Source organism: Drosophila tropicalis, unplaced genomic scaffold, assembly GCF_018151085.1.
Source record: "Drosophila tropicalis isolate 14030-0801.00 unplaced genomic scaffold, ASM1815108v1 contig_805, whole genome shotgun sequence".
Taxonomy (NCBI): Eukaryota; Metazoa; Arthropoda; class Insecta; order Diptera; family Drosophilidae; genus Drosophila; species Drosophila tropicalis.
The window spans coordinates 2974725-3100164 of NW_027173295.1; the positions used below are offsets into that span (position 1 = coordinate 2974725).

The window sequence follows — 125440 nt, forward strand, 5'->3', positions numbered from 1 at the left end:
AGAGAGGGGAAGAGTAAAAACTTCATGCCGTAATGCAACTTCAACTGCGTTTTAAGTGTCCTGGCTTGATGAGTCAATATTATTCGAGCTTTCACTTCGACATCATTCATTTGATTTGCATCTTTTTATGTTAAAAACAAACCTAATTAAGTTTTGAATGAAACAACTTTGAATAAGATTGCGAATTCACTTTCGAGAACATGTTTGTTAACAGCCATTAAAAACCTTCTATATGTATATATATGAATGTATTGTAAACTGACAACAATGCCGTCCATGCCCCATATGGTAAGTGCTCTCTGACCACGCCTCCCCAACCACCCACATCAACGCCCCGCATTGCCGTCGCTTACCATTTTTCAATAAAACAAAAACACAAAAACACAAAAACGACGAAAAAAAAAAAGGGAAGGCGCTCAAAAAAGTAAGAGAGCAGGAACAAAAATTTGCATATTTATTTGAGTTGCCTTCAGTTCAACGTTCAACGCGTAACTCAAGACGGAAAAACCAAATTAAAAAGTAATTTGAAAACCTTTAAACGCAAACGCAAGTAAATTATGCAAACATTATGGTTGCTCTCCCCTTCAACCAACAAAAAGGACAACTGGGCCCCAGGATGCGAAGCTGCTGAGATGTATGCTACAAAAAAAAAAAAGAAAAAACTTAGTCAAGGTCATATGCGATGGTTGCCATGGTTCATTTCATTCTGTCTCTGCTTGCGTCACCTTCACCTTCGAAACTCACCCTGCCCCACCCCCTCCTCCACCCCGTATCCCACCCTATCAGCAACACATTTCCCCCACATCCAAGCCAGGTCTACATAAATGCCATTTTATGAGAATTTAACAATTTCTTTTTTTGTAAATTTTCGTTTCTTTCTTTTTTTTTTTTTTTGTATTTTGTTTTGTTTTTCTCTCTTTCTTTCTCATTTTTGTTTTTTTCTTTTATGATGCTCTGCGTTTTTTTTTTTTTTTTGCTGGAGACACAGACGCCTACAAATGACACTAATAATTTCCATTTAAATGGAGCCATGAATAACAAGCAAGTGTAAGTATTTGTTTTTCATCGTTTCGTTATTTGGTAAAATGAGCAAAATGAATTTCATATTACGTTTAGTCTAGCTGCTGAACCGAAGACGTCGACACCGGACAAGGTTAAAACGAATTTTCGGCCGGCTGTGATTCTGAAATGCAGGTACTCTGTAAAAATAGTCACAATAAATGCAAATGAAATTGCATACATTATGTTTTCTTATGCATATATTAATCATCTGTACAAAATTTACTGCCTCAGACATTTCATTCTCTGTTTAAATTAAGTTGGATGACATTTCAAAGTATTGGACTATGACTTAGGAGTAGAAATAATGACCTACCTCTTATCGCATTTGATTATCTAATTTAAAATGATTGATTTGATTTGTTTTCCTCCAAATTTGAAATAGTTGAATTTATATTTCAGATCGACAGATTGTGGTCGACCTGTTTAAACTAGTCTTAGGTTTGTACAACAGAAAAATGTTTTCAGAACTAAGCTCCCCATTAAAAAAAGAAAGTAGAAGTGCGAATAAAATATTATTTTCCAACCTTAAGGCTGTAGAATTCATATTTGCGTTCAAGTCCAATTAAGAAAAAAAGACAAACAAAATAAAAGCTTACACTTTCAATAGAATTTTAATGTAAACAGGATATACAAATTTAACAAAACTTTAAGATGTGGGCCAAAAAAAAAGAGAAAATGTTTGCAAATAGGTAAAATTTGATGGTCAAGTTAAACAAAGTGTTTTGCCTTGGAAAATGTCAAATTATTTTATGCATTTTGGAAAATTTGAAGCAATAAATGTTGCTCTCACTCGATTTCTAGCATAATGCCATACAATTTGATAGCTTGCAGCTAGAATAAGATATTAAAAATGCAAATGTAGATCGAAAGGCATTCACCATTGAAGGATAACTAAAAATTCCCACAAGGCATTTTTGGCTAAGTGAAAACAGCAAAAGCACATACACACACACACACATACAGACACAGATGTCAATGTTGTGTTCCTTAGATATGCAATCAGAGCAACATCAGGTATAAAGGTAGTATATATACCAACAATATGTATATATGTAGGTATGAGCGAATGGATGGATGGTTGGATGGTTGGTTCTAACAACAACCTAACGCCAGGGGCCTAACATGCTCTGGAAAACACACACACACATGCATACTCTCATTCTCTATCTCGCTCTTACTCGAAGGAGCTGATGCGGCAGAAGAAGCCAAACCAAAATGTGTCAACATGTCGAGGTCTAAGCAAGGTGTCGAGACGAACATAGCTTAGATACCCCCAACCTAGAACGAAAATTTAAATATGCAACTAAATTTGCTGGCGTAACATGACAGAACCTTCACTAACTATTAACACGTTATGACACCAAAGCAGGTGAATGACAAGCAAAGATATACATAGATAGAAAAACCGTGTGCAGGGGCCTAGAGGGGGGGTAATGGAAACAAAAATATCAAGCTGATAGAAAGGAGTGACTATGCATTCCATAGAATTGACAACTAAATGTCAATTTATTTTACAACAAACCAAAGACAAGGCATCAGGCTAGTTGCCACAACCTTTGCCATCCTTGAAGACAAGTTTCCTTAGTGCACACATACACTCACAGTCACATGTGTATATATATATGTTTGGATGTGAACACACACCCAAGTTTTGACTTTCAATTTTGCAAATGAGCTGACAGAGACATGTGGAGAGAAAAGTTTTTGTGATAAGGAAGTTCAGGTGTGTGTGCGTTGTTTACAAGTTAACTGATTTATGTTCGTGATTTTGGTTTAGAAAAACTTTACATTTAACACGTTTGAATAGCACACACACACACCCACATCGATACAAAGGTTCTCCACATGAGACTCCAAAATAGAATCAACAACTTTCAGTGGTTTTGTTTAGAATTTGGCCAATCAGGACAATCTTTTCTTTACACATGCTTGAGACAAAAATAAATAAAATTTAGATTCATTCTTTTTTTGTATGTTTAGAACCATTTAATCTCTAATTAAATTTGGGAATCAGTTTTATCTTTTTTATGCTTGGTTTCCACAGTTTTCAATAGCATTTCAAGTGTGTCGTTTCGACGACTTTCCTTATATCCTTCACTGCATTAAAATGGCTTAAAGCGTTTCATCTCTCAACTGATAACTGTCCTTAAAAATTGTTCTAGAAACCTTCGTTTAGCATTGACCGTTGATTAACAAATGCAAATGGATTGACAAGTTTATCTTACATTTTTCATTTGACATTGTCAACACTTTAGATACCTTCTTCAATTGGGATTGATGTTAATTTGGTTTCAGGATAAAGCTGTTAAGGAATTTCCTAAGCCTTCAAGTTAATTAGTGCATCCAGCTGTCAGGTTAATTCAATTAAAACGATGCCAATTAGTCTAGTTTGTTGTGTTATTTATTTTTTGCCCTTCATCAAGCCAATAGACAGCTCTTGCATCGTGTATCATATTTTGAAAAGGTTGTTTACTAATTCAATTATGAAAAGACTGCAAGTTTGTTGCTTTAGTCCTGATGTTCCTTCTAGTGGTTCTAGTATTTTAGCACCTTGCCGAAGGACTTGGCCCAAACGCTGGCTAATGTGTGTGAGAGTGTGTGTGTTCCTCTGTCTGTGTGGATTTTATTTAACATTAAAAGCAAAAACGTTCCCACCTTAACCTCTCTAAACCATTAGACAGCATCAAAATGCAGGCACATAGCACTTAGCATAATCGAGAGATGGTGGCAAAAACTGGTCGAAAAATTCAAAGCGAAAGCTTTTCGACCAAAAGCTCTTTACAGTCTTACGCTCATACATTTCGCTCTCTCCTTGTCTGCCTCAGCTTTGGGTTGGATATGCAACAGGCCGTCGAAACATTTCATTGGGAGTCGAGTTTTGAAAAATGTGTTTTGATTTCCATCTAAAAGGCACGAGGGAAACGAAGAAAAGGACAAATAGAATAGAAAAAGGAAAAAAACAAATGACATAAAAAGTTTTCCTGCTCTTCTAATGCTGACATAGTGCTAAAGAGAAACTGAAATTAACTTTAATGCGACAACAATTCAAAGAGAACGAAAATTTACGATAATTGCTGCAATTACATTTTGCAAATGATGCTGCAAACAACAAGAAATGAAAGACAAAGAGGAGACAAATAGTTTACCTCCCCGTGCTCATCCTTTCCTCCATCCCTGTACCTTTCCCCATTGGCTTGCCGCCTAGTTGTCTCATAAAAGCAAATTGAAGCCATTGACTTGAGTAAATCCTGTCGCTTAGCATTACATTCTAAGTTGAGACTTGGTTCTCCATCTCTCTGTCCCCCGGACTCTCTCAATATATCTATGCTGCTTGTTCTCAAGGTTCGTTTCTATTATAAATTTCAATTTGTTAAATGTGTAGCATACTTTGGGGAGTTGCGGAAAAGTTGACGATTCTTTACAGGAGCCGTAATCAGAGACATTACCTTGTCTCTTCTTCATCCCAACTGGCTGTTAGTCTTGCAAGTAAATGTGAATATGAATATATTAGTGAAAGTGTCCTTCAAACTAATTACATTATTATAGAGGGAAGTCAGTCGCTAGAGGGAGACGGCAAATATTTAAATTTCAAACTTTAATACCATGAAAACGTTAGATTGTTCAGTTGCTCGCTTCTATGCTCTTCAAATAACATTAATCAAAAAGTTGTCAATTTGTGGATCCGAAATCATTTCCTCTGACTTTTTATTGGATAAATGTTTGGTTTTTGTGATGGATTTACAAACATTAACTGGCGCGAAACTCATCTTACCTCAAATGCGATTACAGGATATTTGCATTTTCACCTCATAGCGTTGCTATTTCCTATGGCACGCCATGCTAATCATCGTCATCGACATTATCATTCTCTTCATCAGAATCATCATCGTCAACAGTGATGGTAAATTCAATTAGCGTTCTCTATCACAATCCCAGGCTCAACACTTACCACTACCCCTCAGGCTCCGTTCCTCTCTTGGCTCCAGCCCCTTGCTGTGTGTGGCTGTTAGACACGCATAGAAATATGTATAATTCATCTCATGCGTGCCACTTTTATTGCTCATACGCCATGTTGTGTTGTTTGCATGCAAAAATACTGGCATATTTAATGAATATTCAATTTGGCACATTGACTTGGCGCTAATTGTTAAACGTGAATGAAGCTATTATAATGCTTTATACAAAATAGAACTGTGCAAAACTAATTATTTTAATTATTTTCTTTAAAATTATGGCAATGGGAATTAATTACGAAACCCCAAAAATGCTATGCAACCAAAATAAAATTGTTCTCTCTGGTCCTCTCTCTCTCACTATCTCTCTATATACATATGTTTGTATGTGTCTCTTTGTCTGTTGTTTATTTTTGCTTATTTTGTTGTATTTTTATTTGCGGCTTTGTTCTGCAAATTGTCAAACCACAGCAATTTATCAGCAATCCCGACAATTGCATTATTAATGGCAAGCGCTTAGAGACCACACATGCTGTGTGGACAAGAGGAGGACAACGGATGTATGTATGTACAATATATATGTAGTTTCTACTCTACTCGGAACCCTAGAACTGTTCTGGTCCTGGTACTGGTCTTCATCCTAGTGGTCCTGGCGGTGGCGGTGGTGGTGGTGGTACTTTAAGGGCTTAGCAGTCGTTGTCCAGCATGCTCTAAGGAGACCAAAAGCGAACTGGGACATTGGACAATGGAGGAAGACATAGGGTTTGGGTTTGGGTCTGGGTTTGGTCAATGTGACGCCCCAACAATAAACCAATTTAAAGAAACCTTATGTAAACAGTTTTATAATAGATTAAATATGTATGCATGTCTCTATTCCTCTGTGTGTATGTGCGTTTGCGTGTTTGTGTGTATATATGTGTGTGAATAATATAAAGAAATCACAATAGATACAACAAAGGGGATCTAAAAAGTGACAGTGGTAAAGCAACTGCCACACTTAAAAACTAGCATCTTACAATTAGTTCAAATTGGATTATTTCCTTTTGCAAAGTTGACAAATGAAATGCAAAAATAGTTCACAAAAAGTTAAATTATACAAAGGAAGGCCAAAAATCTGTCGAATGTGCTACAGAAGCTATACCATATTTCATTGGTTGATCTATTTTATGGTGACTAAGTAATTTCAATCGACATTTTCTTCACTTTCATTCTTAACTTTATTTACTATCTCTCTAAGAGGAGTTAAGTTTCAAAGAAACTTTAATTAGATTGAAAGGTATCAGCCTAAAGCCACAAAATTTAACCTTATTCTTGGTTAAGTATCAAGTAATATCGGCAATGAAACAAGACCACAAAAATGTTTCTCATACAAATGTTGACTAATGCTAGAAAATAAAATGAAAGTCTAGACCCCATAGTACATTGTTCATACTTATGTTACGCATAACTTTTAATAAGTCTTGCATCATTGTGTCTAATTCTCGTTGTAACCAATTTAAATTTACCACAAAAGAAACTGAGCTTTGTATCTTTTGTTGAATTTCACCGACTACTAAAACCCCAACAGTTTCCATGGTGAGCACAAACGTATTATACAAGAGTCAAATAAATGAAAGGTAAATTCAAGGATTGGAGCTGATGGCGAAGTCGAAGGCCGGAAATTTTCAATGCACATATGTATGTACATAGTTAGTAACTAAAAGGGAAATGTTAGCAACTGCCGTTTGTTTGTCATGCACAATAGCAGTATTAGAAAATAGCAGAAATGGCAAAAGTGAGCGGACTGCTTAAGCGTTCTACCATCATATGCATTCAAGTTTTAAATGGGACTCCAGCAGCGTGCACAGAGACAATCATTTCTGCTTCAGACCCGCATACCATGATGGGAAACTTCTGACGAAATAAACTGCTGCACAATTTGCTCTGTGGTCAGTGGTCAGTGATGTTCCTGCTGCTGCCGCTTCTTCTTCTACAATTGGCTGGTATTGTCAACGGAATTGTAGACTAGGCGCCACAACCACACACACCCACACCCACACCCAGACACACACACGCACAAATAGCGCATCGTTTGTCAGAAGGGGTTCTCGGTTCTGTGTTGCCTGGTCTGAGCTTTTGCATGCGCTACACAGACAAAGCCAATGAAGATGCTGAAAAATGAGCTAAGCAAAACTAAAATACCTATTTAAAGCAAAAAAAAAAAGTGATTTGCCATTTTGGTTCACCATTTTAAAATAGAATGCTGAAAGTTCTTGTTTAAATTTCAATTTGCCTTAAATCTCTATCAATTTTGTTAAGTTCTAGCAAAACTATAGCATACTTTGTCGGGCTCTGGCCATGAGTGAGAGCACTTAAGTTGCGCTGTTGCTCTCTCTCTCTTTCTCCCTCTCTCTCCCTGATTGTTATTCCAATTTCCTTTAAAAGATTTGCCACAAGTGGCCAACAACACGATGGTCTACAACAATTTCCACTTAACTTGATGAATTTTAAGTCAGGGGGGAAAATTTCTGTCTAATTATTTTTTACTCTTGCCTTTGGTGAAATTTATGCCTTAAGCTTTTAATATTTGCATAAAATTTGCATTCAATTTTGAGAGCGATTTTTTGTTTCCTAAGTTTGGGTTTGGCCCAATAGCTGAAAACTCTTCAGTTCTTTGGAATACATTTATGTATCTGTCTCTGTACATGGTAAATATTTTGGACGAAAAAATAATAATTTAAATTTTCTGCGTGTTTATCTGTTAAGACCCCCCAGGTTGACATCTATTCGATGCCTTGTTGGGCATAATAATAATGTAGACTCGTAATGAAATTATGTCTAGGCAAAATGGCTGGGCACAACAAGTAAAACATTATGCAAATCACGCATACGCCGCGTATGCATATCAATTTGACAGTTCTTGTTTTTTTTTTTCATGTCGCCTTCTTATCTAGCTGTCAGCGGCTGCTGGCTGTATGCTGGCATATCAATGAATATTGTTGTTGGTTTTTTCATATTCTGGATATGCATACATACATATACATATATATATGTATAATTATGCAATTGTGCTGCAGGCAAATCAATTAATATTGAAGGATTTCCACTGTCGAGATGCGCCATAAGTAGATGAAACTCAACAAGCTCTCTTACACGCACTTGTCTCCATTCTCATTCACTCTCTCTCTGCTCCCCTGTACTCTTTAGCTTCATTTCCTTCATTTTACAGTGATAAAATCTTTGCGTTTGCCAAACAAACACAATTCAGATTGGTTTTGGTGGCTGGTTGAGGCTGAGGTCGTCGTCGTTGATGGGATCACAGTGAGAAGAGAGAGAGAGTGGAAGAGGGGCGGGGATGAGAGGCGTATATAATGTCGCGTTTAACGAATGCATTGTTTGCCTGGATTTTACAGGTGCCAACTGTATTAATGTTCATGCTGCAATCGCTTCAAGTGATTTCCTTTTCCAAGCGCCACCATTTTGACATACCAATGAGCACAGCAAAAGGGAGGACAGACAGATGTCGCCCGGCTTACACGCAATGCGCATTTTAAGTGGATTTTTCAAACACCCACACAGCCGCACCCACACACAGTACATACACACATACATATACTTTCTGTAAGGGATAAGCATAAAATCTTGTTGCCGTTTCGTATGGAAAATTGTGAAGAATGTTTCAGGTGAGCACAGCGCTCATACTCACAAGTAAATACATTTATATTAAATACTTACTATAATATCAACCACTTTAACATTGCCACAAACAATAAGCCTTCTGTCCGAAGAGTAAATAGAAATAGAAATCGGTAACGGAATCCCCAATCAGTATCCCCCCAGTAACACAATCATGGCAATCAGTCTCTCGAACGGGCCCTCCAACCCTTCAACTTTTGCTGATTTCGCTTCTTTATGCATAATATAAATTTCAGTATTACCCAACCACTTCCGTACGTTTTTCCGACCCTTTGCCTAGGAGAGCATAAATTTTCAACATTTTTCAATGCCTTTGCCTTTTTGGTTCCTTTTTTTTGGTCTTCCTCCTATCCCGTCGTTGACTTTGCCTCAATTAATTTGCGCTTTATGTTTTATATGAGTAACTTTCTTGTGTTCTTTCTCGCATTTTTTGTTGCCTTGTTAAATTTACATATGAGAGGGCTTTTGTGTGTGTGTCTGTGTGTGTGTGTGCGTGTAAGCAATAAATCATGACTGCAAAGCAAGGATACACACACACACAATATTTCCACTAATGAAGTCATTTCACAGTTCAATGCCATAAGAGAAACAACTTGTCTTGTATCTTTAGCTTCTACTTATTTATCTTCATCTTTTGCTGGCCACGCATTGGGATAGAGCTGGCGATATCGATGGCGATGGCGATGTCGATGGCGATGGCTTCGTGCCTTATTGGCAAAACTGATTTAGTCACGTTTCCGTTGCCTTTATCGTGATTACTTTTTGCTTGGCCCGTCCCCACTAGCCAACCCCATCTCATCTCATCTTCAATTTTCTAACTTTACCCGTACACTAAGCTAACAAGTTGCCATGGGAAAATCTTACTCAATTTTAGTTTCAACCATTTGCTATACCCTTTGCCGTTGCCCTCTCTCTCTCTCTTGATTAGCATTCATTTTCTAGCTCTAACTTTATGGGAAAAGGTGTATTACACAATATGTTCAATTGTTGGCTTTTACACTAAGCTAATATGCAAGGGTATTCAAATTTTGGCTTAGTCTTTTGTTTAATCTTTGTTTACTTTTTTTAATTAAACCGAAGCTGAGCGACTTTATGCATTTTCTTACATTTTATGCATAGATGTAAGCATAAAAAAACAAAAATGACGCATAGGAAATGCTGACAGCAATTTTTTAATGCCAGGAAAAAGGGTTTTACGTTTTATTTTCTTCTTTCTCGTTTTGTGTTGGACACCGTTTTTGTAGGTGCCAGCGAGGACTTTTATTCCCTCGACATATATTCTGTTTCCTGTTTTCTTTTTTTTGTCCCCTCTCTTGCACAACATGCATACAATATGATGATGAGCACATGATGATGCTATGACATTTTTTTTTTTTTTTTAGTTGCTTTGTTGAGGTGAGTGAGGGCAGCCAGTGTATAGATGTTGATGAGGGTGAGGTGGAGGTGGATATGGAGGGGGTGTAGGGGTGGAGTGCTGGTGCCATTGTGGGTGGTTAAATGCGACTGATGGGATGCTCCCTCATGGATGGAACCATAAAAGCATGAAGCATATTTTTATAGCACATAAATGTCATAATGCCATGCGGCATTTCCTTCTTCTTCTTTTATACATACATACATGTATAATTTTTTATTTTTATTTGCCGTCACCCCTCCTACTACTCCTACTTCTCCTCCTCCAAACAAGAGTTGTCTTTTATGAGAGTCATTGCGCTGTGCTATTTATATACCCTAGCAGACAATCAAAAATGAGAACTGAATCAATTATGTTTCAATTTGATTGATTAAATTGAAAACTATAGACCCTGGACTTGGAATTCGTCACAAATAAATTGACAAATAAAGTTTTAGAACAAGTAAAAATATTAATCACATCAAATCAATCTGTTCTCTCAGGCAACAATAGTTGCTAATTGATCTTTTTGGGATAGAATATGTCAGAAGCCTCTAGAGTGTAGACTTGGGACTAGGCGATGGTTAGTCCGCTAGGAATATGAATATATCAATTGACTGTTTATTGGAATGCCCTGCCTTAGGGTATATTTCAGTCGATTTCATTGTACGACTTTCAATGGCATGCCGTTCAGTTAGTTGTTTTAACGCGCTTCCTGCCTTTGTCTCTGCTGTTGATTTTGCTGGCGCTTTTCCTGCGATTGGTCCTCTTTCTACTAGTATGCTACTATTGCTTTGGCTTCGTGTTCTTTCATTGTTTGGCCAAATTGTTGTTGCATACTTAACAAACAAAAACAAAAATGGGCTAACAAAATAGCGAATGCCCGATCGAGAATGGACCGGACGCAATGCTTTTAATACAGTTAGCTACCTCAATTTATTATTGGTATTGCTTCTTGTTAGTGTTATTGTTGGCCATGGGCAAATATTAATTAATTTTCCATTTGCTCGCGCGTTATTAACAACAGGAAATGCGAAAAACTTTGGCCAATTTTTCAGCAGTTACCATGGCAAGTAGGAGGAAGAGGTGAGAGAGAGAGAGAGAGAGAGAGAAACTGCGAGAGAGTGAAAACTTTTGTTTGTTCAACTTTAATGAACTGAACTAAGATAGAGAAAGCCAACAGAAAGCCGTGTGGTGGTCGGCATAGGTGGCACGGAGGAGCCAGGGAAAGCAGCTACAGAATCGAGTGCAATGGGCGCATGAAAATCGAAACCTAATCAAGCAAATTGGCCATAAAAATAAATCGCATTAAGCGTAGTGGGAGATCGAACGGTCGCGGAGATGGAGATGGAAACTGAGGGGTTGGCTATGAAGCACACACTTCTAAGCCTTTAAGTTTCCAGCGCACATGAGTTGCTCCGAGCCATGGATACTGGACGCACATTTCCATCCCTCTAGCTTCATCTCTCCCTATCACTCTTTCTCTCCCTCTCCCTCTCCCTGGCTCCTGCCTTTTGGCTTTGCCCTTGGGTGGCAAACACCATTTAACTTTGTTTGCTTAGTGCCACATGTGTGTGTGTGTATGTGTTTGTGTTTGTGTTTGTAGTGAGTATTGGCAGGTGGGCGTGGCCATGCCAATGGATGGGCAGCGGTTGCATATCAAAGCAAACTAATGAATAAATTCATTGAATCCATAGCCAGTTCAAAGTTTGCTCAGCATTCGAATCGACATTCCAAAGTTTGCCTCTTCTTGTTCTGAGTTGAGTGAATTGAGAAACGAGACGGGTCAGAACAGATGGAAATCGTGGCGGGGGGTGGGCGGAAATACAAGAATTTCAAATATTTACTTATACGAACAGCTGTTTAACTGTTCATCTGCTGTTTAAGCTAGAATCAGGAACAATCCCAAAAAAAAGGGTTTCTCCTTCGAAATTTATGCACCTGCTCGTATTGTTCGTGTTGACCCTTTGGCCGCCTTATTTATGGTTCTTATTCGAGCATAACATGAAAGTGAAAGTGTTTTTAATGCTCTTAAACTGTATGTTGTTGTTTTTTTTTTTTTTTTTTGTTTTTGCTTCCCAATGAGCTGCTAATTTGAGAAAAGGTCTATTAAATCCACTGGCAATCGAGTGGAGTGCCCCGGAGAGGGGAAACAGCAACAAATGACTGCCATGGTTAATATAAAGGAGCTTCAAAACTGAATGTCGCGCACCTGTGGCTGCTATTAAACGCTTGAACGGTTCTGGGCTAAGGTTTCATTTGCCAATTAATCAGGTGCCATGGGCTGGGGTTCAATTAAAATTCCAGTTCATCCAATAAGTTTGTTTGTTGGAGCGGGGCGGCTGGCAAAGTGGGAGCTATCAAATTTTAATTACCTTCAGGTGTAGTAGTCACAAAGGTAGAAATCGGTTGAATGACTCAATGAAACTTTTGAATGCCTTTTCCTCGCCTTCAACTTCTTTTTTAGAGAAAACTTTACAAAAACAAAACTTGCATTCCTGAGTTCAGTCAGTCTTGACTTTCGACCAGACTTTTGTTATTCTCTATTAACATTGACCCATTTGCAAACCCAATCTCACAATTTAAATATCTTTTAGATAATATATAAATAGACTTGTGTAGAATTTTCTCTCTCTCTCTCTCTTTCGCACTCTCTGGCCCCTTTCTCTTTCTTCCTACCTGGCACTAAATACTCCTCAGGGAAAGTCTGCCTTTCAGAGGAAAATTTAAATAAAATTTACTTACACGAGACATTGACCCATATCACACCAATGTAACACACAAAGTGAGTGAGAGAGACAGAAGGAAAGAAAGAGATAGAGTGTGTTACAAAGATAAAACATATTTGCAAGCCCATTATACATAAATCTTTTCTATTTGATTACATTAACCTCAGCTCCCTGTCTCAGCTCTTGTTCTAGGCAATGCACAAGAAAAATACCCAAATCAAAAACTTTTCCAAAGAGACAACACACACACTAACACATACACAAAAAGTAAAAGAAAGGAAAACTCAAACCATAAAGTGTTAAACAGAATTAGAAAAAAGACTAAACCGTAACCGAAACCGAAACCGAAACCCATAGTGAATGAAGTAAAAGTAAACCAAAGAAAAAAGTCAAATTCAATTTGAAAGCGAGCCACTTGGCTCTCTCTTTCGCTGTCTCTCTCTCTCTCTCTATGTATTCAAACCGCTTTTCGGTTTCTCTAATTTTTCTCGGGTCTTTTTAAAAATATTTCCACGAATCTTTGGCAATGATTTTTACGAGCATTTTTCATTGCGCATTGCCGAGAAAAAGAGATTGTTTTCGGATTCCTTATTGTTGGCTTTGTCGTTTTCGTTTTCGTTGACGGGTTGCCATCATCACAATATTCGCCGTGCATAGATTTGCCGAATCTTTCTTTTTTGTTGCCCATTTTTGGCATTTTTGCTCTTTGTGTGTGTGTGTGTGTGTGTGTGTGTGTTGATCGCTTACGCCATTTCCCTTGCTGGCTGTTGTTCATTTCATTTATTAAATCACCCTCGTCAATCAAATGAGTTGACATGCTTCCAGCGTTTTTTTTTTTTTGTGTTGCTCGTTTCCCCTCAAGATTATTGTGTTTAATAAAAAATTAAGTGCAGGGTTCAAAGTTGAAACCATTTCTCCACACTTTCCGTCATCAGAGTTCCCCTTGTTGCTGTTTGTTTCATTCCGCTTTTGCCATAAGCTTTAAGTGAAAGCGAGCACAGAGAGCGTGAGAGATGAAGAAAAAATCACTCATACGCAACGTTGTCCTCTGTATTTTTTTTTTTCTTCTTTGTATTTGTTTTGCTCCTCTTTTGCCAATGCGTGTCACGTTTCAATTGTTTCAATATGCGTGAGCGTGTGTGTGTGTCGCGTATGTGCGAGCTAACGTGTAGAAAAATAAATATTAAGATATATGTACACACAATACATATATATAGAAAAAAGAACAAGAAATATCTATACCTACATATGTAGTTAGTACTACATATTGAACATGTGAATGGGAGGCTGCAGGGGGATGTGGCCGAGGCAAAGAACGGTCATGGCAAGGACAAATGCCAACAAGTGTGCGAACATAAACGTCGTTATCATTAGGTGGTGGCAGCACTAAGAAATACTAACAACAAATTGAATATTAAACGGGAACAATTCTATGGACTTTCGAGCAAAGACCCTTAGATATACATATGTATGAATGAATGTATAAATATTGTCTACATTTCACTTGTTTTTTCACTGCATTTCCTTCCATTGTGCAAGTCCTGGGGCAAGTTAAAGCTACAAGTTAGTTTGCTACTTATTGGCGCTTACAGTGCTAAAACGGCAAGCGAAATTTATAACCCAGAAAAAGCAAAAAAGATGATGATGTAAAAAGTTTAAGTGCTTTCCCGTCGTCCCTTTATGCATTTACAACCTCCAACCCTCTCAAAAGAGGCAATAAACCGGAGACAATGCACTGCGTTGGTTAAAGTTTTATCATAAGCCCGATATTCTTGAATTTTTCAGCTAACTAAATGTCTAAAAAAAGAAAATAGAAATTGAATTAAGGTTAAATACATCCTACCAATCGATGGCAGAGAATTGCAGATAAGCATTTAGTAAGTTGAATAAGCCTTTAGTCTTTAGCCAAATCTAATCTTCTATGTTAACTCTAACGTATCAACTTGTGATAAATTTTCGATCTCATTTTGAGAAATCATGGGACTCTGACCTTGACAGTTTAGACGAAACATGGCAGGGAAACAGCACTTGGCTAACATCTATAAACACCTTAAGATGGCGCCCAAGGTAGGGTGTTAAATATATGGCTAACATTAAAAAAAAACCGTGTTGATTCATCCATCAAGTCAGCCACTTTACAACTACTCATGGCCATGTCAAGTGAAAATGGCGCCCAACGTGCAGAGCACAGGAAGAACCAAAAAGTTTGAGTAACAGCAAAAGTTAAAGTGACGATGAAACATAGAAATGAATAGAGAGAGAGAAAGAGAGAGAGGGAGACAGAAACATGGTGGGAGATAGAGAGGAGAAGCGGATAAGTCGAAGAGATGAAAAAATGAGCAAGTGAAATAAAAAATTGTTTGTTGATTTCTTCCTCCTGCCCTACAGATGTACGCTCACCTGCTAACAACTTTCAAATTATGAAAACCCGCAAATTTACAACTTGTGCTCAGGGTAAAAGTGGGGAAGGGGGGAGGCCAGTACAAAAATAACAAAACTAAATAAAATAAAACGTATAAAAAAAATGTTATGAAAAAGGAAAACATTAAAAGGCCAGAACGAGAAGCAGCAGCACAAGTGTAAAAAGTTTTACGCCTGGCGTCAACTTAATTATTGAATGCCGCATGCCCCGTACCCATCTCTCCAACCTGCATCACCCACCCGCATCATCAACTTCAAGATGGTAATGGTCATGGGGAGAAGGGCAACTTAGGGAATCCTGGGAACAGGTGTGCCAAGCGTTTTGTATATTAAATATCCGAGACTAAGTCAGAAAAATTTTAAATTGAAAAACTTTTGACCAGCACAACGCCAACCAACAAACACACACACACAAATTAAAATATAAACCAAGTATAAAACTTCTTCATCTTCTTCTTCACCCTTAAAACCCGCAACAAACCAGACAAAGCACAAAAATCATTAAAAATAAAAAACAAACAAATATATACATATATACATATATAAGTCCGCATTCAGCAACAGCTTTTAGTGAGCCTTCAAGTGAGATTGGCAATTTCTCCCATATACATGTATATAACTGCCAGTTGCACACCAACTGATCGCCTTTCCCCCCTTCACACACACACCGCCTCCGCCCAACTCAGATGCAGTTCAAAAGTCACGTTGCTCCCAAATTGATTGCAATGAAATCCGTTGAAACAAAAAAACAATAGCTCTAACAAACAATGAAGTAAGTAAGTCGTCTCGCCGACTTCAGTATACCATGCACCTGGTGAACAAACTTCGCCCTTATTTATATATCTTTTCCATGTTTCTAGTCCGATATTAATAAAATATACTAAAGGATTATTCATACCAAATTTGATGTCGAATTTACGGACGGACGGACGGACATGTCTAGATAGACTCGGTTGTTGACCGTGATCTAGAATATACATACATATATGTGGGGTTTTAATTATAGTCTATGGGGTTTATATAAAAATACGACTAAATAGAGATTACACTATGCTAAATGACAAACGACGTTTGGCTCGGCTCGACTTTGGTGTCCGTCTATGAGGCTTCGCTTCGACTTTTAGTGTCCGACTTTGACACACGACTTATAGCACACGTCTATGGTGCTCAACATGACCTTGTATCCGACTATGACGCAAGACCTCAAACCTCTCTGGCCGTCATCTCTCACTCGTTCGTCACCCCTCTTGATCGTCTTTTCTCACACGCTCACGTTCTCTGTTTGATCGTTGTCTCGTTTCTCGTCTTCGTGGACAGTGGGATTAATGCACATCGCAAATGCACATCCCACAAAGTATATACTTTACGGAAAAGTTTTCTTCTTTGGCGACTTTAATATACCATTTCACCCTATGGGTGCATGGTATAAATAAACACACATACACATACACATACACACACACATATCAAATTGTGAGCTCAATACAAATATTTATGAATTACTTGAACTATCGATGTGCATTTCAATTGCGGTGGCCTATTGTGCACCTAGATAGATCCGCACACGATTCCCCCCTCCAATCTCGAGGCTGCCCTTTGGCTTTGTTCTGGTTACGATTTGCCCATATGGAAATTAATTTTAATTTTACGCCAAGCATTGCAATATTTACAAATAAATGAGCTTAATTAATTGGCAGCAAATGTGTGACAGAAAGGATTTACAAAATTCATTTTTTCCATGCTTAATTCTTTTTATACCCTTGCATGAAGAGTATATTCATTTCGGTGAGAAATTCATGAATGCAAATTTTGAATTATATTAAGTATACGCCATAGACGCTTAATTTACCACGTCGTAACGAAGTTAAGTCAATATAGTTATATACTGAATAAGGTATCTATGAGAATGAGAATAAGAGGTTAAAAGTGTAGTACATATAATTCCCCTAGTGTAATAACCTTAAGAATAAATTTAATGTAAAAATTAATCCTATTGTTTATTAGTCAACCTGTATTCCATCAGCACTGTGATATCGATGACAAAGTAAGAGACAACTCTGATACTTCCTTACTCTCTGAAAAGATCGCGGCGACGGACGTGTATCCCAAGTCTGACAATAAACAATCTAGCCGAGTATCTTAACTTTTAAAATAAAGATAACTTTGATATTTTCCCTTAGATTTTTATTAACTCAAAACCTTATTGTCTTAATTTTGTTTTCAATTTCCGCGGTTTGCCATTTAAGAAAGAGCTTTCCCATTAAACTGATTGATTATCAGATATGAGCACCCAATTAGCTCCAATTTTGTCGAGTTTTTTCCTAAAATCGTCTGACTATATCATATACTAAAATGATGGGACCCATATCGTACCATTTGACTTTTTCGCTTAAATTCCATAAATGTTTAAAAGGGTAATAACGAAACATTCAAGGGTATAAAAACTTCGGCATGAAGTTGTTTGGTTTAATTTATTTTTATTATCATTATTTTTTTTTTGTTTTTGTTCATGCTTTTGAACAATAAAGTTTGTGGCATAATCAAACCCCGGCATTATTTTATGATTGAAATTTAAAACTTTAAATTTAATTAAAATTTAAGCAAATTACATACATGAACAACAATAGAAGTAGCTTTTGACTTTTTGAAATCCTTTCTAATAGTAAGCAATATATGTACGTTTATTTTTTAGGCTATGACCTTTCAAAATCATTTGTTTTCCTTAATATTAAACAAAAAGATTTTTAAAATTAATAAAAAGCTAGCTGTACCCTGCCACGTTTCGCTGTGGCTACCCTTCAGCTACCCTTCCCCTATGTGTTGCTGCAGACCGTGACTCTCGGGCTCGCAAATACTCATGCTCAAGCTGGTTCCATAAGAATCTTCTGCCTTTGCCTTAGCCGCTGCGTCTCCCGTACCAATTCCCGCTCTTCTTCAGTCCTATTCGAAACATTTCTTCTGATTCTTTCGACAAATTTGCTTTTTTTAGGAGACATTATGCGGTCGATACACGGAAAGAAGTTAGAAAACCCATTTTATTCGCTTTCGACATAAAAAGTAGACAAAAACCAAATTTTAAAGCAATCGGTTAAGTATTTTCTGAATGCATAGCGATTGTAGCTACTCACAAAACATTTTTATATAGGTAGGTATATAGATTCGCACACTAATATTTTTGTTTCTAAACTCTTAATCTTCAAATATAAAACCATAAGTTAAATTTTTCTAACTTTGGCACATGGAAATTGTGTAAGGGTCCAATTTAATTCGCTTTCTTGACTGAATATTATTGAAATTATTGTTGTGCATATTGCGAGGAACATCTTTTACCTTCTTTCTCGTTGCCATGACTAAAAGGTCTAACTTTCAACCTAACTACATTTCACAGGCACTAGCAACTATGGCGCCTTAGGCTTAAACTAAAACTTCATCCATGCACTAGGTTGGGACTCGTACCCGGATCCTTGTTGTTCAGTTGCCTAATTGACTGGGCCACCTAGACAACTTAGCTACCGATGACTGCAAATCGATAGTAAACTGGCTGTCAATTTTCCCAAAAGAATTCAAAACAAAATTGAAACAATTGTGAGATGGTATTGAGAAGCGAGTCAAGTTTTTCCCTTTTCACATTTATAAATGCTATTTAAATCAGACAAATCTCAGACTCTCTTACTCTCTCTTATCTCTATCCATCTGTCTGTCTCTCTTTCTATATATTCCCTTTTTTTTTTTTTTTGGTATTGTTCTGTTTCAGCCGAAAATGAATATGAGAATCGTTCGAAACCATTTACGTAAACGTATCCCACACCTTGATTCATCTAGTGACATTGACTTAAGCCTAAGCCACAAACTGCTGCTTATTTAGGATGTCAAACAGTTCACTTTTGCTTACTTAGGCTTTGACCAACAAAATTGAAAAAGCAACAACAAAATGAAAAAGCCAAGCCCTTAGGATCCACTTTATTAGCTAAAGAATGGTAGTGAGTTTTCAACACTCCCATCAAATGACTGACTTACATGCTGGCCAGACCGCCTACGCGTTTAATGACCTTGAATTCAAGGCCATTTACTTGACGCTCGACATTAGTAAATTTCATTAAAGTTTTCATTGTCCGATATAACTGTGAACTGTGTTCTGTCTGGCCCAGTCAGTCAGCCAGTCAGCCCGAAGGTTGGGCTTTGGCACTTGGTCCTATTCCGAACTTAACTGCTCGTCTTACACTTGTCTGCTTTTTATTTTTATTGCAGGGTCCTTTGGCTTTAAAAGCAGAAAAAAAGGTTCATGACTTGTTTAACAACTGAGAGCATTTTATGGCTATTGAAAATAGAGTAGATCTCAACGATTATGCAAGAGGCTATGCCATGCCTTGCCTTTTGTTGCATATAAATTATATTTTCGCAACCCACTCGATTATCATTCTCATACCCACCGACCCATTCGACATTGGGTAAGACCAAGTTTGGTGCCCAAAGAAAGTATTAAAAGTTTTCTTTTCACATATATTTTTTCGTCTTTTTTCCTTCTTTTTAGTTCTCTTGCCTTTGATCTGAAAGGCAGCGAGGCAATGAGGCAACGAGGCAACGAGAGGCTGCTGCAAACGACAGCAAAGAACATTGAAAGATGTGGGCTGGACTTGAAGCTCATTGCAATGCAGTTTATCCAACCTTACCCCATTCATTTCGTCGGCACTCTCCTCCTCTGTCTGGTAGTGTGCTTAACTGGCGCGAAAATGGTAGATTTCAGTTGTATTAATTTTTAAATAGTTTTGTGGCGCTCGCCAATGCACACAAAGCCATGTTAAAAGGGGCCAAAAGGCGGTTGGTTGGTTGGTTGGGGGGAGTGCAAGGAAAAGTGATGTATGTGGCATGTGCATGTGTGTCTGAGTATGTGTGTGGCAGCTGCTCTTTGCCTTTGGCTGATCCTGAACTTAAGCCTGACAGACAAAACACAAATTAAAAGCTTTTTTTTTTATCCTTCTTGCCATAAGAGTAGTGCTTTTTCAAAGAGCCTGTGAAATGGATAAACAATGACCACCAAAAAAAAAAAACAAAGGAGATAAACGTGTGAATGGGAATGTCAATAAGAGACTGTCCATGGACAGATTTCCATATACAATAAATGTATTGAATTGAATGCCTTTGCTTTGTTTTCCTTAACCTTTCAGGATTAAGTGTGGAACTGAAATTAAATGTGAGGGCAAAACAATTTTTCAAACTGCTTATTATATACCCTTCATTTTATTATATTGTAAGAAATAGTTAAGCTGTGCTGATGTCAATCTCACAAGTTCTAGTTCTAGCATCAATAGACTTTGCCAAAGACTCTAGTTTGGATCCAGGACTTGGTTGGATTGAAAGACAAAAGTTAAAAAGCGATTCATAGAATATTTAACACGAATTTATTGTCAAGTTTAATAGGTCACCTATAGTAATTGGGGGGTGCTGATCGAGGCCCTGTACTTAGTTTTTCTCCATCACGACAGGATTCCGGAAAAATGCGTTAAAATTATTCAAAATGACCTCATTTGCAATAAATTATTCCAGGATATAAGCATAATATTGTATTATTATGTTATCCTATTAATATATTACGCATGATTTAAAAGAAATTTACAAAATATCAAAGAGTTATTTCTTTGTTATAATGCAAAATATCTTACACTTTGGATAAGGTTCTATAATGAACAAAATTTGAGCCAAAAAGTGTGCTATAGGGATTCCAAAAATTGTCTGTTATTTAATTTTAAAGAGTTGTGGGAATTTGCAGCGTCTAACAAATTGTTTATTAACTAATTTTCATACACAGGAATTAGTTAAGAACATTCTCAAGTTAACGTCACCAAAAATCATGTCGGCCTGTGTAATCTTTGGTGATTTCATCTGATATTCTTAAACCGTAACCGTAACCGTTTGTCAATTTCTAACCGATTTAAAAACACATTTTTAAATTAAAATGAAAACTTGGCTATTCGGAAAAAATTATTTTTCATGCGAAATTTGTTGAAAATTTAGTTGTTTAGATTTGAATACATAACTCTTACTTAAAAATACTCAAAAAATTTACTAAATTAGAGCTTCATCAAATATTGATTTAATATTTCTTGTCCTAGTTTGAAAGATAAGTCGATAATTAAAAAGACTAACATTTTAATCTAAAATTGAATTTAAAAGCATTCAAAAAGATGTAATTTGCGAAAATTTATTAAAATTTGGCTAAGGTGCAGATGTACAAAGTTAAGAGTTTTTAAGAATTTTCAGAATTCGGGTAAATTTAATAAATTTTTAAAAATTATCTTTTTAATAACAATACATCTCTTAAAAGCTCGCTCATAGCACGAAGCCCCTCAATGCACACTATATTAAAGGATTTGTATTTAAAACTATCCTGTAAGCGCTTAGGGCTGTTCTCAAAGCAAACTGTTTAACCAACTAATAAAGCGGACATTTTGTTAAAAGAGTCCTGAGCCTTACATACTTTAGTTCTTTATGGGATTATGATTGCAAATTTTGATAAGTAATAGTTATCACATCCTCAGGCTCACCCCCACACACATTTTCTTCATTGAGATGTTATTAAAGTCTTTTACAGGACTTAAGTGTGAATTTGTATATTGCCCTTTTTTTGGGCAAGTGTATAAATATGTCTACTTGAATTTCAGTTTTGTCTTATATTACACAACCTGTTGGGCCACAGTTGCTGCAGCCTTTTGGAAATTTTGGTCTTTTCTCCTCTTTGATTTGTGGCCAAAAGCCAAAGTGTTATTAAAGCCTTAATACCCATAGCCAAGGTGTTTAATGCGGGCAACTGGAGCTTGGGCCCGGTGCTGGGATACGGTTATTTCTTAGCTTTTTCTTTCTAGCCCCCATTCGGGGAGCCCATTTGTATGCAAGCTCACGAAATCCTCGACCGAAAAACTTATAACCCAACCGTGTTGTAAGTTTAGTTTAATAGTTGCTCGCATATGGGAGGGAGGAGAATGTGAGCGAGGAAAAGTGAGACGGAGATAGAGATAGAGAGAGAGAGAGAGAGAGTGAGAGTTTTTCCAACTCTAGTCGCGTCGCGTTTTAATGCAAATTAAAACGTTGCCGGCGCCAAAAAGTTGTTCGTGCTCCATCATTTTGTCGCGTCAAAGATTAAATTGAGCTGGCAGTTGGCAGCTAGGGGTATCCTCAACTTTTTCCTTACATTAAGTCACTGGGCGAGCAAATGGCTGTTTTCCTTAATTTTTTCGTCGCTTTATTTATCCTCCCTCCCCCCCCCCATTCACCTTCTCTTGATCCCAGCTCCAGCATGTTCGTTTTTATTTATTTTTCTTCATTTTTTTTTTTTTTTTTTTTTTGGCAATTTGTTGCTAAACAAAGGCAGTAAAAGACAAGTAAAATGTGTAAAAGGGTTGGCCATAAACTCAACTCGGCTATCTGAGAGTAAACCATTAAGCCAAGCCTAATTATTCGGTATTTTTGAGGGATAAGATGACACAAGGGGCAAGGTGCACTACAAGTTTTGAGATGCCGTGACCAAATGTAATCAGTAAATTTCCCATGTTTCAACTGCAATTTCAAATTAGGAAAATTGGTAATAAAATCGTTGAAAGAGTCTGCATAAAATTACAGAATGAGTAAAATTAGCATTTGAATGAAAAATAATTTCCTGTGACTTGTTAATTTGAATGGTTAACTTATTAATAGAGAACGAAGTGACTTCTTCTATCATCCTTCGAATTGACTTTCGTTTTCCGATAGATTTTAAGTTTTCTGTACTTTCAGTCTTAAAGTTTTAAGCTAAGCTATTTAATTTTTGAATTTTTAAATCGTTTTTCTAATCTGACCTAGATGCAAAGAAATTAAATATTGAAAGTAAATTCAAATTGAAATGATTTATCTCACATTTTCCTCACATTATCTGCCATACATATACATTTACGCAAAAGTATTCCTTTGTCTTTGTCTTAGTCTTTACCTTTGTCGTTGGCTTTGACTTTGGCATTTTGGTTTATGCGGTTATTTGCCATGCTCCGGTGAATGGATGGGGGGAGAAATGGCCAACAAAAACCAAAAAATAGTCTATTTGCATTGCCCTGCCATTGGTTCGGCATGGTGGTTTTTTTGGTAAGAGACTTTGGAGACCTTGTCTATGCTCCTTGTCTGCGGTTTGTGTCTTGTTATCCTGCTTACCTAGCTCCATCATTTTGCTTGATTCTGTTGGCATTGTTGCTGCTTCTGTTAATTTCTGTCTACTGTTCCCTGTGCAACTTAATTGAATTATTTGTGCTGTCGAGCCTTGACATCCAGTTACCTCTCTAGGTTCCCGTTTCGTCTGTGACAGCTGCTCTAATTAGTTGGGCCAAAGCCTGAAGGCGTTTAATTAGTTCTAGGGCGTCGAAGAGGCTGATAGAAAGAGTAAGAGAGAGTAACGAGAGAGAGAGAGAGAGAGAGAGTGTGTGGCATTGGTTGTGCAGAATTGAGGTAAACCGCGGTAGGGTTAAGCTGCTTAACGCTGAGAGAGAGTCATTAAGTTGGCAGCCATCTATTATGGCCAAGTGTCTTTGGCTTGGCTCTAATAAAATTGAATTGCTAACAAGCTAGACAAGTTAGGCATCGGAATTGGCACCGGCATCGGCATCAGCATTTGGGCAAAAAAAAAAAAAACACCCTTCACTCACAATCAGAGCATTTAAATTAATTTCACGTGCCTTTCTATATTTCTCCTTGTTCTCGTATCGTGTTGTGCTACCCAATTTAACGTTTCGACGAATCAGCGTTTTTTTTTCCATCTCTTTTTATGATTGTCTAGTCTAGTCATTCAGTACCAACGCTTTGGCTATTCATCCAGCGTGTCATTCTGCGTGTTGCCTAGGCTCCCTTTGGGTTAATATGGCAAGTGCTTACCCCCAGGGGAATTGTAAAGGAATCTGTTGCTTGCGCCTACTCAGGGATGATCAGCTAAAGACACAGTGACTTGACTTGATTCACAACGTCACATTTAACTGAAATTAATGATATTTACAAGTTAAATTATTTGTAATCTCTCATTTGCTGCTTATTCTTAACGAATGTTTTTAAATATAATCGAAAGAATTCTCAACAAGTAGATCATTCTAAGAGGAAACATTTCAGGCTTAAGTCCCTTTTAAGTTGTGATCACGTCATAGGAATCGGGACATGTTCATTTAACTGCGACATCGGAGGCGAATGTAAGTGTGTGTGTCTTAGCAGCTTGTTATTGACTTTATTTCCCGCCCAGTCTGCTGATTGTTTGGCAGCTGCTTGTCATGCCATTTATCTGTGAACCGAAAAAAAAGAAGGCAAATGCGCTAGAGGAGAGCCATAGAGACAGAGAGAAGGCATCGACTGCCATAAACACGTCGCACACGTATGCGCCATTTTAAAAATGGCGTCAGCTTCACTTCCGTTGGCAATGATTTTACTTTTTCGGCGACTGCATTTGAATTCAATTGAATTGAGGAGAATTACATGGCAACAGCTAGGCGATACGATGCTTATGAAGTCGTTAGCATCCACCATGCTGCCATCCCAGTCTTCCTCCTCCGCCATCAACGGCCCACTTAGCAGAGGCGAGTGATTTCCTACCTCCTGGCCCACTGTCAGCAATATTGTCAGCACATCGTTGAAAATAATTGCCGGAAATACAAAAGGAAGACGGGCACACAAAATGAAATCAAATCGATGGAATAGATTTCCAATTTTATTAAGGAAGCACCAAAAGGAGAAAGCAGATTTCTTTGGCTTGATTTGGCTTACGTGGCGTATACTCAACGATAATTAATTACGCCTTCTAGATGTGTGTGTGTGTGTCGTATGCTTGTGTGTGTGAATGAGGATGTGCCTTGAGTGGCTTCCCCATTTCAATTGTCCCTTGATGGCGCCATTGGTTCATTGGCCTGGCCTGGCCTTGCGAATGCGACTATAAATACCAACTGGCCAATGCAGGATAGTCACATTCATTCGCAGGATTCCTTGCCAAGTAGAATGGCCACATTGCATTTGCTGGTCTGCTTCTCGACATTTATACTGATCGCCAACGCTTTGGAATTAACTCCACAGCTTCTGAGTGCCGCCGTCTCCTCAGCTGGTAATGATCTTAAAACGAAGCCCACATTTCCCTTTCCCCTCGACGAAGAAGTCGAGGGTATAGAGCTGCCCATCGAAGTGCCCCAAACCGTGGACAACGAGGAGGTGAATGAGGTGCCAACGATCAAAGCTCAGCCTCACCATTCCATGCCACCAGCCTGGATAACATTCGCCGATGAACCAGCTCCCCCAGCCCCGCCACCAAAACAGCTGCGTCTCACCGGCAAGTCGGCCTTCATCAAGCTGCCACCAGGCATGGGCCATCACAAGCATTCCCATGGACATGGTGGCTCCCACAGCTATGGCTCGTGTTCCATAGAGATAACCAGCAAGGTGCCAGGCATCTGCTCACCCATGCGCATTGGCATTGGCAGCCAATGCATATCCGGCGAATATATGGAGTTCTATACGGCTCCGCATTGCGCCAACTTTTAAATTAAAGAAAATAAAACCAAAAACACAAAACGTAGGCTAAAGAGGCCATTAGAGGAGAAAGAGTGCGACTACCTGATTCGAATTTTTTTCTTGTTACATCTTTCTTTTTATTATTACCTATTATTATACTATTGAAATGTCCGACAAGAAAATGCAGAAAACAACAATCAGCGACATTTCCATAAATAAATATGTATATTTACTATAAATTTCTGAGTCATGAGATCGTCTGTTTTTCTTTTCAATGGGTTGAAACTTAGATAAAGTGAAAAAAAAAAATACATTAACTTAACATTAACACTAAATATAACTCACTAATTTAAATTAGTCATGGCTTATTATAATTTCTTGCAAATATGTATACTAACTTTCAGCAAGAGTTAATTTAATGCCTTGGTCTTTGAATTACAGTAGTGGTCACCAATCTATGACACTTTTAGTTTTCGCACTTTAGTTCTGATTTTCTTGGCTCCCAACTAACTTGATGAACGACGAAGGCCACTTAATAAAGGATATTTTTAGACAAAAGTCTTCACATATTCTTCATCTTTTGCTTTGCCATGCGTACGAACCTTTGAAGGGTTCAAATGTATTATTCGACGAAAAATTTGAATCACTTTCTTTGGTGTTTTAAGGTAAAAAACACTTTAGAAAAAACTTCAATGGTTTCCAAAGGAAATGGAGCTAAATTTAAGGTATATTGTTTAACTAAGTTTAGCTACATCTACAACTTCTTCAAAATGTCTTGAAAATTTACCGAAACTGTGATTCTTTATGTAGAAATAAAGGCCAATGCTAAGATAGCCTTTGAATTCAGTTTCATTAGGTTATTTGGGACCCAAAAAGAAGTCCGAACTAAAGTCCAAAAGGGAATATGTTCAAAATTATTGACCACCACTGTCTTATATTATCGAATTGTTGTTGTTTTTGGTCAGAATAATTTAATCTTTTGATATATCTGCTCCATTCTTTCATTGGGATTCACTTAATTAAACAAAAAAAAAAAAAAAAAAAACTTAATTTATTTATATGCCAATAAAGTGGCATATTGGATTATAATTTCAAGGGACTATTCACATTTCAGTATGGGGATTTCGTTGAATTAAGGTCATCCCGGACAAAATCCTTTCTTTTATCCTTTGATCAAGTATTTTTCCTAGTAATTTTTTGGCACTATTAATTGATTGGGTTTTTTTCACCGTTTTAAGTTTGAACTATCTCAACTTTGGCCAGATTGTTGGTTTAGCTGGCTTGACACCTGGAATCGAGGAGGAATTACCAATTGCCACACACTGACCACCAAATATTTCGACTAGCTGATGAGCCTTAAAGAAGGGAGCTCGTTTCCATTGCGAGGGTCCCACACGATCCATATGATCGTAGATTAGGCCATTGACATCCATTGCTCGAAATTGTTCGAGCATTTGTTCATCGGCCAAATCGTTGCCCCATAGAAAGACAACTTGTTGTTGATCCAGGCCAAGGTTAACCAGTTCCTGTTTGACCAAAAAGTTCTCCACATGCAACGCGGTGCCAAGTACTTCGGCAGATTCAGCAAAATTCACAGCCTGAAGAAAACTTTGAGTTCGCAGATCCATATAGGGATCCCAGATATTTGATCGTCCAATGCTCATGAGGAGGACGGGGAATATCTGCTGCTTGAGCCGCACCATTGTGCAAATATCAACATCAAAGCTGCTGAAAACTATAGGCCTGCCACAACCAAAGCGTATGGTAGTCTGTAGGATGCGATCCACGTAGACGTTTTTATTGTGGGTCTGTGTCGATTCCAAGACACCGGACGCCATAAGTTGAGGCCATTTTATTTCCACCAAAAGACCCAGCGATTTTGGCAGACTCTCGTAAACTTCCGATAGTTTGGGAAAGATTCTTTGGGCTTGAGTGACATCTTTGACATTCAAATGCGTGTACTCCTGTAGGGACCAACGGCGAAGTATAAAGACTCGACTGGCTTTCAGCTCTTTGTAGGTGAGATCTCTTATCAGCACATAGTGCAAGTCGAAACGATCCTGTATGAGATGATCTTTGCGAGCTGTATAGAAACCAAATCCGTGCCACACAATGGGCACATAGTCTTTGGTTAATTGCACATCCAATTGAACCATATCTCCCTTATGCTCCACCACACTGAGGAAACTCTCAATGGTATTTTCAGTAAATTTGGTATTCGTTTGATAATAACTGGCCCCTAGACCACGATGGCCTATGTCCATGGTGGGCCAATTATTGGGCCAATACTGTTGGAAACTGGCACGTAAATTGCTTAGCTCGACTTGTGGCATGGGTTGGACTACCAAATAGGGTAACATTAGCTGACCAATGCCCAGGGGACTTTCAAACGCCGACAATATGGGCAATTGTAGTATACCACGACTGCCCTTAATTTGATCGGGAAAGATGAAGACCTCGCCCAGTGAGTGTTTGGGCTCCTTGGCTTGATATATGGACAGACGAAAGGTATTTCTGGTACTCAACGATTGATAGATGCGATAGATCACAATGTTTCCAGGACTATAGCGCACACCCAACTGCGATTGTAAATGGAATGCTGACTTATTGTAGACATATCTGGATATTTCGATTCTAGCGTTATCCAAAACATTCAACGGGGTTAAAAGCAATCGGAATTTGGCATTACTCGTCAGGCCATCTACTGTTATATGCTGATCCCATATGAATTTCAATTCAATAACATATTCACTTTCAAGCCAACCTTGTTCGACCCTTAGACCACCACCCTCGGATCGTGGATAGGCTTCACCAAAGATATCCAAGCCGGGTGAACGATAAATCTCATAGGTTTGCAACATTCTGGCCACCTGTTGTCCCTCCCAGCGTCTGAGGACTCTTTCCCCTTCAGAATTTTTGGTATAGATAACATAGCGATAGTAGAAACGCTGGGTGGCACATATCCAGACTCGTAGATACCATTTTGTTCTGGCTGCATTTTGCTCCTTCATTGGCAAAGCCTTCTCCAGACGCCAGTGTCCGAGAGCCGTATGATCGCCACTCACCGCTATAGACTCATCTGGCGACAGTTTCATATTATTCTTCAATTCCAAATTGAATATACGAAAGAGTGGGACACATATGAAACTTCTGGCCATAATCTGGGTGGACTCCGATTGCTCATCGTCAAAGATCTTGAAGGCCTCCAATTGCTTGGGGGTATAGACAAACGATCCATTCAACTCCAATTGGCTGCTGGACAAAGGCAGCAGCAACAGCAACAATATGCTAATTGATTTTAACACATTCGACACAAAAGTTCGATACATTTTTTCTTCATTCCAAAAATATGTCGTGGTAGCCATATCATCGCGTCAACCGAAACAAGTTTTCTTCTTTCTGTTGTTGGTTTGGTATGGTTTTTCGAATATTTTTGTTGTTTGGTGTTTCTTTATTTATATCTTTTTTACTTAAATTTGTTGAGACTTTTAGAGAGGTAGAGAGCGCGAGTGAGAGATGATGCGAAAACCAATACCGAACCGGGGGCAACTTGACCCAACGATGACAATCAACTGAATGAAAGAATTTCTTAATGCTCAGCTTGGTTTTGTCTTTCCAAAAAACGTCAGCTGAGACCGTTTTGGGACTTTGGAGTAGCTTGACTTACAAATATCTTAACAACTAATTGGTTTGCCTGATGAAGTCACATAGAAATCACCGTGGCCGGAGATGGTCAAGCGAAATGTGAGCAACAGAGAAAATGGAAATGAATAAAAATCTAAAAACAAAATAAACAGATAACTAAGCTTAACTTTAAAGAGAGCTTAGAGTATATTTAATTCGACTGCATACAGATTGGTTTCTCTCTTTTCTGATGATTTTCACGCTTCAATCACTCATCTCCTGTTGTCTTCTCTTTTGTTTTCTTCTCTTCTCTGTCTGTCTGTCTGTGTGTGCGTTTCTTTTGGTCATTCGCATATTTTGACCAAATTTGGCATATGCTAATTTTGTTTTATTTAACGTAAAGAAAGTTTGCCTCTCCTCCGCCTTCTGGGGCATCTTCAACTCCAGTGAGAGGTCTCGAGATACGATTACACATGCAGATAGTTTTGTATCTCTCAGATATTTTCGTTCACAACAAGCGGCTTGATATAATGGGGATTGTAATCCAAATGCATATATTTGGAAAGATGCCAACGTTGCAGTGGCTTCATTGGATCGCTTCGATTCTGACAGGTTTGCCTGTCGATCAGTTTGAAACTCTTTCGCGCTAACTTCACAGACTTGAGGTAATCATCAATGCGCTTTAGCGTTTCCTGTGTGGGATCTCTGACTCGCGTGTAGATAGCCATCTGATGACGAAACCAGGGAAGCGAACAATGGAGCTCGATGGCATAATTATCATAGTCCGACATGGTGATGCGTGTCCAATAGAGATCCACTGCAAATACATATATTAATAAGTCAATGGATGATTGATTGATTGGCGGATTCACACGGATGAACAGAAACTCACATTGCTCGAATAAGCATAGTTTGCTAGCCTCCGGATTGGTGCCATATATCCACCATAAGCCCGCGATCTATTAATTTAAATGACCAAACCAATAACTCGATATTAACCATTTTTTTGTGTTCTCTTATCGATTTTCTCACCTTTTTCCTGTCCACGGGGAACTCTTTGTAGAGACATTTCCAGCCCGAAATGTAATCAAACCACAAAAATGGTACTAAGCTCAGACTCAGCATCATTTTCATCTTCATCAACGAATGCAAATGAGTTGGATTTGTGTCTCCATAATTGACCATAAAGTAAGCTGAAGATTTTAGGCCTCTTGTAAGTCAAGCCATTTGTTTCTCTCTCCTTCACTCTTTGCCTGTTCTTTTTTACGGTCAATAAAAATTTTTTCATGGCGGCTTTTACATTTCGTCATGGGGCTATCAAGTTGTAAGCATTTCAAAAATTTTCTACAGGTGGAGCAAACGGCAAACTCAAAATGCAAAGGTTGATTCAGAGTTGGATTGAAAGTAGAACAAGTTTTTATTCTGTGCTTTGGTGCTTTTAAAATTTAGGCAAATATTTGTATTTATATTGAAAAGCGTTTATGTTTTTAAATTGTTAGGAAAATATTCTTATTACATCAAATTTAAGTTGCATTTCATTGTTATCAGGTTGTTGCTAGATATTTGAGATAGGATTTTAACACTTTAACTTGGTATATATCCTATATATATATCCTTGTAATCAGCAACCGATCTGAATTAAAAAATGTAATTAGAACACTCTCGACTTAAGAAACTGTTGAAATATCTAAAATACATATTTTATTTTTAGCTTTTTATTACCTTTAACTATTGCTCTTTTTAAATCCTTTCTTTGCCATTAGCAATTAAAACTTATTTAGCAAAAAGTTCACATTTATTGCTTTCTTTAATATCAAAACTCTCAAATCGTTTCTTATCTTTTGCTTCAATATATAGCCAAGTATTTTAATTTTTTGATATTCTTAACGTTTTTGATGTAGTATATATAATTCCCTTTTTTTTTTTTTGAAAAGATCCATTCAATCCATTCGTTTTGGTTATAAAAATATGAAAATAAAAAAATATATATCAAAGAAGCTAACTTCGATTGTACCAAAGTTTCCATATGTATCCTTGTAATCTCATCTTGAAGGGGATAATCATCCATCCGCTCTACTAAACAATCCAAAAAGGACTATTCCAAACTATTCACCTTGTCTTCTTCATTTCATCAAATGGCTAAGTGCCTTTGTGCCAATTGATGGCTTTCCATGAGAAGTAACAGATCAGTTTTTACTAAAGTTCTGTTTAGCTATTTTAGTTGCTCTATCCACTTTACTCATGTAGCTAATATTTGAATTATATAAAGTGTATATACTAATTCTCATATTTAAATCAAGAAGTTCTTTTTTGCACACTTAGCCCATGTCTTACATGTAGGACATTTGGTAGTTCAATTGGATTCAATTTCGTCCGATCAAAGCCAACACAGACAAACGAATGCCGATCAATTTGATTTTACCCTCTGCAAGGGCATAAAAATACATTTATATAGTTTTCTTTTATAAATAAATAAATCTTTCTTTGTTTTATTCACCCGTTTTGCTTTTTTTGCTTTTCTTTTGAATATGTGAAACGTTTTAAGTTTAGTGCAAAAAAAAAAAATAAAACACATATTAAAAATTATTGTACATAGTTTTGTATAAATATTGTATCGGCAATTTGTTTATCAATTAACAATATTCTGCATTGAAGCATAGAAAAATATTTCTGCTTAATTTTTGTTTGTTGCCCAGGTATTTATGTATTTCTCTTTTTCTTTAGGTATTTCTTGTTGTGGTTCTTTACGCTTTCTTCACCATTGTCTTTTTCGCTACTTAAATTTGATTTTTTGTTCGGGGAACTCCAATGCCATTTGGAGGGGGTCCCCCGTCCATATGGATGTGAGGGACCCCCGAGGTGCCATGTTAATTGAACATTTGCTCCGTTCATTAAAATGTTTTTGTGTATATTAATGGTATTTGGTTACCCCATTTCTTTGTCTCATCTTTCCCATCTTGGTTGGTGTGTGTTTCTTTTCTTTTTCTTCTTTCTTCTTAGTTTTCTTAACAATTAAAAGTTTTAGTTACAACTACCCTCCCGATGATTCCCCTGTGTCATTAGATCCTACATTGCGCCTCGAATTCCTTTAGCAGAGCCGGCGAATTGAAGAAGGCCCTTTGCTTGCCCTCGGGCATAAAGAGATCACTTCGATCGTAGCACGTGGCTGTCGCTCCGATTTTTGTAAAGTACTTGACTCTCTCCTTGGAATTGCAGTCATCACCCCAGATGACAGCAATCTGTCCCTGATCCTTGGCCTGTTGCAACATTTGGGCGGCATTTTCGTGCAGGAAGTCCTCGGCATGCGGCGCCGTGCCAGCCAATTCGAAGGCCTGAGCATTATTGATGGCCGCCATGAAGTTCCGGGTTCTCAGGTCATTGAATGGCTGCCATTTCTTCGTCTCTCCTTGGGTCAAGAACATCACAGGGAATATATTTTGCTTGAATCTCAGCATGGTGCACATATCCGCATCAAAGCTGGAGAATATAATCGGTCGGCCGCAACCGAGACGTATCACCAGGTGTAGTACACGATCGGCAAAGAAATTCTTATCGATGGTCTGCTCTGCCTCGGAGCCGCCACCATTGCGTCGCTGTGGCCATTTGATCTCGACATCAATGCCCAGGGATTTGGGCAACTGCACCAACACCTCCTCAAGCCGCGGGAAGATGCGATGCTCGGGACGCGGCTCAGCATTGTGGGAGGGATATTCTCGCACCTCCCTTCCATTGATCACAGAGAAGATGCGCAGACGCTTGAGCAGCTCATAGTTGATGTCCTTGATCAGCACATATTCTAGTTGCTCGGGCTTCGTGATCTGCTTGCCGGGCGGCGCAGTTCGAAGACCGAAATCATGATAGATCACCGGTATGCCATCAGCAGTTAGATGGACATCGAGCTCAATCATATCGGCATGATGCTCATGGGCACTCAGAAATGAGGCAATTGTGTTCTCACGTTCGATCGGAGCCTCGGCAATGTAACTCTTGCCATTACCACGATGACCCACATCGAGATTTGGCCACGATTTGGGCCAATAATGAGCATAGGTGGTCTTGAAATCCAATGCTGAATATTGATACGGCTGCACAAGGACATAGGGTAAACGCAGACGGGCTAGCGTCTCTTGGGAATCTTTGGACGACTTAATGTGCAACTGAAGCAATCCCTCGCTGCCGTTCATTTCGGCACTGGCCAGACTAGCACTGCCCAGCAGCTCGTTGGCCATGTTGTAGCAATCCAAGCGGAATCTCTGTGTCATTACCTTCTCCAGAGGCAACGTTATGTGAAAGATCACAATGTCATTCTTTGTGTAGGGCACTCCGAAGACAGGCTGCTCCTGCAATTGGCTTCTGCCATACTCCTGCTTGGTATACTCCACTTTCAGGCCTGCTGTCTGCTCCACTGGCACCACCTTCAATTGTACATGCTGTGGATCGAACGTCTCGATATCATGAACTTGAAACATTTTCTCAGCATTGAATTTCAATTGAACAATCACTTCATGATTGAGCCATCCGCGATGAACCTGCTGGGTCTCTGAGGTAATGCCAAATACATCTAACTGACTGCACGACAACTCCGTACAAGGACCCAATGATCTTGGCTTGAAATGTGTTTCCCAGCGGCGTATCTGCTTATTGCCAGCATCATCCTCCACATAGACAAAGTAACGATATTCCAACTGACGACACGACTGCAGAAGGACTGTAGTCTGCCAGCTAAAATCATCCTGGCCACGCTCGAGGGGCACACAGCGGGATAGCTGCCATTCGCCCAATGCCTTAACATCGCCAGTCAGGGCCAGTTGCTCATCTTTGGCCAATGGTTTCTCCAATCTCACATTGAATTGCCTCTGTGTTGGCTTACAGGTGGTGATGGTTGCACTTGCCTCCAATAGTTCATTGCCAGTTCCATAATTGAGGGTAGCAGCTGCTGCACACTGTAATAAGGCAAAGCCAAGGATTAGTATGGAGCCAGACATGGTCAGATCTCAACTGAATGCAATGTCCAAAGAAATCTCATCTAATATATATACCCCGATAGACTGAGATTAAACATTGACCCCTTGCGGATTTCATTTCACCCTGATAAGAGAGATGCTAGCCTGTCTTTAGGCACGAGATGTAGTTGTAGCTACTACATTGCCCCCACTCCTCTCTCTGTCTCTCTTTTTTCCAACCATCCTCTTGACTCTATCTTGTTCAATTATAGAAATGAAAACAGGTTCACGCGATAAGCAGCACGCGTTTTTATTTGCCTCAAAAACTAACTGCAAACAACATCACGTGTTCTTTGAAATTTTTACCTAATTTCATACACAAAAACCAGTTTTCAAATACAAATTGAAACACAAACAACAAAACTGGTGGCATTAATCTAATAACTAATAATATAATTTGAGCTTTGTTTGTTTGTTGAACTCAAGTGTAATTAATTTATAGTTTTTAATCTATAATCTCGTCTTGTTTTGTTTTGCTTCTTTTTTTTCTCAATTTGTTTTCTGCTCTTTCACAGATAAGCCACATTAATTTGTATATAGGAAATGAGTATATAATGCAATTTTTGTTTTTTGCTGATTATTGAAAAACCAAACTAGGAGGCATATATATTTTCTAAATAAGCAAATTTCATATAAACATTTCAATAATTGTTTATCTCTTTCTCTCTTGTAAGCCTCAATTAGGTCTTGGGATTATATGTCGACAAATGTTGTTCAATAATATGAGTTTATTTATTTTTTTTTCTACTCAAATCCATAAAAATTATAATCGGACTTTGACTCTTTCTTAATGACTTCCCTTCCAAATAGCTTATTGTCTCTTGAATTCTATTAAACTACTGATTTATATAATCTGCTGATAGATTTATGATAATTATTCAAACATTTCTAGTCACTAATTGTAAATCGTAAATGTCATCATAAATTATTGAGGATAAGATAAGCTTTCATTTGGAATCATATGTCACATATGTAGGTATTGGGTATCGTATAATTGAAATTGGAATTCGTGCAAGTTCATAAACCTAAACAATGTCAAGTTTCGTCTAGCCCCCCCTACACACACACCATCATCAAACACATGATTATATTAAATTCCAAAAATATTCTCAGGTTTTCTTACGAATTCTTCAACGTATTATACCTTTGTATTGTAAAATGCTTGTAATATGCCGCACAATTGTCGTTTGGTTTGACGATTTGTATTGGTGTTGTTGTTGTTGTTGCTGATGATGCAACAACAGCTGCTGCTGCTGGTGCTGCTGCTGCTGCGAATTCTATTGCTTTCTAGTAGCCTCCTAGTATACCTGCCGCCTCGTAACAATAACAAAACTTTATGTAAGTAAATAGAACCCATAAATTATATATAGAAATTATCGTTTTTATAGACACTTCAATATCAAGAAAGAACAAAATCACAAATATCACGTGTTGGAATTCAACTAAAACATATATATTATGCTACACCCACGTACTTGTTGTATCTGACCAACAGTTCTCAACGATCTGAGATCAAAAATTGCCTCCACCTACTGCCTTGGCAACATACCAAAAAAAAACAAAACCAAATTGTAGTTTTTGTTCTAGGTGAGGCGGCGAATAGAAGAAGAAAACAAAAAACAGAGGTCCAGGTTAACTTCGGCCGCCCAATACTTTGTATACCCTTACAAGTTTTTTGGTCACTCTTCCCGTTTTGCATCAAAAGGTATCCAATCTTTATCAAATTTGATACACTCGTTAATAAGTTTATAAAACTAACAAATATTAATTTTTATGACAATAGTTTAGAAAATAATAAAGTTATTGAGAAAAGACACCGTTCGTTACTTTGCCATTTGTATGGGAGCTATATGATAAGGTCCATCCCGGCTGAATCTGCTTCAATACGTCGCTCTCCTCTTCGGACGGACGTATCCGTATGGAATAGACGAACATGGCTATATGAATTCTTCTATGCGTTGCACACTTCTGACCAAAATGAATATACTCTTTCTGCAAGGGTATAAGAAACGCATAGACACTAAAAGTCGCGTGTTCTGATGAAATTTTGTAGTTGCGAGTTTTGGGCATATGATCAGCAGGGCGGGCAAGTAGTGGGGTAAGGCATAGTTTTTCCTTATAGATTTTTTTTTTTTCGTGTTTTGTTTACGTCAATCCGATAATTGGTAATTTTGAACGCGTTTCCGAGGCGTTTTGCTAGCGTTTTGTGGCGAGTTCTTGGCACAATTAGCAGGGTAACCTTGCCAAATGATACCATTTTGTATGTGTGTATGTGGGGGGAGGGAAAACGGGAGCCAGGGGAAGAGGGCTAACTACTAAGATATGTAACAACTATTTACTTTCCGGTTTTCAATTTCTTTGCTAATTTCCGTATTGAAACTTTGAGGAGTGTTGAACGTGTTCTAGTGGGAAAACGCAGGCGCTCTCTTAGTCTCTCCCTCTCTCTCTCTCTATCGTTTTGCCTGTAATCATATGTTTTTTGTTTTGGGAAATTTCAAAGTCGTTGAAAAGCTCTAAATATGTTTGGACAGCGCGCCCCAAAACTAGAGCTTTTATTGCAATGCGAATCAGGTTGAATTCTCTTATCAATCATTGACCATAATCTGCTTACGTTCATAAGATTTACAAGTACCCTTTGATATATGTATGTATATATATATATTGTTTTATTGTTTATTGAATTTGTAAATCAACTGATAATCTAATCAGTCATCGTACTCGAGATGTGACTTAAGATGGCATGTGGCTAATAGTTTTTGGGCCTTGGTAACAACTACTACTAACAGGTTTCGTTTCTGTTTGTGAAAAGCTTTTCTCAGCAAACTCCCTTTTTAAGGCGAGAGAAGACGTGAGTCACGTGAACCGCCTTTTTGCAACATGTGGCATTTTGGAGCTGTTGAGAAGCTTTTACTACCACTAGACTAGAAAACACCGAACAGAGGCGTGTCTAAACGTTAGCAAGGGGTAGGGTTACATATCGTATTTAAAGTTTGTTTTTTATGAAAATATTCCAGTTTTCAGTTTCAAATGACATCATGCCAACTAGAAAAGGCAAGAGCAACAACAACAACAACGACAACACCAACAAAAAGGGGGGCAGGTCTGACCCTGAGATATTTTTTGAGAATTTTTTTGATTTTGAAAATAGTTTCCTGTGTCTGTGCTTGTGTGTCTCGACACGAGGCAGCAATTTTTGCTTTCTACATTTAATTCAAATAAAATAAGAAGAAGAAGAAAAAAACTATATTGATTTTTCTTAAGAGCCAAAAACAAACAATAATAATTGCATAAAACAACGAGTCAACGAGACATGCAAATGTCTCTGATGTCAGGCAACCAAGCGACCTTCAGACCACCCAAAAAGTCAAAGCTCAGACATTTCGACCGACAGACGGACAGTCGGTTCGTCAATAGTACAGTGCCTAATCACTTAAGACATAATCATTGAATCACTTTAGCGCTTTATAATTACATTTTGCATGTGCTCATCCGGACTTTGAGCATCCAACGGAGTCAGCAGCATTGGCACAGACATCTTGATTGAGTTATATAGTATGTAGGTATATATATTTATGTTAAAGTGTTTTAAACAAATAAAACAACAACAAAAAAAAAAAAAAATCAAATTCAAATTATATCACAGTTTAATTTAGGTTGTTTTTGGTTGAATTATCAAAAAAATTTGTTTTGTTTTTGTTTTGCACTACGCGACGTATGCGCAATATTTTGTTACTTTTCTCAGGCAAGCATTTTTCTTGTGTCTGTATGTGTGTGTGTAAGAGAAACTCTTAACAAAATTCACTTTACTCTTGTATATATCCTTTCTGGAGGATATTTATTTGGTTATTTTAAAGTTTTTTGCTTGTTCAATTTCTGTGGAAATTAAGGACGTTCCGGACGGTCCAACGTTGCAGTCGCAACTGTTTTCAGCGCTTTTGTTGTGCGCGCAATTTAAACGATTTCTTTTTATCGAATCCAAATGAGTTGCCGTTGAGCTTTTTTTCGTTTTTGTTTTTGTTCGTTTTCTTTGTGAAGAGACCCACCGACCGACCAAGCGGCCGACCAAGCAAACCAACCTAACCGACAGAGGAACAACAACGATGTTGTTGATTTGTTTTGGTTTTTCAACAAAAACTTGGGGGTACAGTTGCGGCTTTGGGCTTTTCTGTTCAAAATGTTGTTGGCCTCAAGCAGCAGCAGCCGCAGCGGAGCACCAGGCGAGTGGAAATAACAAAAACGATAATATTGTATAAATATTATTAAGAGAGCCAGAGAGAAGTAACAAAGAGCGAGAGAGTGAGAGGAAGGGCAGGTGAATTTTAGTTTTTAATCGAATTTGCAATGCTCTGGATTCTTAATCAAATCTGAACCATTAAATTCAATTAACATCGATTCCATAGATAAACTAAACAAATAGTCAACAAAAAATTAACACTCAAGTCAATCCATTCCATTCATGGAAATTCTTTAATTTAGACTAAGAGATTAGGAGATTATTGCTATTTTTTTAGGAATCTATTGAGAAGATCCCTCCGCCAAGTTCTCTGGAAGTTGTGAATACGGAAACAGTCTCACGACTTGGCTCATATCGTAATCTATATGCGTTTAAGCAAAAATCAGAGAGCAAAGTCCATTTTGTGTGTTCAGGGTCCTTTGTCACCTTATGGCAATATCTTCATAGAGATGATTGCTCCTTTTTATAAAGAGACTTCAAGTTTTGCGTCATGCTATACAAAATAATGCTACTCGGCAAAAGCTTTGGCTGTGAAACAGATGACAACACAAGATTCGCATGAAAGAGGGCAGGAGATGGAGGAGGAAGAGGAGGAGGGTCCCCAACTAACAACAGTGCCATGCCATGCCACGAGGCCGCTTTGCTTAACGAAAACGTGTTGGTCGTGTGCAGCTGTCAGGCATTGTATGGGGCCGACGATGTTACGCACGTGAAGACTCTTTTTTTTTTTTTTGTGTTGTTGTTTGTATTTTTTATGTTTTATTTATTCTCTCGTACTCTTTGGTGTATATATGTATGTATATATATTATTTTCTGGGGCGTCAACATCGCCGAGCCTTCGTCACACAGTTTTTTTGTGTCGGGAAAGCTCACTTGTCGCTTAATTCGGGGAGCCCCCTCTTTCTCTCTCTCTCTCTCTCTCTCTGTGTGTGTTGTTGTTGGCAAACCGGTTTAGTTCGGTTAGTTGTTTTCCTTGTTGTTTTGTTTACATCTTATTCGACATGCTTACCCACACACACACACTCTATTCCGTTTGATAAGAAACTGTTAACTATATATTTTTGGGTGTATATCTAATGTTTCGTTGGATCAAGGGGGGAAAGCTTTTCACTTGTCATGTTGTGTTGGTGCGCAAATCGTACAAAGCTTTTACTTCGGTCAAGGTCTTTTTTGTCAGCCTTTCCCCTCCACGCCCCCAATGCGCCATGTGCTACCCAATGATCGCAAAGACCCAATTAGGCCCTAAGTAGCCAACTTAAGCCAAACATATGACTTGTTTGCCAACTCTGCGTCCTTCAATTTCACTTTCACTTTCAAATATTACCTCTAACTTTTTGAGCAAATATTAATATGGCTCTCTCTCTCTCTCTCTCTTTCAGGCAGGATCATTGCTTTAACAATATCTAATACCAACAATCTCTACGTTTGGACGTTATGGCCTAAAGGGCCACTGTTTATTCACATGTTCGTTTAACAAAAAAAAAATTGCGTGGTCGTCGTTGCTAGGCGCATTTTTTTTTTTTTTTGATTGTGAGGTGAGGTGAAATCATTTCTACATACTTTCTTTTGTCCATGTGTGTGAGAGTGTGCTTTGTATACTTTTGTTTTTTGATTTATTGTTATTACGAACTGTTCTAGCAACATTCCGCTTATTATACACTTTCGAGAAGAACAATAATTTCCAACTCGGAGACCACCTTGAACATGTACATATGTATACTTAAGATGATCATCTACTCTGCTCATTATAAAACTGATGCGTCAAATCCTTTAAAAATGTCATTTCAAATCGCATTCTATACTCTTGGGAACAGCAATCTGTTGGAGACTTGTAATTGTTCCTCTAGAGAACTCTATCTTATCTCCAAAGTCATCAAATCGCGGCCATAATCAAGTTGATAAACTGATATTATGGTTTATTAAGTATACGCATGTTGCTCTTAAGTTTTAAAGAAGGTTATAACTTTTAATTGAATGGGTTGATTAAAGTGTATTCAATACTTCGTTGCAGGCGATCATATAAGACCCATAAGCTATATGTTTTATTTATTTGTTTTTGTTGTTATAAAAAACAACAAAAAAAACGCCTCATCGGGTCCAAAGTACAGTTGCCAATACTAATATTAGCTATTTTTGAATATCTAACGGCCAAAGCTTTTTATTTATTTATTTTTTTTTTGGTTAGCCGCGCCCCTTTTGGAAGGCAACTTTAGCTAGCATATTCTAATTGATTTCAATATTATGTTGTCTTCGTGTTCTCAGTCACGTTAGAATGTTTTCCTATGTTGTGATTTGTGGGCCAGCAAAAAAAAAATAAAAACATATAAATAAGAAAACAAAAATATTGTTGTTTATTGTTTTTGTTTATAGCCAGATAAACAGCTGATGTGCTTGCTTTTGTTGTTGTTGATTACAACGCGTTGGGGAAATAGAAAAGCTTTACAAAATGGAACCTTGCAAACGTCGCAATCAACAATTTTGTTTGTACAAGATAAGCCATAGAAGAAGAGAACTGTAAACAACAGCACAACTCATAAGATATACTCATTAGTAGTACAACATTGTGTAACATATAAATTATAGATTGCCAAACGATCGTTGAACAAAACCGGAAGTAAATAATAATCCACCGAACTTTGTATACTCTCCCGCCCACTGTGTGTGACATAGCTAATTGCGTTTTCATTCCGTGTGTATGCTCTTTGTTGCCAAGACTCTTACCTCATAAGATCTTTTATCTAGAGACTTATCGCTCAATACTTATTTAAAATCCGTAATACATTTATATTTGTTATCTTTATCTTAATTATATGTTGATGTTGATCTGACTTCGACATCTCTGCGAACAATTTGGATCGTATATTCTATATCATATCGATATAATCAATTTTAATATAGAAAATTTGACACAAATAACAAATAATATATAGAGACAGATATACCCTCTCTAAGGGTAAACGATAAATACGTAAACAGCATACAAATTTATTTGGCCAACATTCTCCTTGAATACATACATACATAGGTATATTCACAGCAACAACAGTCAGAAATTTAAGAAAAATCGCGATTGAACTTTGTTCTCAATCCAGTTAGTTGTCGTTTTTGAAAAGTAATTCTAATTTTGTTTTGTTTTTCGTACAGTTTAGTTGTAGTCTCAGACACGCTTTATTATTGTCAATGGATATTTAAAGCTCAGTTCAGTTAACTTATTATCTAATTGTGGAATATGGAATACAATTCTCATACCTGTTCAGACATGATCAATGAACGTTGCTTTGTTTGCCCTTGACTCAGGTGGTGGGAGGGCGTTGGACTTGAAGTGAACTTCTCTCACTGATATATAAATATATATTGTATTTTTTATGTTCCGTTTTTTTTTGTGTTATTTGGTTTTTAAAGATTCCACTTTGTGTTATTGGTTCTTCGATATTTGTGTTGTGCGAAACTCGTTTGCATTGGCACTTTTCTTTCTTATCACGCACAAAATCCAAAGAGAACTAATAATGATGATGATCTTCTCACTTCTGATGTTACAACTAAATAGGAAGTCAGCTTTTGTGTCGCACCAGACATCCGCACAGAGTAGCGTAAATAGAATTAAATCAATTTAAAACAATAAAAGTCGAAGCGGCCGCAGCACAAAGAGACAATGATGAACGACATAATATAACACATCAGCAGATAAGATGTGAGTGAGAGACAGCGATAGTGAGTGTAAGAGTAAAAGAGAGCGAGAGAGAGACAGAGCCAGCGAAAGATCAGAAACCTGAAAGAGATTATTGTAAGAGATTAGTCTAAGGAAAACGTATTTCATATTTTAAGCGCCAAACTGTACCACAATCTCACACGTCAAATTGCGTCTGGGGTAACTGCGCCTGCTGATTCTGTCTCTTTGATGTCTGCCTCACTGATTGAATTTGGGTTTTCGTCTGCCTGTGAATCTGCATCTGCTTTTGCATCTCGTCTTGTCTCACGCTCGAATAGAATAACCAATTCCGTGTGAGCTGTGTGCGGAAACATATCGACTGCCAGAGCCGTTTTTGGATAGAAGGGTTCTCCCTTATATTGCTTGGATTCCGGACGAGCTAACTCAATGAAATTTCTTTTGGCAATATGAGGATTACAAGAGACATAGACCAGGCGTGTGATGGCGCTTGCTGATCTTATGGCGGCAATAGAACGATTATCTGTAAAAACAAAGGAATAAACTATTAGGTGAGAAACATTCATCAACATTTATTTTAAAAGGGAACTTACGCAACCCAGCTCTGGGTGGATCCACTATGGCAATTAGATCACATTTTTTGCCCGCTGCTTGATCATACAAGGCTTCATGCACCATACTCTTGATGAAATCATCAGCATTGCCAGTAAAGAATTTACAATTCTTGATCCCATTCGCCTCGGCATTGAATTCGGCATCTTTAATGGCATCTGGAACAATTTCCACTCCGAGAACCTGCTTACAATGCTTAGCAAAAGATAAAGCTATGGTCCCAGTGCCACAGCAAATATCCAGGACAGTGGAATCTTTTGTGGGCGCTGCCAAATCGATGGCTTTTTGATATAAAACATTTGCTCCTTCTGTATTAATTTGAAAGAAAGCCAATGGGCTAATGCGGAATTGCAGTCCCTGTATACTATCTGTGATGTGTGTGGATCCCAGTAGATGCTCAACTGGATTTACCATTTGGCCAGCCTCACGATGCTTCACATCCTGATAGTAGAGTGAAGAGCATTTGTAGGGGGAGTTCTGATCGACTTGTTGTTCGTAAAAGGTTTTCAATTCCTCTTTCAGTTCATGCTGCTCTGTCTCACTCAGATTCGAGGAATATACCCCAGCTACAAGCATTAGTTCATGCGCGGAGTTTGAATAGCGTACCATCAATTGACGAAAATGTCCCACATTGCCGACAGGATTGAATGGCAAGAATTTTGATTGCCTCACCAGACATTGGAAACTCTCCGCTGCCCATTTCGCAGCGTCCGGCAAATGGGGCAACTGCTGAACCTCAGCCACTTCAACGGATCCATCACTGTAGCTGCCTAAGCGAAAGCCAACGACAATTTCTCCATTGCTGTTTTTGCCCACGGTAAATTCATTTTTATTACGATAACCATTTATAGTGGTTGATGGTATAACTCCTTCGAATTTAAAGTTATCCAAATGTGGCTTGGCCTGCGGATTAACTTTTCTCAGTTCCTGGGTGTACTTCTTAAGTAGACTGGACATTTCCTCTGTTTTCGTTTGTAATTGGTCTTCATAGGGCAATGCGGCTAGGGGACAGGTGGCTTCCACTGCTGTCTTTCGTCTTTTGGGTTGACCTGAATTATTGGCTTCGTCTTCAGCTCTGCGTTTATGTAGGGGATCTGCTGATGCTTTGGCTTCAAAAGCTTTCAATATTCTTCCCTTCCATTTGTAGCCATTAAGTGTGTCTAGGGCACGTTCCTGGTCTGCTTTGGTGCGAAAGCAAACAAACGCAAATTCCTTGCGGGTTGGCGACTTAATTTTGGTCATGTCTAGCTTCAGGGTGTTCTTCAAGAGTTTTTTGAATTCCTAAACAGCAAAGTTTAAACTATTTTTAATCGTCACTCAAATATATGTATAGTATTTCTTTCTTACCCCAATACCAAAGTAGCCCATATTCTTTACTTCGATCTTATAGATTTCCGAGGTAAATTCATTTCGATCCAGATAGGCGTATTGCTGGCCCTCCTCATCACCGGCACCGGCAACGGGTTTTGACTCCGGCTCAACTGATTCTTTCTCATTATTGTGTTGCTGTTCCAATGGTTCACTTTGTTCGTCTTCCTCAGAGTCTACTACAATTGTCCCCAATTTTAAAGTAGTCTCCTGATTTTCCATTTCGACAAATATTAATTTAAAACATAAACAAAACACGTGCGCCAAAAGAGCGAGAAGGAAAGCTATAGTTCAGTACAGCGTTGCCACCTACCTGAGTGCTGTTTACTTTAACAGCATCATTTGCGAGTAACTGTAACAATAACAGAATGCTGTTAAATTTAACAGCATCATTTGCGAGCACCGAGTGCGCCAAATTTGAATTTTAAGTTCACTCTACCGCCGGAACTACCTGCTCGGTACAAGAAGTAATTTTAAAATAAAAAATTGTGTATATATATATTTTTTTAGATAAACTTCTGATACTATTCTAATTAACACTCATCAACCTCTTTAAAGCGCTCCAAGGCCTGACCTAAAATTCGTTGACGTTCTTGTAGCAATTCCTCCATTTCTGTTTCGTACTTCATTATATTTCCTATTTCAGTCAGCAAATCAGCAGCCTGTCTAAGTTTCGCCTCACATTCTGTGGCCTCATTCTCTGGCACTCGCATTGCCTGTGCCACTAACGCCTCTTCCAAATCGATTAACAAATTGCCACGAAATATGCTCCAGCCACCATCAAAGATATCCGCCAATTTAAGTAAATCTTCACAGAGTTGTACTTTTCGTTTAAGGTTATCCTCCGTGAGTTCTGCCAGGACGATATTGGTTTATTTTTCTCCTTGGCATCTATTCCTACTTACCATCCATCGAAAATCCTGGTGCATTGCCATAGAGCTGGGTTAGGGCATATTTCACTTGGAGCACATGGGTATTCGTCTCGTGCAAATCTATGCGATGACGATAGATAAAGTCCTCCAAAGCAGTGGGTGTGCTCTTGTCCAATGACTCAATCTCCAACTGCAGTTGATTGTCAATGGTGATGATTTCTTTGGCACTCTTCTTCACATTGCACAGTTGACATTTCCACGGTGATGAATTTTGTAACGGATTCAGGGGAATAATCTAAAGAAAAGAAATCATATTGAGTCTCTCTACCCATACAAATGTAGAGGATTATCCTCCTACCTTGCCTGCCTTACACTTTAGGCACATTTGGGCTGCTGCAAAGGTTCCCAACTCACTGGGATCACTGCATCGTTGGCATGAGCAGTCAAAGCATTTGGCTTGTCTCAGATGAAGTCGCCTTTGTATGGTACTCCTCAGGGGTTGGGTATATGAGATGTTTAGTATCTCACCCTTGCTAATGGCACGCTTGGCCAGGAATATAATATTCATGTCATCATCGAAACGATGTCGCATATTTGGTACACAATCGTGGGAGATCATTGCCGCCCCAGGGTACAGGGCTCTCACTTTCCTACGCTCCTTAGGCTGTCGCACCTCAAAGGTGTTTGTGTCCAGAATGGCGGCAATGCGTAAAATTTCCATTTCCGACCATTCTCTCAGACCCAGAACAGTTTTAATAAAGGTAATTAAATTGGCACGCAACACTTGATACAACGGAGTTTCGAGTCGTTCTTTCAGATGATCTTCCAGCGAGAAGAGGCGCGCGAAATCCTCGGGCCGGGACGTTTTCAAGAGCATACAACGTAACAGCATAATCACACAATAGGCCGACTCCTTGCGCTCCTGATTCTGATCCTGGTCGGGATGGAAATTAATTTTCGATTGGAAATTACTCTGAGCCATCAGTTGACATTCACCCCGATGATGGGGCGATTGTTCACATTCCTTGCCACACAGCGGCCAGGTACACGAGGAGCACTTGTAATAGTTCATCGACTTGACCGGAGCCACAATATTTCGATGACAGCCCAGACAAATGGGCGCCGACGCCACTTTGGGGCCCACAACCAAGGGTGCTTCTCTCAGGATCTGTTCGCCAATCTTAATATCTCGCGTGGCTCGCAAATGTCTGCCCAGCATTTCATTGCTAGCCACCTCATAGCACTTGCATTCCCTTTTGTGACCCTTCTTCCAATGCTCCTTCTGATGCTCTCGACTGCAATAGACAACGCTCTTGCAGGCGGCACATATCTGCGAGGCACGAGCCTGACAAAATGCACAATTGGTCAAAGATGATGGCATCTTTGTGAAGAGGCAGAATTCAATGAATAATATGGAAGATGCTGATTCTGGGACCTGCTGTTTGCGTAATGCATGCGAACTGTTCACAAGAAAAGAAAAAAATAAAACGAATCACTCTGTTTGTGTGTGTCTCGGACAAATTTTCTTTTGTGTCTGCCAAATGCGAGACGATCGAGCATACATACGCTCCGTCTCCGTCTCCGGTTCAAGTTGTCCGATCCGATCTCTAGCGTCTCTTGTCACATGGCGCACGACAGCCATTTATTATTAGAATTCTCTGTGTCTTTTTGTTGTTATATTTTGTTTAGTTGTTTTTGCTACTCCCATGGACGGATCCATAGTGGGTCTCTGGTCTGTCTCTGTTTTTGTCTCTGGGAGCCAAGAACAATACATAATTTGTTGGCTCATCCAATGGCATTTTAAAGTTCTCTATGCCAGAAAGCTTTCGTTTGCTCAATGTTCTCTAGTCTCTTGTCAAAGCGAATCCCAATTAGCTGCTGACATTATAGAAAAAACAAATGGATTTTGAAATGTCTTTCGAATTGGCCGATTTGTAATTGATTGGAATATTTCAATATTCCTTATAAAGAGAAGAAGTTCAACAATTTTGACATTTTTTTTCTCCCATTTTGGAATTTGGAATATTTTTAAGAGTTTATTTGAAAGATTTTCAAAATATAAAGAAAAAGAGAATGAAATGTTTTTGTTTTTTCATTTTAGCAATTCAATAATTTATTTATTTATTTAGTATTTCTCATAAATTTTCTATATATATAATTATTCATATGCAATTAATTAATATATTGATTAATTGGAAATCAGTCTTTTTTATTTAAATAAGAGTTAAATGCATTTTCATTTTCATTTTTTTGTTTGTTTTTGTGCTTGTTTTGTTGCTTGATTTTGTTGATTAATTGTTTGTTTGTTTGTTTGTTTGATTAATGGATGAATAGAAACAAAAATAAGGAAATATAATAAAAGAAAACAAAAACAAAATCAAAAAAAAAAAAAAGTTAATAATACAAGTAAATTGAACTACAGTTTGCGTGTGTGTGTGTGTGGTGTGTGTGTGAGTGTGTGTGTGATTTTTGTTTTTAGTTTTGCATTTTTCTTGTCTTCTTTTTGTAGTTGGAGTTTCAAAATTAATAATAATAATAATAAAAAAAAAGCATGTATATATATATTAATAGTATCTAGTTGTTAAATTAATTTAAATTTACATAATAATCATTTATATATAGACAAAAATGTTGCTCTCTCTCTCTCTCTCTTTCTCTCTGTGAAGCGGGGCAATAAAATTTTCATTATTATAGACAACAATTTCTCAATCAGTAAATTTTTACTTTTACTTTTAATAATTTTTCGTAATATTTGTTTTGTTTTCAATATTTTTATCCTCTTTTCAATAATTTCCACTAAATCATATAGTTTATATTGATTTTGCTTTGTGTATAGTTGATTTTTACATTGACAAACGACAAAACAGACAGCAACACAGAAAACATTGAGGCAACATGTTGCTGATATGTGTGTTGCTGAAACATGTTGCTAGTGTAATTGGCAAAGCAAAGCGATCGAATTCGAATGTTGCTAAAGGCAGAAAGGCGCAGAAAAAGCTATCAAGATTAGATTAATGTTGCGTTTTCTTTTTGTTTTTCTTTTTATTATTATTTAATTAACCAAGTTTGTCCCTTAGATAATTTGGGTAAAACAATTGGAGAGGATTTCGGTTTTGTTTGCATATTTCGAGGAACTAACTGACTACTCTCTCTCTCTCTCTCTCTCTCTCTCTCTTTGTTGCATGCAATTTACAATAAACAAAATCCATGTTTCCTCTGCTTAATAATTATTCTTTCAACCTTATGTGCTTGGAAAATACAAGTTCTAATATCGTTTTCTTTACTTTTCAGTTCCTTGATGCTAAATTCCCATTTTAATTACAATTTGCTCTACATTATTAAATAGATTCTTTCTCTTAAAAAAAAAAAAAAAAAAAATTAAATTAAACATAATTAATTATAATCATTTGAAGCAACATTTGAGTTTAGTTTTGCCCCTTATTCGTGTGTATGTACTCTTAGACATTCTGCTGTTCCTTAAAATGATGATAGTGATGATGTATATGCTCATGGACATAACGATGAATCATGGAACTGGAGGCGCTGGTGTCCAACTCAATATCGGCCGTGTCTATATCTAAATTTGCCTGTTTGCCGACCTCGGTGACAGCCTCGGCCACTGCCTCACCGACAACATCGTCATCATCATCGTTCAGATCGATCAAGGTATCGGTACTGACCACCACTTTGCTGGGCGTACTGCTGGTCATATTCATGGGTGGACTCGGTGGCATATCCTCCTCTTCGCTTGCCAGCAGATGGGCACATTCTAAGGCATCGCCATAGATTTTGTTAGCACCACCACCCCCACTCCCACCCGAACTAGTTGAATTCGAATTGGAGGTGGAGGTGAGTGGTCGCAGATCAGATTCCTTTAGATGATGCTGCAGTTGTTGCTGCTGCTGGTGATGCTGCTGCTGTTGCTTCAGTTGCTTACGGCGCTGCTCTCGTTCCTTTTGCTGCAGTTGCTCACTCAGTTTGGCATAGATGAGATTGCCATAGTTCTTGTAGTCCTTGCTTGATCTGGACGATGTTGTTGGCTGTTGATGATGATGCTCCAATCTTTGATAGCCCTGCTGCAGTGTCTTATTGTGGTGTTGTGTCTGCTTTTTGGGTATGGGCTGAACGGTGGCCACATTCGTGGGCGTCGATGATGTCGGCGGTGGTGAATGCCCATGGCCAGCTCCACAGATGGTGGCATGCAAAAAGGAATCATAGCCGCAAAGATTCAGCTTGTTGTGCCCGTTTTGTTGCTGGGCAGCCAACACGGCCGGATTAATGGCCAGCTGTTGATGGTAAATGGGTATGTGCGGTTGGGGATGGTCGTGTTGCTGATGGCTTGTTGTTGCTGGCGGTGGTGGTGGTGGTGTTGGCTGTAGTGGTGGTGCTGCTGCTGTTGTTGCTACTGCAGCAGCCTCGATGGTGGCCGGAGCTGGCTGGACCGCCATTAATGGCGGCACTAGCGGCGGCGGCGGCGGCGGTGAAGGTGTGCAATTGGGTGGGCTGCAACTGAGCGGTGACTGGCCGTTGACTGGACCCACACCCGGACACGGTACCGTAACTGTTCCCGCTGTTATATTGCTGCTGCTGTGGTTGGCAATTAGCGTAGGTATTTTCGAGCCCGTATTGCAACGTTGGCGTTGTTGTTGTTGTTGTGCTGCCGGTTGCCGTATGGGACTCACATTGGCTTGGGGTTTTCTGCGTTGAAAACGAAAAAAAAAGGAAGAAAATTGAAAGGTTTAATTAGTATTTTGGGCTTTTATCTCTCTTTCTCTCTCTCTCTCTCTCGCTTTATCACTGTGTGTGTGTGTGTGTGTGTGTGTCTTCAGGTTAAGGGTAGGTCGCCATATAAAAGAAAATCGTATTAAAAATCATGAATATTTTTCTTTTTGATGAAAAAAGTTGCCAATTTCTTCATTTATTCCATATGCATATGGTTGATTTCTTTTTGGAGGGCGGGTCAATGATTGGTTGGTCGAGTTGAGGACTGGACTAGGGGACTGATGGTTTTTAAGCTTACCCATTCAACTGAAAACACAAGCGATTCTTCTCCATGCTCTCCCTGATGATGCTAATCAAATCGTTGCGATTCAATGCCGATTTCCAGCACTCGGCCGATTTGCGCTGCTGACTGAGCAACGATTGTGGGCGTGGCTGACGCAATTGTACACCATCTAGCATCACATCGCCACCATTGACCCCGTTAACCCCCACCATGGCGGGTGGTGGTGAGGATGAGGCACTCTTTTGTTTGGCAGGATGCGTCTGTGCTGTTTGTTGGGTTTGGTTTTGGTTCTGATTTTGATTTTGATGTTGTCGCTGCTGCAGGTGACGGTTCTGCCATGTGGAATCGTTGCCCACTGAGAGGCTACGTTGACGTGTTTCGAGGCAATGATCCTGATACTGATTGATGGATGCGACGAAATGATATTAACAAAAACAAATAAAAGATATGAAAAAAATAAGTATGAAATATAAACAATAAACAACATAAAAAAGGAAAAACAAAACAAAAACAAAAAACTAAACACAACAAAAAAGGGCGACTTGTGGTGGAAGGGGGGAAGGGGTTTGGGGTAAGGCTCCATGTTAACAACTAAGGGCTACAAAAATGTTGCCAAATCTTTTAGAGTTGTGATTTATTTTAGTTAGAATCAAGCAAATCAGCTCGTTGGCTCATTAGCGCACCTATCGACCGACTCCTCGCCATATTGATAGGCGTAACTCGACCAATTCTAGTCCGATTTTAATGAAATTTGTTGGGCCGTCAGATATTAACGACAAATGTAAGTGTATTAAATTGTCAAGATGAAACATTTGTGCGGACGTACAAACGGATAGGCCCAAAACTTTAGACCAACTGATGCTTTATAGGATCGTAAATGGTTTCTCCTGCTTCTTAAATAATCCTTGACTACATTTAGATACCCTTCTTTTGCTCTTATGGTAGCTAATTTATAATAATTATCAACAACTCTAGCATTTTGCAACATTCTCGTTAGCCACATGCAAGCTTCGTTTAGATGGGTTATGGGATAGGGTGCACAGTTTTCGTTAATATACATATTTTTGTTTGTTTGTTGTAGTTGTTGTTGTTGTTGCTTTTGTTTGTTACCTTGTGCCTACCTTTTGTTTGCGCGCCCTGCGCAGCATTTTGACTCGTTGCGTTGCCTGTTTCATATAGATGTCTTGTTGCTGCTGTTGCTGCCGTTGACGTTGTCCTGCACAGTCGAGGACATCAGCCGAGTCCTGTTGTTGCTTGGCACCGCCACAGCATTTGAGATTCAACATGTTCTCGTACGTATTGTGGGCATTGTTATCCGCTTCTCCGCAGCAATGCTCCAATTTTGAATTGTTCTTGTGATATCTGTTGGCCTGCTGCTGCTGCTGCAGCTGATGTTGTTGCTGTTGCTGTTGCTGCTGCTGCTGCTGATGATGATGATGATGATGATGGCTTTTGCTACCCTTGCCACTACCAGTTGGCTGCTCTGTTACAGCGCTTGGCGCTGCTCCCGTTCCCATGGCTGTTACATCCTTTTCCTTGTCGCTATTGCTGTCATCGTCCTCGTCATCGGACTTAATCAGTTTGCGTGGTCGATAGCGATGCTGACGGCGTGCGCCGGCGGATGTCGTTAGGGCACCAGCTCCGCCAACTCCGACTCCGAATCCGCTGACATTCCCTGTTTTTGACATGGCCGTGGGCAGTTTCTTTAGTTTATTGTTGTTGTTGTTGTTGTTGTTATTGTTACTGGCATTGATATTGTTGTTGGTATGTGTAGTAGTTGTGGTTGTCGTAGTGCATGAGGGATGCATCGCCATACCACCACCACCACCGCCACCACCACTCGCCCCCACAGCACCAGCACTTGCTGCACCCCCTTCGATTTGCCTTCGGGACTGACAGTGAGGCGAACGTTTATTGTCTTGCTGCCGCAATGGGGAACCACCACAGACTTGCCAATGGACTCGTATATGGTATACACAATGCCCACAATGTCGTCCTTTGTGATTTTGCCATGATGCCCATCCAGATCGTAGAACGTGAACGAGAATTGTAAAGGCTGTGACGATTTGCCACCCTCAACGGATACATCGCAGGTGAATTCCTGTGCAACACGAAAAGAAGAAGAAGAAAACACACAAAATTAAACAACTTTTCGTTAGTTATTGCTTAGATATCAGATTTTAGTTTGACTTTAAATTCCCTCCCCTATTTTTAACAAATCATGAGCATGAACTTGCCAGGATTTTGCTCTTGTCCCTTACAATAAAAGGTAATTAGTCCTCTATTTTGGGTAACCTTTGCGTTTCTATAAACGAAACTCTCTAAAACCAATTGCAAGTAAATCAATTGAAATCATAACATCAATAAATCAATTACAATAAAATGCCAATAGAGTTGAAATCAAATAAATATCAAATTTTATCGCCGATTTCTAATCAAATATTGCTCATTGATTCATTCATTCATTATTGAATTTATAGAAATTTTTTGGGTATTGCTCTCGTCCGTTGTTAGCCAATAATATTTATAGAAGTCTATATCATTTTTTGTATTTAGTATTCAACATTCCAATTTTCAATTCAATTTGTTCATCATTCCTTCTTGTTATTGTTTTTGTATAAACTTTGCTTTGCTTATAAAAACATACATAAATACAATTTGTGTGTCTGTGTGAGAGTGTCTGTGTGTGTAGTAGGTTCACTTTTTTTGATGATCCCCCGGGGGCCAGATGGCTGCCCCTTTATTCTTTGCTATTTGGTTTTGTATTTACACCTAATGGTCAAGTTTAATCAACTCGCATGCTGTTGTTGTTGTCGTTGTTGTTGTTGCTTGGAGGGGCTTCTTCTTTTGGTCATATTTCATTGCCCACTGAGCTAACCGAACATAAACTCAACTTTTAAATGTGCTTTTAATTAAAATTCAACACGAAACAACAAGGGAAAACAACAGCAGCAACAACAAGAAATGCGTATTTCATTAACACAAGGGCGCCGGCAATTTTGTATTACCACCCACCGAGGGGTGGAGCATAACTTTACCTAAGTACACACACCAACACACACACACATAGATAGATAGATAGGTAGGGTAGGTGGGTTGGTACTCCATCTGTGTGATGCTTGCCAAAAACAAAAAAAAAAAAAAAAAACAAAATATCAAAACATTAAAATTCAATAAAAACCATTAAAAGCCAACAACCGAAACACGAAAAGCACTCAAAGGCAATTAAAAAATCTTCGAAGCCAAGTAGCAAAAGAAATTAAATTATATTTATTTATATGAGAGTGAAAAACACTTTATCAATGGGTAAATGGCTAATGGCTGTCCCTCTCCCCCTACACTCCCATCTCCTAGCCCTATCTGTCTGCATGCTGCCCAAGCGAGTTGGAGCTCTTTCTCTCTCGCTCTCTCTCTGTTTTTCTTTCTCTTTGCCTGCCAGCATTGAAAATTAAATATTTAGTCAAAATTATGGCCACAATTTTCGACTGGTTTGCTTCTACTTCGCTGCTGTGGTTGCCACTTAATTGTTGTTTTTAGGTGGCAGATGGTTGTAGTTCTCCTCCCCATGCCTCCCTTTACTCCCCCATTCCCCCGCCTTTTTGTGTTGCAGCTGGAGATAAGTATTTCGGTCAGAAATGCGAGGAAAATAGAGACCATAAAAAAAGTGTTGCATACTTTTGGCAGCTGCATTAAATTTATGCTCAACATAACTAAAAATGTTTTGCAGCAAGTTTAATTCTAGTTAAGTTCTCTTTATGTGCCACATAAAATGCACATCAGTATGGTGGCAGATATTTAAGGAAGCTTCTGCTTTTCCAGGACGAAGTTGTCCAAAAAACCATAATTTATCTCTTATTTTTATTTATTTTTTCAAAAACTTGGAAAGATTTTTACGAAAACTGGCATTTACTTTTCACTTCACTGAGATAAAGAGAACTAATATTAGAGATAGGATACGTAAGGTACTTAAAGTTGGTCAATTGGTTGTTGTTTAAGCTGGCCAGTGTTGACTTGTCATTGCCTTTTATAAAGTTAATGGACTAACAAGTAATACCTATTTGCATGAACTAAAGAAATAAAATGATATATTATTATTTAATCTATGGTCTGACTCTTTGTTTTATTAGTTACAATCCTGGCCAATCCATTTAACAATGGTAAATAAATTGAGATTCCGTTGAAGTTTTGTCAGCAGTTTTGAGTATAAAATTGAAATGCCAAAGAAAAATAAATAAATAAATAATTGAAAAATGTTGGCAACTTAATTAACTTGCTTTGTTTTCTTTATTTTTTTTTTTTTTTTTTTGTTTTTGTTTATTATTTCAGAACCCAAAACCGATTGTCTTTTCCCACACACACACACACACTCACCTCCAATCGTATGCGTTCCTCTTTGTGATGATGCAAATGGCGTGAATGCTGATGTGATCCATGTTGTTGTTGTTGTTGTTGTTGGGGTTGCTGTTGCTGTTGCATGGCCGCTGCTGCATCGACCACATCCTCTTCAGCAGCAGCAGCTGCTCCTGCTGACTGCATATTTACATATTTGCCATGTTTGCCATTCGAACTGGTGCTGATGCGCAAGTGTTTGCTCTCCTGATGATGATGATTATTTTGCTGATGATGATGATGATGATGACGAGTTCCTCCTCCTCCTGGTGGATGATGATGATGCTGCTGCTGCTGTTGGTGCTGCGTTTGGGATTGATGATGTTTTTGTGCCGTGCCAGAGGCATTGCCTGGCGGCGTTGTGATTATATTAACCACAGGCGTTCGCAGTTGTATATTATTGTCACGTTCACTGACCAGCAACAAATCTGGCGGTGCACTGCATGAGGATGAGGCACGCACCTGATGATACATCAATTCCTCCGAGTCTGTGGTGCACTCCTGGACTGTAAGGAGATGACACAAAACAACAGAAAGAAAGAAAGAAAGAGAGAGAGAGAGAGAAAGTATAAGAGGGATGTTTTTAATTAAAATGCAAAGTGGCATGAAATTGGCTACAAAACTACAAAAGGCAGAGATGCCGGCCCCCTACCCGGGATTCCCCTACCGTCACCCTTCTTTCGTTGCCATCGTCTGCAGCTACGTCCCCTCCACCAACATTCATTTTGCACACATTTTCTTTGGCGGCTTTGCAATTTATTTGCAATTTGCACAAAGCGCATTACAACAACAGCAACAAAAAAAAAGAATGAAACAAAGTTTATGCCTCAACGCCCATACAAAACGATCGGCGGCCAACTTTCGTTCCCACTTGAGGAGACAGAGCGAGACAGGGGCGAGCGGTGGCGGGTAGAGTCAGACAAACAGACAGATGGTCGGAACGACAACTGCTCAGAGAGCATTCCTAATTAATGACGTCGTCGGCATCAGCATCAGCATCGGCGTCGTCGACGGCGGCATTGCTTTTTTTTTTTTTTTTGTTCTCGCTTTTATTTAATTGAAATGGCTGCTTAGCCAAGGGATGCTCTCTGTCAATGGGTGGTATATTTATTACTCATACGACATGTGAACCATGAAATAAATATATCAACTAATAAGATTTAGTCAGAGAATGACTCGACTCGTGTGTTGAAAATGACACCCAGAGTTCTTCATGGCAATGTGGGTCAGCTTTGCTGTCACCCACAACTCCTCAACCCCCCACCGCACTTAACAAGGACTCGACGAGAACGACAACAACTAGCTCATTTCCCTGGCACTTAAACTAATTGTCTTCAATTGTTGTCACCTCTTCTCACACTTAGCAACTCTGCAACTGAGTGCGAGAGAGAGAAAGAGCGAGAGCGTCCTGCGGGAAACAAAACAAAGCAAAACGTAGAAAAAGAAATGGGGGAAAATGTCTGTAAAACGGAGACTTGGGAATGCTATGCTTGCATAATGCTCATGCAATTAAAAGCCATGTCCTGGCCTCATACAACTGGGCAAGGACGAGAGGCAAGAGAAAATGAAAAATGAAAAGCGAAAATGAGAAACCGCAATATTTGGGTCAGAGGCAAAAGAGAAGAACCAGAGCACAAGGATAACAATGGTCGGAAGGGAAAAAGTGGTTTCATCTCCTCCTCTCTTCTCTTACTTTTTGTTTTCGCGAGCTAATTAATTAAAATGAAGAAGATCACACACACACACACACACACACACACACACACACACACATTGTTGGACTGTTGGATTGGGTGGCGGGAAAAGTTGAATTACTGCGGATAGGATAAGAGCTGGGACAATTGAGACACAAGAATTTCCATATAAATGGAAAGTGACAAAACAAACGAGAAGCAACAACAATAAACTATTAACTATTAAGTGAAATTCTCTGGTCTAACTATTTGGTTTAAGATTTTATTTAAATTATTTCGTTGTTGTTGTTGAAGTTTTGTGGCTATTATCAATAAAATGCCACCTGCTAAATTGTGTTTTATTACAAACAATTTATAACAAAAAAGAAAAAAAAACAAAATGATCAATTTATGCGCATTTTTGATTTGCACTATAAAAACCAAAATGCTCACACAACACACATACACACAAGTAAACTAATTAATTATGCAAATTTTGGTTGTGTTTTTTTTGTCTTTCTTTCTTGATATTATCTCTGGCATCTTTTTTTTCGTCATTTTGATAATGAAAATTTATGAACACATTGAGCCTAAAAAGAAAAAAAATGCCTAAATATCGATCTCAAGTGAAAATGAACTTTACACATTACTCATACGCCACATGGGCTTTTGATTTTGGTTTTCCTTTTACTATTATTATTGTTATTTTATGTGTGTGTGTGTGTGTGTGTGTGTAGCTTTTTTCGTTTTTGCCTTTTCTAGCTAAGCCACTAACCGTGACGTTTCATTTATCATAGAAAATTCATGAGGCTCTGGGACGAGCTTAAAGTGTATGGATTTCGAAACGACCAAGGCAGATGAAGAATAGGGAGAGAGAGTGAGGTGGGTGAGGAAGGGAAGGCAACTTTTGTGACCTCTCAGGTAACTGCCTGAAACTTGGCGTTTGGACTTCTTTTTGTTGTTGTCTATTAGGCAATAAGCCATGTCTTGTGGGTTATTAAGAAGAGAGACTGAAATTGTAGGTAGCATGGCGAGCTAATCATTTTCCCTGCCCTCTACACACACACACACACACACACACACACACACACACACACACAGAAAGACACACACACACTCACGTACACACATTACGCAAATGTACAAATTCAATTGAATATGTTGTATGTACATATGAAAAGCAAAGTGAGGGAGCCAGATGGCCCAAGTCAATCGTTTCAACTTTTTCAAATATATAAATTTCAATTGGAATCACAACTAAACCATCTTAATATTCGAAATATCTTTTGAAAAACAACCACAAATTTATATACTAAGAGATTTTGAAGTGGTTCTGCGTAAATTTTTATCCATTTAGGCATTCTGTGTTTAGTTTCAAGTGACTTCAGATATCAAACTGAGAGATATACTTCAAATATATAATGTAGGCCAAAAGAAACTACTCTAAGGGGTTCCTTAACTTTTTCGTTTCATTGTTACCACTTGGTATTCAAATTGGATAAAGTGTTTTTCAGGGAATTCCAATAGTGTCATATGCCTTATATCTACTTTTTGCCTCTAATATCTTTCCGTGTGTTTTTTGTTTTTTGAGTTGGCTTAGGCCAAAGTTAATTTGCAAGGCGGCATGTTTCATATCAGACGCCAAAAATGCTTCAATGATGACTCAACAACAACAGCAACAACAAAATGTTAATTCTTGTTGTATATATCGGCCACTTGAGAGCAAAACATGTTCTTTTTGGTTTATCTTGGCGCCACGATCGTCGACGAAAAAGGCAAATACATACATATATAATAAGAAAGAGTCAGAGGGAGCAACAGAGACAGGGCAGAGCAGCAGCACCACAAAGGCGATAATTAAACGCAAAACAAAGCGGACAAGACAAAAGATACAAAAAGAGAGGGAACAAAATTCAGACAGATCTTAAGCGGTCGACCTTTAATTAGAAAAGGTGTAGAGCCTACAAAGCCCAACCAGAAAACTAAAGAAAAAAAAGTTAAAAACCAAAAAAAAAAAAAATGACAAGAGCTAATGAATGATGTCCGAAAAGTTGGTTGAAACAAACAAAAAAAAAAAAAAAAAAACCCTCTCTTGGCAACAAGCAACAAACACAAAACAATTTATTAGACAGATGATGTGCCAACAGGGCAAGGCAAAAGTTTTCGAAAAAAAACAGCAACAACCAACGAAGTAGAAGAAGAAGACAACGTCAACAACGACGACGAAGGAAGAAGAAATAACCAAAAGATATGAACTAAAGATAAACTTCATAATTGTGGCCAAGTCGTTTGTGGCTCGTATCTCGCATGTAAGTGTTAATGAAGTTAAGTGTTTTTGACGCCAACAAGCACAACAACACACCAAAAACCAGAGAAAAAAAGAAGAAAGAAAGAAGAAAAAACAATAAATGACCAACTTGCCACATACCAGCAAAGAAAATCCAACAGAAATTCACAAAAAAAAAAAAAAAAAACATTAAAAAGCCAAGCACACAGATTCCATGAGTGGCCAAAAAAAGAACCAACTTTATTGCAGATAAGTTCAAGTTAATCAAAAGATTTGAATGTGTCTTAAATACTAACTATCATTAGAGATACTTGATCAAATCTCCTTTCTGATTAAATTAAATATGGACCTTGTTTCAGAGTCTTTTTTAAGTCCAAAACTATTCTTTTTCAAATCGTTTTTCAATCAACTGAGAAACAACAACAATTTAAAGGGCTCAACATCAACTCATCAGGGTAATCATCGAAATTCTTAATGGGAAGTTAATCGAAAGATTTCTATATATCTCAATATTAGATAGTTAGGATGGAGGAAAATGAGAAAAAAAACACAAAGAAGATTCATTTGCCATTTAAAATTTAAACTCAACTACATAAATGAAACTGAAAATACCAAACAATTTGAATAGTAAATTTGAAACATTTCAAAATGACATAAATATTTGCTTTATATCTCTTTCTGGTGTGGTCGGGGGGGAATGCACTTGAAGACAAATTTAATTATCCATCAAATACTTAAGCTTTCCGATCACTACCTACCTACTATGATTATGTGTGGCCCCAATTTATAAACCATTTTCACACTCCTCCAAACCTCTTAATAAGACCATTTCAAGTGCTTTCTAATTTTCTTTCTCCCTCTATCTCACAGGTCGCTCTGCACATTTTTCACATTTGTGTGTGACTGTGTGTGTGTGTGTGTGTATTTTTTTTTATAATATTTTTTTGACACTTCACAATTTACAACCACAATTTGGCATAGGCACTTATCGCCTGTGACCGGCAAAAATCAAACGGGCCACAAAATATATATATATATATATATATATATTTCTTTATCAGGCTAAAGAAATCTGCCTCAAAAAAAAAAAAAAAACCTACCTACCTTTAAATTCTTTTTTTTTTTTTTGTTTTTATTCGTTTCTGTGCCTTTTGGCCTTATCAGGTGCTGGGGGAATGCTTGCTAAATACCAGTAGCAATTATTTTGGAGCGGCAAAAGATAGAGAGGTTTAGATATTCTGGTGGGGGGTAGGGAAGCAGGGGGGCAGAGAGAGAGTGAGAGAGAGAGAGAGCAAGAGGGGCAACTGGGGGTGAGGGCTTAATTAAACGCCGATAATCGATGCGCCTACCCAAACAGTTACACGATGAAGAGTCAATGGAAGACGGGAGGAAAGGCGAGTGGGGGCACGATGGCGAGGATAAGAGGCAACTCGATGTTCTTATCAATGTCTGAAGTTCACGGCGAAAAACGTCACGCGTCATCGATACCAATATTGACGGTAGTAGACCTTACCAACAACAACAACAGGTGGTTAGGTGGTTAAGGGGTTAGCAGAGGAGAATTGACTTGTTGCAGTTTTAGCCAACATTAAAACTAGCTGTCTCTCTCTCTTTACCTCTTGCCTTTTTGTCTGCTTTTTTTTTTTTTTTTTTGTTGTCGGCATTTTTATAAGTTTTTCTTTAATGTTACACACAAATCAAGTGAAACAAATGCCGACAACGAACGAACAGATCGAGCGTGCCTTTTGTCTGATATACGAGTTGAGGGTACATACATACCTACATATATAGATATATTTATTTCTCTCTTTCTCTTTCTCTCCCCCCACCCCTAATCAGTGCTCTACTCTCTAAAGTCAGCTCAGCGCGTGTCTGGGCTTTTGGCTTACGGAGGAGGCCTTCATCTCTGCCGCTTAACGTGTTCGGAAAACGGGTTTTCTGGGCTTATTAACTGAATGTATGTATGTATAGGTATGTATGTACATACGGATATACATACATATGCATTTCTATCTGTATCTGTATCTCTTGGTGTATTTATTTTTCTTCCTCTCTCACTCTTTTAGTTTGAAATATCTCTATAATCTTCTGATGGGCTCACACTTCATTGCTGATCAAGTTTTATTTTCTATTTTGTAATGTTTGTAATGCCGACAGAATGACATATGCCTAACAAATTAGGCAATTTACATGAAATGAGTTTCAAAATATAGTCTCAGGCTTACTTTTCAGTGGAAAATATAAAAGACAATTTAAACTTTAGGGGGGAGGAGAGAGAGGAAAAAAAGGGGGCCCCCCCCCCCCCCCCCCCTCCCCCCCCCCCCCTCTACAAAAAATTTTAAAAAAAAAAAAATAAATAATTTTTTATTAAATTAATTAAATTAATTAAAATAAAAAATTTATTTTTTTTTTATTATTTTTTTTGCTTTTTTTTTTTTTTTTAATATAATTATTTTTTTTTTTTTTTTTTTTTTAAAAAAAAAAAAAAAAAAAAAAAAAAAAAAAAAAACAAAAAAAAAAAAAAAATACAAAGTGCGGCAGAGTATCGCGATTCCTCCTTAAAGATTTTCCCATTTCGGTGGTTCCGCGACTCCTAAAAAAACCAAAGTATAAACAAATCGCTCCAATTTTGACGTACGAGGCTTACCACTATACGGATTCCCTGTGCTCCAGCTGGTAGTCCCCATTCCAGCTCTCGGGTGGGCCAACGGGCCAAATCAACTCCAGGAATAAAGGGGATTGGCGAGGGGGTGGCTGGCCACTTCTTTTTCCCGCCTCTCATAATTTTTATTTGTGTGGGTGAGAAAAATTTTGCCAATTTCTCCACTTTCATTCCACCGCGTTGCAGCAACAAATTCAAACAGCTGTGATCACAGTGTTGATCAGCGCCAAAAGCTCAGCTTGAGCCGCCCTGGCAGGGGGCGCCACCTTGCAGTCTGAACCGGGGAAAAAAAAAAGCGCCACTTTATTGTTTCCCGAAAATTTCAAATTTAAATTTGGCGCTGGCGCCAACATTGAGATATGGAGCGTTATGTCTTGTCGATGGACCATCTGGCTCGTTGCGATGACGGATCGGTGCAAGACGCACAATGCCTAGAGGCGGCATTTGCTAAGCGGCCAAAAATTGTTCGGTCGCCGCCTGGCAAATTCAACCATATGGAGGCGGAAACGGTGGCTTTACCCGGTAATAGCTCAGGAACGGCTGGAACACCGGCAATGGCTCCCAGCAGCCCGGTGACAACCACCTCGCCAAAAGTCATCTCAAATGTGACGGAGTTAGACGAGTTGGGCTCACTCATTTGGGAGATGGACACAATGTTCAACAAAGGTGATGATGGCAAAAAACCAGTACGCCACATAAACCTCGGCACGAAGAATGCAATAGTGCGAATGAAAGAGCTGCACGAAATGCTATGCCATATAATGATAGGCAGCAAAACGGTGGTAAGCTCAAAGTGCGAAAGTGCAACTCAAACCTCGCCTCCTAATGCTATTAGGCCGAAAAACGGTGCGAAAAAGATGGATGCGATGGGAAACACGCCCAAACGCCAGAGAGAAGACGTGGGCGCACAGCGCAACACCCCTCCTAAGCGACCGCGAGCAATCGCGCTAAACACGCCACGCGGCGATCCGGAGCCAGGTACTGGGCAGCGAGCCAGTGCGACCGAGCCGCAGGCAGCCCAAGTAGCGGCGGAATGGCAGACTGTCTCAAGGAAAAGAGCGAGCAAGCCATCCTTGAGGAAAGCTAGGCCGGAGGTAATCGTAATCAAGGCGAAAGAGGGCTGCACTTATGCCGAAATCCTGAGCCTAGTTACCAGAAGGCCAGACGGCAAGCTCGACGAGGTTAAAAATAACGTCAAGAGGACGAGGAAAACGGCTACGGGCGATCTACTACTCGAACTTAAGGGGGGTGGAAATGCAAACAGCAGGAAACTGACTGAAGACTTGAGCCAAGTACTGGGCCACCAAGCTTCAGTACGAGCAGCTGGAGCCGATGCGTGGCTGGAAATGCGCAACCTCGACCATTTAGCGACGGTAGAGGAAATCAAAAAGGCCATTAAACAAAAAATTGGCGATGACGTCGGGCAAGTAAATGTAAGGGGCCTGCGCAAGTCGTACAGAGGCAAACAGATGGCTATCTTGAACATGCCGCGGACTATAGCAGCCACATTATTGAGAGAAGGCTCCATTGAAGTTGGCTGGGATACGTGTCCGATTCGAGAGAGGCAGGCTCAAAAGAGATGCTACAAGTGCCTATGCTTCGGCCACAAAGCAGATAGTTGCACTAGCGCCAAAGATCGCACGAACTGGTGCCTCAGATGCGGCCAGACTGATCACAAGGCAGCCACATGCAACAACAACCCAGTTTGTTTTAATTGCGTAGACGCAAAACGCATGGATGCGAGCCACTACACTGGTAGTCGCCGTTGCCCAATGGTAACTACTGGAGAGCAAGCTTCGAATAAGAATCTATGAAACTTTTACAATTAAATTTAAATCACTGCTCGGCGGCGCAGGACTTACTTGCGCAGTCAATATTAGAATTGGAGATCGATCTGGCTATCCTGAGTGAGCCGTACAGGACGCAGTCTAATAACTTCTGGGCTGCAGACACGACACACAAGGCTGCGATCTGGAATTGCGGATCAAATGGCCCGCCTATGCAGCACATTAGATCTTCCAAATGCTTCGTACGTGCGCTTATCGGAGACGTGTGGGTCTACAGCTGCTACATGGCACCTAGCCTCTCGTTACACGAGTTTGAATCGGCAGTAGACCAACTCGCTATGGATGCCAGAGGTAAAACCAAGGCCATAATTGCTGGTGATTTTAACTCCTGGTCAACGGAATGGGGCAGCAGTCAGTCTAATACCAGAGGCCGCACTCTGCTGGAGGCATTGGCAGCGCTGGATCTGGTAGTGCTGAATTCTGGCTCGGAGCACACTTTCCAGCGAGCTGGCTACGGTTCGGTAATTGACGTGACATTTGCGAGCAGTCAGTTGGCCCAGCAAGCCGAATGGAAACTTTGCAACCACTTCACAGCCAGTGATCACTTGGCCATAATGTGCAAAATCGGCAGAAATCCAGCCAATAACGCAAATGCGCGAAAAAATGGCAAAATGTACCGGGTGGAAACGTTCAACCCCATTGTGTTCGATGCTGCATTACAGTTTCCCCAACTAACTGGTGACGCAAACAATTGCGCCCAACTGCTGGTAGACGCGATTTCAGCAGCGTGCGATGCCAGTATGGTGACCCGTAGGGGCCATACCAAACAGAAGACATCAGTCTATTGGTGGAACGCGACCATCGAGGAGGCGAGAAAACGGTGCCTACAAGCCAGACGCCAGTACCAAAGATCACGCGGCAGAGGGGATTTTACCAGCCTACAACTAGAGTTCCTTAGCAGGAGAAGCGAACTGCGACATGCTATTAAGGAAAGCAAAAAGAAATGCTTTCTCGAACTTTGCAACGCGGCTGAAAATGACGTTTGGGGTCAGGCATATAAAGTGGCAATGAAAAAATTCAGAGCTGCCAAGCCAGCCACACCAGACGAATCCCAAATGCAGCTGATAGTGGAAACATTGTTCCCAGCTACTTCAGTAGTAGAACCAAGGTCCACCCTACACAGTGCAGCAACAGATGCCTGCAACATCAGTCCGGAAGAGGTACTGCAAGTAGCTGTCGGTATGAATGATCACAAGGCCCCAGGTCCAGATTCAATACCTAATAAGGCACTTAAATTGGCTGCCCGGCTTCACCCCGATAAATTCGCAATGGTGTTCAACAAATGTTTGGCAGAAGGCGTGTTTCCCACCATTTGGAAACTCCAGGACCTTGTGCTACTCCCAAAGGCAAACAAGCCAGCAGAAGACCCATCTGCATATAGGCCGATCTGCCTCTTGGACTCGACAGGAAAGATGTTCGAGAAGCTAATTGCGTCCCGTGTAGAAGCAGCCATCCAACGGTCTGGCGATTTGTCCCCGATGCAGTTCGGCTTCAGAAAGGCAAAATCAACAATAGACGCCTTAACAAAAGTAGTCGACATTGCTAGCAAAGCCATCGAGGGACTACGGTGGAAAGGTGGCAGCAAAAAATATTGTCTGGTGACCACACTAGACGTCAAGAATGCGTTCAACTCGGCGAATTGGAGCAGAATTCTACATGCTTTGAGTTCATTTCATGTTCCCGAGTATTTAATTATCCTAGTGGAGGACTACTTCAGAAACCGCATACTGCGATATAGCACACAAAGCGGCTCAAAATTACACTTGGTACAAGGAGGTGTTCCCCAGGGCTCGGTTTTAGGACCCCTATTGTGGAACATAATGTATGATGGGGTCTTGCGGCTGACTCTACCACCTGGCACGCAAATCATTGGTTTTGCTGACGATGTGGCGCTCACCTCGGTTGCGAAACACATCCACGAAGCAGAGGAGAAAACTGCAGAGGCGGCGAAAATGGTGAAGCAGTGGCTGTCCAATTCAGGACTCCAACTGGCGGACCACAAAACAGAGGCTGTGCTAATAAGCAGCCGGAAAACTGTTGAAAGAGCGAAAATCACACTTGAGACCTGCACGATTGAATCGGTAAGGGCAATAAAATACCTGGGAGTAATGTTGGACACCAGACTCAGCTTTAGAGAGCATTTGGATCATGCCAACATAAAAGCTGCAGACATTGGGCGAGCTATAAATCGCATCCTGCTTAACAACAGGGGCCCAAGACAAAGGCAACGGCTAGTGCTAGCGTCGGTACTAAGGTCGGTCATGCTATATGGTGCACCTGTATGGGCATCCGCGATGGAGCAATCATCATATCGGCGCGGGATGGAGTCTACATATCGACTGACAGCGATTCGTGTATGTCGTGGCTTCCGAACTGTCTCGGACGAGGCGGCTCTGGTCATAGCTGGGATGACTCCAATCGATCTGCTAGCACGCGAGGCGAAGTTCATGTTTTCTAGGAGACAAACCGTGGCATGGACGCAGGCGGAGAAAAGCGCAGCAAAAACAGCGGCCAGACGAGCGAGCATGGAGGAGTGGCAACGCAGATGGTCCACTTCTACAAAGGGCAGATGGACTCATAGGCTGATCCCTAACCTAACGGATTGGCTCTCCAGACAATATGGCGAGGTAACATTTGAATTAACGCAAGTTCTGAGTGGTCATGGCTGCTTCAGGTCATACCTACACCGTTTTGGCAAAGACAGTAGCCCCGAATGCACGCTTTGTCTTAATGGCATGATCGAGGACCCGGAACACGTTATGTTCAGCTGTCCAAGATTTTCGACAGAGAGACTCGAATTAGAGGCCATTCTAGGACGGACGCCAACAGTTGAAAACTTGGTCCCAGCAATGACCGAGAGCCAGGAGAAGTGGTCTGCGGTCTGCATATATGCAGCAAATACCATGGGCACGCTCCGCCGACTGGAACGCCTAAGAAACGCAGGAGGGGCATAATAGGCCCGTCATCGTCCTGCGAAGCAATACCCCACGGCAGTCCCGCAGGTTCCCGATGACACCTTATCTAATCTTATCTTTCTGAATTATCCTTTCTTTCTTTTCTTCGTTGTTACCCTAAGCTATCGTTAATTGTTTTCTTTCCCTATTCTTAATAAACGAATTAAAAAAAAAAAAAAACACATCCACATCCCATTTCATCTCCCGCTGCGGGTTTATTTCAGCTGGTTTTTTTCCCTTGCCTCTGTCTGCGGCTACACACAAACGGAAATTAATTACAAACTGCGGTGCTTAAACTCGCCGCAACAACAACAACAACAGCAACAAAAATAACAATAATAATGAATGAGGGGCATAATGAGCGAAGGTTATTCTTGAGATGTTGTTGCTGCTGCTGCGTTCATTTATTCAACTTAAAAGGCGTTAATTTTTTGCAACATAAGCAAATGATTATTATTTGGCTGGCGCCAATTTTCTGGAATTTTATCAACATTTTTCTTTTCGTCGTTCATTTGTACATATTTTGGTTTTTTTTTTTTCTATTCTCGTTGGTGTTGTTGTTGTGTTCCCATTCCCATGGGGTTTTTTGTTTTTGTCAATCAAATGTCAATCAAAGAATGCTCTAGTTTTCATGCCTCACTCTTGTGTGTAGTGACTCTCGGGAGACAAGGCATGGCAAGGCAAGGCAGTGGCAAGGGGAAGTGGGTGGTTCGCGTTGTGTGTGTCGTGTTCGGGGGGCAGAAAGAGTTTTGTAATTTGATTGCTAAAGCGTAGAAGCTGCAACGAATTGTGTAAATATGCATGTACTTTTTGTATCTGTAGAAAACATGAAATACAGCAGACGATAGACGATAGACGACAGAAGACAGTCAGACGAAGGCAACAGAGAGGAGACACAGAGAGAGGGTGGGTCAAAGATGATAAGATAGACTCCAAATGTTATGCGGTGTAAGGGAAAAAGCGCTAGATAGTGCTCCATTGCTGACTGATGCTGCCGAGGGGCGATCTAAAAATACAGAAACTTTTCTTAGGGTTTTTACCTTTGAAAATGAAAATCTTAAACCTCTTGCTAGAGGATGTTCTTAAAGGTTGCTCAAGGTTCTTAGCAATATTTTATTATGTCATTATTTTTATCTGAAGCTTTCTAATCAAGAGAATATACAAAAACCCGATAACTGTCTAGTTTTCAATCAAATTTCACAAATTTTCAAAACACTTTTGGTTTTTAATCTTTATTCGATTATTCGACAAGTGCTTAAAAACTCATGAGGTTTAATCTTAATAATAGTATCTATGATTATTATTTTCCCTTATACTATTTCTTGCTGCAACAATTAATGAGATTTAGTTGATGATAAATGACAATTAAGTCTGGAAATCTATGAGAATCGAGAACAAATATAAACTACCAAAAGGATATTCAAATTTTGCTGTCGTTTTCCACATAAATGTAGTTGGGATTTGGGATTGGTTGAATGGACCACTCATGTTAAGAGAATTGCAGTGGTAGCCCTCGCTTTTGAGTCTCAAACAAATGTATACATATATATATATGTACAAACATATCACATATCACATATGCCTAGGCATTTACGTAAATTATTGTGCTGTTTTTATTATTATTATTGTTGTTGTTGTTGCTGTTGACTGCTTGGCCCTTTTATGGCCGTGTTAAAATTGCGCGACACACGTCCAAAAACAACAACCACACACACACACACACACACACACACACACCAAAAACGAGACAACATCTCAAGTTTTATGCGTTTTTATTATTACAAATGCTCGCCTCGGCATCTTTTATGACCACCTGCAATGCCAAATGAGATAAAAAGATACCTACCAAAAAAGAATATATGTATACTTATATAAAATAAAAATAAAGAAAAACGGGCAGAAAAAAGATATATATATATGTAGATATGTAAAAGCTACAGATACATATATAGGTTTTTTGTTGAAGGCAATAAAATTGTTTAAATTATGAACTGAAAGCGCCAACTCTGTCTGCCTCTTTGTCTCTCAGTTGGTCCGTCTGTGTGTGACATATGCACTCAAAGGGGCGTGTTTCGCCGACCTCCTACTCTTCTTTTTGACTTCAAAAGCATTCAAATATACATATATACATACATATGTATGTATGTATGTACATTAACATGCCATATAATCGTAGCATAGAATAAGTTAACTACCAAACAAGGGAAACAAAGAATAAAGAAGAACACAAACCGAATTATATGATGCTTCTTTCAACTTTTGCGCCTAATTCACACTTGGTTGTTGTTCTTGTTGTTGTTTGTGTGTGAAAATTTTATGTATTGCCTTTAGCAGCATCATCAAAAACGACAAAAAAAAAAAAAGATGAATTTTCCCTCGAACCATAGCCACCAATCCCCATCCCCAACACCACCCTCATTCCAATTCAAGTGTTGCCGCCATCAAATAGGAAAGAGACATCAATATGAAATTTTTGTCACGTTTTCTAATGTGTGGAAGGGGGGTTCCTTTTCGTTTGCTGATGGAGGGGAAGCTTCGGATAGGGATGCGTAGCCTCGTAGGCGCTTGTATTTTGGCTATCTGCCGAGGGCAGTGGCATAGGCAGGAGGGAGGGCATGCGAGATGAAGAGTGTCGGCAAAGTGTGAAAATTGAAAATTATATATGTTATGAAAAGAAGAAGGAGAACTGTATATGTGTGTGTGTGTGTGTGTGACTGCAAGGCACTAGCGCCTTCAGGCTACAATTTTGAATATTAAACGAATGGAATACAAAATACAAATAACATAAAATCTTAATAGAATCCGCTATATACGATTTTTGTGTACCCTTTTAAGATTAAAACTATATATGCATTTAAGTATTTTATCTCTTCAGTCATTTAAATGTTCTTTTTCTATAGATTTGACGTTTGCTTCTATTTTAATCTAACATAATTTGCGTATTTTCTATAAGTCCCTTTATATTCAAGAAGTATAACTCAATCTAGAAACTCGACAAGGTCTTTGACTAGCGTTCCCAACATTCAATCATATCTTTTCCTACATACATTGTATTCTAAAAGAGATACTTAAAGTTCAATTCTATCCCGAATTGTCATTAATGACTCTGACTCTGTAAGCGACTACTTGGATAGGGGTTTCCCCTTAGAAAGGGCTGTTCTGTAATCCGTTTTCAGTTAAATTCACGAATGATACATATGTTTCACCTCAATTCTGAATTCTAATACTAAATGCATGGATAATAAATATTAAATACCAACAATTCAGTTAATTCTCATTTGTTCTTTCTACCTAGTTGGTGGCTCAATGGAGACCTACAAAAACTACAATTCTGTTGTGTTCGAGGTCGAACCCCAACGTAGGTGGAGTTTCCCCCGATGAAGCAATCTTGAAAGGGATAATGGAAACGATTGTGGATAATCATTGATTGTTTCCCAAACCTCACTTCTTAAAACTTTCAAAAAATTCGTTGCATACCTTTTTGGGGTTTACTCAAATTAAAGAAGGTATTTAAAAAAAACGCTTTGTTTTGCTATGTGTGTTGGCAACATATGTTATAATATTGAATTACTTGTATATTATTCTTGAGCTTCAATCTTAACACACAGCTCAACGTTACCCCCTTTCGCTGCCCCCGCAACCCCAACATGCGTAGCCTCACCAACACTTTTGATGTGTGTGTGTTGGCTGTCGCTCGTTTAGAGCTCTCTATCATTTGCAGGCATCAATGTTTTTATATGTTATGTTTATGCCATGTGCTATTACTTTAGCATTGGCAAACACCCTCAATTTGAATCTACAGGCCCCTTCCCCCAGCCCCGCATCGACCAGCCTTGGCACCTATCTACCGCTGCCCCCGACAAGCTATTAACATGCTGGGAGCTGGGGCCAGACTCATCTATCTGTGTGTTTGTGTACATACATACATACATACATATGTGAATGTATCTCACAGATACATTCTCATCAGAGTCTACGCATGACTATAAAGTATATTTTAGCATGTCAAGCGTTGCGCATCCGCTTTGATGTTTATTTGACAGTTTTTATAGCGGCTTTTATCTGCCAACCAACTACTTGGCTATGCCGTCCTCTCTAACCCCCAATCCCCCAATCCGCACTCTCTGTCTCTCTGTCTCTGTGTATATCCAATTCAATCCAATGTTTGCCCTCCTCTGCCTTATCCCTTCTTTAACTAGAACTGTCTTTCTTCCTATTTCTGCTAAAACACACACAAACAACAACAACAACAACAACTTTTCTTCTGTTGTTTTTTGTTTTTGTTTTTATTTTTTCTGCACAAAAATGCTTTTGAAGATTTATATTTTGTTTTTGTTTCGTTTCGTTTCGTTTCTTTCGGCTTTGACTTTGAGAGAAGCGGCAAACGAATGCGTCACACGCATAAATTGTTAATTCATTTTGGCCTTTGGAAAGCAAACAGAAAAAAAAAAAAAAAGAAAATGAAAAAAAAAAAACACGATACGAAACGAAACGAGAGCCAAGCAAATTGCTAACCCACGCCAAGCCAAAGATAAAAACACGAAATGGAGACAGAGCGCCATAAGGAGAGATGGAGATGGAGTTGAAGATGGAGACAGCTCATTCAGTTTTTCATTCATTCTATGTCTCATTATATTGTTGTAGTTTTCCATTGCAACTCAAGTGCATTTGGTATATTCATCCCACTGCTTTACTCCCACACTCTTTCTATCTCTCTCCCACCCCCTCTCTTTTGCCCATCTCTCTGGCTGTATCTTGTGTTGTCTTTGAACTTTTCGTTTCGTTTTTGGATTGTATCTTTTACAAAGTGTTTTAGAGAAGGAACAGAGAATGTTTGTTTGAAACAAATACAACAACAACAAGAAACAAACAACAAAATGGCTTAGATCTTTATGACTTCTTGGAAAAATCAAATTTCAAAAAACTTGAGTTGACATTATAATTTATTTTTTTTTTTTTTGGCAAAATTGAAAAGTCATCGAATTTAAAAGCTATTCCAAGAATTTTCATAAAAGTATATACGATTTAATGATTTGAGATTCTCTTTGGAAATTTTCATTTAACAAAATACAAAGTTTTTATTAGATAAAATTCTAGTTTAGTTTATGTTTGCTGTAGTTAAATAAATAATGACAGCTGAAATGTGTTTTTTTTTTTTTTTTTTTTTTTGAGAAAGAGTTTGGCTAAATCATAAATTTCCTGCTATACCAATCTTTGATCTTTCGCAGCCTCTCTCTCTCTTTCTCTCTCTGTCTGTCTGTCTCTCTTTGGTGTGGTACGAATATAAAAATCTCTATGTAGGTATGTGACTTTCCGAACTGGTTTTGCATTAGACTGCATAAAGTAAATGGCTATTTGTTGTTTGTTTGTTTGTTGTGGTTGTTGTTATTATTATTGCTACTGTGCGAATAAACACTCTGGAGGCTTTGCCGTCTACTTCACCTCCTTCACATCTCCTTGGTGCCTTTGGAGCTTCTAGCCAACATTTTGTTTGCGCAATTACCTCAAACAGACAAACAAACAAACTAAGACAAGTAATTTTTACCTCCCACCTCCCTCTCACATTTTGTGCAAACGGCGGCAAATTAAGTTTCTCCACATAAAGTCGAAAATGGATATTTCGGTGGCCAACCCCACACACATTCGCACACACACACACACACCTACAATCGCACACACCCATTGAAACTGGCGACCATTTGGCTAAATATTTAATGAAAATATGCGCATCTTTTGTTTGTCTTTTTGGCTCTCGATTGCAATTACATTACGCAGGCCAAGAAGACAAAAAAACAAAAAAAAACAAAGGGAAAAATAATCATAAAAGAGAAACGAAATTGCCTTTGCCTTTGCCTTTGCCATTTTCATTTCCATTCACATAGATATGAAAATACATACATATATATAATATATTATTCATGCAATTGCCACGCCCATTTTATTATTTTAAAATTCAAAGATTTGCATAAACTGATTGCATTCGCTTTTGTTTTTTTCTTATTTTTTTTGTTTTCGTTTTTTATTATTATTATTTTTACTGCTGTTCTTTTTGCTCACTGGATTGCCTTTTATTATGTGAATTCGTGTATTTCCAGAAAAAGGAAAATTATGAAATTCAAAACTAAAGGGAAACATTTTTATTGAATAAAGTCGGGGAAGTGAAAAGTTTCGCTCATAAAATAGTTTTATTGCCTTTGGGCTAAGTTACTTGCCTCCTGTAATTAAGTGTTTTTGGCTATGTCTCGCACACTCACACACACACACACACACAGACCCATTCCTTTCAGTTATCAAGAACAAGAGTTTTGCAAACTTTTCTCAAGATCTCATGGTATGAGTGTCTCTCTCTGTGTGTGTGTGTGTATTTTTCATGAGAGTTAAAGTTCACATTTCATATGAATTATGTGACAATGTGCAAGGGCCCAGAGGCGTACACAGAATACTAATTTAGTTACAAAAGGGGTCACAATCTATTCCTATAACATATATCCAAGTGATAGTCAACAAATTCTATTAATAACCTATTACATAAGAACAGTTAACAAAACACAACTATTTAAAAATGGAATAGCTTTAAAAGTAGCAATTTGACAACTATTTTGTATCGAGCTACCAAGTCTAGAATTGTTGATTGAATCTAATATAGAGCTTAGAATCAGCTAAATCATCTCATTGCCAGCAAAAAAAAAAGGTTCGCTAGTTTAAGAGTTATGCCTTATGAATGCTTGAACTAGTTGAGAATTACATTGAATGAAAGCGAGAAAAGGGTTGGCAATGTGTTTAAGACTCATCCTGTTACCAAGCTACTACTACATACATAGAATAGAAGTTAATTTATTATTCACTTTCTTTTCACATGACATATCAAATATTCTGTCACTTAGCCTACATTTCAGTCTGTGCAACATCGTTAACATTTCAAAATCCTGCGTTCTGCATCCTGAGCCCCCCCCTCCATGCTACTCTCCTCCTGGCATGGCCTGAAACTGGGCCTGCTCTTGCTTTGACTCTGGTTCTGGCTCTGACCCGTGTGGGCCTTTATTTTTGTTGCCATTTTTTTTTTTATATATTTTTGCCAGTCGTTTGTTTACTTTTCATATGACAAAGTCAACCGACAACCAACGTTGTTGGTTCGTTCTTGTCGGCGGCAACTTCTTGGCAACATTTCTTTCTCGTTTTTTTTTTTTTTGTTTTGTTGTATTTTTTATTTCAAACAACAAATACTCAACACGCAGCACGTTCTCCTTCAGTCGAAGTTTGTGTCGGTTGTCGCTGCACGTACCAGAAAACTGAACAACAACAACAACAACAAAACCCCAGATTTACGTACAGAAGGGAGAAAAAAACGAACGAAAAGTTGGCAGGCATATGTAGAGAGACATGCGAGGAGACTCACACAGAGAAACAGAGAGAGACGGAGACTTGGAGCAGAGTATTACAAATACTTTCATACTCGTTGTCGTAGTCGTATGTGGGCTTTGTGACATGGGGCTACTGTTTGGGGTTTTCTGTATTTTTGTTTTTGTTCTCTTTTCGTTTCGTTTTTTCTTTTTTTTTTTGTGGCTTGTCGGCAAAAAAGAAAAAACCAGTAGCCAAGAGGCAGCCCCCCCCCAAAAAAAAAAGGAGGAGGAAAAAAACCAAAAAAGTTGCAAGCAACTCGAACTTCAAATACAAATATAAATTCAACTCCAACTTAAACTCAAACTTTTGCTCCATGCCACGTTGCATTCGAGATGCCAAGAGTTGAGATTTGATTTTTTGAAGAATTCCTAAGATGTAGGCAAATGTTTTTTGTATTCTTCGAATTAAAGAGAATTGAAAAATGTCAAAAAATAAGTAAGTCTGTCCTGATTATCCTTCTTTAAGGAGAGAAAATGTTTTAGTCAAGAAATTGCTGGCTTAAATTTCAGTAGGACTCTCTATATCCTCGAAATTCTGTATCCTCAAATATAAGTTTGAGTTTTACAAACAAAATTTAAAATATTTAATCAATTACATGTAAAATATTTGAGAATTTGAGCATGTATTCATTTATTTATTGTTAGTTTAAATCTTATTACTTTCTTGGCTTCAATATACAAACTATATACATTTGTATGTATATGTGTGTGTGTGTGTGTGTATATTTAATGTATTTGTGTTCAAATGCCCCTTGAAGCCAAAAATTAAACTGTCTATTTGGTTTGGTCAGCAAATGTTTGTGTTTCCAACTGAGCCAACTTTTTCGGCCCTCTCTCTTCCCGAAATTCCACAGCTTGAAATTGATTGCATTTTAACTTGTGGGGTGATAGGGTGATGGGGGGGATTCCCATCTCTTGTCTAGGTTCAGCCAATTTCCTTGTTGGTTCTTGAGGGGAAAAACAATACGAAGCTTTTGAAAATTCAATTGTTATTGCTGGTTTTTCTATTCCTTTGCTTTGCTTCGTTTCATCTTTTATATATATTCTTCCCCCTTCCCCCTACTCTATTTCTGTCTCCCAGTGTGTCTGTCTCCTCCCCTCTCACCCTTCTAGTCACCGTCTGTCGTTCTCTAGTCGCATTTCCTATAGTCTAAATTGTTTTCCGTTATATTTTCCGAGTCAGCCAGCCTCTTCATCAGCTTTTTTGATTGCTGTCCAGCTGCCTCTTGAATTATTTTTTTTTTCCTCTTCTTTTCTGATTTGTCATTATATTTATGAGTTGTTGTTGTGTTTGGTCGTCCCAAGAGTGCGTCCATAACATGATTTCCGTTTTAGGCTTCTCACTCTGCGGGCTAGAAGAAGCAATTAAGAGTGCCAACCGAGACGACGACGACGACGACAACAGCAACAATAACAACAACAACAACAACAACAACAACAACAACCACAACAACTTCTTTTACGGAAGTCATTTAGCTCTTGAAGCATTTTCAAGTGGAGTTTTGTAATTGATTTTCTTTCCTCCCATCGCCATTCGCCAGCATTTTTGCAATTTAATTGCCCGCAAACGAAACGTAAGAAAAAATAATGAAAACAGACAGAAAAAAGAGGTTGGGGGGAAAACGCACCAAAGTCCTATGCAAATGGGCTTCATTTTGTCCCCCATCCCCCCCTTTTAAAATGCCAAAAAGAGAGTGAGAACCGTGCAGCAATATTCATCCATGTCCATTCGCCTTATATTGGCATACAACTTGACCCAATTTCTGGGTCATTATGATGAAAACTTGAAAAACAGTTGCAAAAACTTTATTGTTGTCGGCACGTAGTGGCCCGGCTCGGACCGGGGTGTGGCAATGCGAGTGGGCGTAAGTGGGTGTGGCTGTGCCATATTGTAGTGTTGTTGTATTGTTGGCCAATCAAATGATACTTTAGTTGGGTCAGGTTTGAGGTTGTTGGTTTTTGGAAAAGTGAGCAGCTGTTGCTGTTTTTCAAATAGAAAAATTCTTTCTTTTTGTTCTCTTACATAGAAACAGAAGCAAACTTGTGAATGGGCCAAAGAGTGAACAGTAAGTAAGTAAGTTAGTAAATGAATTATTGACAGAAATGTTGGAAAATTTGTTACAAACTCAAATCATCATTAAATTAAATGTATTCTCCGGTTTGCCCTAACTGGATTATACATAGAAGAGATTACTTTGTGGGTAATCATCAGAATTTTGGCCATTACATAAACTTACATTTGCTTTGCCAACTACATCATGTCTTTTACTTAAACTTTCCATCTTTTTTATGAGCTTTAATTTCTTGATAAAATGGTTCACATATGTTTTGTGGTCATTAGAAATTGAAATCGTAAATACTTTCATTCATTTCATTAGTCTTAAATTGGCCTAAATTCAAAAATAGTTACTTTTCGATAAGCAGGTAGTCCTTAAAAGAAAACTGTCATAGAGTAAAAGGTTTGGGAAATTTCCAAGCTCATTCTTTTAAGCATTCCATTGTGCTAACTACTCACACTCCTGGTCGGGATGGTCTCTATTCTCATCGCAAATGACCATCACAAATGAGCTATTTACTCAGCTCACATTCCACACAAAATGGAACGTGACAAAAGTTTTTTTGTTCCCAAATAAATTTGGCACCCACTAAACCACATACTTAAGCATTCTGACCAGGGCCAATCATCTCTGTCATTGTCTTTGCCTCTCTCTCTCTCTCTCTCTATCTGGTAGTGAGTCTTGGTTTTGGCCACCCAAGAGTTAAAGTGTCGCCATTGCTTTAAAACTTTATGGCAAATAGAAAATGGTCAATGAGAGAAAATAGAGAAGGGCAACCGACAGAGAAGAGAGGAATGGGGGTAATAGGATGATGGAGGGGGTAGGGGTAGGGGTAGGGGAAAGCTGTCAGAGATCTGAGTGATAAAGCGGCAAGACCAAAACTTTTAAATACACTTAAGCTACAGAGTCCTGGTCAAATCGGCCACGGCCACGACTTTCAGTCAAAAGTCCAGAGTTGCTTTGAACTTTTTAAAAAACCCCGCCGCACCCCCCACCCACCTTCACCCACCCAACTTCCTAACACTGTCTTCCCCCTTGCTATACATTTTCTTTTCGCTTTGGCAACAAAGTTAACTTGATTGAACTTTGTTTGGCTTTGCCTTTAGCTGCTTTTCTTGTTTTCCACTTTTTTCTTCTTTTTTTCACCCCCCTCCCGCCACTGCCATCCCATGTACTACCATTTTGCCCGTTGTGAGTTGTTGTTTGCGCTTTATAAAAACTAAATGGAAAATAAATTTTGTTTGCACTTTGTTAAAAAAAAAAAAGAACCAAAAAAAAAAGAAAAAATTTTGTGAAAAGAAAGGAAATGGCAACTTGAGAGCGTGAAGGCAAAAAAAACGAAGTTTCAAAAATCCTCAGGGAAAGGGATTTGGTCCATTGAGTTGTGGGAAAAGGATGCCCTCTTCTTCTCCAACTTTAGTTACCGCTGCTGCTGTGGCACGCGAAGAGGTTTAATTGTGGCGCATTTCCTTCAACTCTTTTCATATCCTTCCCTCATTTTGATGCATTGTGTTTTCTCCTCATCATCGTAGACACAAATATCGGAAGAAGAAACTTTAAGAGCTCAAAATCGAAAACAATGAAACAACAGCGAGCAGCAATTGCGCAATACACTGACAGGAAAAATGCATAAACTTCTCTACAGGAAAAGAAAGCAAGGAGTTACTCTCTTTCTTTAAAGTTTGAGAGTTGAGAATGATTGAGAGTCCTGCATTCTGTTATTACCCAAACGAAACCTCTAAAGAGAAGTCTCCTCACAAGACTTGATCATAGAAAAGCTAAGATCAGGGACCATTTGCTTAGCCGATTGATTTAGTTGTTTTTTTGTTCAGTGTCCCTTCGTTCTTTTTGGGTGGTGTTGGTGGTGGTTGGTGGATACGTTTTCTTTCCGTTGCAGCCAAAAACGGCCGTCAGCCGACAATGACGACGCCTGCAATCCCTGCGATAGCGTTGCTTGCCTCTTGTCATATTTCCTGACAGCAGTCTGAGCTGGGCTGGGCTTTTCTAATTTGGGGGCGTTTAAGCCGGTCTGTCGGTCGGTCGGTACTAAGGGTTGCTGCTGTTGCTTTAAACCCAATGTACGTGACTGTCAAAAGTCACCCTAAGATATGCTTGCTCCCCTTCTTCCCATCCGCTATTCTATATTTTTGGTGGCTACGAAAAACTAAATAGCTAAAACTGCTGACTATCGATTTCGGTCATTTATCGCTCTAATGCGATTATAATGCTTAAAATATTCTTGAATAACGTCGTTTGGTTTTTCCGAGATTCGTTTTGTAGCACATATAGAAAGTAGTATTGGGACATATACATATATATGTTAAAGTCAGTTGGTTCAAGCGTGAAAAGTGTGTGTGTGTGTGTGTGTGTGTGTGGAACACACCCCGAAAGTGAAAATGAAAAGGAAATGGAACCCCTTTAAGGGTTGCCCAGGTTTTGACTCTGGTAGTCTCATAGCTCTTTGGCTTACATCAAATGTTTATACTTTTTTTTCTTTCTGATGGTGAGGAGCGGGGTATATAATCTTTAAGCCACTTCGGCCTGGTACACACCTGCAAAGAGAAAAGGAGAGAAAAAAAAGGGGTGCATTAGTAAAATAACAAAAACAACAACAGCAAGAAAATCTGTAAAAGAAGAAGAATGTTTTTTTCGAAAATGTTGCTGATTTGGGGTTGACAAGTCGATGAAGGCTTCAATCAGGCATGCTATCAATCAGTTTATTTAATCAACTAGAACGTGATGAAGAAAGACAAGAAGGGCTGACAGGAAAGTGGCTTATGGAATGGGGACTTAATATCATATACCCTTCAAAAAGGATATGTATGTAGTTTGTACTACTAGAGAGCACACGGTTCGGTGCATTTTCAATGAGTTCTTCAATACGAACAAGACAATTTTTCTTATTTGATCAAAAGCTTTGGTTTTGCTTTACTCACTCCATAGAGTATCTGGAATTTTGTGGCCATCAACTAAAGTAAAGTTCTCTAGAAAATAGTTTAGAAGGTACGTCTAAGCAACTTTCCGGCCCACAATTGAAACCATGAATGTAGGTCAATATTTCAATATTCTTATTTCTCGGTTGAATTCGCAACTTTCTCTCTGTCTCTCATTTTGCACGATTTGCATAACTTCTGATCATACTACATTAGCTTGAAAATTATCCTCCCAGAAAGAGGGAGAAAGGTTTCTTTTGCCCCACCCACCGACGACGACCTCCTACATATATTCATTTGCTCCTCTTCTCTCTCTCTCTGATGGCAACTTTCGCCAGTTTTCGTTCATATGTTATGCCCATTAGGCCTAATATGCGTTAATGCTATAAATAAAGCCTCGTCGCCATACGATTATGGCATACTAACAAACTTCGTTTTGTCTTTTACTTTTGTTGGCAACTGTTTGGAGAGAGAAGAACTCGTTGTCTTCTGTGTGTCCCGTTGCCTGTCCTGTTCTTCGTTTAGCGTATCTTGCTCTGTCTAATATGAAATGTAATTTACAGTTGCGCGGGTGACACAGACACATAGCAAAGGGGAGTGGGCCGGGGTTAGAGCCAAACTCAAAGAGAGTCTTTAACGTCTTTAATCCAATTTCCCAGAGACATGAGAAGACCAAGAATGAATACAAATGTTGCGTACGTGTTAAATTTTCTCAATTAAATGGGTTGCCCCGCCATCATTGTTGTGTGTGTGTGTGAAGTGGCTTTAATGGCTGATAAGAGGTGGCTTGGGGGGAGTGAGGGGTTGGGTCCTAACCATATTTCCCTGTCATTTACAGCTCGTCTCCTAATCGATATTTATATTATGTTTGCAGCCATTGACTTAATTTCTTTTTCTTTACTTTGGTTTTTGTCTGTCTTGTCTTCTGCAACAACAAATTATGCAATTCAAATTAATGTTCATCGACAAGACAAAGATTCGTGAAGGCTTTTCTTTTGCTTCTCTTATTTGTATTTGTTTTCAATGTGTGTGTGTGTCTTTCGATGGAATTAATCTAACATGCCAAATGCCAGGCACGTATCTGTATGTGGACCAAGAGTCTTTACATTTTTGCTGTGTTTGTCTTTTGTTGGGCTTTTACCATATGATTTTTCAATAGGTTTTCCACACACACACACACTCGCCCCCTTTGAAAATAAAATAGAGAAGAAAAGGCCTGGAAAATCGAATTAGGATACTGCAAGGGGATAACCCAGACAAGAAATGAAGGCAAAAGCAATCTAGGGATAGCAAATCATTTATAAAGTCATTTTGCTTTAATAACACATTAAATACCATGTTGCTGGTTTTTTTGTTTTTAATATTATATAAATTAATTTTATATTTTCACATCATTTCTATGCTTGCCTCTTATCTCCCTTAACTCAAATGAACTTTTGTTCAATTGTGATTTCGGCTTCGCTTGTATTCTCTTTTTTTCTTTTTTGCAAAGCTAAAGTCAAGGCGGAGTGGGGAAGGGGTATAAAATTTATGCTCAACCCCCCCCAACCCCTATCAAAGTTACTTTCACACACGTAACCTGGATGACAGCTGTTGCCTAGAGCAAAATTGAGGGAGAGGAAGATAGAAAGAGGGAGCAATGGGTGGAGATGCTGCTGCCATGGCAAAGATAACAACAAAAGGCGAAATAAGCAAAATAAATACATATATACATACATATATACCTATTTATTTCTGTATATATATGTACATACGTATATCTGTATCTGTAGAGGAGTGCCTCCGTTTAGAGGCTTTTGCATTGTTAGCATTTGGCAGTCACCTTTTGTAGATGATGATGATGATGCTGCGGCTGGAGCTGGAGCTGGGAAACTGAAGCTGGAGCTCACTTTTGGGGGACATGGCATAATTGGCTACATTGGCATTTTACTGTATATCGGACCAACTGCTGTCAGAGCAAAAAGTGAAAGACACGCCGAAAGGAAAACAACCAAAAATTGTATTGCTTAGCATTGGTGAATGCCACACAAATGGCATTAAATTGACCCAGTTATCCTTTTTGCCTACTTTACCTCCACCTTTTTTTCTTTTGTTTGCCATTTTGTTACATTTGTTTTTGTTTTCCACTGTTCCACTATGTTCTAGGCGCGTGCAGGTGACAAAAATGACTAAACTGGACTTCTATATCATTGATATAGGTAGGTTTCATGGATATATATATATCTTTAACCTATCCAGAAGAAAATCCTTTGTTAATTGCTTGACTTTCCTATACTTTTACCAATGTTTAAGGTAGGATGTTCTTGTCTGTTTTAGAATTATTTTTGTTTAGTGGTGAAGGTAACTTTTTTTGGTAAAGGAAACTTTTTTGGACATTTTTGTCGCCAGTTTTCGGGCCCTCTCATCTGCTGTTTGTTTGTGTCACCTAAACCAAAAACATTTACGCATATATTCTCGATGCCTCAATCCACTGCTTCACCTCACTCCCAGTCTCTCCTCCCTTATTCTCATCTCAATGGGGTTTTTTTTTTTGTTTGTTTGTTTGTTTGTTTTGTTTTTGTCACCAAAATTGTCTTTCGCCCTGCCGCCCAAAATACGTTTTCTCTCTTTATCTATCTCTTTGGTGTCTGTCTCTCACTTAAATTGGCCATAGACAACATCCTTCCGCCTTTTGCCTAGCTAACAGTCTCCTTCTTAACGGAAATCTTTGCTGGCAATTTTCACACAAAAAAAACCAGAAAAGAAGCGATACGAAAACGTTTACTTCCTTACCCCCACATCGCACTTTAGACACAATCACACAAATACCTTCATTATATACATCTATGTATATGTATATGGGGAATCGGATTCGGAATCGGAATTCGAATGGCTATTGGAATTGGTATCAAAATTCTCCTGAGCATAAGCGGCTTTTATTTTATTGTTTTGTCAACGCTTAAAAGAAATGTTTTTCCATTTAGTTGAACACTTATGAGTATGGCCGGATATGTTGTTGTTGTTTTTTTTGGTTTTCCTTTTTGGTATGGCTTTAAACCAGAAACCAAGGGAACAAAATGGCTCAAGCTTTCTGTGGCCTGATGTGTGCTTGTGTGTGTGTGTGTGTGTGTGTGTATTTGCCTTTGACGACTTTTCACACCACATCAAAAAGGCGACGAGGCGAGTGCACTCAAGTGTATAAACAATGGCGTTAAGTGTTTAAGTGCACGGAAATATCCAAGAAAGAAAGACACACACACACACAGACACACACACACACACAGACACACACGCACATAGACACAGACAGAGCGTGTGAGTGGGACAGAGCATAGTGCTCCAACTCCAATGGATTGGCCTCGAACTCGGCATTGCTTATGCTTACCTCAAAAAGCAGCTTTAATTTCATTTTATGGCATTGGCCGTTTAAAAAAAAAAAAAAAACCAACAACAACACAAGAGAGATGCAGACACAAAGTTTAATTGCCGGGCAACAACAACAACAACAACAACAACAGCTTGAAATTGCTACAGATGGGGAAACACATGGAAGGAATGACTATACCCGGACCGCATAGGGAATGATGCTGCAGCAGCAAAAAAAAAAAGAAGAAAAAAAACTAAAGAGATAGTCCAATAGAGACATTGCTGTATAATTTTATTGGCGCTATGTGGCAGCCATTTGGCGCAGGGACTAGGGACCCATCTAGCCATCAGCCACTTGGTAGGTGCCCAACAAAAGCCCTGACCGTTAGGTCGCATAAAAAAGGCAGGGAAAAAACGCATTTACAGGTGAGACCAGGTGAGTGGGAAGTCGGAAGGGGGGGGTAAGCTTCTTTGGCTTAATTCAATAAGAAAGGCTTAAGGGTAGGTAGTAGATTATTGTTCGACTGTAACTCGAGATTGTCTGGCCCTGGTCTTGACCAAGTCTTGCGACTGTTGATTAACTTAATTAAGCCAGAGAGAGGCATCTAATAGATTCCTTTTATGGCCTCGTACCGCCGATCTCTCCATGCAGAGGCACTAAATGAAAAGCCATAAAAACACACAGACAGAAAAACTGTTGATAGTCTCTTTCAGTAAAAGCAAAAACAAATCATTAATTAAGATGATCGATGAGATTTGCCAGTAACTTGTGTAATACATACATACATACATATGTACATATAATAAACTAGAGTCTCAGAGTGAAGGGTCAAAAAATGCGTGCAATAGAACTTTGATAAATGATTGGGGCACGAAAAAAACCAAAAACTTTCCATTACATATTGATGGGGAGTATTTTATTCCATTTTCACTTAAAGCCAAAGTTATAGCCAGTCACCAACTAACTAACGAACCGACTGACTGGCTAACAAAAACTATATAGACAATCCTTTCCATTTAGTCAGCAAAAAAAAAAAAAACAAACCCAAAAAAAAGCATTACCAATCGTTCATCCATCAGCATTTTTAATGGGTATTTTTTTTCTTGGATTTCATGGCTTAAGTCATGTTATGGAAAATGCCAACGTAAGTAACAGTTAATTGCCTTTAAACACCCATACACACACACACACACACATGTGAGTCCCTGGCAGTAAATAGTTTCAAAGTTGGCGGATTTTTCTTATGTGTGTGTGTGTGTTGCTTGTTCATAATTAGATGCATGACTTGGCATCGCTTCCTCCTCCGGTCGCGACGTTGATGTCTACTACGTCTAGGGGGCTACTCAATTAGCCAGAAAAGACATTAAACTTTCGCCAGAGGCCGCCAACTGAAACCCCAAACCATGCCCCCCTCCAGTCTCCTCCGCTAGCTTCTTCATCCTCGTCTCGGTCCCTAAGAAGTTCAACCTCACCACCTCCACCTCACTCGCTTAGTCTTAAGTCAAAAAGTTAGAGTGGAGTGAGTGAAGAAACAGAAATAAAAATTTCGAGCGCCACTTTTTTTAAGGCAGCTGCTAAAATTGAAAATCAACTTGGGGTATTATACACCTCTCGCCCCTCTCGTCCCATCCCCCTTAATCCCCTTCTTTATCGCCTGCATAGCTAAACGTCAGCCATAAATAAAATGCAAATTTTGTTTCCCTTCCCTTCCCTCCCCCATACAACCAAAAAAAAAAAAAAAAAAGAAAATTGCAAGGGTCGCTGCATGGGATGAGGTAAGAGAGGGAGGGTAAAATGTAAACTGGAGCTGGGGCTAGGGGGATGTCTAGGAGGGGGCAGCGTACGTGTTTGGTAATCGCTGGAGAGTTTCTCTGGTCTGCAACATATTTTGCGTATCAAATTTTGTGCAAAATGCTTGCAGCTCGATGAAATTCTATTGGGAAATATTTTTGGCTAGATTTTATATTTTTTTCAATTTTCGCCTCGCTCTCGCTCTCTCTCCCTTTCTCTGTCTCTCTGTTTTGTTATTTCTCTACTTTGTAAAGGCATATGAACTACATATTGGCACTTGACTAAGGATTTAATGTCTAATCGTATTTCAAAATTTCTTCTAACTCCTAAAAGTCTCCTTAAATATGGAATATATTGACTACAGAATATTGACTAGATCGAGGAAAACTATTCAATTAAAAGAGTATTTCGAAATGTGTATATCTTTTGTTTGGCAAAACTCTTTTCACTTTTCATTTTCCCAGAGCAATTTTGTGTGTTGTTTAGTTAGCTTGCTCTCTCTTTCCATTTCCTTCTATCTCACTCACTCTGTGGTGTGGATTAACGCTGGATTTGGTAGCCATATCCAGTCAGCTCTTGCTGGTCCTCTAAACTGCATGGCAAACCATTAAAAATGAATTGCCAAGGCACACACACACACACACACACACACACACACACGAACACAGATGCTGGCAGTGGGACATAAGCAGCACATAGTTAAATATATTTTGTTCAACAAAAATAATTTTCAACGAAAATTGTTGCTGTTGAAATAACAACGAGGCAACTATTAATAACCATCTGCTGCTGCTTCCCTTCCTCCCACATTTCAATCCACTCCATTTCGTGCCGTCCCCCTCTCCATCTCTGTCACTCCTGCTCTACTATATCTCTCTTTCTCTCTCTCTAATACAATCATATAAATTACGCTGCACAGAGTAATCAATCAATGTCAAAGTCAGACTCAGTTTTGTGCTTATAGGCCCAGGGTCGTCACCGACCGACCGACCGACCGAGCGACCGACGGACCGCGGACGATGGGGTAGATTTAAGCTAAGCTGCCACGTACTTGGCCGCTCATCAATTTCAATAAACACCGACGACGGACGACTAGCGGACAAACGGATAGATGGATAACCAAGAGACTCCTCCGACCACCAACGCATCGGCATTGGGTCTCTGTTCCCGGCTCTGGGCCTCTCCATTAGCACCTAGGCTAAACGTTGCGGCATTTGTCAAAGTCCATGGCCAAGAGACAAAAAGACGATGACATCTCTTACTCCTTCTCCCCTCTCCCCTTCTCGCCGTACCTCGCAAATTCCATGTGTTTTGCATTTTAAATTGTGGCACAAATGAAATTGAAAATGGCTGCAAAAGATGTGCAACTATGCGATGTCTTCTCTGAATGTCTGTCTCCGTCTCACTCAGTCTTTCTCCTTTTGTCTGTGTCTCTCTGTCTGTTTGTCTGTCCGTCTGTCTGTCTGGGGTGTCAACAACAATGGCAAAACGCTCTGGGTGGCATTTCATTGACAACAAGTCATAAATTTTACAAATGACAGCAGGCAAGTGGTAAACGACAATTGCTTGGAAATCATCATAAGACAGCAGACACAGAACACCAAACACAAAATACGAAACACCAAAACGCCAGAACACCAGAACGCCAGAGCACAGGCCATGGGATAAAGTATAAAGTTGCAGAAAATGCTGAGAAATTTATTGCAAATTATGCAAAACAGATTTTAAATATACCAAAAGAAAAACTAAGACAACTCGATCATCATTTAATAAATTTAAAATAGGATTAAGGATATCTAGGATTTCCATTCGGGTTAGAATACTTTTGATATTCCTTGAAATAAAGAATATCTTAGTTGTTTAAACTATGTAAATCGTCTAAGGTTTTAGCTTTAATATAAACATTGATTGACAATATTAAGGCAAGGTAACTATTACCATTAGAAAGGAATTAGAAGTAGATATCCTTAGTTGAACTCATTTAATATCGAGTTCACTGAAATCAACTTAATGAAAAGTCCATTTATATGGCATTTTCAAAACCAACTTTTCGACTCACTTGTCGATCGTCTTCCAAGCACTTAACCATGAATTTTAACGATGGTTTTTTGTATTTTTCGCCGAATTTCAGTAAACCATTTCTTAAGTATAATAATAAAAATGATGGCTTGCAGTGGCAAAACTCGGATTTCTGTGAAGTATTTTCATGCTTTTTCCCTGTGCCACTCCCACTCTTTGCGCCTCATTTGAAAAGACGATTAGAGACAAGGATTTCTTTATCCTGAGCTGCGATCTCAGCTACAAAGAGAGAGAGAGAGAGAGAGACCAAAACTGGATTTGTTTGCCACAGAAAGATGAAACTTCAAGGCAACATTTGCCTAATTATTTTTCATCTAAAGATACGGATATATGTATGTATATATGTATGTATGTTTATTTGTATGTGTGTATGTATGTACATTCCAGCATCTTCTACGGCTTAGCTGAGTTGAGTTCCAAGAAAACCTGACACATTGTTAGCAGCCATAAAAACGTCAACATTGGAAGATGTATAAGAGGGGAACGGAGTGAACGAAGAGGGACCAAGGACCCGAAAGATATAGGATAGTCAAACTAAGGACACATGGCGAGCAATCTTCTTTCTTTCTTTCTTATTTTTTTCTCGTATTTTTTTGGGTTTTTTTTTTTGAAGCAACAAACAGCGTGACACATCCAACAACATTCTGAAACTCCGACACCGACTCCAACTCACAGCTAATGATGAGATGCGATGAGATGGGATGAGATGAGATGAGATGAGTTCAGAACGAACGTCGTGTGTGTCTTGCCTTTCTGGGTAGAGGGTAGACGAGGAATCTGTGCCTTTCTACAACACTGCAATTGATTTTAATTTCCATATGTGTGTGTGTGTGTGTGTGTGCAGTTAAAACTTCCGTTGAGACCATAAACCGCATATCCAACGGCAGCTGCTGCTGCTGCTGCTGTTCCCCTGGCTTTAGTTGTATCGGTCGCTCTTACTCTCTAATGCCAGCCATTAGCTTTAGGTGCCATGCACTTCCGTTCCCAACACACATACACACACACACACACACACTCCACTCGATTTCTGTGATAGGCAGGTGTTGCCGTTATGTGCCGGCAGTTTTGTGGTTGCGGTTCCAAGGAAAACGCTTTGGGTGTGGTCCAGCCAACAGCCATTTGATAAAGGCCAACTACATTTCAATTCAGAATTGAGGCTACATTTGTCGTGATGTGTATCTATGTGAGAGAGTGAGTGTGTGTGAGTGTGCATTGTTAAGGTCTTATTAAGCTGATTTCAGATACCGTAAGAGGTTTCTTTTAGAGTGCTCTGCACTATTATTATGCGGTTGTTGCAATGTTTCTTTGTGTGTGGAGGTGAAAGACTTGTCTGATTGATTGAGTGTAAGTCAACTGAAAATGATTAGGCTTCAAATCGAAAGAACGACACTTGATATAAAAATCGTGTGTCCACCGGGACGCACCAACAAAAAACCACTCACACTCTAAATGAGTATTCAAAACTAAGACACTGAGTTAAGAGACTCTTGTGGATTGAATCTTTTTAATATCTAGTTGTTGACTAATATTCCATCTTAACGATTATAGAGATACAAATATCTAGTAATAGGTACATTATAGTGTAAAACCAGCTGATTATCTTGGCTATAGTTTAGTTCGTTTATTTCTCGCTTTCAGCTGCTTTCATTCATCATGAAAATGTGTGTTTTATAGCATCTGAACAAGAAAATTGCATATTTTTGGCATCTTCCTCTCTCCCTTTTGGTATACATCCTATTTTTATGCACATAAAAATAGAAGCAAGAGGTTGGAGGTTGGTGGGGGAGCATATAGCCCACACAAATTATGCGTAATTCCCTCTTTCCTTCCATTTTAACTCACTCCAATTGCTGTTTATCGTTTTGCGAAAAGTCAATTTAATATATAACGCACAGTAAAAGAGAGTGAGAGAGAGAGAGAGAGGAGGAGGAGGAGGTGGAGGTGGAGGAGGGGTGGGCGAACCGAAAAAATGATTTGTGGTTGCCTGAAATTGGCACAGACGCAGGCACAGAGAACCAGACCCAGGGCCAGGCACAGGCACAACCGAGTGAATGGTATAGACCCCAACAAATTTGTAATTCGAACGCCACAAATCATAATTTTACATAATGATCAATTCATATACGTCAAAATGTTTGCCGTTTAGCTCGAGTGAATTATGTGCAGCATATTTCGAGGCATTTTTCCCGACACTTTTCCACATATACATACATACATTCATTTTTTCCATTGACTGTTATTTGAAACGACGACAATTGTGCGGCGGAAATGTTATTTTGGGCACTGAACACACCATAGAAGAGGAGATAGCATGTGGGTGGGGCGGAGGGAGGGGTCGGTAGAGGTGGAATGGGTGGCTCTAGTAATACTAGCCGACTGTCCGACAAAACTTTCTACAAAAACTAATTAAATAAATTGCATTTAATGTTGTTGTGTGTGTGTGTGTGTATGTGTGTGTGTGTTAAAAGTTAGTGCACTGGCAAACAGAAATGTATCTTATTACGAGGGCGGTCACATTAGTTTCCTAAGAACTAGTTTGCCCATAAGTAATGGCTCTAAGTTTAAACTAAAAAGTTTTATTTATGGGTAACTAAAAGGAAGTAACTAATTGACGTTTATAAATGGCAACGGAAAAGGGAAAATTCTTCAAATAAAGGATTAAATTCAATAAAGTGTTTAACTATTTTCAGGTTAAGCACATCAAAAGTGTGGTTATGTACTAAAGTGCGGTTAGATTAAAAGTTTCAGTTTCTTGGGGGAGGGGAAGTAGAGCAACCCCTGAACAACTAGTTAAGAGCATTTACAAACTCCAAAAAACTGACAGATGGCAATGGTTGTTGTTCCTGGTTCCTGGTTATATCTACACTCTGCATTACCCCCTCTATACCTCTTTGCCAGCTACTTCATTCCTTCCTTGCTTCGTTTGTCCCGTCGTCTCTGCTGCTGGTCCTATGCCAATGCCAGACTCCAGAGCCAGCATAGCCAGCAGAGCCTCCAGCCTGCAGCATATCAAATTAACACAGACACGATGCTGAGGATCCCCGACTCCAGGACTGTTTGCTGCCCATTAACTGTAGCACTTTTGGGGGCAGCCCTAGACCCCTACTGACCCTCCCTCTCTATCTCGCTCTTAGGCCACCCCTTTAATTTGTTGGTCAGGTTTTTATACGTAGGGTATTCTGCTTGTTTTTTTTTTTTTTTTTTCTTTTTCTTTTTTAATGAGCATCATGGCAGTGCATCGGGACTTTGACTCTCTGGCTTCATCTCCGACTCCAACGCCAATTCCAACTCCGTCTTTGGGCCATGGCAAATTGCAGGTTCTCTTCTCGCGCGCTCTCTCTCTCTCTCTCCCTCTCTCTCTTTTTCTCTGTCTCTGTGTGTTGCGGCGGTACCCAAAAGTGTTGCACTCATATTTTGCTTCGTGTTGCACCTTAATTATATGGCCGCCGACAGAAATTCAAGTGAAAAACGTTTCATCGAACTCAAGCGGAGCAGGGCAGAGCCAGATGACGACGATGATGACGATGACGATGACGATGATGATGAAGCTCTCGAAACCGAAACCGAAACCGTGATCCATCCAAGTCGGTTTTGGTTGCCTAAGCCTATTTCGTGCCGCTGTTTAAAGCATGAAAATTTAATGCCAGCTTAGTGAACGGACCCCCGGACAATGCCCAGTGAAAGGTTAAGGCATTAGAGATGTGACCGTGTCACGCACAGGAATGCCAACAATAATGTAAATCTCAGCACGTGGCCCCTAGCACCCTTCCCCGCGCGCATACTTCTCCTCCTGCTCTTCTTCTCCGTGAATTTATCTTTCTTTCCGTTTCATTTTTCTGTCAAATTTTCTTATCACAAAGCCATCTCTAGTCGTTTGCGGATGATTTTGGAATGGGTTTTGTGCCGCATTTCCGTTTACATACAAGCCGCTTAAGTCCCTACCTCCCTACCTCTCCCTCCCTCACTCCCCGTATTTCTTTGTCCTCGACTCCTTCTTCTTATTCTACGCCCTTCATCACACAGTTTCTCAAGTATTAATTATGTACGCATAAAATATCTTTTTGAACCTTTTTTTTCTCTCTCTTCTCTCCTCCCTCTATGACCCTGTTGTTGTTGTTGTTGTTGTTGCTGGGTGTTGGTTGTGTTTTTCTGTGAATGAGCGGGCGGCAATGAGCCCAACATCAATGGGATGCAAATTAACTGTACAAACATAAATAACACTTAAAATTCTTAGAAAAAGAGAAGGGAATGGAACGAAAACTTATCGACAGGGACCTCTCAGGGCATTTGTCAAAGTAATAAAAATTGTTGAGCTCCCCAAGCCAGCTCCCGTTTTGTCCCTCTGCCAACACCCCCTTCCCCCCTTCCCCCGCCCTCATTCACCATCACAACTCTTTTGATAAGAACTTTTTATATTTTCTTCTTTTTTTATCAGACCCTTTTTCTTTTCTCTTTTTTTTCCGCATCCCTTCTCATTAATTCAACGGCATGCTGCAGGAGCAACAGCCAGTAGGTATCCACATGTATACTATGTATATATGTATATGTATATGTATAGGTGAGTTGGTAGTAGTAAGTCCTTCTTTTGAAAGATTCTCTTTAATTTTCTTTTTGTGTCGCTTTTCATTTTGCTCATTACCCTAGATACATTTCACAACTTGTTGCGCCACCGCGCACTCTGAGCTAAAAAAGAAAACTTTTTTCCCACACACACACACACACACACACACACACACATACACAACTTTAATGAATTGAAATTGACAGTTTTGAAAATTGTATCTGCAAGATGCATCATCAATTATTTCAACCAGATCGTCTACTAGCTGCAATGCGGCATAACGAAAAGTTTGCCCTCTGAAATGAAAGCCCACCCCCTCCTTCCCTTAATTCTACTGGTCTCCCCTCTCTCTCTCTCTCACTCTGTATCCCCCCACGGTGGTTTAAAATGATTAATTGGCGCTACAAATTTATGACGTTGCTGGACGATACCGAGTTGAATGTATGATAAAGCCTCCCCCTCGGCCCCTCAATCGCCGTCCCCTCTTCTGTAGCTCTATCAAAACTCAAAGCGATTAAAATTAGTTTTTCGGTTTTATGGTCAGTGCAGAGAAACTCCAAAAACAATAATATAAATAATACAGAACAAAGTAATAACAAAATAAATAAATAAACTTGATCAAATACATTAAAAGTCTTGCACTTGTTTGTCAGTTTTGTTTGTTTGTTTGCTCATTGTCATTATGTTTATTGTTATCGCAATAAATAAATATAAATCATCATAATAATTTATAGAGAAACATTTATTGAAATAGCCCAAGGGAAGGAGGGGGCAACTTAGGGGAGACTCAAAAGAGAAGCCTTTTCTAGTGTGTGTGTGTATCTAAAATGTATTGGCCTATAATCCACCAAAAAAGAAAGTAGTTCAATTAGAAACAAATTTTCTGGCAACTTCAAAATAACTTTTCAAATAGTTTTTAATGTTAGTTTGAATTGTCTTTGATCTCTAAATTTAAATGAAGTTTATAAACTATAAAATGCGGATTAATGCAGTGTTTATTTCTATAAAGAGAAAGATCGTGATGTTTGAAATGAAAGTTCTTTCACTTTTGCCGCAGACAGACAATGAAAGTGCTTTTAATGGCAATCAAAGTACATTTATATATATATGTGGGTACATTTACTTGTTATAGATGAGTAGATACTTACACATACACACACACACACACACACACACAACCAATATGTATGTAAGTACATATTTCTTTTGTTGTAATTTAACGCTTTTTTGTTACCGCCTAATGCCACACCCAGAATCCAAAGTAGATGGATGATGATGAGGTGGAGAAGAAAACACCTTCTCCACCTTCACCTCCACCTCCACCCTCCATTATCATCATCATCCCGGGGGCGCCAATTTCATTTGCTGGTCAAATGAGGGCCCATTGTTATGATGATTATTTGTAATGTATTGTATGCGTATGATTTTGGTTCGGTTCAAGGGTTTATTGTTTTCCTTTTACGCAAACCCCCCACACCCCCACACCCCCAACCCCTTCATACTATCCGATCTGTATCTCCCCCTCTTACTCCCTTTGTCTCTATTTGAGTATGTGTTGTTTCTTTTATTTTATTTTTATTTTTTTTTTTTTTTTGTTAATCATGCTACATTGCAAGCATGGGCACAATAATCATAATAATCAACAACAACAAACAACATCATTATTTTTTGATATTTATGATATTTATGCTAGGGGTTCGACCTCTCCTATACATACATACATATATCCATTGGCCTTTCCTTTCCTTTTTTGGTTTCATTTGGTTTGGTTTTGGTTTGGTTTGCCTGGTTCAATGCTGGGACCTGGCTCTTGATAAAAATTTAATGTAGCATGTTAACAAGCGAGCCGTTATGATTACACACAATTCCACAACAATTCCGCAGACCTCACAATAACAACAACAACAACAACAGCTAAGTAGGAATGGAAAATGGCAAAAACTACAACAGAAAAAGAGAGAGAGAGAGAGACCAAACAATTTCAATACAAGAATGCTGCAGTCCAATTTGCCATTTTCAATGATGACTACGCCAACGACGACGACGACGACGACGAAGACGACGATGGCTATGATGATGATGTCGAAATGCTGATAGAGACGGAGGAAAGAAGCAATCCCAATTCCAATTTCAAATGTAGGTGCGCCTCCGCTGTCGATGAACATTTCTTATACCCTATATATAACCCCATATAATCAAACATCGGGGCATGAAAAGATCAAGCAAAGCCTATGCTAGCTAATCTTCAAAAACTTAACCAGTCATCGTGTTCCCTGGCTAATAAAGATATTTCCATTAACAGACCAATCCAAATTTGAATGAAAAGTTAAAAGATTTATAAAATAAACTAACAATTTGTTTTTTTCGTCTTTTCTTCAAGAGAGAATCTCAAATTGCTTTCGATTTAGTTAATGTTAGAGTATACAAAAGTCGTTGCTTAAGGCTTAACCAAGATTTGTACATTGGTTTTTTAAGGTTCTTTTTGCTTAAGGAAATGAATAATCAATATTCACAATTGAAAATTTTCTATAAATTGGCAAACAGTTTAATTTAGCTGTGGGTTTTCGATTCGTTTTTGTGTGTGAATGTTTTTTTTTGTTTGTTTCCTCTTTTCTTTTGGCATAGAAGCGGAAAATGTTTGTGTGTGCGTGTGTGTGTGTGAAAAAGGTAAATTCAAATTGCAAATAATATTCATAATGATTTGATTTTTGCATCCATTAGATATCTTTCATTTGCATTTCGAAATCAAAAGCCACTTGGCATTAGTCAGCATTATTGGCAATATTTAAAGCATTCACAATGCATTCACCCCACACACACACACACACACACACACACACACACACACACATACACCACTTTCCGCTTTCTATCTGGGACTGCATTCTGCATTCTCAGTCAACTTTAACACATCTGCAACACATTTTATCATTTAAGTTAGGTGGGAGTAAAATCCCTACCTTCCTATCACTTTCCCTCCGCCGCCTCCTCACCCAATCCGCAGCAATCCACACCCATCCACAGCGTGGGAATTAATATCAATGTCGTTGTCGTTCTGTTGTCACCGTGATATCAGCCAGCTCACTCTAGCTCCAGCCACCATGGCGTATGTGTAATGCCTTTTTTTTTTTTTTTTCTTTTCCCCTTTTTTTTATCAATTAAAAGCCACTTCAAAAGCGGAAAGTGTCTGTGTGTGTGTGTGTGTGTGTGTGTGCGGTTGTGACACGCACAGACAAAACCGTATTCATGGTACGCTTTGTTGTCAGTCCGGGGTTTTTGTGTGTTTGCTGGCCGCCTTTTTGTTTTATCTCTTTTACTCACTTTTGCTTAAATGGAACACACAAATGGAAATGCCATAAAAAATCCCAAAAAAACATAAAATCATCATTTTTTGGATAAGATTTCAATTGAAATTCATATGGGCAAAAAAAAAAAAAAAAAACGATTAAAACAATCTTTTATAATTATTGCAAATCAATAATAGGAATTTTATGATTATTTATGATTTAATTATTAATATCTAAAAAATTATTTAGATTCTTTAGAGTGTTTTGTTTTTATTGTCTATTGCATTTTCATTCAGAATCGCAGAAAAGTATTATAAACATATTAAGATCTTGTTATTGGTATATATATTTTAATTTAACGAATTGGTAATGGCAAATTTGTGGCTTAAAAAGAAATAGGCTAGTTTGAATAACATTGGAAACATTTTGTTTGAGCCCTAAGTCATGAATAGTTTTGGTCAAGAGCTTCGTCTAATATCTTTCACCCATTTTTTCGGTTATTTTCCTTGTATCTTTGTGAGAGCATTGAAGACTTGGCAACCTTCCGTCATTTCCCCCACTGTGCGGTATTAGTTTCCCACCGAAAAATGTTTGTCGGCATTTTGTGTTGCTTTGACATAATCAACCGAAAACGAACCAAAAAAAAAAAAAAAAAAGACGGAATAAAGTTGTGTCGTCGGCGTCCACTCAAAGCTAATGACCGACAAAGCGTTTTGTATTATTTTCAATTTCATTTTCACTATATATACAAACTGAACTGTGCTGTGTATGCTGTTGCTGCTTCTTCCCTTGTTCCCAGATATTCGAAAGCCCCATACCCATTCCCATTTTCTCAGCCTGGCCTGGGTTGGCCGGGGTTGGGTTTGGTTCATTGCTTGGGTTGGCTCTGTGTGCTATGTGGCCTAACCATTTGTCGGCCTCCGTCAAGCATTAAATATTATTAAGATAAGGCGGAGGAGGCGGCCCTCTTATCAATCAGACGTCAGAGGTGCAGAGGGACGGCGACCAAGAGAGAATGTAAAAGAAAGAAACAGAAAAAAAAAGCAAAACAAAACAAAACTAACTAACCAACTAACGTTTGGTTGACATGATTTTTCAATCATATTTATTGATGGGGACCCCAAAAAGAAATAACAACAACAACAAAAAGAAGTTAACTTTAAGTTTCTCTGGAATTGTTTGTCTCCGCTTGAGCTTACAATTTACATACTCATACTCCTCTAGTATGTGTGTGTGTGTATGTCCATAAGTCTGCATTGAACTGTTTGTCGTTTGGTTGTCGGCATATTTCCAAGAATTGGCTAAATCAACAACAACAAACTGATGGAGCAAAACAAAAACCTCAAAAGTCATTACATATATCTTCCATTGCTCTCTCATCCCCTTACCCATTCCCAATACCCCTTCTACCACTCTCTCTGCTTTTGCCTTTTGCTGGCTAAAATGCAGAAGCTACAAGCTAACAGCTTTTTATCTTTTGGCACAGAGGCGGCTTCATTTTTGGCGGCTTCAGGCTCAAAAAAAAAAAAAAAAAAAAAAAGAGTCCCAAAAAAACAACAACAACAACAACAACAAAAATGAACGAATCGAATGAAAACCAGTCAAGAGTAGAGGCCTATACCCCATACTCTGGCTAGCCCCTCTGCTTACCATATAAGGTCGCTGGCATGTCAGAGTCAGAGAGTCCCAACCTGAAGCGGACCGCATCGAATCGGATCGGACTACCTTGGCTTGGCATCACCATCGAACCACCGGCCAACTTCCTGGCTAATATTACGAAAATTGCTTATACCAAAAGGCGCGTAGGATCAACCCAAAAAATAAAACAAAATATATATACATACATATATGTACATATACATACATATATAGCTATGTGTGTATGTATAAAACTAAAGTTGAGGTTGGAGTTGCCAGTTGTTTGAAAACTTTAAGCTGGAAGATTGGAGCTGGAAATTGCAGCCTGAGTCAGTCGCCTCGCCTTAATGCCAACGACCAGGCCAAGTCAGGCCATGCCAGGCCGCGGCAAAGACTCGCCTGTTGCCTTCTACCGTAATTCACAACAACAACAGCAACAACAACAATGGAGTAGTCAAGGCAAAAGTTGTGAAACTCGCACGCAGGCACAGTGGAACAATTTGTCAAATCAACAAAAACATTTCAATATCCAAATAAAAACATCAAATATAAAATAATAATAGTAATGTAAAATAATAATTACATTTTTCAGAATTTTGTCCATATATGAGAACTTTACATTTTCTTTCACAAGTTTTTCCTATTTCCTTTTTTAAGTTTTTGTTTGAGCACTCCTAGGGAAGTTCTTGATAACTTTTCCTTAATAGTTTTCTTGCTCTACATTTTTTAAGGATTTTCATGGAAGTTCCTAAGGATCAAAGAACTTTCTGATAGACAAATCATTGAGTCCCCAAAAGGTGAACGTTTCTTTTGCTTTAGTAATTGTGTGATAGACTGATAGATTTGAACCACTGTGCCGGACGGCCTCTGGTGCCGCGCCTCAAAGCAAAAAGCGCATCTTTTGAACAAAGCGCAAAGGCAAAGCGCAGCTTGGACGCAGCAGCATCAGAGCCGCAGTATCTTGCAGCGGTCGAAGCCGAATTCAAAGACAGGCCCAGACACAGGCCTGGCTAGCTGGCTGGCTGGCTGGTTGGCTGTTTGGCTGGCAGGCCGTCAGGCAGGCACTCAACGCGCGCGGTGTGTATCTCAAAGATACAAAACAACGTCCGTCGATCGTCGTCTCTACCTCTCTGTCTCTTTCTCTTCATCTCCCTGTCTCTCTCTGTCTTTAGAGAAGAAAAAAAAACCGCTTTTGTGTATGGCCAACGAAGCCGCCACCGCCGCCGCCGCCGCCGATGTCGAGATGTTTGGCATAGTTGGCTTGGCCGTTGGAACTGGTTGCCTTTGCTTGGAGAATGGAGCATGGGCAATGGAGTTGGAGTTTGCGATGGAGATGGAGATGGAGGAGACCCAGCTTGTAACGAAGCCGCCGCCGTTGCCGTCGCCGCTCAGTTATTATTATTATTATTTTGTTGTTGTTTCGTATTCGTATTCGGTTTTTTGTGCTTTTTGCTTGCGGCGGCGACTCAAACTCAACGTGAGGGTTTTAAAAGGTTTTTGTTGGCCGCAAAGCAGCTGCCTTTGCCTATGTACCTTCCTTCCATCTACTACTACTACGACTACTACTACTACCACTACCACTGCCTGCAACAGGTAAGAAAACTGAATTTCGAGTCTCAACATTCTCTCTGTCTCTCCCGCTCTCGCTCTTTCTCTCTCTGTCTTTATCTCTATCTTTGTTACTCTCTGTGGCACTCTCCTTGCAGCTCCTTCATGGCGAAGTGGTTGTTTTTGTGGCTGCTTTCTTTGAAGTTGCCTTTCGGGTTTCCTTTGAAATTCTCTTCCATCTGCAAGCAATTAGTATATAGGGCCCAATGTCCTCTTCCCTCAACTGTCCGTACCACTGCCACCTATCTTGTACCTCTTTGCTCTTGCCCTTTTCTCTTCATTCTATCTCATCCTCTGAAGGGTTCAAAAGTGTTTGCCTGGCATTTAATTGGCGCAGCAATTGCCCGGCGAAAAGAGGAATATTTCCACTGAAACAACATTGATTGATTGATGTTCCTTCATCATCATCATCATCGTCGCAGAAAAGGTCGCTGCTTCTGCTTCTTCCAGCTTGCTTCTTGGCTGGTTCTTTTTTTTTGAGGTTTTTTTACTTGTTTATTTACGTTTATGATACGCGTTCCCTTGATCAGCCCTCTTCATCTCCCTCTCTCACCCATTGTGCTCTATCTCCTTTTCACTCTAACAAATTTTCCAAAATTTTTCTATTTATTTTTCATGCGTCGTTTCGTTCGTTTGATGTTTTTTTTTTCTCTCTTTTTTGTGTAGTTGTTATTCTCGTTCTTCGTTCTATTTTTGTGCGTCGACCACAAGCGGAACGCATTCTTCTCTCTCTCTCTCACGCGGCTATATCTTGAAGATAAAAAAAAAAAACACGAAAAATAATGCAGTCTATTCTGCCGACCGATTGCCTACATATTTCTTTATTCTCTTTTTCTATTTTGTATTCTCTCTCTCTATCTTTCTAGCTATATCTATCTCTTTGTGTGTATTTATTGGAAAAGGATGTGGGAGAAGCCCTTGACTTGAATGAATTGAGTGTATGTGCGTGTGTGTGTGTGTGCGTATAGAAAGAAAAGATATTGAAAATAGTTCAAAGAATATCAAAAATTTTCAAGGGGTAAGGGTCGAAGTCCTAACTTTTGCCGGCTAAACCTAAATTATGTATGTACATTGAAAATGAAAAACTATAGGTTTAAAATACAAATAATCCGCTTTAACACTAAGAACCTTTATTAGTTAGACTTCCTAAAGGGGACGACCCAATGCTTCTTTGAGAAGGCCACCAAAGAAGGCAACGATTGACCTATGACCAGTTGGCGTAGGGAGCTGAAAATCTTTTGGAAATCCATTCCATCGGAGTCTCCTTATATGACAAATCAAAGGCTGTTCGCATATTTATTGTGCTGACTGTATGTATTTAGTCAACCCCTGCAAATATTTTCTTATAAAGTAAACTTAATCAATCTAACTCAATCAATTCAAATCTATCGTAAATCTATCATAAAACGTATCTAAATACAAAGTTCAAGAAAAAATACGAGTGTCTAATCATAAAACTGTGTATATACATATGTATGTATTTACAGGTGAGTAAAGGAAATGTATCTTTTGGATATATGTACACACATATGTATGTAGATACATTTATTGTGGTCAGTGGAACTTAACCCACATTTAAATAATCATATTAAATCTTACCTGAGAATTGTTTGTAGCCGCCGAGTATCTTATGTTTCCACCACTTGACAATGTTGCCCGCCATCTCTTCTCTCTGTCTCTCTCTCTCTCTCTCCGCTGTGCGGGTTTGGGTTTTAGGATATTCTTGTCTTCTTCTTCTTCTTCTAGTTCCCTTGAATATGTCTTTAGGATCTTCTTCCGTTTTCTACTTTATTTCTTGTTGTTGTTGTTTTTTTTTTTTTCTGTTTTTGGGTGGCTTGGCGAAAAATTTACGAGCCCAAAATGTTTTACGGCCTTTCTCTCTCCTCCGTGTGTATGTGTGTGTGTGTGCAATTCGGGTAAATATCCTTTTCGGTCTGGAGGACTAAGCACTGAGAGACTAATATAGCCCAGGTAAGTTGCCTGCTGGTATGCTCTAGGTAGAGTCAGGCAGGCAGTCAAAATAGGTAGTAGATTTAGGTTGGTTGGCTGGCTGGCTGGCTGGTTGGTAGGTAAGTGAAACACTCGTTGTTTCGGTGTTTTTATGCGCTGACGCTGAGCGACCTTAATTTGTATCTGGTATTATATTTGGTTAGGGGAATCGTAAAAGTTTTTACAGCTCTGATATGCTGCATTTTTAGTTGAATTTGCGCATATTGCTGCGCTCCGATGGTTTTGCTTGAGTCGTTTGTTTGTTTGTTTGTTTGTTTGCTTGGTTCGTTGGTGTATCTTTCAGATACTTTCGGCGCGTAATTTTAATTGTAAAACATTTTTGCCGACTTTAATTTGTTGTTGTTGTTGTTGTTGTTGCTGCTGTTGCGGCAGCGACGTTGGCAGTGGCGACGACAACAACGACGACGGCGACTGCGAGGCAACGTAAATAACTACAACAACAAAAATTGCAAATGAAAAACAAAAACAAAATACGATTTATTTCCAAATGATTGCGAGACAACGTAAAACGTCAACTGCGGCTGCGACTGCGACAGCGACAGCGACTGAGCGCTATGTACGCTTTTTAACAGGGGTTGGGGATGGTTGTTGTTGTTGTTTTGGTTATTGTTGTTGGTGGTGGTAAAATGCTGCTGCTGTTGCTTTTTTTGTTATTGTTATGGGGGGCGGTTTTTGGATTTGTTTTTCTTTTAGCTTTATACACTTGATTTAAACCAAAAACCAAAAATTCACACAAAATATTTCATCAAAAAAAAAAATTAGATGTATTTGAAACGTAAAAAAAAAATAAACAATTCAACACTTTAAATATCTGATCGATGCGTTTTCAATTGATACAATTTAATACGAATTTTGTTTTGGGCTCTTGGAGAACTTCGCGTTGCTTCCAGAAAACACGTCGAAACACAAACAATCGCAAGAGTTACGTTTTTTCTTCTTCTTATGTTTTCTTGTTTATTCCGAGCAGCACTCCGCACAACGACTCACTCGAACGACGGACCGAATTCAAATGATAAACAAACGCGCGCGTTCCTGCTTTTTCAGAACCGACAATCGACCAATCAGATTACAGTTCGCTTTCCCCTACCAGTATTTGATGCTACATTCATTGCCCCTTCCCTGTATTTGAGAGCGGCTCCCAGTATTTGATGCTCAGCTAGCCACTATTTATATAAAATTTTGCCTGCTTTTTTCAAAATCACACTACTGACAAGGCCCACAATTTATTTTTTGTTGAAAAAGTTTTTCGAATTCGTAAATTGGTCAAGTTTATTTAAAATCTGGGATAAGTTTTGTTTCAGTATGCCATGTTTGCAATAAAAATATGAGAAAGCACCAGAAATAATAAAAAAAAAAAATATTTTTAAAAACTATTTAATAAAAAAAAAGAGATCCAATATTTAGAAAAATTTTAAACAAAACAAATTTTTTTGGTTTTTTGATTTTTAAGTTATAAAAAGTTCTTGTTTTCTTTTTGGTCGGTAAAGTACAGGGTACACTTTCTTATATAATTTTGTCACAATATTGACTCAAGCCAGATATTGATTCGGATCGAATATACTAGCTAAGCACACTTGTTTTTTTAAAAACAGTAAAAATCACATTGGCCAATCAGATTTCAGTTTGGTTTCCCCCTCTCAGTTTTTGACGGTTTTTAACAGTCTGTTAAGATAGGGGATCGGAATAGTGGGAATGTAGCAGCCGCGGTTCCCCGTATTTCACGTTTGTTGCCCACATTATAACAGATGTAGAGAAAGAGAGCGCTTTAACAGTAAGGGAGAGTGAGTTTTAACAGCATGTGAGAGACTTTTAACAGACAGCAGGAGAGACAGCCCGAATCCTTTTAAAATTCAACATTTTTGGCCGCTTGAGCATTCCCTGATGTTTTTACGTAGTCCTTTGAAATTTACTAAGTGAGGATCATATAAATTTTCAGATGTTTTAACCATGATATTGCCTTTTTTGAATTATTCGGTTATTTTCCTTAAGCGATTTGGAAATACGTGTCCTTTTCAATTTAAAAATATTAATTTTAGCTTGAGATAAAAATAATAATGCAATATTTACTTATTTTATTATACATATTTTACCCTATTGATAGATCCTGAAAGACATATAGTTAGATAAAAGATAGTCAAATTTAAGTATGGAAGAAATTATTAAATATGAGAGCAAAAGATACGAATCCTGTGAGGCAAACTAATTTAGATTATCCAGAATGGACGATATGCCAACCGACCACTAATAAACCCAACCAAATCGAATCTCGGGCCGATGTGCAACCCTTCAAAAACTCATCAGCAGCTTGGTCCACATATGGAATATGGTAAGAAGAAGAGTACTAGAGAGAAAGAGAGAGCCAGATAGTCCGATACGACTTGTCAATTACTACGACAGTTGCCATGACGGCCATGGACGTTGGCCATTCAGCTGGACTAGTCATCGTCAGAAAGCAAATGTCAAAGTGGGAACCAAAACTCAAACCCAAACTTAAACCCATGGAACATGAACGTGAACTCTCTGTGTCCAGTTCAGACATTAACGCCCACTTTTTGGGTAATTACATTTGCAGTCAGAGTGTGGTACAGGGGACAGCAACGGGGACCGAGGATAGGAGTAAGGAAGAGGGATAAAGGGACATGTATGTACACATCATCTGTATATATGTATGTATACACTGAAAATGGCGACAGTCTGTTCATCAACTTTTGTCAAACGCATTGGCCAAAAAGGCAGAGGAAAGGAGAAAACATAAATCAATAACCCGACATCAATCAAAGACCCGCATCTGAAACATACATACATACATACATACATAAGGGAACAAAAATTTATACAAAGAACAGCATGAAATTAAGACGATGGATCAATGATGATGAAGGCCAAACAAAAGACCAGGCAGGAGGAAGGAGGCAGGAGGCAGCCAGCTCCAGCCACAGGAAACGAAACGAATGAAGAATGAGAGTAGAGAAGAGTAGAGCAGAGCAGAGCAGAGCAACGAAGAAGGAACCCTTCTGTTTTCGATGAGATGTGTACCTTCAAGATCGCGTGTTCTTCTTCAATTACAGCTACCATTATATCCCGAAAACGTTTTACGGTGCGAAAGCCCCCTCGAGGCGAATACAAAAGCCGTGCCGCACTCCCCACCCCCTCCCGCTCACCCACCAGACTTTCGGATCCACAGACAGAGTTTTTGCCGCTGCTGCTGCAGCGTAATTCAGGATTCTGCGTAGTCTGTTATTATCGTCGGATTGAATGGAAGGGGATCGGGATGGGGGCCAAAGAGTATCGCCTTTTTTTTTTTTTTTTTTTTTGGGGACCAGGTTGCTGCTTCTCTTCATTCGTCTTCGTTTTTCTTGGTCTGGGGTTTTGGGTTTTGAGTTTTGAGTTTTTCGGCTGCTAGTGGGTAATTGCCCTCATGTTGAAACTCAGCAGGCGGCGGTGACTGCGGCATCGTCATCGGCATCGATAAAGTTTTTTTTTTTTTGTTTCTTTTGTGGAACAGAAAGAAGGAGGAGTAACCAGACTTGGACTAAGACCCAGCGATCGCTTCTCAAATTTAAAAACAATCAAAATTTCGCTGCGGCTCAAATTAAAACCGAGTATTAAGCCATAAATGTATGCACATGCAAGAGGCCACAATGAATGTGGTTAACCAAAAACACCAAAGAAAAAAGAAAGCGAAGCTAGCTCAAAACTTAATTACACAGATATAAAGATTTTGAAGCCATGCGAGGCCAAAAAAAAGTTTCCTAATCCGAATAAGAAGTCCCAAGACAATGAGTCGAGACTTTATTTTCATGAATTTCCATTGCAAATATCGACGACTAGGAAAATTCTCAAACTTAAACCTGCTGTCCAAATTAAAGTTAAAAGAAATAGTGAACAGAAGTCAGAAAGAAGTCATAAACTTGGTTGGTTGAACTTCAAATTGTATCTTTGGCGTCTCCTGGCCATGTAGGGATCCTGGGAGTGGTGGGAGTCGAAGGGTCTGGACGGGCACCTACATATGTAAATTTCGATATTTTGAATGAAATTTTCGAAGAATGGAAGTTCTTGAAACGTGTCAAAAGTATAATTATTCTAAGTTATTTCGAGAATAGATTTATATATTTTTCCAACATTTCAAATGAATTTACATTTGAGTCTTGGAGAACTTTTGAAATCCACTTGCTCTCTTTTAGTTGCTGGCATCTAATCTAACGTGTTCCCATCATGCTTTTTGGTATCATTAATTTGGTCATTAAGTCAAAAAAAAAAGTAGGAGGGGTAGAAGAAGAAGAAAAACACCAACAAGAAATACCATAATCCAGATACAACAGTCTAATCGTTTGATGATAAACCCCCATCGGATCAAAGTGGGACTCTCGTAAAAGCTAATAAAAACTGCCTGAAATGGCTTTATTTTATAGACAATTTGTGTGTGTGTATGGGTGTCGTTTGTGTGTGTGTGTGTGTGTGTGTGTTGGATAGATTTTTAATGATTTCGGCATAATAAGCAACAATTGGTTGGACCAACTCCAAAGGCAACTCCACCTCCAACTCTGTATCTCTTTCCCTTTCCTTCTCTAACCACTCCAATCAATAGCATAACAATTTCCGATATAATTTTCTCCCCCCGCCTCCACCTCTCACTTATTATGCATTTTCCTTTCTGTGTGTTTGTTGCTGCTGCTGCTGCTGTATGGGGCCGCGTTTATCAAAATTAATTGGAAATTTTCGTTGATATTTAACGACTTCTGCGTAAAAGTCATTTGAAGGAAAATGAAGATACAGCTGAAACCGAAGAAGAAACATCAAAGTGCCTGATGCACATGTTACCATACTGAAATCGTATGTATGGATGAATGGATATCTATCTTTCTCTCTTTCTGTCTGAGTTTCTGTCATCTTTATGGCCTTACAATATACTTACTATACACATATACATATATATACATAGGTATAAATATGTACATACATATATATGCTTGTACATAATTTCCTGTCAAACCCAAAGACCCGAACAGACCAGAATCCCCCCGCCACGACGAATGCCAAAAGACAATTCATAATTGCTTTGAAAATTTCGTTTGTCGCCCAAAAAAAAAAAAAAAAACTGATTGTGAGACAGACAGACAACTTCATTTGAATTTTATGACACAAAACATTCATATCAAAACATATACATATGATGCACACACACAAACACAGAGACATACATACATAAAATATAAATATTTATGACCAGCACTTACAACAAAGTTAATTTATTTAATAGTTGGGGCCACATCGCGTATGAATGTATGAGATGTACATACATACATACATACATACGGTTACTTGTATTTATTTATATTTCTTTCGATTTTTATGACTGACCAAAATTATAAATTTATGTACACATAAATACATAGTTACATATATTTCTTTTTAGTTTATTGAGGCGGACTTTGCATTCACAAAATTTTCGATGTCTGTTTTATTTTTTAATTAGCCTGTTTTTCGAAACCAAACCAAAAAAATTATCTATATTTATACATATCTACATGTATAATTTATGTTTTCATTCATAATTTTAAATTGGGAAAGATATTCAAAATGTATAAGTAATGGCCCAATGCGAATGCAACAAGATCTCTATCTAAAGTTGGATGAATTTTCAATCAGATCTCTTTTAGATTTCTGTAGTATATCGCTTATATTTTTTGTAAAGAACAAGATTTACAATAAATTTTCCCAAAAATCTGTTTATGTATTTTGAGTTAAAAATGGAAAGAGTAAAGTTTAGAAAAGATTAAACTTAAACTCAAAAAATCGGATCGGATTGAAAGTAGTATGAATTTCAAGGCTAAGGAATTTGTGAGGATTGGGGGTAAACAATGTTTGGAAATACTTTCGATTGGTTTCTACAATATATAACACACATCTTTTGGCTTTTTGTGTGATTACAAATCGCCGCGGTTCTGGTCATGGACAAAATTTAAATAAAGTTTGGTAAGAATGATCAAAATTCAAAGGCTGAATGAAAAGGAGATCAGATTACCTGTATAGTCATTTAAAGAATCTGCAGATTGACCAACCATCTTCAACGCCAAAACTAGTTGGGAATTTTAAGCATTTTTTTCCCCTGTGGAATTCTGAGTGTGCAAAAGTGTTTGTGGTCAAACGACTCATTTTAATGAACAAGTTCTCTTACTCCCTCACTCAATTGATCAGACTCAATGACTCACTTGCTCAGTTCACTCACTGACTCTTTTATTTTCTTAATTACCTGATCAGTATTTATACTTACATATGTGAAAAGTAAGTATTAGCAGTAGTTGAAAGCTTCGCAATGATTAAAACATCTCCGACTTTAGATGGAGATTAGTTTGCATCAACTATTAATGATTATAAACTTAAGAAATGGACAAGAAAAATATAAATAAGTAGTATGAGAAAAATCGAATAAGTGAGTCAGTGAACAACTACGCCAAGTGATCTAGTGAGTCATTGAGTCAGTGAGTGGCTAAGTGATTGAGCGTACAGGTAAGTGAAAGGAAACATTTCCTATCTATCTATCTATTAAGTAGTCCTTTATGTTAGCCCCAAGAGTAGTCCTTGATGTTGTTAGTCATTGGCAGATGTCGTCCCTTAATTCGATCGAGAATTGTCCAAATGTCAGCAATGTTATCCATGTAATGCCCGCTGCGCATGCGTGAGGTTTTCTGTCTTGTTCCTTACCAGCTGGCAACTCTCTGCACATTGGCCTTCTTGTATGAGTTATAGCAATCAAATGGGCACACGTGTGGCCACCAACAAATGGCTAGTAAATCAAAAATTTTTGGCATGCCCGTGTAAACAATGTTATAAATCAGAAGAACCGCAAGGTACCAGCCACAAGGCGCACACCCACACCCACACTTCAGACTCCAACATAGCAGACATTAATGCATACATACATATGTCAGTATGTGTGTGTGTGTGCAATGCACTCAGGATGCAAATGGGTAGATTAAGAAAGGCGCTGTGGCAAGATGGGAGATAGGAGGGAGTTGGTGTCGGAGGCAAAGGCGAAGGCAGGGCTGATGTAGGAGAAGAATGTGATGCTTAAGATTTACGGCTCTCGACAAATAATTGCAATTGAAAAAGCAAACAAGCTGCTCTGGAAGGGGGTGGAGTAGAGGGGGAAATTTAATTAAAACTCACAAGAAAAGTGGCCAAAATGATGTCGTAAAATAACAAAAATATCATTTCACACAACTCCAAGCACATGGATAATCCTTTAAAAGCATCAAATTGCCTTTTTTCAAGTGTTTCTCTTCGTAATGCAAAATGCCATTCAAAAGCTTTTTGCACAAATTTCTATATTTGCTATTTTAACTTAAGCCACCAAATTTGAAGAGAATTTCTGCAATCTAAAAGAAAATCTAAAATATGGATTAAATTTGGCTAAAGTTGTTCATCTATGCAAAAACCTGAGACACCCCTCGGCAATCAGTAGGACCAGTAGGGGACTTAGGGGCTTATACTCCTTCGAAATATCAATATTTCTATATAGCATACATTTTTTAGCTTATCTTTACTTCAAATTAGTAACTTTTCGAATTGCTCGGCCAATTTCGATAAACGAACAAAATGTCCCCTTGGAAAACCTTAATCTTCTAAGTAACTAAAGAGTATTGTCAAAGAAAGAAATCATCAGACCATTACAGGACAGTTGATGTCAGGCAAAGCAGAGCCAAAATCTTCCCAAAGAAAGAAATTAGAGGCCCCCATCAGACGGACTTTAAGACTCATGAGAGACAACTTTTATCGCAACTTTTATTATAAAATGATAGAATTTTTTTAAATATATAAATAAAAAAGGAAAGGGAACATCTTCACCACCCTCTTTTCATTCCAAATGTTATATCTGTTAAGCAATGTCTAATAGAAGCCAAATATTACAAAAATGTCAATTAATCATAAACTATGAAGGACATACTTATAAGATATTAGAGACATGGATTTTTCTTTCTTTTATTCATGTGTAAATAGTTTTAAAATGATTATTGAGTTGTTTATTTGCTATAGAACGTTTTGTCCACAATTCGAAAACAATGACACTTTTTCAAACATTTTAAATATTGACAAAAACTGAACCCTAGACAACATTTTGGGAAAAAATAGACACCTAAAATGGTTACTAACTACTAGATACTCCCACTATTATATAATACCGTTTGTGAATTTAATTTGAAGTGAACTTACTACGAGGTAGTATTAAGTCTAAGTAGGTACCTGCATGAAACTTTTCGAGTCCTATGTTCTGATTACAATCTTCTGTATTCCGTAATCAGATCAGAAGCGTTTCTTCCCCTTGTAAAAACCTCTATCTTAGCACGCTTAGCTCGTAATTAGCTGTAGTTAATAAACTTTTATCTGTTTGTCCGTTTTATTTGTATTTGTCGGTCAGGCGGGAGGTGGATAGCTCTCTGCTTGGGCTCGTGCGAAACAGGCTATGTCCTGGTGTCGTATGGGCCACTTGTACGTACTTCGCATTGTACGCGTCAACAACGTGTCTGGACAATAAACTACATTATGTCAAAAACTATTAAGACTTTACCATGTAGAAAATAGAATACAATTGTTAAAAATTAGAGGCTAATGAAGTGACTATTCCATCTAAGCTAGCCCCTAGTATCTATGCCTTTAGGATTCTTTTCATACAATTGAAGGGATCGAATATTTGCAGTGCTCTGAAAAGGACTCATTGTGTAGTCAAGGAAATGTAAAAGCTTTCGTTCAATGTTAGTGTTTTTGCTTTCAACCAAAAGATCATTTATCTATCAATGGCAATATCGAAGAGGTCTTTCAAACATGTGTACAAATGGACCCTGAGTGGCTTTCAAAGTGTGGCCTTTGGCATTACACAACAACAAATCAATTTTTGGAACGTATCCGAAATTAAAATTTCGAAAATAATAAAAAATGACGAAAGATGTGCTACAAAGAAAAACTTTTAACACACATAAAACGCCGAAGAAAATTGATTTTGGTTTCGAGACAGATGGATGGGATGCCATGCCATGCCATGCCCTGCAATGGGATGGAATGGGATGGGATGGGAGGCTATGCGACTGAAAATGGAACTCTCTGGCTGGGTCTGGATCTTCATCTTCATCTCCATCTCCGTCTCCAGTCTGATGTTGGGGGACTGCTGAGTGATGCTCATGGATAATGAAGCAATGACGGCATGAATGACTGAATGTGGCGGCCACAAGAGAGATCTTTCGAACATAACAACAACAACAACAACAAAAAGTGGAAAAAAATACAGAGAGAAACACAACAAAAAAGAAAAGCGTCAAAGGGGCAGCCGCCAATGCACGACTGGAGATTCAACTGCTGCTGCGACCCGACCCGCTCCAGCTCCAGCTCGAGCTCGAGCTCGAGAAGCGGCTTTGAGCGTTTAATTAAAAGGCAAAAAGGCGGCAACTGAGGCGTCGGCCAAACGGTTGATCATTATCGAAGATAATGCCTTCAAGAGGGGGCGTCGTCAATGTAAGAAAATGATTTTTATTTTTAGAATCTCTATAATTTACGAGAATATCGCTTAAACTACAGCAAAAACTAGGTTTTTTTTTGAGAAAAATTTATCATTCGTATTCGAATGGTGATTGCATCTACTCCAAAATGATAATAATTTCCAAAATGAAATGCTGCAAATTAGTTAATCAATGAAAATTTAACATATAAACCACTGGAAAAAAGTGTCGATTTCATGACATAAATGGAAATTATTTTAAATCTAAAGCCTTTGAAAGTCTGATGATTTGAAATTTTATAAATATCCTGAATAAATTCATAAATAATAGCAGCTTTTAGCTTTTTCATATTCAAGATTTTGAATTGTAAATTAACAGAAAGTATAAAATCGAATAAATATTGTCCATTAAATAATGCCTCCAATATATTTGGCAGAGCATTGAAGTCTTCTGATCCATTTGTGGTATTAGACCACAAAAAACGTTTGAAAAGATGGACAAGATGTGGCTCGAGTGTTTACCAAATTTTCGATTCGAATGTAGACATAAAAAATATATTATCTTCTTACTTCTTACTTCTCACTCTTTAAGTATTCAGTAAGTTGGTAAAGCAATTAAATCAATATGATAATCAATTTTAAATTATTTTGTTTTCTAACTTATATTTTTAGTTTGTGTTTAAGGGTTTAAAACAGTTTTCGAATAATTCAAAAGGCAGCCTAAAAGTATACAAACGAATTGAAAACTATCGTTTTTAGTGGTACGTTTAGAATAATAACCGAGTTTCAGAATAATAATAATAATAGTTAATGCCAGGAATTAGAGTTTTCTTTCCACATGGCGAAAAATTATCTTTCTCACAATTCAAAATATTTGAAAACTTTGCAGAAACTACAACTTCAATGCCAGAGATTGGAAATTTTTTACCGATTTGAACATTATGCCTACTTTTAGGCTTAATTAGTCTCTCTTTTTAGACCATTAAGCTGGCTCGAAAGTTAACTGAAAATTTCAGTCACTTTTGACAAAAACAAACAGTTGATCAAATAGTTAAGTAGAATTCCAAATAAGAATTTCGAACCTTGACTGAAAATCTATATGTAGTTTGGGCCAAGCTTTTCCACTCGAATCGCTAATCTGTCTAAAATAGATGCCTCCGATTCTCCAGGGTATTCAGAACTTACATGCACAGAGATTTCTAAATGTTCAGAGGGTATTGACTATTGGGTTAAAAGTTTAAACCATCGTAAATTGACAATTTCGGAAATATTTTGTAGACACATGTATACACATATGTATGTATGTGAGTATGTATGTGTGTGTACTTACATAGGTGGGTAGTCATTCGCGAAATGCTGCAAAAGCTACCCACATGAGTTCAGATAACTGTTAATGTTGCATTCCAAAGTTGATGCTTGATTAGCTTGACAGCAGCAAAGAGGAGGAGATAGAGAGTGGCAAAGCAATGGAGATTTAGAGGGAGAGACATGACTGACACGATCTCCCTCTCTCTCTCTCTCTCTCCCTAACTCTGTGTGTTCATTCGACCATGGCCCGCAGCGATGGTGCCGGGTGTTTTTGATGTTGCCGCCAACGCCGGCGCGCGGAACTGGCCACCACCAGCACAACCACCAAGCATCACCGTCAACCTGAAAAGCCACCCGTGCGAAAAACTTCCTCTTATCAAAAAAGGCTGTCCGAAAGCTTTTGCGCTCGTTCAAATCAATTTGAAGCGGTCTCCCCCCCCCCTCTCTCTGTCACTCTTTATCACTGGGCTTATAGCCACACACATTGTGGCAGAAGCGCAGGCGCGACTGACACTTGCTCCCAAACCCGGCCTCTGCCTTCTTCTGCTGCCTATAGCACCATTTGCCATCGTCCTCACATCTCTTCACTTCACTCCGCATCCAATCCACCTCACTTGGCCCAGCTGTTGTCGGCGTTTTGCTTTGGCTTTGGCTTTTGGCTTTGTTCTTTGCCGTCAGCATTTAATGGTTAATTTTTTGTTGTTTTTATTTTTTGCCTCTTCTGTCTCTGCAGTGTGTGTGTGCCTGTGTGTGTGTGTGCGTTTTTTGCGGTTTTTATTAAATTATTATTTACTTTTATTACAAAGCGCGACGGCGGCATGGCAAATTGCGGCGATATTTCAATTTGTGACGCTTGAAAAAATACAACAAACGAACAGAAAATAATATACAACAAAAATAAGTAAAATATATGTATCAATGGGGACGGGCGGACAGATGCTCCTCTTCTTTACACTTGAACTTCAAAGCGCTTTCCTCTATCTCTCTCTCTCTCTCTCTCTCTCTCTCTCTCACTGGGTGTCTCTCTGTCTCTATCAACTCTTTTGCTAATAAAAATTTTGTCGGTAGATCCAAAAATAAAACACACAGAATCTGCTTGACTTCAAAGCATCATCATCATCATCATCATCATCATCATCGTCATCATCATCATCTCGGCATAAACAAAAGGCAATTGAAATGCTTTTGCTTTTTGTACATTTGCTGCTACTTAAGTTGGTCTCTACCACTCCTCCCCTGCATCCCACTGGCCTCACCACCACCTCTTTTGCCACCCAACAGCAGCAGTTCCACTCCCACTCCTTCGATTCGTTTTGCCCGTCACTTTTTAATTGTTGTCAACCCACACACACACACACACAGAGCAAGAGAGATGGACATGAAGCCAGCCGCACCCAAAGCGAAGGCAAAGGCAAAGGCAGGCGGCGGTACATGAAAAAGACATCAAAGCAAAATCTTGACAAGGCCCCCGTATGCAGACACACACAGCCACACACACACACACTTATGATTTTTGCCTGTTATCTGCATCTAACTAAGGATAGAAAGCAGAGGGGCAAGGGGCCAGCTCGGTGAAGGGAGAAACAGGATTACACATAAGCATACAAACGGGTAAAACGCCTTCCGCTCTGGTCCTTTCTGGGGGGTTTTCTACATTTCCTGCCCAACCACTGCTCCACTCCACTCCACTCTACCAGACTCTGTGCAGTTCAGTTCGGTTCCGTTTCGCTTCCACATGCACTTTTAACCCGTGGTCGAATGCATTTTAAAGTTGTAGACCACTGCAAAGATTCAAGATGAACAGAATTATTAAACTATGGATCACCTGATCAGCCGGACTCTACCAAACACACCCAAACACTACTACACTACCGCTTAACTTTTGAATCCTTTTAAATTCCTTTAATTCCTTTTTATTTGTGCTTGGCATTAATAAAGAAATTTGATCCCAAAAGTATGCAATGATTTGGAAAAGTATTCGTTATTTGAAACGAAATTATAACTTGTTGCATACTTTTGGGTGCGATTTTCTCTTATTATCCGCAGTTTTCCCATAGTTTCTAGACATCTAGAGCCTCAGCCTCCGCTTTAGAGTCATGGGATATTCTAAACCTACAGAAGTTTTAAGAAAATGTTTTTTGTTAGGATAAATGGAATTGAAATCGCTCTGTTTGACAAATTGACAGATCTTGGATCCGAAAACACTTTTTCCAATCTGTCACTCAGAGATATCTAAATTATGTACAACCATGATTTAGAATCCTGTCCATGTATACAAAATGGATTACTATAAGATCAAAATTTTCGAGCCACTTTTCCAAACATTACATTAGAACCAAAAACCCAAATGTAAGTTTTAAAATTAAAAATATGGGAAAAATTTGCCCCTTGAAGTATGCAATATGCAATATGATATTTATAGTTTTCAACAAGTTCATAACTTTTCGTTCGCCTTGTAATTTAAATGGACTCTATCAACAATGTTTGCTTCGAAGATCGTCAACATTCTTTGAACGCTTCAAAAGGTGCATTCCTCGGCTGCTTATTGCATACTTTAATGGGCGTATTTCCCTCATTTTACAGTCCTAGATCCGCCTACGTCTCCAGTAAAGCGGACTTTAGCATATTTTTAAATCTTTGCAAATCTCGAAATATAATTTTTCACAAAGTTTTGAAAGCGAACTTCTAATTTGCATTAAAATCCTTAAAACTAATATTTTTGTTTTTTAACTGATAAAGGATATATTTATCTGCGATCCTTATTCAAAAATAAACTTCCAAGTATAAAAGCTGTTAGTTAATGCAATTTACCGTTAGCCAAGAGAAGGTAAAGAGAGCTTCCTGAATGCATGATCCCAAAGGATAGATCGTAAAATAGAAAATTGCTTGAAATCTTAAAATTGCAAACTATTCTCTGGGAATTCTTTTTATATGGGGAAACTTAAGAAAAATAAAAAAAATACAAAAGGTTGAATACTGATTTTTGCTTGCCCCGCCCACCGCCTTTGGAGTATCAAGTGTCTCTCACTCCCCCTCTTCAGCAGCTCCTCACTTAGTTATTCTGTTGTTGTTTTTTCTCTGTCTTTTCCACTTGCAACAGCTGCCACATTTTGTGACTTTTTATGCAAATTTTGTTGTTGTTATTTTTTTCCTTCCTTTTTTTGTGTGTCACTGAGAGAAAGGACTCCAGTACATCCTCGAGTGAGGCCTCCTTCTACCTCCCTTGGACATTGAATCGATAAATGGTGAACAAAAACAGAAGCTCCTATGTTGTGGCTCCTTCTGTTCCGGCTTCTCTTGTTGCCCCTTCTGCTCCTTCCCTTATCCTCTTCATGCTTTAAATTTAATTTGTTAAATTATGAATTTTGCAAAAGGGAAACTCCTAGATCATACCTTATGTCCTAGGAAAACTTTGTCCTGCGTATCTCAAAAGTAATTAAATTGAAAACAGAGTGCAAAGTGCACACACAAAAGGCGGTTGGAGCAATGGGCGTGGCCAGCAACAGAAACAGGGAGAGAGACAGATAGACAGACATACTGACTGACAGACGGACATACATACATGTGTACTATGCTTGGAGCTTTCTGTTCTGTGTGTCGTCTGGGTGGGATTTGCTTGGGCAAAAGTCAAGTGTGGCCCAGGAACGACAACAAATACAACAACACAAAAAAGAGTGTTGAAAGGGAATGAAGCGAAGAGCCAAAAGCAACTGGCAACATGATGACAGGAATCTCCCTCCACATGCATCGCCTCCTCCTCCTCCTACTCCTCCTCCACAGAGAAAAGAGTTATAGTTATGATGATTGTTGATTTAGAGTTTTTAGTCCAATCCTACACATCCTGCCACCCCCTCCTGCCATATGTATGAGCAGAGCTCTCTGGGGGGATTTTGTTGTGTTGTGTTGTGTTTTGTTGTAGAAGAACAGAGCATGCAATTAATTTGGTAGCTTGGCTTCAACTTCAAAAGGAGCCACCGCTGTCAATGGAAGTCTTTGATGCAGTCAGTCTCGATCTCGGTGTCCCAGCACTATTCCCAGAGTCGGGTCTCTGTAATCCGAGACCTTTGGAATGCCAGCAAAAATTCTTGCCAAGCAACTGTTTGGATCCTCCACTTCGGTTTGGCTGTCAACGTGAGAAGACTTCTTTCTGACTTGTGGTTGACATTCACGATGAGGTTGACAGGCGTATGGCTGCCCCCGGACCCCTTTCGATACATGCCTGCCCTTCACTTGACTCCCCGATGGAACGAAGGGCAAATATTTAAAGATATTCGCTGCGAGATTATTGACATATTTGATTGAGTTAAGTGAATATTGATGATGGGGCGTTTATTTTGGTTTAAATCAATTACGTTTAAGTAATCAATTTGAATTTAAGTGAGGTTAGGTTTATTACAAGTGAGGTTAAGTTGGCTTTAAATGAAATTTGATAATTAAATAGAATATCTTTAATTCGATTATAAGTAAACTGAAAATTAAGATAACTTTATCATAGAATAGCTTTAGTTTACTAAAGTTTAGGTAATCAATTTGAAATTAAGTGAGGTTATGTTGAGCCTAAAGAAGAATAAACTACAATAACCTCTTAACCTCTCTATTATGTGGCTACGACATATGTATGTACTTTTTGAGGCCAATTCCAATGCTTTGAGGTAGCACATTCTCCCTTTTTAAAGCCTCTTTCAAAGTCATACTTTGCGGTTATCATCTGGTCCTCATCTGGTATGGGTAACAACAACAGGCGGCATTCCGCCAACTAACTTTGTGGCTTACATATCAAATTTCCAATGCCCAAAGTAAATCTTCCCAAGATGAGTGCATCCTGCCCATTTCAGCAACGTTTTCCCTTTTTTCTTCTTTTTTGTTGGTTTTTTTTTTTTTGTTTTTACCTTGTGCATAATTATACTTTTATTAACAGTGAGGCAAAAAAAGCCAAGTGAAAAAAAATGAGCCACCCAACTCCTTTTGGCCCTCTGTCTCTCTACGTGCGCGGATTGTTGAATGCAAACAGGTGCGCCAACCTTACTATCCACCCATTTATGCTGCTGCTCGCCTCATCCTTGGGGTTTGTATTAATGCTCTGCTCTGTGTGGTGTGTGTGTGTGTGTTGACACAGTCGTTGCATTCGCGGCACATCCTTGGAGACACTTGAGCTGGCACTCGGCTTAAATGAAGTGCATACGCCGTCATGCACATCAAAGTAAGCCGACAACATGAGCGGCCTAGGTAAATAGGCTGTCTAATTAGCCACGCCCCCTCGACCATAATGAACAGTAACTGACTTCAATGCTACCAAAACTGTATTTGCCTTTTCTTTTTCTGTGTGTTTTGTTTTGTGTTTTTTTTTTCCATTTTTTTTTTTTTCTTCCTTTCTTGTATACATAATATCCGTTGGGAGTTTAGTCACACAAGCAATTAAATAAAACCAAAATAATATTTAAAAAAAAAAAGTAAAAATATATATAGTATGTATATATATATACATATATGCATAATAAATGTAAAATAACGCCAAAATCGATTAAATCCGATTTTTCGAAATGCTCTTCAAAAGTTTTCACAAAAATTCTTATCTAAAATTGTAAATAAGTTTTCAAATCGCTTTCAGTTCTACAACATTTTAATGGCTGTATACAAAAATCATTTGTATTCCAAATAATATCAATATCTTAAATAACTTAAAATTTCCTTTACAACGATTTGTAGCCTAAAACAAATGAAGTAAGTAAGTCGCCTCGTCGACTTGGGTATACCATACACCAGGTGAAACAAATTTTTTTAAGTCTATTGTTTTTACATGCTTCATACTATGTGCTATCTCGCTCACTCTACAAACACACGAGCACTCTAGCGCCGCCACTAGTCAACGGCCAATTCTGGCCTTATGGACCGCTTAGCATGTTTCTAGTCCGATTTCAATAAAATTTGGTAATTTGGTAGAAATAGAAATAATTACTCTGCCGAATTTGAATGCGATAGTCAAAAAACTACAGAAGGAAATCGGTTGTTTCTAAATTATGGAGGCGGAAGTGGGCGTGGCAAAATATGAAAATATGTATACTCTGCGCGAATACTAAGCCAGTGTACATACTAAATTTAGTGACTTTAGCTTTGTTAGTTTTCGAAAAAATCAGTTTTGTTTAATTTGCGGGGGCAAAAGTGAGCGTGGCAAAAAGTTTGAAGAATTAGTTTCTCCGCGCTAACTAAATGGCTGTACAAACCAAATTTGATGTCTCTAGCTGTTATACTTTTTAAGAATGACAGTTTTATGTGATTCCTGGGGGCGTAAGAGGGCGTGGCCGAAATTCCAATTAACTCTATACATTTACATAATACACGAGTATACATACCAAATTTAGTGGCTCTAGCTCTTATGGCCTCCGAGATCTGCGTGTTAATACAGACGGACGGACGGTCGGACAGACGGACATGGCTAGATCGACTCGGCTGTTCATCCTGATCAAGAATATATACTTTATAGGGTCGGAGAGGTTTCCTTCTGCCTGTTACATACATTTTGGCGACTTAAATATACCATTTCACCGTATGGGTGTATGGTATAAAAACGTGATGTTTAAGTTTATAATGACTTTTAAATATGGGCATTTTACTTTATAACTAAGCTATATACTAGCAGAATAACTAACTAACTGATATATTTCATATACCAAACAAAAATGTGAAATGTGATGTAACGCAATCGAAACAGAAATAAGGACACGGAAATCATACTTTTGAAGAGCATACAAAAAAAAAATAACCAACATAGATAGACTTTGAAAAATCACACTTAATCCACTAAATTATAGTCACATATACATACATATATAGCATACATAGATAAACTCGTATGTACATAGGTAAATATAATTTAAAATGTATCCGTCTTAGAGATACCTCCGTGTTTGTTATGAGTCTCGATTGGTTGGAAATATTCTGGGATTCACATACATATCCAAAAGAGGCGGCTCATTATTTATCCCCTGGGTCCCCGGTGGGGGTGGTGTTAAGTCCATTGGAGTCGTTGAAGTGCTCGATGTTGGTATTGTGGAACTAAAACTGGATGTACTCGAACGCGCCGATAGCGATTGAGCAGAGCGTGTTCTTCTCAATGGCTCCGATGAGGCAGATGCGGAACAGGTAGCTCCATCGCCATAGCTATGCACGCGACCAACGGCTTTTAGGGTCGCTCTATAAGGTGCATGATCAGCTGCTGCTTGACTATAATACGATTTCCGAAGAATGCAGCAAATCGCCAAAAATGGTATAGTTAGGATACCACAAAAACCAAGGGTAATAATCAAAAAGACATCTATTCCTTCGGCACACCAGAAATTTAGTGCATTCGCATGTGATTTTAGATAGTCTGCTCCTGCAGAGTTCAATATAAGCTCAATTTGACTCACCGCACGGGCAGATGGATTGAAATCTTTGCTTATTAAACGCTCATTGAGCTTTTTTAGATTTTGGCCATAGGTTAGATTCAGAGTCAGTTGCCTAATGCCATGGAGTAGGGCGTCATAGGCTATTGTCTCATAAGTCACGGTCAAAGAGACTCCCTGCAATTGTAAACGTTTGGCCATCACCTCCTGTTCGGCCAGTATGGGTATGGCAAGTATGGGCGTCAGTCCAGCTATTGATTCCCAAACACTAAGTTGCCCACAGCTGCTAATAAAGAGCTTCATCTGAGGGTGAGCTGGATAAAAATAATTTGCTATTAATAATGATTCCTTTGGCTACAACTAAAGTCTCGTACCCAATATTGCCTGCTGTGGCCACCAATTATTAATCATTATATGTTCGGGCAATTGATAGTCAGGCAGAAATTCATCTTTTTCCCATTTTATTAGAAAATTGAATTCCTTCAAGTGTGTAAAGACATCTAAAAATATGGCCAATTTTTCGCTAGGCAACTGAGCGGTCTGTATATCAGCTCCAAGACTCATATAGATAACACCGCCGGGCGGTGATGATGCCATAAACGATTCTAAATGCTGCAACAAAATGATAATAAATCAGTTTTAGATTAATCATTTTAGTCGAGCTTGTACTTACGTTGGGTATTTGCAAGTCTTTCGCTTCCAGAAGATGCAATCCACCGATTTCCAGCATATTGGGCAAATAGGCTCTTGGATAATGCAAGCCAGGATGGGAATTAATCAAAGCCAAACTAAGATTTTTAGTCAGTTCGCGATATTGTGGCAGTTCCTTGACCAGAGGCTCAAAGTGTTTTGTATAAACCGATTGCTGGGAGATTAAATGGAAGAAACTAAAGAATATGATAATATTAGTTAAACAAGTTTTCCGAAAGATTTAGATTGTCGCCAAGGCTAAGAGAAACCTAGTAGAATTGTGAATCGAATTGAGGGTTTAAAAATACAAAATCCAAGTCATTAAGAGCATTGGAATTGACACTATACGATATGCTGTCCCTAGCAAATAATTTGAAATGTTTTTGGGTTCATTCATACTTGTAGGTCAATCGCTCGAAGGTGCTCATTAGGGAATTCACGATCCTCTGGCGGGTATTCATGCGCTCTGTGAATGCCAAAAACTGGCTAGGATCTAGTGAAGATGCTTGAGGATTGCCAAACATATTGTTTAACCAAGAATTGGCACCAGTGGGACTTAGGGCCACTGTGGGCACACCATAGTAGAAAGCCAATCTGGAATATAAACGAGTTTTAGAGATGTATAGAGAGGATCTATATGTGAATGCACTTACCCTAACAGGGCATCGCTTAGAAATAAATCGACAATTAGCAAGTCGAATCTCTCTCCGCTGGTAAGAAGCTTCTTAACTTGGCCATCGCTCAATAGTAAATCCACATTGGTTGTGCCTGCATAGATCAATCTAGTGAATCTTTCCATAACACTTTGGGCACGCATATCCTCTGCCTCATAGCTCATGCCCATGTCCAGCCAATTCTCTTTGAGTCCGTCCACACGAATCTCTCGTATGTTGGGCAATTGAGAAACTCCGCCAGTCTCTTCCCCATGCAGACTGATAAGGGTCACCGAATGATTTGCCGGACTGGCTGCCAATTCTTGCAGTAATCTTCGTCCAAATAAATAATGGCTCTTCCATACACTTGGCAAAATGGTTAGAATATTGGCACCGGAGATGCTATGGGCGAATAGCACCATTAAACAAAAAAAACAACTGCAGTAGACGCATGACCTCGGATATGGAGATGGAGACGGAGACAGGAACGGAGACTCGATGAGTTGCTTATCCGGTTTTTTTGCACCACACTTCCCCTTCGTTTCTCCTCTCCTCATCCACACCCACAAAACACAAACAGACACGCACACACACACACATACACACACTGCCTTCTATTATTATCTGTTGCCGCTCTCGCTCTCCTGGCTGCAGCTAGTCCTCATTTTTCTTGTTGCTCTAATCGTATGTGTATATAATATATATACAAATATATATGATGAAATATATTTCGTTTTGGCGCTAATTAAATGCACAACAATTTCGATGACTACGAATATTCATGTGAGGGGCACAAGAGCACAAAAAGACGCAACGAAAGTGAAATGAAGAATAAACAACATCAACAGCAACAACAATGCCAAATTCGGTTTTTTTTTTTTTTTGTTAGGCGGTGTCGGCGTGGCCAAGGTAATGGTCCAACGGTGTTGGCATCTCTAGCTAGCTAAAGTAAATGCCAATTCATGTTGAGGAAGGTCACCGAATTTATGATAATGAAGATTTAACTTTATTTCACAATAAAATGAAAAAATACTATTGTATTTTTTACCTATTGCTTAGTTGTTTTATCTTTCTTATTAACACACACAGACACACATTAAGAGGCTCAAAAAGAAAACAGACAAATAAATTTGCTTAAGAGAAAACGTTTTAGCATGAACCGCTTCCCGCTAAAAAAAAGGCCAAGAAACCCACCAAACTGGCATCTCACTACTCTGTAGATACCGGCAGACGGCTACATGTGAATGTCGAATTCGAATTCGCACTTTTAAATGCTTTCACTATGGTCACACCGATTGCAATTTTACCCCCCAATCTCTTCTTCTAGCTGTTGCTGTTGTTGTTATAAACAGATTGTTTGCATTTAAAATTTAAATTTATTATTCAATGAGTGCAAATTGCGGAACAAAAAAGACAAACAGCATTGTACATTGTGTAATTTGGCAGACAAAATAAATAGCTTAAAAAAATCGCTTGTCAGCCAGCAAGAAGAAGAGTGTAAAAAAAAAAAAAACAAACAATAATTCTTGCAATTGGCGCAAGGCCAGAAAACGTTTTACCTTTTTTTTCAAAAAAGAAGAAGCAAAAACTGCATTTGAAAGTGAACCTCAAAGAAACGAAAAAAAAAACAGCTGGCAAAAAACTTGTTCAATTCAGTTCTATTGACACCTCTCAGTCCCTAAGTACACACACACAGAGCGGCGGCGGGAAAGGTGTGAGAGATACAAGATACAAATCCATCCATAAAAAAACAGAAACCAGAGACACCGAGACATAACTCTTACGTAAGCCGCAAAAAAAGAAAAAAACAGGGGAAAATGTCACAATCTCAGGAACTAAGTGAGTTTCCAGCAGAGAAAACTCTTTTTGTGTTTGGATAAAAATCGATGGAATCCATTATATTTTCTATATCATAGCTCCCATCGATGTGGACAAGCCGCTCTTTGATCTCGGCACTTTTACGGGCCGCTTCAAGTACTATGCCTGGATGACTGATCCTCGGACTGTCCTCTTGCCCAGCGAACGTTTACTCCAGGCCAAGGAGATGATGGAGAAATACCGACAAGGCGGAGACGCAGCTCAGAGAAAAGAATCCACAGAAGAAGTTCATTACAACATGAAGCTATATAGCTCGGCATTCCATCCGGACACGGGTGAATTGCAAAACTTTTGTGGTCGCATGAGTTTTCAGGCAAGTCGCGTGATTTAGTCCGATCAGTCGGACAGATGTACATTTCCTAAAAATAGCCATCAAGTGACGTCGAACACATTGAGCGGCTGCCAAGAATCGCCAACCGGTAACTAGGGAAACTAGGGTGAAGGTGCGGTGGTCAACGATTTGCTTTAATTTAATATGTATATAGACTACCTAGTGCGCCCATAGTGAGTCAGCAAAACCAAAATGAAATAGAAAAATAGTATTTCATTAACATTTCAAAGTCCAAGTGATTCCAATTTGAACTCCAAATGGACATTCAAATGTAATGTATTTGTAGGGACCTGATTTCACCTAAAATTTCGCAAAGATATTAAGACTTAAGAACTCATTAAACTCGATGAGTTTTCGATAAATATTAACAGTGCTTTAAATTCAATTCATTTAAAGTTGAAGTTAAAGCTAAATTCTGTTGTATAAATTCATTGATAGATCTTTATTTTTAAAAGATATGTGATATTGATCTTGATTCAGTCAGCTAGTATTGTAGCAATCAAGATAACCTTTATATGTCAGTCAAATATTTGGTTTCAATAAGCCACACACTTTATGTAATCTTTTTCGAAAATGTTTCCTTGTGATTAGGAACAAAATGTTGACCCCTAAAGTATGCAATAGACAGTATTTGAAAAAAAAGACAAAAACTTTGACAACCCTTTTGCGTGATCAAATTTAACGTCTCAAGACTTAATTGTTATCAAATAGCTTCAATTGGTCCACAAACAGAAAAGAAATCTATCATTAATGGGATATTCCAAATCTTAAATCTTGAGAAATTTGATTAATAAACAGGAATAGTGGCATCAGAAACATTCAGGCATTATTTTATTTTGATTTTAAGATGCAATTCATGTGATCTATATATGTTTATGTATGTCTATATTTATAGGTGCCTGGTGGCATGTTAATCACTGGAGGAATGTTGGCCTTTTATCGCACTGTGCCCGCTGTGGTGCTATGGCAGTTTATCAATCAATCATTCAATGCTGTTGTCAATTATACCAATCGTAATGCCAATTCACCGACTAGTGTTACACAATTGGGCGTGGCATATGTATCGGCGACAACATCAGCCTTAATTGCAGCCATCGGTTGCAAGAACTATTGGTCAAAGAAGGCGACGCCTCTATTCCAGAGATTTGTACCCTTTGCCGCAGTGGCAGCCGCAAATTGTGTCAACATTCCGCTGATGCGTCAAAACGAGATACTCAGCGGCATTGAGGTGAAGAATGCCGACGGCGAGGTGATCGGTCAGAGTCGTTTGGCTGCCATCAAGGGTATCAGCGAGGTGGTTATCTCTCGCATAGCCATGGCAGCTCCCGGCATGTTAGTGTTGCCATTGATTATGGAGAAATTGGAGAAATTCCCTGTGTATAAGAAAATCAAATGGGCAAATGCACCATTCCAGACTCTAATGGTTGGCTGCTTGTAAGTAGATGACTTACACAAATATATATTCTTATTTATATGCTTATTTCGTTGCTCGATGTAGCCTCTGCTTCATGGTGCCCACAGCCTGTGCGTTTTTCCCCCAGCAATGCTCCTTGGATACTGCCACAATGCGTACATTTGAGCCGGAACTGTATGAGGATATGAAAAAGCGAACTCAGGGCGTAATACCCAAACGTGTATACTTCAACAAGGGCCTGTAAACGATTAATCTAATCATTACTAGATTAACAACAGAACCTGAAGACAATAATCTCGTTACTGCTTTATCAATTTTATTATGTATGTGTGTGTGTTTAGGTTTTTGCTTTATGATTTAGCATTTAATTATGTAGTTTCGAACCAAAAAAAAATCGATGCTCAATGCTATTGTTCCTTGTCTAGACATTAAGCTGAAAATGCAGAGAAAAGAATAACTTATCTCAACTCGCCGTAGATTTTCTTTTTTTGTTACAATAACAGGTATTATTTTTTATGCTTCTGCTGCACTGGCTTTATCTGTTAACCTGTGATTGAATGTTTTAACCCATCAAAAATAATATTTTATTTCCTACGAAAGTTATTTTGGTCCATTAGAGAGCTAATGGAAAGGCAAACGTTGACAGAAATATTAAGTATACGTAGAGATATTCATCTTCAATACGTTGAGAGAAATATTAAGTATACGTAGATGAACATCAAACTTTATCTGCCAAGGGAATTGTAATGGAATCTAATATAGATTTATGCCATGACTATCCTAGATTGTGCAACTAAATTCAAAATACTTTATAACATTCTCTTTGGTTACAACTTCTATTAAGATAACTTTGAAAAGATCTTCTCTTGAAGATTGCAAGGTTTGAATAAAATTCATTCACTTCATTTAGATGTTTAGTGTGCTCTTTGAAACAAGATTATTACACACTAGTCGAGTAGACAAAATACTTCTCTTATAAGTTCTCTTTGTTAAATTTAAAAAATAGTTAAAAAAAAAACATTCAAGTTATATTATCTCCAGGTATCCGAAGCAGGCAGCAGCAGTTACTCACTCTAACTGGTTAACTACTATTAACAATAGTATTTTAGATTGTTTAAATCTTAGAAATTATGTAATTGTAATATGTGAAAGTGTGTTCATTTTTTGTTTGTATGTGAGTGTTTTTTTTAAACTGATTGTTAAATGTTAACAAATATTTTCAAATACTATGCAATAAAGTCAATTTAAACGGCAATTTCGACGGGTTTTATAAACATTTTTATTAGGTATTTCATTCATTTTGTTGTTGTGTTGTTGTTTTTAAATATATGTATACATATATATCGTGTATGTATATATATATATATACCATAAATATATGTATAGGTTTTTAGTAATTCTTTGCTGTGTTTTCGTTAGCTTTTTGTTTCTCTCATTTTGTTAAATTGTGTTGTAAAGTTTACAAAATGTGCAAAACACAACTGAATATTGTTATGGGTTATCGGGGAGTTTGTGGGGCGTGGTTAGTTTTATTAACTATTTTGCTTAACTATTTTCTTCTCTTTGTGTGTGTGTGTGTAAGTTTGTGTCTGTGTGGCGGGAATCTACCCAAGTAACAAATATTTAATATAATTTTTTTTTTTCTTCTTTTTCACGGACTTTTTGTTAGGTATAATTTCAATTTTAAATATTTTTCAATTTCTTTTTCTTTGTCTTTTTTTAACTTGGCACTGTCGTAAAATATTTATATATATTTTTTTTTTTTGTTTCTCTCATTTGGTTTTTGTGCTAAACATTGATGAATAAATTCAACACTCAGATGTAAAATTTTCCTTACTTAAAGTTAAAAAAAAAAAAAAAACGCCTCTCTGTGGATGTGTGTGTCTGTGTGTGGGCGTGGCCACAACAACAAATGCGCTGCCAAGCAACGTTTATTCTCGTTTTTTTTTTTTTTTTTAATTTAATAATTTTGTAAAAGTTCTTAGTGCCGTTGTCTATTTTATTTTGTCGCTTTTTTCACTTCTTTTCAAACATTATTTAAATGAATCAGCAAACATTAATTTATAAATTTTTTTTTTTTTTTTTTACTGGTGCGACACACGCAAATATTGAATTAATTGTTAATTTTTTGTTATACTGACTGAGGCATTTAACATTAAACTTTATTTGCTCTTAAAAAATTAATCTTTTCTTTTTTTTTTTTTTTTGGTTTGGTTTTTAGTATTGATTAGTTTAGTGGACAAAAAAAAACGTTTTAGATAATCGCCTGGCCATGATCTGATCCTTGAAAAAGGAACTTCAATCCGTTACGCTTTAGCTGCCTCGCTTTACCTTATGTAAAAATCAAGGATCTATGCTATATACACAAATGTATATACATACATATATATTAGTCAGTATATGTATGTATGTATATATCAATCATTCATTCATCAGACATTGTCAGACACAAAAAATGAAATAACAACATTTTCCATATTTTGTAAGAGAAATTTCTTATATTCATTCGCCAGTTTATTCATTTCCTATGAATAGAAATACATACAAATAAATGAATCTAACTTGGAGAGTTTTTCTTGGAAGTTATTTTGATTTCGTTTCGTTGAGTTGGTTTTTTTTTTCCTTAAAATCAACAAATTTTTCCATGCCCAAAAACATTCTTCAAATTATTTCACATTTACATTTATATATATATATATATTTATATGGTATAGATCTTTATACTAAGTGTCCTTACTGTTACCAACGATCTATACTACCATCAAAAAAAAGGAACAAAAAGAAAAGAAAAATCATTAAAAAAAAAAAAGAATAATCTCTTATTAATAGAGTTTATATTAAGTATTTTAATAATATTATTTCTTACAACCCTTTTTTTGTGTTCATTATTATTATATATAATGTTTTTTCTTTTTGTTTTTTTTTTTTTAGCTGGCACAATATTTTTTATATTTTTTTTTTTTTTTGTATTCTTGTTATTTCCTGAGCTTTTAGAATTTAGAATATCTGAGACTTACCCATTAGCATAATCATGATCATGATCATGATCAACATCATCAAACCAAATCATGAATATCACATGAATATTACCCGTTTTATAATACCCTTGCAAGCTCGATTTGCTCAATCTCTGATTCACAAGTTGAATTCCCTAATTTATAGAGTTTATATCTTTAGAAATATGGACACATTGAATCCACTATTATAAGAGAGAGCCTAATCTGGCGTTTTCAGAACTATTTCCGAAACGGATCATATATGTAAGTGGGAAGGGAGCTTTGCAAGGGCATCTCAAAGTATCGGGTGAACCGATATTAACTTTCTTTTCTATTCTGTTTTCCACATTTTTTATTAAACTTTTCTCTTGTTCCTGGACCTACGAAAATGCTCAATCTATTTGAAGCCGAAATTCTCAACTTGATGTTGTGTTTGTCTTACAAAGAAAGAACAAAACAAAGCCAACATGCTAGACCTTAACCATACCGATATTTGTTTCTTCAGTTTATACATATATGTATATATATATATACATTTATTACTCGTTTATTGTATATATATATATATATATATATATTCATATATCTTCATTTTTGTTTTGTTTTATTTTGTTATTGCGCACAGCCTTTTTTTTTTTTTTTGTCGAAAATTTTTTTCTTG

At 38.5% G+C, this 125440-nt stretch overlaps 9 protein-coding genes across 13 annotated transcripts; 2 read left to right on the forward strand and 7 right to left on the reverse strand.

The window, feature by feature from the left end:
- Positions 1-25208: 25208 nt before the first annotated feature.
- LOC137579970 (uncharacterized) lies at positions 25209-25980 on the forward strand. Its single transcript, XM_068293883.1, has one exon. It carries the CDS (start codon positions 25224-25226, stop codon positions 25758-25760), a length of 537 nt encoding a protein of 178 aa, XP_068149984.1. The 5' UTR covers positions 25209-25223; the 3' UTR covers positions 25761-25980.
- Positions 25981-26723: 743 nt separating this feature from the next.
- Positions 26724-29059, reverse strand: LOC137580018 (glycerophosphocholine phosphodiesterase GPCPD1). The gene has a single exon (XM_068293938.1). It carries the CDS (start codon positions 29057-29059, stop codon positions 26975-26977), a length of 2085 nt encoding a protein of 694 aa, XP_068150039.1. The 3' UTR covers positions 26724-26974.
- A 365-nt stretch (positions 29060-29424) lies between these two features.
- Positions 29425-30590, reverse strand: LOC137580032 (uncharacterized). The gene is made up of 3 exons (XM_068293951.1): positions 30387-30590; positions 30247-30313; positions 29425-30171 (listed from the first exon to the last, which is right to left on the reverse strand). Exons 1-3 carry the CDS (start codon positions 30537-30539, stop codon positions 29849-29851), a joined length of 543 nt encoding a protein of 180 aa, XP_068150052.1. The 5' UTR covers positions 30540-30590; the 3' UTR covers positions 29425-29848.
- A 150-nt stretch (positions 30591-30740) lies between these two features.
- LOC137580093 (glycerophosphocholine phosphodiesterase GPCPD1) lies at positions 30741-41976 on the reverse strand. 4 transcript variants are annotated; one of them, XM_068294007.1, is made up of 2 exons: positions 41841-41976; positions 30741-34297 (listed from the first exon to the last, which is right to left on the reverse strand). In XM_068294007.1, the coding sequence occupies exons 1-2, from the start codon at positions 41850-41852 to the stop codon at positions 32414-32416; spliced, it is 1896 nt and encodes a 631-aa protein (XP_068150108.1). In that variant the 5' UTR covers positions 41853-41976; the 3' UTR covers positions 30741-32413. The 4 variants fall into 4 exon arrangements, with proteins under 4 accessions (XP_068150108.1, XP_068150107.1, XP_068150105.1 ...); XM_068294006.1 differs by lacking the exon at positions 41841-41976 and adding an exon at positions 37830-38273; XM_068294004.1 differs by lacking the exon at positions 41841-41976 and adding an exon at positions 36185-36307.
- Positions 41557-44520, reverse strand: LOC137580095 (tRNA (uracil-5-)-methyltransferase homolog A). The gene is made up of 4 exons (XM_068294008.1): positions 44218-44520; positions 42852-44151; positions 42430-42781; positions 41557-42360 (listed from the first exon to the last, which is right to left on the reverse strand). The coding sequence occupies exons 1-3, from the start codon at positions 44458-44460 to the stop codon at positions 42444-42446; spliced, it is 1881 nt and encodes a 626-aa protein (XP_068150109.1). The 5' UTR covers positions 44461-44520; the 3' UTR covers positions 41557-42360; positions 42430-42443.
- Positions 44521-44709: 189 nt separating this feature from the next.
- On the reverse strand, positions 44710-47134 carry SmydA-2 (SET and MYND domain containing, arthropod-specific, member 2). The gene is made up of 3 exons (XM_068294009.1): positions 45469-47134; positions 45144-45405; positions 44710-45091 (listed from the first exon to the last, which is right to left on the reverse strand). The coding sequence occupies exons 1-3, from the start codon at positions 46489-46491 to the stop codon at positions 44772-44774; spliced, it is 1605 nt and encodes a 534-aa protein (XP_068150110.1). The 5' UTR covers positions 46492-47134; the 3' UTR covers positions 44710-44771.
- A 998-nt stretch (positions 47135-48132) lies between these two features.
- nkd (naked cuticle) lies at positions 48133-99477 on the reverse strand. Its single transcript, XM_068293871.1, has 6 exons — positions 98227-99477; positions 54487-55010; positions 51966-52216; positions 51237-51858; positions 50131-50513; positions 48133-49808 (listed from the first exon to the last, which is right to left on the reverse strand). Exons 1-6 carry the CDS (start codon positions 98288-98290, stop codon positions 48569-48571), a joined length of 3084 nt encoding a protein of 1027 aa, XP_068149972.1. The 5' UTR covers positions 98291-99477; the 3' UTR covers positions 48133-48568.
- Positions 99478-115504: 16027 nt separating this feature from the next.
- Positions 115505-119062, reverse strand: Ugt316A1 (UDP-glycosyltransferase family 316 member A1). 2 transcript variants are annotated; one of them, XM_068293917.1, is made up of 6 exons: positions 118763-119062; positions 118161-118562; positions 117907-118101; positions 117491-117704; positions 117192-117429; positions 115505-117131 (listed from the first exon to the last, which is right to left on the reverse strand). In XM_068293917.1, the coding sequence occupies exons 2-6, from the start codon at positions 118349-118351 to the stop codon at positions 116344-116346; spliced, it is 1626 nt and encodes a 541-aa protein (XP_068150018.1). In that variant the 5' UTR covers positions 118352-118562; positions 118763-119062; the 3' UTR covers positions 115505-116343. The 2 variants fall into 2 exon arrangements, with proteins under 2 accessions (XP_068150018.1, XP_068150017.1); XM_068293916.1 differs by having other exon boundaries at positions 118161-119062.
- Positions 119063-119477: 415 nt separating this feature from the next.
- Sfxn2 (sideroflexin 2) lies at positions 119478-123038 on the forward strand. Its single transcript, XM_068293684.1, has 4 exons — positions 119478-119999; positions 120077-120351; positions 121265-121803; positions 121868-123038. Exons 1-4 carry the CDS (start codon positions 119978-119980, stop codon positions 122025-122027), a joined length of 996 nt encoding a protein of 331 aa, XP_068149785.1. The 5' UTR covers positions 119478-119977; the 3' UTR covers positions 122028-123038.
- Positions 123039-125440: the final 2402 nt, after the last annotated feature.

What these genes read in the sequence shown, in the direction of transcription:
- LOC137579970 (XM_068293883.1), top strand. Translation starts at nt 25,224, where the DNA reads ATGGCCACATTGCATTTGCTGGTCTGCTTCTCGACATTTATACTGATC.
- LOC137580018 (XM_068293938.1), bottom strand. Translation starts at nt 29,059, where the DNA reads ATGTATCGAACTTTTGTGTCGAATGTGTTAAAATCAATTAGCATATTG.
- LOC137580032 (XM_068293951.1), bottom strand. Translation starts at nt 30,539, where the DNA reads ATGGTCAATTATGGAGACACAAATCCAACTCATTTGCATTCGTTGATG. An exon ending in TCCCCGTGGACAGGAAAAAG is followed by an intron (nt 30,314 to 30,386) that starts GTGAGAAAATCG and finishes TTAAATTAATAG; the next exon opens with ATCGCGGGCTTATGGTGGAT. An exon ending in ACTATGCTTATTCGAGCAAT is followed by an intron (nt 30,172 to 30,246) that starts GTGAGTTTCTGT and finishes ATGTATTTGCAG; the next exon opens with TGGATCTCTATTGGACACGC.
- LOC137580093 (XM_068294005.1), bottom strand. Translation starts at nt 35,714, where the DNA reads ATGGGTTCTATTTACTTACATAAAGTTTTGTTATTGTTACGAGGCGGC. An exon ending in AAGCATTTTACAATACAAAG is followed by an intron (nt 34,298 to 35,501) that starts GTATAATACGTT and finishes GCCTTATTACAG; the next exon opens with TGTGCAGCAGCTGCTACCCT.
- LOC137580095 (XM_068294008.1), bottom strand. Translation starts at nt 44,460, where the DNA reads ATGGAAAATCAGGAGACTACTTTAAAATTGGGGACAATTGTAGTAGAC. An exon ending in TGGGCTACTTTGGTATTGGG is followed by an intron (nt 44,152 to 44,217) that starts GTAAGAAAGAAA and finishes TTTGCTGTTTAG; the next exon opens with GAATTCAAAAAACTCTTGAA. An exon ending in TCCACCCAGAGCTGGGTTGC is followed by an intron (nt 42,782 to 42,851) that starts GTAAGTTCCCTT and finishes TTGTTTTTACAG; the next exon opens with ATAATCGTTCTATTGCCGCC.
- SmydA-2 (XM_068294009.1), bottom strand. Translation starts at nt 46,491, where the DNA reads ATGCCATCATCTTTGACCAATTGTGCATTTTGTCAGGCTCGTGCCTCG. An exon ending in TAAAGTGTAAGGCAGGCAAG is followed by an intron (nt 45,406 to 45,468) that starts GTAGGAGGATAA and finishes TCTTTTCTTTAG; the next exon opens with ATTATTCCCCTGAATCCGTT. An exon ending in ACCAGGATTTTCGATGGATG is followed by an intron (nt 45,092 to 45,143) that starts GTAAGTAGGAAT and finishes TCGTCCTGGCAG; the next exon opens with AACTCACGGAGGATAACCTT.
- nkd (XM_068293871.1), bottom strand. Translation starts at nt 98,290, where the DNA reads ATGGCGGGCAACATTGTCAAGTGGTGGAAACATAAGATACTCGGCGGC. An exon ending in CGGCTACAAACAATTCTCAG is followed by an intron (nt 55,011 to 98,226) that starts GTAAGATTTAAT and finishes ATCTCCTTACAG; the next exon opens with TCCAGGAGTGCACCACAGAC. An exon ending in TTGTGTTTTCAGTTGAATGG is followed by an intron (nt 49,809 to 50,130) that starts GTAAGCTTAAAA and finishes TTTTCAACGCAG; the next exon opens with AAAACCCCAAGCCAATGTGA.
- Ugt316A1 (XM_068293916.1), bottom strand. Translation starts at nt 118,717, where the DNA reads ATGAGGAGAGGAGAAACGAAGGGGAAGTGTGGTGCAAAAAAACCGGAT. An exon ending in CTAAGCGATGCCCTGTTAGG is followed by an intron (nt 118,102 to 118,160) that starts GTAAGTGCATTC and finishes TTTATATTCCAG; the next exon opens with ATTGGCTTTCTACTATGGTG. An exon ending in AAGACTTGCAAATACCCAAC is followed by an intron (nt 117,430 to 117,490) that starts GTAAGTACAAGC and finishes ATTTTGTTGCAG; the next exon opens with CATTTAGAATCGTTTATGGC.
- Sfxn2 (XM_068293684.1), top strand. Translation starts at nt 119,978, where the DNA reads ATGTCACAATCTCAGGAACTAA. An exon ending in GTCACAATCTCAGGAACTAA is followed by an intron (nt 120,000 to 120,076) that starts GTGAGTTTCCAG and finishes TCTATATCATAG; the next exon opens with CTCCCATCGATGTGGACAAG. An exon ending in GTGGTCGCATGAGTTTTCAG is followed by an intron (nt 120,352 to 121,264) that starts GCAAGTCGCGTG and finishes CTATATTTATAG; the next exon opens with GTGCCTGGTGGCATGTTAAT.